General features: G+C 42.3%; 4 protein-coding genes and 2 pseudogenes across 6 annotated transcripts in view; 2 read left to right on the forward strand and 4 right to left on the reverse strand.

Moving 5' to 3' along the window:
- Positions 1-4,291: 4,291 nt before the first annotated feature.
- LOC311112953 (endonuclease domain-containing 1 protein-like) lies at positions 4,292-5,911 on the reverse strand (annotated as a pseudogene). The gene is made up of 3 exons: positions 5,685-5,911; positions 4,808-4,934; positions 4,292-4,666 (listed from the first exon to the last, which is right to left on the reverse strand). The product of its transcript is annotated as an endonuclease domain-containing 1 protein-like (transcript).
- Positions 5,912-29,148: 23,237 nt separating this feature from the next.
- LOC311113157 (perforin-1-like) lies at positions 29,149-34,227 on the forward strand. The gene is made up of 7 exons (XM_084156328.1): positions 29,149-29,216; positions 29,606-29,976; positions 31,068-31,231; positions 31,346-31,565; positions 31,662-31,801; positions 31,929-32,352; positions 33,439-34,227. The coding sequence occupies exons 1-7, from the start codon at positions 29,210-29,212 to the stop codon at positions 33,913-33,915; spliced, it is 1,803 nt and encodes a 600-aa protein (XP_084012454.1). The 5' UTR covers positions 29,149-29,209; the 3' UTR covers positions 33,916-34,227.
- Positions 34,228-37,770: 3,543 nt separating this feature from the next.
- On the reverse strand, positions 37,771-54,483 carry LOC311112954 (up-regulator of cell proliferation-like; annotated as a pseudogene). The gene is made up of 7 exons: positions 54,399-54,483; positions 52,220-52,314; positions 42,955-43,081; positions 40,518-42,129; positions 39,020-40,465; positions 38,601-38,722; positions 37,771-38,272 (listed from the first exon to the last, which is right to left on the reverse strand). The product of its transcript is annotated as an up-regulator of cell proliferation-like (transcript).
- Positions 54,484-67,760: 13,277 nt separating this feature from the next.
- Positions 67,761-81,617, reverse strand: LOC311113154 (interferon-induced very large GTPase 1-like). The gene is made up of 6 exons (XM_084156324.1): positions 81,407-81,617; positions 80,159-80,250; positions 75,598-75,724; positions 74,593-74,850; positions 74,219-74,479; positions 67,761-74,100 (listed from the first exon to the last, which is right to left on the reverse strand). The coding sequence occupies exons 1-6, from the start codon at positions 81,489-81,491 to the stop codon at positions 69,413-69,415; spliced, it is 5,511 nt and encodes a 1,836-aa protein (XP_084012450.1). The 5' UTR covers positions 81,492-81,617; the 3' UTR covers positions 67,761-69,412.
- A 4,135-nt stretch (positions 81,618-85,752) lies between these two features.
- On the forward strand, positions 85,753-118,141 carry LOC311113155 (up-regulator of cell proliferation-like). The gene is made up of 4 exons (XM_084156325.1): positions 85,753-85,807; positions 87,542-87,629; positions 91,128-91,215; positions 113,267-118,141. Exons 2-4 carry the CDS (start codon positions 87,612-87,614, stop codon positions 117,985-117,987), a joined length of 4,827 nt encoding a protein of 1,608 aa, XP_084012451.1. The 5' UTR covers positions 85,753-85,807; positions 87,542-87,611; the 3' UTR covers positions 117,988-118,141.
- A 19,528-nt stretch (positions 118,142-137,669) lies between these two features.
- The window catches only part of LOC311113241 (neuroligin-2-like), a gene marked incomplete at its 3' end in the record, with an annotated part of 115,330 nt that continues 108,820 nt past the window's right edge, over positions 137,670-144,179 (reverse strand). Inside the window, exons 5-7 of the mRNA XM_084156447.1 lie at positions 143,750-143,903; positions 141,845-142,211; positions 137,670-138,498 (exon numbers count right to left, since the gene is read on the reverse strand). Coding sequence (XP_084012573.1) covers positions 137,670-138,498; positions 141,845-142,211; positions 143,750-143,903 — 1,350 coding nt within the window. The remainder of the gene's footprint in view (positions 138,499-141,844; positions 142,212-143,749; positions 143,904-144,179) is intronic.

A 144,179-nucleotide genomic window follows, 5' to 3' on the forward strand; every position in this document is an offset into this window, starting at 1 on the left:
TGTTTGTTGTGTAGTAAATTACATTTTTTATTTTAATTGTTTTAAATTCGTTTTTTTTCTCCTGTGAAGCACATTGCATTGCATTCCATATCTGAAATATGCTGTATAAATAAAGCTTGATTTCATTTGGAGGTGGAGGTCATAGGCAGCCATGTTGGGGTCAACAGCTCCTCACTCTTTGTCTCCTACGAATCAAACAAGTTCAGAGATATAATATCTCTCTAACTGGGATCAAGATGTAAAATTGTGGGTTAAAGATAGCCTACATCAGGATGGGAATGCATGTGTTTTTTGTGATATGTACCATTTTCTTTAAATAGACCAAATATTATGTACATACCCCCATCATGGCACTCATGACTGAACTCTTATAGTGGCACCAGAGATTATATAATGACAAGGTACCTATGTCTCCAACGGGATTCATTGTCCACCGAGCAGAACATCAAGCTCCCACCTATTCCTCTCTTTGGATTGGTGGATACATCTCGTTATTTTAATATATTTCTGAATATTGGATGAGGGGTGTTGACGTCAACCGCTTGTATTCAATGGACAGAGATGCTATGCTAATAGCCTCATGTCATGAATATGCATAGCCATCTCGAGACAACTCAGATATAAAGTGTTTTTTCTCAAAGTTGCAGAGATGTCACGTGTTCTACTTATATCAGTACACTCGTAACAACCTAAGCATAGCAAATAAGCCATTCCATTTTTTGATGACCAAATTAGACTCATTGACCGCCATACAAAAACTCCTTGCTTGGTGAGCGAAAGAAACAAAACAACGCCACCTGCTGGAGAAGACACATTTCTTAGCCCAGTTATCCCTCTTGTTTCGCCTCTTCCTCTCTGTTGGCACGCAACAGGTAAGACCATTTAAACCCCTCTGACTATCAGGCTGCCACTGAGGGTGGGGAACATGCCAGGAGAGAACACCAGCTTGTTGGAGTAGATCAGCCATTATCCATTCAGCTGCAAGGTTGAGGAGAAGAACCATTAAGCGGCCTAAACCAATTATCCTATAACTCTCCTTACCTTGTGCCCGTGTGTCGATGATGACTACAGATTTTTGAATCATCATCTCGAGATACCTCCAACTCTGCCAGTTTGGTCCGCTTCTCATTCAAGCCAAAAACCTGTCTCAATTGTGTCTCCAAGTGCCCTAAAATCAGAACAACATTGGGATAAAGACTGACTTCAGGTAAAATGTGAAGAAATAAATGTGCGAATTGCAGTGGAGGTAATTATTCGAAAGCAGAGGCATCCCTTTCTCACCATCACATTTTCGTCTTGGCGAGGATCCAACGGCCACAGAATTCCTGCACACCTTTTTCAGATGATGGTGTCTCTAGCCTATAATCAGGTCTACAGTACTGTGGGAGTGAGTCCAGAGTAAGTAACTTAGTAAAGCAATGAAAGAATGGTCTTTCTCAATATTATTTTGGCTGGCAGTCTTTCATGGTCAAAAACAAAAAGAGCATGTGTCTCTGTGTTGGCCTAGCTACCATGTTTACAATTAAAGTGAGGAAACACTAAAACATAGGATTGTTGGCAGTGCCATGGCTGCGGGAAGTAGGGGTGTTGAGGGTACTGCATCACCCCCTGTAAAATGTTAATAAAAATGAAATAAAAGTAGTGCACAGAGCCTTTTAATAGTCCTGTATTAATAGTCCTGATATAGCTGTTTTCTAGTCCCCCGAAACTACTTCCCCGGCTATGGGCAGTGCTTGACTCGGGCAGGAGCTCACCGTTCTACTACTTGAGCTCATGTTCCTCTTATAGAATATGAACTCAAAAGTATTGTGGAGTTCATGCACCTAAATATAAACAGTACCGGCACCCAAAATGAGTACCAGCATCTATTTCAGTACAAGTCAAGCACTGAGGGAGTCACCATCATCCGAGAACAAGGTCCAATTTAGTAAGATAAACAGATCTACTTGTCTATGAAAACGGTAAGACTGATAGGTTATTATTTGAATGCATACATGCAACGGAATCTGACCGTCCAGACTGATCATCACTGACAGCCAGGTGTCAATCAATAATTTAGGCTTCAGGTGTGAGCTTGATGCAAAATAAGGGGGAGGGTGTTAGAGAAGAGGGAAACATAAAATAAAATGTAATAATATTGAGAATCTGTAATCCATTAAATGTGTCCCATTTTCCAATGACAAGCCAAGCGCCCGCTGTATGAAATTGCGCACACGCATGTTGCTCTCGCTAAAGCAAGCCCAGATAGGAACATCAGCTTTTGCTGATAGGGGGAACTATTTCGTCGACGAACTGAGTCCCAATTTTGCGATTGTCTTTAGTTACCATAGCAACAAAGTCCCTTGGCGCATCCCTGTTATAATAATAATAATAATATGCCATTTAGCAGACGCTTTTATCCAAAGCGACTTACAGTCGTGCGTGCATACATTTTTGTGTATGGGTGGTCCCGGGGATCGAACCCACTACCTTGGCGTTACAAGCGCCGTGCTCTACCAGCTGAGCTACAGAGGACCACAGGCAGGCATAAGTTGCCAGGCATAAGTTTTTATCATAACAACCTGTGGAGTTAGCACTTTTTTACAGTACCCATGTCCTTGGACGGTTCACAGATCACAAAGAAGCAGTGTAGTCTCTGTGAGAAATACAAGTCTTATCTATAAGAAATACAAGTTTTATCTCATCCTAGCCCCTAACATTCCTCACATGAATCACAGCCTGTTATGTGAAACAATTCATATCAGTACAGTATAAACCTTTTATGCTTTAATCATTAATGCATTCTTTCTAAGTTAGTCATCCCATCCATTTATGAGAATAATAAATCCCCACAGGTGGATGTCGTGGAAAAAGTGGGGTCACTGGATGATAGCTCATTCTATAACTTGTGTCTGCCTCAGACTGCTAGGAAATGAAAGGGAGAAGGAAAGATCAGCCCGGAAATGAAGACTCATTGTGTCGTGAACTCTTTGACTGAGAGATAATCCTTGTAAGGACTTAATTGGACAATCGCTTCATTAAATGTCTGTTGTAAATATCTTAGCAAATATCTGTTATGATCCACAAATAAAGATATGTTAAATAAAGCCTACTTGTATTGTCCTGTGCAGCAGTAGGAGGTAATGCATGAGTAGAACACTATTGCCCTCTTGTGGATGATTGCAGTTGCAGACTCTTCACACAGAGTGAGGCAATAACTAAACCTTTAATGGCCCATTGCAGTCCCAAATATTTGTTCCTGTGTTTTGTATCAAATTGTACAACAGCTGATGAAACTAACACTTTAAAAGTGTTTTAAAAATGGTTCAGTGTTATTTCCTGATAGTTGCTGGTTGAAAATACAATCTGCACAGGACCTTCTAATCAGCAGGTTTTTCATGGGTGTTGTTTCGGCTTTCCTGGTATCATGATCAATATATCGATATAATAGACCAATAACAAAGTGAGAGTGCGTTCCAAACCTCTCTGCCAATAACAGCTAGTTTTCCCCTTCCCACTCAGACCTCTCCCAGACAGTCCTAGCAAAATTCTTGCTTGAGAAATAAGTTTAAAAAATGAAAATAAAAGCTATTTTTGTTTATTTTTTGCTATTTTAATGGAACACTATTCCAGTAAGGTACTTAATTGTTTCCCAGAAATGATTTGATATTGATATAAAAATGGCTGCATTGGGCCTTTTAAAGATGACCGTCTACAAGCCTGGTGATTTTCACATGTGAATACAGTAATTATCCAACATAAATTCATATGGATTCACTTGATCTCATCTCAGATACTCAACATCTTGACTTTGTTCTATGGCGTGTAGTGCAGTCTGTCTCTGCAGTGGACAATATAAGCCGGTGAGTTCCTGACTTGTCCGTGTTACCCAGAGGCCAACATGAAAATGAAGCTTCTGATCAAAGAACAGACATTGGGTCTTAAATAGGACATGATTGTCTTACAGAGAGAAGGGGTTTATGACCAACATGCTGTGATATGTCTATAATCTCAAAAGGCTTTGAGTCTGACTGCACATTTTAGGAGGTGTCTGTGCATGAAAGTGAGATTCCTTTTCTTACAAAAAGCACAATGTTTGTTGAACCAGGGGGTAGGCCTACACTTCACATTATTTATCTTACATATAATGGAGGCAGAACAGGGTTTGAACAATGGTCTTTATTGCTTGTAAGCAACAACTCACCCACAGGCAACATTCATATTGTCAATCTACTAAATTCAGAAATGAATGACAATGTAGATGTGACACTTGAGGCTGGCATGATTGCAATCACTATCACATGGTTGCTCATTATGAGTCAGGCGCACAGTTGTTGTAGAAGATCTGAAAGATCTTGTCCACGTCCATCCTTCCTCTGAGGAACTTCTCCAGGTTCACTGGAACCTCCACCAGGTGGTTGTTGACACGGTCGTTCAGCCCGTAGGCCCCGAACACTAGGAACTTGTACCGCACGAAGTAGGGCGCGTTCTCGTCGTAGTCGGTGCAGCAGTTTGCCGACCACATGTACTCGGGGATGGCCACACGGTCCAGGTTGTCGTGGCGGATCATGTTCCCGAAGGTCGTGACCCCGGTGACCACGTAGGCTTTGCCACGTCAGTAGTTGTTGAGACGCTTGGTGATGAGGTCCTCGTGCTCGGCCCAGGGCCCGATGTTGAACTCGCAGATCTGCAGCAAGAAGCAAGAACAATACTTATATTCCCCATACGTCTTCTAATGATTATTCATCTTCCACCCTCTCCTGCACTGAAACGGTTTAAGGTAGACACACCAAACCTTCTTTAAAATGTGCAGACTGAACCAACGTACCTGGGGCACCACGTTGGTCAGTGTGTAGGTGGATGCCTTGTCTAGGGGGTTGGCCTGATGCTCGTCAAGTTTGAGGTGGCCTCTCTCGTACTGGGCCACGTCAGCATAGTCTTCCAGCACGGCTGTCCTCGAAGTTCATGTGGGAGGAGGACTGGGGGAATGGCTCCATGTTGTTGCTGCCCTTCTTTGACTCCAACTACAGAGGGAGAGAGCGGAAGGGATGGAGGTCGAGTGGAAGGGAAGGAGGGCGAGAGGGGATAGAGACGGATACAGATGGAGGGAGGGAGGTGGGGAGAGATCGAGACAGATGAAGAGAAAGAGGGGATTTTGATGAAGAGTTGAAGATGGAAAATGAGGGGAGGATCAATCAATTTGCATATGCACAACACCTGCTTCCTACATGAACGGCTATCACAACAATATCCTATTGTAACACCCATTCACACAGCCCATAAAGCTGCTTACCTCCAGCATCTCGTTTTGCGTAGAGCAGCAATATTGTCCTCACAGCTCAGCAAGTCTTACAGTTTACAGTTACAGTTTACAGTTTAGTCATTTAGCAGACGCTCTTATTCAGAGCGACTTACAGTTAGTGAGTGCATACATTTTCATACTGGTGGGTGGTAGACTATGTAGCCGCTGTGCTTAGTTCAATAGGTATACAACTATGCTTTTGACCATGATGACATGTTTCAATGACTGTTGATGAGCGGGCAGAGTGCTCTCTTACCAACTAGTGAATGGGTGTCAGTCATCTGCATCCATGAGAGAACATGTTTTGAAATGACATGGGGTTTCTAACTCACTATCGAGAGCATGTAAACATATCGATATAATAGCAAAGTGAGAAATTCAACACACAAACACACACACTTACTTGCCACATACCTGTGGCTCGAACATCCAGAGAAAGTCCACCCTCTTCTCGCCATCAGACTTCTTGAAGGTATAGGCCGAGTAGATGGGGATGTGTTTGTGGGGGTCGCAGAGGGTGACGAAGCGCAGCTTGTCCTCGTAGCGCTGGCAGATCTTCTTCAGGGAGTTACAGAGGAGATAGCCCTGCGGTTGGGTTCCCATGTACAGGGAGTCCTTACAGCGCTCCATGTGGTTAAAGTCCTACACCACCTCAGCCTGGGTCTCCTGCTTACAGCCCAGTAGGATCAGCATCACAGCCAGGGACAGAGAAGAGTAGATGGATAGGTGTCTCATGATGACCATGTCGCTCTCTCTTTCCTCTCTCTTTCACTCTCTCTTTGTCTTTGAACCTATCTTGTTTAGTGGTCTTGTCTGCCTCTCTCAGTTAACACAGTCTCAGCATGTGTTCCCCTCTTTCCCTATGCCGTTCACACAGTACTCTGTGCTTGAGTCGGCTGTCTCTCCCTCCCGCCTCCCTAGATTGCCCAGAACTAAGCCCAGCTAGAGCATCATCAGATAGACGTCTTCTACTTGGTAATATGAAAACTGGCTGACACTATTGTATCCTCTCTTTCATGCTCTGCAGCCTCTGTTAGGCCCTGAAAGCCGGTGTTTTTGTTATCAATCTCATGCTTTCTGCTTGGAGAGAGGGACTCAAGGTCGCCTGTGTGTTGGTGTCCGTCGGTGCAGAACGTGGTCAGAGCGGACTCTCATCCCCTGAAGTGGAGAGATGCAAAGTGGGTTTGTGTGTGCGTGAGTCTGTCTGTGCGTGTGGGTAGATCTGTGGCTAGCCTTCTCAGCTCTTCTCATGTAAAGACTGAGGTGTGAGCAGAACAAGGCTTTGTGCAGTGGTAGATTGGGAGGGAGACTTGAGGAAGGGTCTGAAACAAAATGGAGACCTAGCTGTGCTATGATCATTTTACTTCACAGACATGTTGTGGATTCATTGATTGTCACTGGAATTAGTATGATGGGCTTCTAGTGAATAATCTTGTAGAAAAACAACATTCCATCCAGGATCGTCAGTTAAGTCAGTAGCAACAACTTTGAGTTTTTATTTCTACTCATTATTGTTATTTGTGACAACAACAGTTGTTGTTTTACATATTTTCTGTTTCCAAACCACATGAGGGGAGTGGAAGGTATTTCATTTCCCCCTGAGGGGGCTGTAAACCACATTCTCATATTTTCTCTGTATGAGTACAACAACAGGAGTAGACTACAACCTCTATTTCCTGTTGTATGTTTTAGCTGGTGAGCTGTTCACAAGTTGCATGATACCCCTCCCACGCACCAGCTGAATGTTGCTCTGAATAAGCAGGCAGGTCAACCGTGATACAAGTCAGTATTCAAAGTCCATTCATGTCTGAGGACATTGGGAGATGACATGGAAACGGGCCATTAGGGGCAACAGTGAGCGCTGTTACGTTCAAGTAGGTTTTCTGGGTGAGGCTGTTAGGCAGTGGTGGAGTGCATGGCAGATCTGAAAGAGAGATTTATGCATGTTGTGTTTTATTTTTCCTTGTCAACCACCCATCTCGGCTTTATCAGTCTTGATAGGCCCAGTATATGCAATTCTGGGTGAGGCTGTCTGGCAGTGGAGGAGTGCATGGCAGATCTGAAAGAGAGATGCACAAAGTCACAGTAAGTATACAGCTCAACAACATGTTTGTGTGTGCACATCTGTTGGTGTGAGTTAGGGTTTAATATCTTCCTGGTATTTTACAAATATTCCATCCCGAGAATGAATCACGTTTCTCCCGGGTAACCCAGTATTTCCCGCCAAAACTGGAAGTGTCATTCAAAAGCATTATAAAGCATATACAGTGCATTCGGAAAGTATTCAGACTCCTTGACTTTTCCACATTTTGTTACGTTACAGCCTTATTCTAAAATTGATTAAATCGTTTTTTTTCCCCCTCATCAATCTACACACAATAACCCACAATGACAAAGCAAAAACAGGTTTTTAGACATTATAGTAAAAAAATTATAAAAATACTGAAATATCACATTTACATAAGTATTCAGACCCTTTACTCAGTACTTTGTTGATGCATCTTTGGCAGCGATTACAGCATCGAGTCTTCTTGGGTATGATGCTACAAGCTTGGCACACCTGTATTTTGGGAGTTTCTCCCATTCTTCTCTGCAGATCCTCTCAAGCTCTGTCAGGTTGGATGGGGAGCGTTGCTACACAGTTATTTTCAGGTCTCTCCAGAAATGTTAGATCGGGTTCAAGTCCGGGCTCTTGCTGGGCCACTCAAGGACATTCAGAGACTTGTCCCGAAGCCACTCCTGCGTTCCCTTGGCTGTGTGCTTAGGGTCATTGTCCTGTTGGAAGGTGAACCTTCGCCCCAGTCTGAGGTCCTGAGTGCTATGGAGCAGGTTTTCATCAAGGATCTCTCTGTACTTTGCTCTGTTCATCTTTGCCTCGATCCTGACTAGTCTCCCAGTCCCTGCTGCTGAAAAACATCCCCACAGCATGATGCTGCCACCACCATGCTTCACCGTAGGGATGGTGCCAGGTTTCCTCCAGATGTGACGCTTGGCATTCAGGCCAAAGAGTTTAATCTTGGTTCCATCAGACCAGAGAATCTTGTTTCTAATGGTCTGAGAGTCTTTAGGTGCCTTTTGGCAAACTCCAAGCGGGCTGTCATGTGCCTTTTACTGAGAGGTGGCTTCCATCAAGCCACTCTACCATAAATGCCTGATTGGTGGAGTGCTGCAGAGATGGTTGTCCTTCTGGAAGGTTCTTCCATCTCCACAGAGGAACTCTAGAGCTCTGTCAGAATGACCATCGGGTTCTTGGTCACCTCCCTGACTAAGGCCTTTCTCCCCCGATTGCTCAGTTTGGCCGGGCGGCCATCTCTAGGAAGAGTCTTGGTGGTTCCAAACTTCTTCCATTTAAGAATGATGGAGGCCACTGTGTTCTTGGGGAGCTTCAATGCTGCAGAAATTTTTTGTTACCCTATCCCAGATCTGTGCCTCGACACAATCCTGTCTCGGAACTCTACAGACAATTCCCTCGACCTCATGGCTTGTTTTTTGCTCTGACATGCACTGTCAACTGTGGGACCTTATATCGACAGTTGTGTGCCTTTCCAAATCATGTCCAATCAATTTAATTTACCACTGGTGAACTCCAATCAAGTTGTAGAAACATCTCAAGGATGATCAATGGAAACAGCATGCACCTGAGCTCAATTTTGAGTCTCATAGCAAAGGGTCTGAATACTTTATTTTTAATTCATTTGCAAACATTTCTAAAAACCTGTTTTCACTTCGTCATTATGGGGTATTGTTTGTAGCTTGCTGAGGAATTGTTTTTAATTCATCCATTTTAGAATAAGGCTGTAACGTAACAAAATGTGGAAAAAGTCAGTGTCTGAATACTTTCTGAATGCACTGTATGTATATATATATATATATATATATATATATATACACATGATATAGGCTACCACACATTACGCACGACAGAAAAACATAAAAGCCCATAGATGTAGCTAGCTACATGCTCTCTTGGGTAAATAAATGAAAAACTAGCTCCAGTAGGTTCATCTTTGAGTGTGAACTGTATTGCTGTACTGTATCGTATTATATGGACTGGAATTACGCACATCATTCAAACCATGATAAAGCAGAAGAGAACATGCGAATTCTGGTGCAGCACATGCGGCCTACAAAGTTACAAGTATAGGCTAGCGAATTTGATTTTAATTTTGAATTATTATAGGGCCTATTTGTATAATTAGCAGGCTGACGCATATATACCTTTCATAATATTTCCCCTAATGTTATTAGCCTACCTCGTCTTTCTCGCTCTATTGTCGCTTCATTCCTGCCACGCTTTTCACAGTTAAATGAAATAAGTTTAGTTGTCCTTATCTTCATCATTCTAATGACATCCTTGAATAATATAGGACTAGAATTCTTCTTGAAGTTTGATTGAATGGTTATGGGTCTCAATAAATAACTGCTATAGCCTACCGCCATCGTGCGTTCGCTCTTCTTTCAATCTATCCATGAGTTCTATTGGCTGCTGTATTTAACATTCAGCAAAAAAGAGCTTGCGTCACTCTTCGAAAAGTCTACTGGTATAAGAAATGCTGAAATAAATTATGTCCAGCAAGCTAATCTGGTCTAGCTTTTCCTGCATGGGACTCCAAGAACTAAGGAGCATTTTTTAAGGAGAGTGTCACGCTCGTTATCGGAAGATAAGCGTACATTTTATTTGTAGTACACAACACGAAAAAAACAACAAACGATACGTGAAGTCCTGAGGTTACATACAACAAACCTTTACGGAACAAGATCCCACAAACTAACTGGTGCCAACAGGCTGCCTAAGTATGGTCCCCAATCAGAGACAACGAGCTACAGCTGCCTCTGATTGGAAACCACCCTGGCCAACATAGATCTAAACGATCTAGAACAAAAAACATAGAAAACTAAACATAGAAAATCCACACCCTGGCTCAACTGTCACGATCGTCGGATACAGAGGACCAAGGCGCAGCGTGGAAGGTGAACATATTTATTAAATAATGATTACACGAACAAAAACAACAAACGATAACGTGACGTCCAAAGGTGCAAAACACAAACCTATACAGGAACAAGATCCCACAAACACTGTGGGAAAACTGGCTGACTAAGTATGGTTCCCAATCAGAGACAACAAGCAACAGCTGATACCCATTGCCTCTGATTGAGAACCACACTGGCCAACATAGAAATACTAAACTAGAACGAAAACAAACGAAAACTCACACCCTGGCTCAACATACTAGAGTCCCCAGAGCCAGGGCGTGACAGTACCCCCCCCCCAAAGGCGCGGACTCCGACCGCGCCAACCAAACACCACAGGGGAGGGACCGGGTGAGCACTCCGCCTTGGCGGCGGATCCGGCTCCGGGCATGATCCCCACTCCCTCTCTAACCCCCCAAAGTACCCCTGGTCCGGTCTGGCCCTGCTGACCGGAGCTGGACTGCACACTGGTGGAGCGGATTGCTCTAGCTCCGGCGTGAAGCAGCTGACCCGTGCCAAACCAGGCACCGGTGGAACAGGCACGGGCTGTGCCGGACTGACGACGCACACCACTGGCTTGGTGTGGGGAGCAGGAACGGGCCGAGCCGGGCTGACGAAACGCACCCCTGACTTGGTGCGGGGAGCAGGAGCGGGCCAAACCGGGCTGACGATGCGCACCATAGGCTTGGTGCATGGAGCAGGAACAGGCCGGGCCGGGCTGACGACGCGCACCACAGGCTCGATGCGAGGAACAGGAACAGGCCGGACCGTACTGGGGACACACACCACTGGCCCTACGCAGGGATCAGGAACGGGCCGGACCGGACTGGTAACACACCCCAGTACCTCTCGCCGTGCCTCTACACTTTCCCTCTCCTCTGTGACCAGTGGCCCCCTTAACCTGGCGGCCTCCTCTGCAAACCCGCTGGACCGCTCTATCGCGGCCTCCTGCTGCCCCGTCGTCCATGGCGTGAGCCCCCCCCCTAAACATTTTCTGGGGGTCTCTCCTCCCCGTGGGCCAGGCCCAGTCGAGGTTGATGTCCTTTAGCGATACCTCTGGCGCTGGCTCCTGGACACGCTGCTTGGTCCAGTGTTGGTGGGATCTTCTGTCACGATCGTCGGATACAGAGGACCAAGGCGCATCGTGGAAGGTGAACATATTTATTAAATAATGATTACACGAACAAAAACAACAAATGATAACGTGACGTCCAAAGGTGCAAAACACAAACCTATACAGGAACAAGATCCCACAAACACTGTGGGAAAACTGGCTGACTAAGTATGGTTCCCAATCAGAGACAACAAGCAACAGCTGATACCCGTTGCCTCTGATTGAGAACCACACTGGCCAACATAGAAATACTAAACTAGAACGAAAACAAACGAAAACTCACACCCTGGCTCAACATACTAGAGTCCCCAGAGCCAGGGCGTGACATCAACCTTTAAGAGTCCCCAGAGCCAGGGCGTGACAGAGAGAGGCCAGCGGAACACAGGTGCGTGCGTATTGCGCAAGAGACAGGGGCTATAAGTTAGAAGCTTATTATGCATAACCCATCATTAATTAGCTAAATATAAGGCTAATACTGATTGAATTTATTGCCTGAAAGAGGTAGGCTTGGACATCTACATATAGGGCTATGTATCAATCTAGAACAGGATGATCTATTTTGGATGCAATTTGAATGGAGTTGATGGAGAGAGAGAAACACTGCGAGAGAGCACTCACGCGTGCACTGATTTGGGGCGGCAGGTAGCTTAGTGGGTAAGAGCGTTGTGCCAGTAACCGAAAGGTCGCTGGTTCTAATCCCCAAGCCGACTAGGTGAAAAATCTGTTGATGTGCCCTTAAGCAAGGCACTTAACCCTAATTGCTCCTGTAAGTCGCTCTGGATAAGAGCGTCTGCTAAATGACTGAAATGTAAATTTAAAGCAATGATATTCTCTGCAGCTGCAATAAAAAAAAAAGAATCTTTACAATTAAAAAACAAGGTGACCCCGAAAGCCAGATGGAGATGGGTAAATGAGACACGCATTCAGTCTTTATATTAATGTAGAATAGACTATGCTGCAGCAAATGCAGGCCTACCTGTCACCATACTGAGATGGGCAGTCTGTCCCCACCCTGAGCGTTGATTCATCATGCAGAGGCCGTAGAGAAGCCAGATTTAGACATTGCATATAATTTAACAGTTCCATTTCATGCCATGCTGTTCATATAAATAATTCATTATAATTTACCGGTTTCTCACAGTTATTTATCCGGAAAAAGGGCGTGGTTTTGGGCGGTAAATCTCGGTAACCGGGTTTGCGCCATTCAAGCCTAGTGTGAGTGAGTGAGCATATGTGTATGTAATATAATTCTGAATTACCTGTATCCATCTGGGAATCCTCAAAAGTTTCTCCCTTCACAGCCAGTGTAGTAGGAACTGGTGCAGCCAGTAAATGAAATACCACAGCAGAGGACTGCTGTGACTGCAGCTGAACTGCTGGGGGTGGCAGATTTAAAAGAGAGAGGCACAACTTTCTTAACTGACAAGAATCATACAACTAAACAGACTGAATGAGTGTAAGGCCTAGATCCAGTAAGATCAAGCGTTAACCGCTGATAGCCGACACCCACATAGCTGATGTTTTGGCAGTGTATGAGGTGTAATCGAGTTGGATCTGTCAAATCAATAAGCAGCTGCTCTTGATCCTTGTCACCAAGCCACACCCGTCCTACTCGCGTTACAAGTTCAGAAATAGAAAGTGTAGGCTATACAGAAATAATGACGCTCATTAAACTAAATAATGAGGATTTCTATCATCCTAATCGAGGTGTAGATTACATCTCACATACCAGTGTTCAAACTTGTAAACAGGGCTGCATGAGATTTCTGTTAATGCGACTCCGTGCAGGCAATGGCAATGCCAGGAGCCGCTTGTGGATTTGACAGCTCTAACAAAGTTCCACCTCAGACAGCGCCAAAACAACCGTTATGTCGGCTAAAGCGGATGTGATTGAATAGAGCCCCAAGTGAGGGAGAGTATGCATGTGTGTATACATGTATATGATAATGACCTGTATCACCTGTTGCGGCCGGTGTATCAGGGGCAGACGACTGCAGCTGTGAGGGCTGTGGTTGAGATAATAGTGGTGTCAGATCCAAAAGAGAGAGGAACAATTTTCTTAAGTGAAAATAATTATACAACAAAACAGAGTGAGTGATTGAGTGAGTGTGTATACGTGTGTGTGATAACTACCTGGACCACATCACACTGCTTCAGGTCTACAAGCCTCTGGAAGTTCCAGCGTGCCACTCCAGGCCTGGAACAGCTTGGTGGAAACATGGTTACCTGTCACCAACAGAGCCTGGCTGGCAGATCTGAAAAATAGGCACAATATTATTTTAATGACAAAGCCTTGACTACACACTAACCTTAATTAAGTGTGTGTGTATTGGGCAACCACGCAGCAGACTTCATTTTCCCAACTGCTCATTGTACTTGCCCTAGCAACCTGTGGTGTGTGTGATCTGTGTTATTGTGACTCAGAAGTGTGTCAACCTGCCCACATCCTTGTAGTAGGACATTCAGTGATTAACTTTGGAAAAAATTACTATCAACACTGTACAGTAAAAAGGATATCAAACTTTCAGATCTGGATTGACAAGTAGGCTAAATCATGTGAAGTTATAAAACCTCTAGAGCTTAGTCTACACTTAAGTTAAATAAAGGAAACAGGACCTGAGCTCTAGGACCATGCCTCAGGACTACCTGGCCTGATGACTCCTGGCTATCCCTGTACCCAGTCGTGCTGCTGATCCAGTCTCTGCTGTTTCTGTCTGCGGCTATGGAACCCTGACCTGCTCAGGGCTCACCGGAAGTGCTACCATGTCTCAGACCTGCTGTTTGATCCTGTCTCAACCTCTAAATGCTCAGCTATGAAAAGATAACTGACATTTACTCCTGAGGTGCTGACCTATTGCATCTACAAACACTGTGATTATTATTTGACCCTGCTGATCATCTATTAACATTTATAAACTGGGTGGTTCGAGCCCTGAATGCTGATTGGCTGACAGCCGTGGTATATCAGACCATATACCACGGTTATGACAAAATATTTATTTTTACTGCTCTAATTACGTTGGTAACCAGTTTATAATAGCAATAAGGGACCTCTGGGGTTTGTGATATATGGCCAATATACCACGGCTAAGGGCTGTGTCCAGGCACTCTGCGTTGTGTCCTGCGTGTTCTTCTTCTTCTTCTTCTTCTGTGGTTTTTATGGCGGACTACAACCCAAAAAGGTGCATTTCTGCCACCAACTGGATGGGTTAATACCAAAAAATATTATTAAAAAGCCATACGTAATAGTGAAACTAACTTAATCCACCCCAATAAAATAGTACATTGCCAAAACAAACACAACTCCCACTTATTCCTTCTTTTAATTCTCCATATCTCCCTTCTCTGGCTCTAGGACCTGAGAGGGTGGTATGGCTTGTCTCAATATTCCATGTAACTCCTTTGCTGAGAAATCTTTCAGCCCCAAATCAAATCAAATTTTATTTGTCACATGCGCCGAATACAACAGGTGTAGACCCTTAACCAACAATGCAGTTTTAAGAAAAATAAGTGTTAAGTAAAAAATAGATAAACAAAAAATGTGTCTGCAAATAGTCTGGGTACCATTTGATTAGCTGTTCAGGAGTCTTATGGCTTGGGGGTAGAAGCTGTTAAGAAGCCTTTTGGAAGTAGACTTGGCGCTCCGGTACCGCTTGCCGTGCGGTAGCAGAGAGAACAGTCTATGACTAGGGTGGCTGGAGTCTTGACAATTTTTAGGGCCTTCCTCTGACACCGCCTGGTATAGAGGTCCTGGAAGGCAGGAAGCTTGGCCCAAGTGATGTACTGGGCCGTACACACTACCCTCTGTAGTGCCTTGCGGTTGGAGGCCGAGCAGTTGCCATACCAGACGATGATGCAACCAGTCAGGATGCTCTCGATGGTGCAGCTGTAGAACCTTTTGAGGATCTGAGGACCCATGCCAAATCTTTTCAGTCTCCTGAGGTGGAATAGGCTTTGTCGTGTCCTCTTCACGAAAAGGCATATTGGAACCGCTCCGCCGCATCCACTATGATTTCTATCTTCCTGGACCTTCTCTCCACCTTGGCAGTGCCATTAATTACCATAGCTATAAAGGCCACAAAGTCCACCTTCTTAACCTTTAAAATGTCAGGATCCTGCTGGTGAAAGGCAACCCCTGCAACCTGCAGTGTAGGCCTATCCACCACCATGGACCCTTCTGGTGCACCATTCAAACCCTCAACCCTTTTCACAGCTGCTGCATATGAAATGCTCTGTACAACCCTGACTTTGGCCACCTCATTCTTTTTCACCCTTGTGCGGCATTCAAAAGATGTGGCTTCATGGTTCCCACCGCAATTGCAACATATTCATCACTTTTATAACACATAATATGACATTTTCCACAACTTGGACATCTCGGCTTCTCCCTTCTGCAAACATTTGATACATGACCAAAGGCTTTACAATGATCATACTGCATTGGTCTTGGGATAAATGCTCTGACTCTGTAGGTAATATACCCTAACTGCACTTGAGTAGGGAGAGACCATATCAAAAAACAAAAGAACAGATAGACTCTTCACTTTTTCACCATTCACCACACAATTCATCCAACGTGCTTCAATCACTCTAGGAATATTTTTAATCTCTTCAAAATCTTATGGTTCCTTCTATTAAGGCAAGTCGTCCAGGTCCTGAGGCAGCAAAGCATCCCCAAACCATCACACCACCACCACCATGCTTGACCTTTGGTATGATGTTCTTACTGTGGAATGCAGTGTTTGGTTTTCGCCAGGCATAATGGGACCCATCTCGTCCAAAAGGTTGACTCAAGTTTGCCAAAAAGCACCTGGATGATCATCAAGACTCTTGGAAGAACGTTCTATGGACAGATGATTCAAAAGTATAACTTTTTGGACGACATGGTTCCAGTAATGCCTGGCGAAAACCAAACTCTGCATTCCACAGTAAGAACATCATACCAAAGGTCAAGCATGGTGGTGGTGGTGTGATGGTTTGGGGATACTTTGCTGCCTCAGGACCTGGACGACTTGCCTTAATAGAAGGAACCATGAATTCTGCTCTGTATCAGAGAATTCTACAGGAGAATGTCAGACTATCCGTCTGTGAGCTGAAGCTGAAGCGCAGCTAGGTCATGCAGCAAGACACTGACCCAAAACACACAATCAAGTCTACATGAAAATTGCTAAAAAGCAACAAATTGGAAGTTTTGGAATGGCCTAGTCAAAGTCCAGACCTAATCCCAATTGAGATGTTGTGGCAGGACTTGAAACGAGCAGTTCATGCTTGAAAACCCACACGTCACTGAGTTAAAGCAGTTCTGCATGGAAGAGTGGGCCAAAATTCCTCCACAGCGACGTGAGAGACTGATCAACAACTACAGGAAGCATTTGGTTGGAGTCATTGCAGCTAAAGGTGGCACAACCAGTTATTGAGTGTAAGGGGACAATTACTTTTTCACACAGGGGAATTGGGTGTTGCATAACTTTGTTTATGAAATAAATATGTAATTGTTGTGTTATTTGTTCACTTATGTTCCCTTTATCTAATATTAGGATTTGGTTGAAGATCTGATAACATTCAGTATCACAAATATGCAAAAGTAGAGAAAATTAGAAAGGGGCAAATACTTTTTCATAGCACTGTATTTGTGCTGTGTAGCCAATGGCTGTGGTCTTTATTTTTATTTTTTATGTTTTTTAGGTGGTAGATCAGCTTTAATATTGCAGATAGATTGTAACTTCCATCAATGTAATTGTCTTCATCACTTCCAATCCCTATATGTTTTTTCTCTCGCATATATATATATATACATATCCTTTAAAAAAATATATTTCCCTTTCCAACCCCACCACCCCTTCCCTATTTGGAGTAAACTAGTGAACAACAATGCTTAGGCCTCTACTTCCAGCTTATACATACTATATACATTTTATGGACAATTTGACAATAATTATATTTTGTTTGTTTTTACTCCTGAACTTCCTCTACCCTCAACCTCTCCGATCATTTTCATGAAGTCCATCCGGTTTGCTTCTATATGCCATATCTAACTGTGCTCTTTCACAAAAGCTGTCATCCTATAACCTATATACTTATTATGGACACAGTGGCTATGGTCTTTGTCATGGCAACAACTACAGAAGTTGGCAATACAGCACAAGATTTGGGACCAGGCTAGGCTATTCCCAAATCCTGATGGGGTTTTCTATTGGTTCCATTGGTGGTTGGAGGAACTGAATTAACTCAGCTGGACTGAAACCCTCTAGAGTCTGAAAACAGACTCTGATTGACAGGTGACTGTTTTGTCACTTCAGCACGAGCAGTTCCTGTCACTTGTCAAGAGCTTTTTCCCGTGAGAACTGGTTGGACCATAGTGGACAGAAAACCACACTCAGCTCAGCTCGCTCTGAGGGATCAGTTCCTGTCACTTAAGGTGTCAAGTTCTTTTTGTAGATGTGGTTAATATGTCATATCATATGTGATAGGTTTCAGTCTCTTCCTGGCAGACTGTGTTGGCTAGACTCATAGATGGTCTTGTATATGGTTATGCTGCATGACCATGTAAGGTTGTGTTGGTGTCATGTGTACTCAGGCATGACTTCATGGGAAATCAAGGAGAGCCCTTCCAGCAAACACTTATCTTCCTTTAAAGGGGAAACAAGTGTCATGTACCTCAATGACATGAGTGATTCACTTTGAATTTGTCTATCAGTTGATCAATTTCCTTGTCAAGGCCATAACAGTTTATGTTTCTGTACGTGTGTATTGGGCATAGCTACAAATTATTGGTGAATGGAAATTGTACCCCACCTGGTTAACGATACCTCTCTGGATGGTGTTACTGGCAGTGGTGACGCCAGTGATAACATAGGCCGTTCCATGGCAGTAGTTGTTGAGGCATGGTGGGGAGCCAGTAGTGTTTGAGGAACTCCATGGCCTGGGGCACCACGTTGGTCAGGGTGTAGGTGGAGGCCTTGTCCCCAGGACTGGCCTGGTGCTGGTCGGGGTTCAGCTGGCCATGCCTGGCTCTCCTCCACGGCTAGGAGGCTGGATGGAGAACGGGGGAACGGCTGCATGTTACCTGTCCTAGAGCCACTGGACAGCTGGAGTAGTTGGAGATGGGTAGAGCAATGTGTGATTACACAAACAGAACATAGATACTACACAGTATATGAGCCACTGGACAGCTGGAGAGGAGAGAGAGAGAGAGGAGTAGAGTGCAACAGATGAATGCATATAAAAATGTGTTATTACACAAACTGCAAACAGGAATATCACTAGTACAGTCGTGGTCAAAAGTTTTGAGAATGACACAAATATTGGTCTCCACAAAGTTTGCTGCTTCAGTGTTCTTAGATCGTTATGTCAGTAGTTACTATGGTATACTGAAGTATAATTACAAGTATTCCATAAGTGTCAAAGGCTTTCATTGACAATGACATTCAGTTTATGCAAAGAGTCAATATTTGCAGTGTTGACCCTTCTTTTTCAAGACCTCTGCAATCCGCCCTGGCATGCTGTCAATTAACTTCTGGGCCACATCCTGACTGATGGCAGCCCATTCTTGCATAATCAATGCTTGGAGTTTGTCAGAAGTTGTGGGTTTTTGTTTGTCCACCCGCCTCTTGAGGATCGACCACAAGTTCTCAATGGGATTAAGGTCTGGGGAGTTTCCTGGCCATGGACCCAAAATGTCAATGTTTTGTTCCCCAAGCCACTTAGTTATCACTTTTGCCTTATGGCAAGGTGCTCCATCATGCTGGAAAAGGCATTGGTCGTCACCAAACTGTTCTTGGATGGTTGGGAGAAGTTGCTCTCGGAGGATGTGTTGGTACCATTCTTTATTCATGGCTGTGTTCTTAGGCAAAATTGTGAGTGAGCCCACTCCCTTGGCTGAGAAGCAACCCCACACATTAATGGTCTCAGGATGCTTTACTGTTGGCATGACACAGGACTGATGTGTCACGGTTTCGGCCGAGGCGGCCCCTTCTCCTTGTTCGGGCAGGCTTCGGCGGTCGTCGTCTCCGGAGTACTAGCTGCCACCGTTCGATGTTTCATGTTTGATTGGTTTTGTCTGTTTGTTACACCTGTTCATTGTTAAGTGTTCATTAGGCACCCTATTTAGTTCTCTTGTGTTTGGTCAGGTGTTGTGTGTAATTGTTCTATGTCACGTGTAGATGTTGGTCCGCTGTTCTGTGCTCTCTGTATTTCGTTTTGTTTGAGAGAGTCCTGCACGTTGTGCGCATTTACTTTGGACAGTCCAGTGTGCGTATGTTTCGCCTGTGGCCTGTTACCGTGTTGGCTTGTACTGTCGGACTTCACTAAAGACATCTGTTTTTTGAATCTCTGTGTCCTGCGTGTGATTCCACGTTCCCTCTACACTCAACCCTGACAGAATTACACACCATCTCTATGGAATCAGCAGGAGCACCCGCACCCACTGAGATCATGGAGGAGCGCCTTCGTGGTCAGGAGGACAGAATCAACCAAATCGGGCACGCCCTGGACCGAGTGATGAACACCCTCCATCGATGGGAGACCAGCGGGGTACCCACACCCCCACCTACCGCACCATCACCATCGGTCAGCCCGCCCGTCCAACTTCCGGAACCCAGTGGGATTCGGCTCTCGCTCCCGAGGGCGTACGACGGCACCGCTGCCGGGTGTCAGGGGTTCCTGTTACAAGTTGAACTCTACCTCGCCACCGTACACCCGGCGCCCTCGGGACACGAGAGCGTTTCCGCCCTCATCTCCTGTCTCACCGGCAAGGCGTTGGAGTGGGCCAACGCCGAATGGAGGAGAATAGACGCTTCCCTGGTTGATTACCCATGATCCTACTATTTTGTGGCGAGAGAGGGCTCTTAAAGGGTGGTCTGCTCAGTGTGAGGGGCTATGTCTGGGTGTTTCCGTAGGGGCGACCTCGGTGGAGAGTCCGAACCAGATGCCCGCATTGCACATTCCCCCCGAGTATGAGGATTTGGCACTCGTGTTTAGCAAGACAAGAGCGGCACGGTTGCCACCTCATAGACAGGGGGATTGTGCGATAGACCTCCAGGCAGGAGCTGCGCTCCCGCGGAGCCATGTGTATCCGTTGTCACAGGAGGAGAAGAGGGCAATGGAGACATACATTGCCGAGTCTCTGAGACAGGGATACATACGGTCCTCCACTTCACCCGCGTCCTCAAGCTTATTTTTTGTGAAGAAAAAGGATGGAGGTTTGCGCCCGTGTATTGATTACCGCGGTCTAAATCAGGTTACTGTGAAATATAGTTATCCACTTCCGCTGATTGCGACTATGACGGAGTCATTACACGGGGCACGGTTCTTCACAAAATTGGACCTCAGGAGCGCATATAACTTGGTGCGCATTAGAGAGGGCGATGAATGAAAGACAGCATTTAGTACTACCTCCGGTCATTACGAGTATCTCGTCATGCCATACGGGTTAATGAATGCTCCATCAGTCTTCCAATCCTTTGTAGATGAGATTTTCCGGGACATGCAGGGGCAGGGAGTAGTGGTGTACATAGACGATATTCTGGTGTACAGTTCTACCCGGGCCGAACATGTAGCCCTGGTGCGCAGAGTATTGAGGAGGTTGTTGGAGCATGACCTGTATGTCAAAGCCGAGAAATGTCTGTTCTTCCAGGAGTCGGTCTCCTTTTTGGGTTATCAGTTGTCTGCGTCAGGGGTGAGGATGGAGGTTGACCGTGTGTCAGCCGTGCGTAATTGGCAAACCCCAACCACGGTTAAAGAGGTGCAGCAGTTCTTGGGTTTTGCGAATTACTACCGGAGGTTTATCCGGGGTTTTGGACAGGTGGCAGCTCCCATAACGTCCCTTCTGAAGGGGGGTCCAGTGCGCTTGCGGTGGTCAGCTGAGGCGGACAGGGCTTTTGGGAAACTGAAGGACCTGTTTACCTCGGCTCCAGTGCTGGCGCACCCGGATCCCACTTTACCATTCCAAGTGGAGGTGGACGCGTCTGAAGCCGGTATCGGGGCTGTTCTCTCACAACGGTCCGGCACACCACCTAAACTCCGCCCCTGTGCTTTTTATTCGAAAAAGCTCAGTCCGGCGGAGCGTAATTATGACGTAGGGGACAGGGAGCTGTTAGCCGTGGTACAGGCCCTAAAGGTGTGGAGGCATTGGCTTGAGGGGGCTCAACACCCTTTTCTCATTCTGACTGACCACCGTAACCTGGAATACATTCGGGCAGCTAGGAGACTGAATCCTCGCCAGGCTCGGTGGACTATGTTTCTAGCCCGGTTCGTGTTTAAGATCACTTACATCCCTGGGTCCCAGAACGGGAAGGCAGATGCCCTGTCTCGGCGGTATGACACGGAGGAGAGGTGCGTGGAGCCCACTCCCATACTACCTAAGTCTTGTCTGGTTGCACCGGTGGTATGGGAGGTCGATGCGGAGATCGAGCGGGCATTACGCACCGACCCTAGCCCTCCACAATGTCCAGTGGGTCGGACGTACGTCCCGCTCGAGGTCCGGGATCGGCTTATTTATTGGGCTCACACGTCACCCTCCTCTGGGCATCCAGGTATTGGCCGGACGGTGCACTGCCTTAGCACAAAGTACTGGTGGCCAACGTTAGCCAGGGATGTGAGGATTTATGTCTCCTCCTGCTCAGTGTGTGCCCAGTGTAAGGCGCCCAGACACTTGCCCAGGGGTATGTTACAACCCCTGCCCATTCCACAACGACCCTGGTCTCACCTCTCGGTGGATTTTGTTACCGACCTTCCCTCCTCACAGGGGAATACCACCATCCTGGTCGTTGTGGATCGGTTCTCGAAGGCCTGTCGTCTCCTTCCCATGCCGGGTCTTCCTACTGCCCTACAGACCGCTGAGGCTCTATTTACTCACGTCTTCCGGCATTACGGGGTACCCGAGGATATAATGTCTGATCGAGGCCCCCAGTTTACCTCCAGAGTCTGGAGAGCGTTTATGGAACGGTTGGGGGTTTCGGTGAGCCTTACCTCGGGTTACCACCCGGAGAGTAATGGGCAGGTCGAACGTGTCAACCAGGATGTGGGTAGGTTTCTGAGGTCATATTGCCAGGGCCGGCCGGAGGAGTGGGCGAGATATGTGCCCTGGGCCGAGATGGCACAGAACTCTCTCCGCCACTCCTCCACTAAACTAACCCATTTCCAGTGTGTGTTAGGGTACCAGCCGGTTCTGGCACCTTGGCATGAGAGCCAGATCGAGGCCCCTGCGGTGGATGAGTGGGTGCGGCGCTCGGAGGAGACGTGGAACGCTGCACACATCCATCTGCAGCGAGCCATCCGTCGACAGAAGACGAGCGCCGACCTCCACCGCAGTGAGGGGCCAGTGTACGCACCTGGAGATCGAGTCTGGCTCTCAACCAGAAACCTGCCCCTCCGCCTGCCCTGCCGGAAGCTGGGTCGGCGGTTTGTGGGGCCTTTTAAAGTCCTGAGGAGATTGAACGAGGTGTGTTACAGGTTACAACTGCCCATTGATTACAAGAATATTAACCCCTCGTTCCATGTGTCTCTCCTCAGGCCGGTGGTAGCTGGTCCACTCCAGGACTTTGAGATAGAAGAGACTCCTCAGCCCCCGTTGGACATCGAGGGGGCTCCGGCGTACACTGTTTGGGCCATCCTAGATTCGAGACGCCGGATGGGGGGTCTCCAATATCTCGTGGAGTGGGAGGGGTACGGCCCGGAGGAGCGGTGCTGGGTGCCGAGGAGGGACATCCTAGACCCGTCTCTTCTGACCGAGTTCCATCGTGGTCATCCTACGCGCCCTGCTCCGCGTCCTCCTGGTCGTCCCCGAGGCCGAGGTCAAGGGGGGGTACTGTCACGGTTTCGGCCGAGGCGGCCCCTTCTCCTTGTTCGGGCAGGCTTCGGCGGTCGTCGTCTCCGGAGTACTAGCTGCCACCGTTCGATGTTTCATGTTTGATTGGTTTTGTCTGTTTGTTACACCTGTTCATTGTTAAGTGTTCATTAGGCACCCTATTTAGTTCTCTTGTGTTTGGTCAGGTGTTGTGTGTAATTGTTCTATGTCACGTGTAGATGTTGGTCCGCTGTTCTGTGCTCTCTGTATTTCGTTTTGTTTGAGAGAGTCCTGCACGTTGTGCGCATTTACTTTGGACAGTCCAGTGTGCGTATGTTTCGCCTGTGGCCTGTTACCGTGTTGGCTTGTACTGTCGGACTTCACTAAAGACATCTGTTTTTTGAATCTCTGTGTCCTGCGTGTGATTCCACGTTCCCTCTACACTCAACCCTGACATGATGGTAGCGCTCACCTTGTCTTCTCCGGACAAGGTGTTTTCTGGATGCCCCAAACAATCGGAAAGGGGATTCATCAGAGAAAATGACTCTACCCCAGTCCTCAGCAGTCCAATCCCTGTACCTTTTGCAGAATATCTGTCTGTCCCTGATGTTTTTCCTGGAGAGAAGTGGCTTCTTTGCTGCCCTTCTTGACACCAGGCCATCCTCCAAAAGTCTTTGCCTCACTGTGCGTGCAGATGCACTCACACCTGCCTGCTGCCATTCCTGAGCAAGCTCTGCACTGGTGGACTTTCTTGGGCGCCCTGACGCCTTCTTCACAACAATTGAACCTCTCTCCTTGGAGTTCTTGATGATCCAGTAAATGGTTGATTTAGGTGCACTCTTACTAGCAGCAATATCCTTGCCTGTGAAGCCCTTTTTGGCAAAGCAATGATGACGGCACGTGTTCCCTTGCAGGTAACCATGGTTGATGGAGGAAGAACAATGATTTCAAGCACCACCCTCCTTTTAAAGCTTCCAGTCTGTTATTCTGACTCAATCAGCATGACAGAGTGATCTCCAGCCTTGTCCTCGTCAACACTCTCACCTGTGTTAACGAGACAATCACTGACATGATGTCAGCTGGTCCTTTTGTGGCAGGGCTGAAACGCAGTGGAAATATTTTTGGGGGATTAAGTTCATTTTCATGGCAAAGAGGGACTTTGCAATAAATGCAATTCATCTGATCCCTCTTCATGACATTCTGGAGTATATGCAAATTGCCATCATCAATACTAAGGCAGCAAACTTTGTGGAGACCAATACTTGTGTCATTCTCAAAACTTTTGACCACGACTGTACTATGTAACAATGTGTACCTTTTACCTGCACTTTGTTCACAGTGAAACATGTTCATTGTGAGGGAAGTGTCATTTGGTGCTGTGCTTATCAAGACTTCTAACTACCATGCCTGTTAGGCCTACTGCTGCTAGGTAGCTCTCTCTCTGCTCTCCCCCTCCCCTCTGTCTGTCCTTGATTGCAGGAGTGAAGTCTGGTGTGCGGGAGTCAGGGTTCCAGCTGCAGCTCATTCACCATAATCACCTCAGCCTTTAAGACCCGGTCAAACATACCACTCATCGTCAGATCATAGTCAAGACGACCATGTTAGTCTCGCTGCCGACTCAACCTGTTTGTTTTCGCTCTTTGTGTTTTTGGCCTGTTCTATTTACTTTTCTCCTGTGCCACATATTATTGGAACCTGACTCCTGCCACCACCATCCTGCTTTCCACTACCGGACCTCCCTTTTGGACTCACCACGGACACTAGGACATTACGGTACCACATCTGCCCTGACCTGGATCTGTTACCCTCCCTGTAACCTGGACTTGCTCTTCCCCTATTATTGGAAACCTGGACTAATTGAACATTGTAAATAAACCTGTTAAACCTTCTCTGGCTTGGTGTAGTTGTCTGCATTTGGGTTCAAATCCAGTTAAATCATGACAGTATGATCTGACCAACATGAACCCAGCAGACAGTAGCTCGGATACCACCCCAGAGTGTACTCAAATTCGGACTGCCATAGCCAATCAGGGCATTTTACTTGGCCAACATGATACCCTGTTTAAGACTATTGCTGAGAACAGTCAGGTGCTGCTTAATCAGGTTCAATTACTCACCAATCAAGTGTCTGCCCTTTCTACCCAAGTTAATAATGCACCCCTCGGGCATGGCATACAAACTGCTCCTTCTCCTGCTCCACCTGTTTTTCCTACCCCTTCAGGCCAGATCAGAGAGCCTTTTGTTCCTGCTCCAGAGTGCTATGACGGGAACATGGGAACCTGTGGCGATTTTTTTGACTCAATGCTCGTTAGTGTTTGAACAACAGCCCCTCACCTACGCCTCAGAAAGAGCCCGTATTGCCTACCTTATCAACTCTACTAGCGGTTCCGCTCGTGCCTGGGGATCCGCGGTCTGGGAGAGTCAGTCGGACATTTGCAACGCTTACGTTGCCTTCACCACTGAGATGAGGAAGGTTTTTGACCACCCCGTACGGGGCAAGGAGGCTGCGAAACGGTTGTTTTCTCTTCGGCAGGGGGCTCGCAGTGTGGCGGAGATGGCAGTGGAGTTTCGGACTTTAGCGGCAGTGAGTGGTTGGAATGACGAGGCATTACAAGGAGTGTTCATCAATGCTTTGTCTGAGACTTTAAAAGATGAATTGGTGTCATATGATGAATCGCCTACGCTGGATAATCTTATTTCACTCACCATCAGGTTGGATAATCGGATTCGGGAGCGCCGCCGGGAGAGGAGTGTTAGTTCCAAGCAACCTGTCTGTCGTCAACAAACTCCTCCCCGCATCTTCCCTACGGAGAAAGCCGTGTCTTCCCGAGTCGATACGAGGAGCACTGAACCCGAAGCCATGGAGGTGGGTCGTGCACGGTTGTCCTCAGAGGAGCGTGCACGTCGTATTCAGGCTCGGGTCTGCCTGTATTGTGGAGAAGCTGGTCATTTCGTTCCTTCCTGCCCAGTTCGTCCGGGAAAAGGGCCGGCTCATCATTATTGGGAGAAGTTTTGGTGAGCCGAGCAGCGGATTCTTCCTCTTCTCCCCGCATTCTGCTCCAGGCATCCCTCCAGTGGCAGTCCCAGAATTTCTCTGTTAGTGCGCTGGTTGACTCTGGTGCCGACAAAAGCTTTTTGGATAGAGAGTGGGCTCAACAAATGGATTTGGAGACTGTTCCTATGGACTGTCCGCTGCAGGCTAAGGGTCTAAATGGACAATTGTTGACCCGTATTACTCATCAGACTGTTCCTGTTTGTCTCAGAGTGTCGGGAAATCATCAGGAGAACATTCAATTCCATATAATCGACTGCCCACAGACCCCCCTGGTCCTTGGTATCCCCTGGCTCATAAGACACAATCCACACATTGATTGGGTGACAGGTAGAATTGTTTCATGGAGCACATTTTGTCATGTGAATTGTTTGTGTTCTGCTCAGACCCCTGCCAGCACTGTGCCCCAACCTCCACTGGAGTCCATGGATCTTTCTGCTGTCCCTGACGTGTATCATGACCTGGCATCCGTTTTCTGCAAACACAGAGCTACTTCTCTTCCTCCTCACCGGCCTTACGACTGCGCCATTGACCTCCAGCCAGGAGCCCCGCTCCCCAGCAGTCGCCTGTACAATCTCTCCCGCCCGGAGACGGAGGCTATGGAGAACTACATTCGGGACTCCTTGGCGGCAGCTATTATTCGTCCTTCCTCGTCACCTGTAGGAGCGGGATTCTTTTTTGTTGCTAAGAAGGATAAGACCCTCAGACCCTGTATTGATTTCCGTGGACTTAACAACATCACCATTAAGAACAAATATTCTCTGCCATTAATTAATTCTGCTTTTCCCCTCCTTCATGGTGCAACTATCTTTACCAAACTGGATCTACGAAATGCGTATCACCTGGTGCGCATACGTAAAGGTGATGAATGGAAGACTGCCTTCAACACACCCTTGGGACATTTTGAGTATCTAGTTATGCCTTTTGGGTTGTCCAATGCCCCTGCTGTTTTTCAGGCACTAGTCAATGATGTCCTTCGGGACATGTTGAATCGGTTTGTTTTTGTCTATCTGGATGATATCTTGATTTTCTCAGAGTCCTCCCAGGAACATGAACTGCATGTGCGCCAGGTGTTGCAAAGGTTGTTGGAGAACAAACTGTTTGTGAAGATGGAGAAATGTGAATTTCATGTGTCTGAGACCTCTTTTTTGGGTTACATCATAGCTCAGGGGGAGTTGCGGATGGACCCAGCTAAGATCTCTGCTGTCACGGACTGGCCAGCCCCCTCCACCCGCAAACAACTTCAACGATTCCTGGGGTTTGCGAACTTCTATAGGAGGTTCATCAAGGACTACAGCCGCATTGCAGCGCCACTCACCGCAATGCGGACCCTTGACTTTGTGCGACGGAAGTTCTGGTGGCCCACGATAGAGGCGGACACTCGAGCCTTCATTGCTGCTTGTACGGTATGTGCACGAAGTAAGAACTCCACCCAGGCCAGCGCTGGTCATCTACGACCTCTACCTATACCCAGCCAGCCCTGGTCGCACATTGCTATGGATTTTGTCACTGGACTTCCCCCCTCGTCTGGAAAGACTGTCATTCTTACTGTGATTGATCGTTTTTCTAAGTTCGCTCATTTTTTGGCCCTACCTAAACTGCCCACTGCCAGAGAGACGGCTGATATTTTGGTTGAACATGTGTTCCGCTCTCATGGTCTACCCACGGATATTGTCTCTGACAGGGGTCCCCAGTTTGTCTCCCAGGTGTGGAAAGCTTTCTGTAAAGCTTTGGGCATCACATCCAGCCTGTCCTCTGGATATCACCCCCAGACCAATGGGCAAGCCGAGAGAGCGAACCAGGAGATGGAGACCGCTCTCCGCTGTGTCACAGGGTCTAACCCTGGGTCATGGAGCTCCATGCTCCCCTGGGTGGAATATGCTCATAACACCTTGACTAACGCTTCCTCTGGTTTGTCTCCCTTTCTGTGTGCTCTGGGTTATCAACCTCCCCTGTTCCCTTCTCAAGAGAGGGAGAGTTTCAACTGTGCTCACCGCCACCATAAAGCCCTATTCTCACCACTGTAGCAGACGGTCTATTCTCTGAATGACTCATCATTTAGGTCCAAAAGGCTCCTTATCAGCTTCTACCCCCAAGCCATAAGACTGCTGAATAGTTAATCAAATGGCTAGCAGGACTATCTGCTGCTACTCGCTGTTTATTATCTATGCATAGTCACTTTACCCCTACCTGCATGTCCATATTACCGCGACTAACCTGTACCCCTGCACATTGACTCAGTACCGGTACCCCCTGTATATAGCTTCGTTATTGTTATTTTATTTATGTATTTTTTACTGTAGTTTATTTAATATTTTCTTAACTCTTACCTTTCTTAAAACGGTATTGTTGGTTAAGGGCTTGTAAGTAAGCATTTCACGATAAGATCTACACCTGTTGTATTCGGCGCATGTGACAAATAAAATTTGATTTGATCATCTCTTCTTCTGTTTCATTTGACCACGGAGTTCAAAATATTGTGATATGATATTTTGGCCATATCGCCCAGCCCTATCCACAGAGCTCAGCGGGAGAATGACTGCCAAAGCAGCCAAATGGTTCTGTATGCAAAGTGATAGTGCCAGGGACCGGTTTGATTGGGTGTCTGGTTGACTATTTATGGGGAGCAGTAGCATATAGGCGAAAGTGTGTGCAATTAGAGTTACAAAACTGCTGGGTCTAGTCCTTTTTTTCTGGTGCCATCAGACATTTACTCATGCACAGATATGAATGATCTGTATCTGTCTGCAAAGGGTTTCTTATAAGTGAACACCCACCCTCACACCAAAACACACATAGCAACCGCAGGCCCCATCTATATAAACAAAGCCTTGACCACAACTAAAAACGGTCAGGACGGAACCCACAGATAACATCTTTCTGTTTGTTTCCAGGTTAGTCAGTCAGTCAGACATCAGACAGACAGACACAGAACACTCCATTGTTCCAGGATCATCTTCATCAAACCCATCATCATCACCAAGAGATTGTGATTGATACAGTATGTCAGGTAAATGGTTACTCTATACTCACTCTCTATGTATGTCTCCAGAAGAGAGTAACACACTCTTTTTCTTCTTTCCTCTCCTTTCTTCTTTGAGGGGAACAGGAGTCTGCTCACCCTACACATTGTAGAGTTTAATGGAGTTACAGAGGTGAAGTGAGTAGGGAGAAAGATGAGAGGTGTATAGTTGAAGAAGTTGACTCTGGGATCGAACCCTGGTCTCCCACGGGGGCAGATGTACCCTGTAATTAACTCTGTTTCCGCTAGACAAATCAAATAGCATCACAATATCTGAAAACATCGATATTGGAGTGTAATATCCCGTTAAGTTTACCATTTGAATTTACCTTGAATTAAATGTAATGTAATATCTACCTTCTCCTCCTCCTCTCCAGGCACACAGACCACTCTGGTTGCCCTGCTGTGGCTGTGGGGAGTGTGGCTTTCCCCTGTCCTGTCCTCGTGCACCACGGGCCGGCCAGCAGAGTGCAAGGCTGCCCTGTCAGCTCCCGGTACCAATCTGGCTGGCGAGGGTTTCGACATTGTCACCATGGAACGCAAGCAGGCCTATGTCATCGACGTGGACAACTGGAGGAAGACTGATAACGGGACCTGTACACTCTGTGTTAACCCTTTCATGGAAGGCCAGACTCAGAGGCTGCCTGCGGCTGTGGTGGACTGGCGTCCCATGCAGAACTGCCACATGAAGTTAGCCAGCATGGTCTACGACTCCAGCGAGGCGTTTGTGAGCAGCAGCCAGACAGAGGTACTACTACTACTACTACTACTACTACTACTACTACTACTACTACTACTATTACTACTACTACTACTATTACTACTACTACTACTACTACTACTACTACTACTACTACTAAACTCATCATGTCAAGTGTTGGTCCTATGTTTCATAAGCTGAAATAAAAGATACCAGAAATGTTCCATAGGCATAAAAAGCTTATTTCGCTCAAATTTTGGGAACAAATGTGTTTACATCCCTGTTAGTGAGCATTTCTACTTTGCCAAGATAATCCATCCACCTGACAGGTGTGGCATATCAAGAAGCTGATTGAACAGCATGATCATTACACAGGTGCACCTTGTGCTGGGGACAATAAAAGGCCACCCTAAAATGTGCAGTTTGTCACACAACACAATGCCACAGATGTCTCAAGGTTTGAGAGAGCATGCAATTGGTATGCTGACTGCAGGAATGTCCACCAGAGCTGTTGCCAGAGAATTTCATGTTAATTTCTCTGCCATAAGCCGCCTCCGTCGTTTTAGAGAATTTGTCAGTATGTCCAACCGGCCTCACAACCACAGACCACATGTGTGGCATCGTGTGGGTGAGCGGGTTTGCTAATGGCAACTTTGTGAACAGAGTGCTCCATGGTGGCGGTGGGGTTATGGTATGGGCAGGCATAAGCTACAGACAACGAATCAATTGCATTTTATCGATGGCAATTTGAATACACAGAAATACCGTGACATGATCCTGAAGCCCATTGTGAGGCCCAACAGATGCATATCTGTATTCCCAGTCATGTGAAATCCATAGATTAGGGCCTAATGAATTGATTTAAATTGACTGATTTCCTCACATGAACTGTAACTCAGTAAAATCTTGTTGCGTTCATATTTTTGTTCAGTATATAATATATATAGAGAGAGAGCAAGAGAGAGAGCTTTATAATAATAATCATAATCATATGTATAATAATAATTATTATTATTATTATTATTATTATTTAAATAAGAATACGAATAATTGATTCAATATATTTAGATATAACGCTTTTCCTAATGCTCAAAGTGCTTTATGTGGGTAAACTCACCTTATCTACCACCAATGTGTAGGTAGATGTCAGTTGGAAGATTGGTCTGGACATTGTGACCCCCAAGGCTAAGGGGTCGGTCATCGTGGGGGGTACCCACTCCAAAGCTGCCAAGACTGTCATGAGCCAGTCGAAGAAGGACAAGTACAGCTTCATCAAACAGGATATACACTGCTCTTATTACAGGTAATATACCTTATAATTATAACAACATCATTGTATTATAGAAGTTTAACTTTATAGAACCAACACTGCTCTCTACAGGCTATAAACTCTCCATCTTGTGTGTTTCTTTCTCAGTTACCGCCTGCTAGAGGACCCTCCCCTGCACCCTGAGTTCTCTCGCTCCCTGAACCTCCTGCCTCCCCTTTACACCACCCAGACCAAGATGGACTACAGACATTTTCTTGGCAATTTTGGCACCCACTTCATCAAGAAGGTTCACCTGGGGGGGCGGGTGAAGAGCGTGACCTCCCTGCGCGTGTGTCAGGCATCCCTGAGTGGCTACAACGAGAACGAGGTCATGTACTTTTTAATCCAAATATATTAGTACATTTATTTATCTATGTATAAAAAAAAAAAAAAGTACATTATGTTTTTTCTTATTTTTTCCCAGGTCAAGGACTGCCTTGAGGCCGAGGCCTCCGTCGCCACCCATACCGGATCAGCCGAATTCAAGACAGAGACCAAGTTCTGCAAGACGGACCTTAAGAAACGTGACACCAAGGACAGCTTCAGCAGCACCTTCCACGAGAGGTTTGATAGATTTTGATTTGATAGATTTTTGGGGGTTAATGGGCATTATACAAGACTAATAAAACACTAATTTCCTATGTGGTCCTCGTGTTAGACAAAACATGACTAATGATAAACAAACAAACAGGTTTACCGAGGTGGTGGGGGGACAGACGGACGGGACGACCGACCTGCTCTTCTCCAAAACGGGTGGAAACGCCAAGGCCTTCGCTGATTGGGCGAGCAGCCTGAAGACCATCCCTGACGTCATCAACTACTCCCTCAACCCCCTCCACTTATTGGTGAAGCATGCCAAGAAGAGGGCGGGGCTGAAGAAGGCTGTGGAGGACTACATCCTGGAATACTCTCTTGTCAAGCACTGCTCTGGAAAGTGCAAGGGAGGCTCCAGATCCAGTGCCCACGACTCATGCGAGTGTGTGTGCCAGCCCAGCAAGGAGATGACCAGCCAGTGCTGCCCGCAGGAGAAGGGCCTGGCCCACCTTACAGTCACCGTGAAGAAAGCCACTGGCCTCTGGGGGGACGTCTTCTCCGAGACCGACGGCTTCGTCAAGGTATTATATATTTTATTTTATTATTTTAACTTACTATAAAGTTTGTTTTTAAGTGGACTTTAATGCTAAAGTCTAGGATTTAAAGTGATTTACATTTCCATAGCTCCATCCCTCAGCTACACCCCTTCAAATTAGTGGATTCGGCTATTTCATCCACATCCGTTGCTGACAGGTGTATAAAATAGAGAACACAGCCATGCAATCTCCGTAGACAAACATTAGCAGTAGAGCGGGGTCCATACAGAAATGGTTTGTCGAGATCGGTGTGAAAGAACTTGACTGGCCTGACCTCAACCCCATCGAACACCTTTGGAATGAATAGAAACGCCTACTGCGAGCCAGGCCTAATCGCCAAACATCAGTTGGTGTGAGGTGTGACCCAGGTGCGGTGCAGGATAGACAGTAGGCAGTAGGCAGAGATGGTGAAACAAGGATCTTTACTGGTGGTCCTGAAGCCAGGATACAAAATAACGGACTTGTCACGATAAAATAAAAGAGTAGCAAATTGGTCTCCAAAAACAGGCTGACAGCAAAAATATGAAATACTAACTACGACTGAAACAACAATGAAACAGGGAGAACACTTCTCAAGTACCTGTACATACGTCTTACGATCAGACACTGATTCATACTGCTTGGCATCGAGAAACTAGCAGAGAAAACTGAGCAAGGGAACACAGGGAAGTGAGGGCATAACTACACAGGTGAACAGGTAGACACAGGTGACACCAATAGGATCATGATTAGTCCAGACTGTGAGTGAGGAGGTGCCTAAGGTTGTCAGAGGAGGACACCTAGTGGGTCACTCCGGAACTGCAACCCCCTCCTGTAACACTCTTGTGGCTGAATGGAAGCAAGTCCCCGCAGCAATGTTCTAACATCTAGCGGAAAGCCTTCCCAGAAGAGTGGAGGCTGTTATAGCAGAAAAGGGGGGGCCAACTCCATATTAATGCCCATGATTTTGGAATGAGATGTTCAACGAGCAGGTGTCCACATACCTTTAGCCATATAGTGTATATACCAAAACAAGTGGTGGGGTCCCCGTTTTGTTGTTTTTTCTATTCACATATGGTTTGTTCCGTCAAGGTGTTCATGGACAAAAACGGCAAGCAGACCAATGTGATCTACAACAACAACAACCCCGCCTGGAACAAAGACTTCGACTTCGGTACCGTCAAACTCTCCCTGGCCAGCGAGCTAAAGTTTGCTGTATACGATGAAGACAAACACTGGTACAAGTGGTGGAACGACCTCCTGGGGGAGTGCATTATCCGGCCCATTAAAGTGGGGTTTCACGACGACATGTGTCCCATGAATCATGGCAGCCTGTACTACTCCTACAAGGTTGACTGTACCCCAGGACTTGGGGGCTCCACCTGTGGGGAGTATGTCCCCTCTGGGATGAACTCTGACCTCTCTGACCTCTACACCTCCCGCAACGCCCTCAACATGACCCAGGATCTGCTGGCTCACATCCGGATGGGCCGGCCCCTAGGAGACCCCCTGGCTTTCGTGGATAAGCAGAAGGCTAATGGTCACCCTTACGGAAAAAAACACAAATAATGGTCATCCTCGTCTCCCTGCTGTCAGTGAGCTGTGATCAAAACCGCTATGCTATGCACTATAAACCTTAGCCTGGCCTATTTAACCTATAGGCATACCATTTCTAACCTATTGTTCTGAACCAGAAAGCACTTTACTTTGGTAAAAAAAAAAGAAAATCATCAACAAAAACATCCAAAGTACTGTATATCCTATGTATTTCTGAAGGTAATGGTTTATTTTGATTTTAGTATGTTGATTTGACAGGGACCATGCACAATTACAACATGAAATATCATTAATTAAACTTGACCTTTATGTTTTCATTCTCTCATGGCTGTGCCATGTTGTTTGTGTTACCGCTGCAATAAAAGCAACTTGATTTGAAATATTCAGCTGGTAGTCCAGTACATCAATTAATTGACCCTCACTTGAAAATGAATGTGCTGCTTTTGTGTTCTATTCAATGGAAGCAATTTTTCTCTAAATATATAATAATTGAATACATTTTAAATAGGAATATTTACTACAGTTGGTGTAGCCTACTTTGTTTAAAGACATTCATAGCTAGTGTTGACTGTGCCTCCTCATTTACAAACTGGACCAGTTCAAGGACTCACTGTTAAGATTATCTTCCATTGATATGTTATACAAGAAAGTGATTCGTTTATTATGGAATATGTTTGGTGGGAAATACTAATACATTTAGCAGGGTTGGGGTCAATTGCATTTCAACTCCAATTACAGATCACTTCAATGAGGAATTTTCTTTATTGGAGTTTGGTTCATATTTTGAATTGACTGGAATTAAAATTGAATTGACCCCAACCCTGACAGTAAGAGGCATCAGGATGATTGTGTGTACTTCAGGTTATAAACTCAGCAAAAAAAGAAACATCCCTTTTCAGGACCCTGTCTTTCAAAGATAATTTGTAAAAATCCAAATAACTTCACAGATCTTCATTGTAAAGGGTTTAAACACTGTTTCCCATGCTTGTTCAATGAACCATAAACAATTAATGAACATGCACCTGTGGAAAGGTCGTTAAGACACTAACAGCTTACAGACGGTAGGCAATTAAGGTCACAGTTATGAAAACTTAGGACACTAAAGAGGCCTTTCTACTGACTCTGAAAAACACCAAAAGAAAGATGCCCAGGGTCCCTGCTCATCTGCGTGAACGTGCCTTAGGTATGCTGCAAGGAGGCATGAGGACTGCAGATGTGGCCAGGGCAATAAATTGCAATGTCTGTACTGTGAGATGCCTAAGACAGCGCTACAGGGAGACAGGACGGACAGCTGATCGTCCTCGCAGTGGCAGACCACGTGTAACAACACCTGCACAGGATCGGTACATCTAAACATCACACCTGCGGGACAGGTACAGGATGGCAACACCAGGAACGCACAATCCCTCCATCAGTGCTCAGACTGTCCGCAATAGGCTGAGAGAGGCTGGACTGAGGGCTTGTAGGCCTGTTGTAAGGCAGGTCCTCACCAGACATCATCGGCAACAACGTCGCCTATGGGCACAAACCCACCGTTGCTGGACCAGACAGGACTGGCAAAAAGTGTTCTTCACTGACGAGTCACGGTTTTTTCTCACCAGGGGTGATGGTCGGATTCGCGTTTATAGTCAAAGGAATGAGCGTTACACCGAGGCCTGTACTCTGGAGCGGGATTGATTTGGAGGTGGAGGGTCCGTCATGGTCTGGGGCGGTGTGTCACAGCATCATCGGACTGAGCTTGTTGTCCTTGCAGGCAATCTCAACGCTGTACTTTACAGGGAAGACATCCTCCTCCCTCATGTGGTACCCTTCCCGCTGGCTTATCCTAACATGACCCTCCAGCATGACAATGCCACCAGCCATACTGCTTGTTCTGTGCGTGATTTCCTGCAAGACTGGAATGTCAGTGTTCTGCCATGGCCAGCGAAGAGCCCGGATCTCAATCCCATTGAGCACCTCTGGGACCTGTTGGATCGGAGGGTGAGGGCTAGGGCCATTCCCCCCAGAAATGTCCAGGAACTTGCAGGTGCCTTGATGGAAGAGTGGGGTAACATCTCATAGCAAGAACTGGCAAATCTCGTGCAGTCCATGAGGAGTAGATGCACTGCAGTACTTAATGCAGCTGGTGGCCACACCAGATACTGACTGTTACTTTATTTTGACCCCCCCTTTGTTCAGGGACACATTATTCAATTTCTGTTTGTCACATGTCTGTAGAACTTGTTCAGTTTATGTCTCAGTTGTTGAATCTTGTTATGTTCATACAAATATTTACACATGTTAAGTTTGCTGAAAATAAACGCAGTTGACAGTGAGAGGACGTTTCTTTTTTTGCTGAGTTTAGTATTGTAAGTACACAATTTAATCTTAATATTCAGTTACTACAAATAACTAAGCACTGATATTTCACAAGGACAATATCACAATATAATATTTAATCTCAAAGTCTCTTAGGAAAGTGAAAAGTTTAGAAAAGTATTATAGTCTCAGAGAACACCACAATTTTCAAATTAAATTATTTCTCAACACTTTCCTGAATCACAGAAGTTTAAGTAAAAAAGGTCAGACCATGCTTGATTTTACCAAACCCAATGTTACAGAAAAATTAATGATAAGTCCTCTTCACCACATGAAAACCCCAAACTGTAAATGAATACTAGTACAAATACAAAACAAAATGTGACAATTATTCTCTGTAAATAATACTGTTATTTAAATGTGGAAGATTCTCAAAAGAAAGTGTTGACTTCAAGAGGTAATATTCTGCAGTTCACATCTGAAAACAGATTCCTTGTTGATAGTTGTCAGTGCCTGCCAAAGTAGACTGATAGTTACACATCGAGTTCAAGGACTGATGTATCTTTTGTGAATTGCTTTCACGCAAAGAAGCTGAGGCACAGTGTATAACAGATGATCATTCCAGCCACCATTTTGTGGCTCTTCGATTAGACTATTCTGCTTAGTGATGAAGCAGATGCCTTGTCTTGATTGTGTAAACTAAAACCTAAAACAGAATCCGATTTAATTTAAGCCTCTTTATCGTAAATGTATCTTCTTTGTTTAGTGTTAAATCTGACCATTATTCTTACAGGCAATGACTTTTTTATATATTTTACTATGGCCCGACACATCATTACTCTTCAAGATGCTATTCCTCTTCGAGAGGATGAATAGACTCTCAATTCAAAACTTTTTCAGACGCAGGGAATCCCTGGATGAAATACCTGAAATTCACTACTTTATTTTATCTGCTTGCTCTGCTCTCATATTTAGCCTCACATTGAAGTGTTTTACCATATTATTTCCAGTGATAACTATGTGGAGTTTGGAGTTTGTGACAGCAACTATGTGAGCTTATTACAGTATTATAGACACTATGTCCTGGGATGTCCAATGATCTTCTATTTAGAAGAACCCTTACCTTCTAATGGCTCTTTTGTGGCTTGTGAGCGTCATCATGTGCGTGTTCGTGAGAGTCTCAGCTTTTCATAGTGGGGTCATAATAGTTTTATAGCTCAAACCGTTCAGGCATTACAGACGTTTTTTGTGAGAAGAACCGTTTTCGAGATCCACCTTTGTCTCACAAACACTGCTCTAGTTCAGCACACGTTCATTTGCGCAGGCTAATGGTTGGTATTGGCGGATGCAGAAAAAATAGACAAATCCAATGCAAAAAACATCAATCTGTAGCTCAAACACACAATGTTTAAAAGGGGTTAGAAGCACTAAAATGTGCTGGTGATACCGTGGGACTCAAAGCGTTAGTAATGCTAAAAGTCTCTCTAAGGCTCTTTTCTGCCTGTTCCTTTGTGATCAATTTCCAGGCAGGGGGGATATCTCCAGGGCATGCATCATACTCACATATTTCTAGTAGTCTGAGGCTTGTGTGCTGGGATCTACTGGAATATGCCAGTTGGGGAAAATGTCTCTGTACTTTTTGAAAGGGTGGTATTTTTCATTTGTCTCGTAGCATTTGAAAGAACTCTCACTGAACACAGAGGAGGAGCAGATATCAGTCACGAGTTCCTTTGAAACATCAAACCTGTAACGACCAAGTCCCTGTGGTCTGTGTATTGAAACACAGTGATCATTGTGAGCGTCTCCTCCTGCCTCACATGGTGACTTGCAGAATGGACACTGCTTCCCCCAGCCAAACACTCTTGTGAACAGGATATTCTGTGGTTTAATCCTCATCTGTTCCAATTTCTAACTTACATCTGTTGCATTTCGGAATTCCTCTCTCAGAGACTGTTCCATCTCCACAACAGATGTTTAGAGCCAGTAGGCAAACTGTTCCTGGTTGGAATTGTTGAGGATCATGGTGGCTTCCAATGCATCTTGGGGAATGACCAGCTTCTCCCCAAGTACCCTGCATATGTTCTGAATGAATTGCTAAATGTGGCCCTTCTCATTCATCTGTGCTTTTCTGATTGCCTCAGTGATGACTCTGATGATCCCTGACAGTCTTCTAACTCAAAACAAATTTCCCCTTGTGAAAATCGTTTTAACATTTCACCCAAAATCCAAGTATTGACAAAGGCTTCATAGCGACAAGTGTAGCTCACGTAGTTGGCCAAGTTGAATTCTGACAGTAGTTGCTTCAAGATAGAGTACTGGAACAATTTCAGAGAGCTGAATTGAAAGGCATTCTGTCCTGTCAGCATTTCATCAACAATTTCCGGACCCAGGGAACTGACAACATAAAATAGACTTCTACTGCAGGTTTGAGACACAGGTTGGTGAACTCCCCAGCTTTCTTCCGACACTGATCTTGTCCACTGAACAAGTCTTTGAAGTCTGCCAAGTATTTACCTTTGAACTGTTCAAGGCACCAACAAGGATTATTGTCACATATGAACTGTTCATGCATTGATTGGAAAGCCCTGGATGCAAACCCAGAAATGTACAATTTAATGGAGACTTTATCGCTTGTCCCAAGATTTTTGTTGGCGTTCAACTTCTCTTCAATCATATGTATGATCTCTTGAATGTATGTGTCATTGTAATCTGTTTTATTTTGGATCTTCTCATTCACAAATTGTTTGCACATCTCTACAAGGTTGTCTGCCATGACCTGGGTTTTTCTTGTGTGCTCATCCATGTAAAACCCCTTTACTAATCTCTTGAATATCCCATCTGGAGTGACTATGAAGGGTTCTTTTCCATGATCTTCAAGTTTCTCTTTGTTCAGCTTTTCATTCACTGAACTTCCCTTCTGCATCATGTTAGACCGGAGCTGGTTGAAAACATCACTCACAACGTCTCGTTTCTTTAATCCTGTAAAAGAGAGCTCCTGCACTGTTTCCTCCCACACCTTTTCAAATTCTCCATCAAGGTCCTTCACTGACCGCTCAGAGCGGCTCTTTCTGCAGTCCTCAAGCAACTTCAGCACCTTCTCCTCCATCACGGCTGTGTGGTTCTCCTTGATTGTGTCAATCTTTTTCATTCCTTGTCGGATCTCAACAGCAGCTTTCAGTTTACTCATTACAGAGTTTTCCATTTCCATTTTGATACTTTTGGTGCTGTTTGCGAAATCCTCTCTGTATCTCTCCACAAGATAGACATGGCCCTCTGTCTGTTCATAGTACTTGGTAAGGATGTCAAGAATGGTCTTCTCCCATTTGACAAGTTCCATTGAGGCTTCACTTTTCAATTGACAGAGAAAATCCCTCACATCTCCTGTCTGAGATTTCATTGCTATTGTTCCAAAGTTGGAAATCCTTGTTTCAGCATTTGTCATCCATGTGTGCATGTGTTTTCTGAATGACCATTCCCACTCATTGAACTCGACACACAGCTTCATGTAGGCTTTGCCACCAGGCTGTTTCTGAAGCTGAAGATGAAGTTTTTGTACTTTACAACATTACACAGGCTTTTTGTCCACTCCAGAAACGTCATGATGTTGTTTCCAGAGTCTTCACATTTCTGGAAGACCTCGATCATGTCCTTTTTGAACTCGTAGATTGACTCACTGTACCCAGCATTGACGGGTGCCATTGGTGGGTTTCCATGCCAAAGTCCAGGGATGTATCAGTTACCAGTCTATGGGTTGTACTCCATCACATCAGTGAAGCTCTTGTTCTCCTCCTGGTTTTCAATTCTGGCTGCTGCCTGGGTCATCTCATTCAATTGCTCCAAGAGCATTTTCCAGTCTCTCATGTTCTTGTCATGTGCCGAGATCTGCCATTTTCGGGTGGACAAACTGGCACTTGGGTTTCTTTCCCACCGCTTTCATTCGGTGAAAAGCGTGGACGACTATCTGCAGGATGTCCTTCATCTCGGTTGAGTTCTCCATGGCAATATTGAGCATTGTGACATCACTCAGCCCGACAACGCATGTGGCTAGCTCATTGTCGTGCTCATAGCTGTCATCCAGCTGCGCTAGCTCTGGAGACTTCAGTCCTTCTGTGTCGATGATCACTATGAAGTCGCAGTTCAGCTCTTTCCTGAAGTCGTCTTTGACTTTGATGAGAAGCATGAAGGCCCCTCTTGTGCATCTGCCGCTACTGACTGTGAACTGCGCTCCAAACATAGTGTTCAGTAGAGTAGATTTTCCTGTGCTCTGAATAAAATAAAATAAAATAAAATAAATAAATAAATAATAAATAAATAACACCTAGAACGGTTACCACCAGGATCTTGTTCTTTGGCTGCACCAAGACATTGAGCTGATGCAGCACATCACTCACCCATCTCAGAGGTATGTTGGACGCGTCTCCATCCACCAGCTCCAGAGGAAACCCATCCAGAAGCAGCTCAGCACATAGTTTGGCAGGTGCTGCAGTTGTTGCCATGACTCTTCAGTTTCTCACAGTAAGACTGCAGATTCATACAGTTGACCCATTTCACGTAGGAAATGTTCAGTTCCCAAATAACTGTTTGAAATCTGTCTGTCAAAGTATGCAATTTTATCTTGGTTTTCAGACAAATTCTGAGACTTTTCTTTGTACAGCTCCCTAAGGCCAGAAATGTTTTTACGAGCCATTTTGTCCAGGTTCAATCTCATCCATTTCAAAAAGTAGGACCTTTCTAGCCCCGTGCTTGATTTTCCATGTATGAAGCAGGTCATTGCCTCTGACATGTCATACAATCTTTGCTGTTCCCTAAGTTGTCTCTTCTCTGTTTGTAGATCACTTTTGTACATCTCTAGGTTATGGTTCCCAGCTTTCCGCAGTCTGCATTCCTCCTTCTCTAGACGTGCCAGCTCCTTCCAGATCTGTCCTCGCAAGGGAAGCTGACTTTCCTTATGCTGTGATGTGTCTTGTATGTTTGAGGTAATTCCATTAACTTTTTGCTAGGCAGTCCTCATCAACCAAAATCCCAAGCTCGTGTGCCACTTCAGCCATCTGCTCCAATGGCATTTTGGACTTTGAACTCTTGATCACCTCACCAACTGTGTTTCGCAAGTTCTTCACAAAGTCTGCATCATTCATCTGTTTGGTTTTCAGGATGATGTTGCTTTTCTTCAATTTCAACTCTGCTGCTGTTTTCTTTAAAGCATCGATGCTGAAGCGCTTGCTCTGTGGGTTACCCACTAGAAACAGCTGTGCCTTGGTGTGTTGGCTGGTCAGTAGCTTGTACTTGTTGTCCAGGTTGTCGAAGAACACAAAGAGTGCTGCAGAGGTCTGGCAAAGAAAGGAGTACTGGGGCTCAAAGGAACTGATGTCCCCTCTTAGATTAGCTACAGTGACCGGTTCACCAAAGATGTCAGCTTGTTCAGCTTGTTCAGAATCTGCGACTTGGACAAGGAGCATATGCTCAATCTGACAAAAGATACCATAGGGAGGTCAGACAGAACAATCCTGTCTTCAACAAATCCTCTTGGGTCTTCCAATGAATGAGGTCTGAACTTCTTGACAATGTCTCGCATTGCCCAAAGCATGAGCGTGCACTGTTCTGTGTCACAATTGGGGAGAAGCAGGGGCACTGAAAACGAACATTAACAACGTCTAAGGGGCTTACAACATTTGTTATCAACCAGGCTCTCCAGATCTAAGTCTGCATCACAACTTGCCTCGCCTCCTGATGAGGTACATTTCACACTCCTAGCTGTTACATTAACAATCATTAACCTCTTCAGGAAAGTCCATGGTAGGGCTGAGTGAGTCTGAGCTGGTTCATCGTCAACTGTCTTCTCATCAATCTGCAGCACAGTGCTCAGGGTGAGCTTATCTATATAGCGTTGCACAAAACCCAGGTCCAGCAGCAAACTCCCTAGGTGGGTTTCTGTAGACGAAAAGAGAACGGTTTCAGATCTGACCTCCTTGGTTGTCAATCAATCCATTGGAAAACATCTTCCAGTTACATTAAGACAGTGAAAATGTTTATTACACTCACTTGTGCGGGCATATGTCACAGCCGAATTGCTTTGGGTCCCGTTCTTTAGCACCGTAGAAACGTGGAAGGAGTACTTGACACCTGGACTCAGACTGGAGCAGCATGTTGAACACTGTTGTCTTCTTCTGGACTTCCTTACCATCACAGGAACAGATCACGAGACATGCCTCAGGAATACCAACACGTTTGTCCCAACTCAGAGACACTGATTCACTGCTGACATGATCAATCTTTATATTTTTGGGTGGCACAGGTTCTGCAAAAAGGACAAAAAAGGACCGAATTCAATTATAACTGGAAAAATGAAAACACAAGTGGAACATAATTCTCCCTGTAATGCAAGAGGACATGTTTGAATCACTGTCCTTACTTGACAGTCACAGTCAGTGATGTGGTAAAAAAATATGTGGGTAAATGCTGATCACCGTTCACAGTGAATAAAGTAATGCTCCCTATATTTTCATTGCATTTTTCAGCAATAGTTGGGTAAACGCTCATGCAAATATAAAAGGTGCGAAAACCAGCGTTTCCGTGAGTTTACCTTCCACTACACCACTGGTTAGGACAATACAATTACAACTCCCAAATAAGCATACATGCAGTGTTTTCATGTGAATGGAAAGCAAGTGATAAAGTATACTCTGAGGTTGCCGATGATTCAGAGATACAATATATTATAAATTATATCATTTATTTATAATATTATTGAAGTACCTGCTACAGCAGCATCCATATGTTGAGCTGGCTCTGCCTCTAGATCACCAGCTTCTACTCTCTGAGATGTGTCCTCATCTTCCCCAAGGTATAAGTCAAAGAATTGATCACTGGCATCATGAAATTCCTTCAAATGGAAACAAATTACAGGCAAGAATTATATACAGGCAATAATTATATATTATAAACTGGGTGGTTCGAGGCCTGAAGGATCGGACCCTTTTTTTCAATTTTCGCCTAAAATGACATACCCAAATCTAACTGCCTGTAGCTCAGGACCTGAAGCAAGGATATGCATATTCTTGATACCATTTGAAAGGGAACACTTTGAAGTTTGTGGAAATGTGAAATTAATGTATGAGAATATAACACATTAGATCTGGTAAAAGATAATACAAACAAAAAAACATGCGTTTTTGGGATTTACTTTTTGTTCCATCATCTTTGAAATGCAAGAGAAAGGCCATAATATAATATTGTAGTTTAGGCGCAATTTAGATTTTGGCCACTAGATGGTATCAATTTCAAACTGATCCAGTGAAGCATTGCAATACATCAGAAAATGTTGTATCAAGTCTGCCCAAATGTGCCGAATTGTTCAATTGATACATTTTGAAGTACATAACTATAGAGAACATACAAAAATGATATGGTAATAAAAAATTGAAGTTTACACACTCCCAGGAAGGTCAAATATGATGGAAAATTAGCTTCCCTACAGAAAAGACACTAACCTTCACACTGGCCAGGCGGGGTGGGTGTGGGGCCAGAAACAGCAGGGGTTCAAACTTTAGAACCCAGTTCCTACATTTGAATATAAAAATTGATTTTATCAAACAAAACTATGCTACATTTTATCTCTGGGACCCTCAGGTTGAAAAATCAGAGCAAGATTACTGAATATATGTGATGCGTGTGATAGAAGGAGTCAGGCGCAGGAGAGTAATACGCATCCAAAGAGTTTATTCCGTCGATAAACAGTTGCGCAAGCATGCGACAACAAAACTCAGGCACAGGGGTAATATCTACCCTGGCAACAACAAGGTAAGGGTAGCTCAACCGAGCTACACACAGCTCACTACAAACAATCACCCACACAGACAAGGAAGCAGAGGGAACACTTATACAATGACTAATTGGGGATAAGGACCAGGTGTGTGTGATTAATTAGACAAGACATGTGGAGTGATGATAAATGGATCGGAAGCAGCTAGTAAGCCGGTGACGACGAACGCCGAAACCTGCCCGAACAAGGAGGGGAGGCAGCCTCGGCGGAAGTCGTGACAATGTAAGTACATTATTTACCTTCAGAGGTGAATGTATCAAACCAGTTGCCGTGATAACATTTTTTGTTGTTGTGCACTCTCCTCAAACAATAGCATGGTCTTTTTTCACTGTAATAGCTACTGTAAATTGGACAGTGAAGTTAGATTAACAAGAAATTAATCTTTCTGCCCATATAAGAGATGTCTATGTCCTGGGAAATGTTCTTGTTACTTACAACGTCATGCTAACCACATTAGTGCACGTTAGCTCAACCGTCCCGGTATAGGGACACCGATTCCGTAGAGGTTAAAATCATTGTCATGTGGTTAATCTGAATTAAAATGAATTTCAACTAATGTGAGAGCACCAGCCTCTGCCATATGGACACATTGAAACACTGTGATTCTTTGGCCGCTGAAGAAATGAGTGCATGGAACTCAAAGATAGCCTATAGGCCAATGCAGCAGTAGGCCTATAACGTCCATCGTCAACTTTCTATATGTCTTGACTTGAGCTATCGCTAGTGAAGTGCAACATCATATCAAATTAATCAGTTGGGTCCGGCCTGAAGCTGTCGCTAGCGAACTTGCAACTTTACATGCACACAATAATGCGATTATTGTGGAACATCAGACTAATATAATATTTCGATTAAAACGAGTGCATTCTTTGCAAGAAGAACGATTTCCCTAATAATCCTGTTTACATGGACAAATCTGAAATCAGGGTACCTGATGGCACTATGATAAATGCACAAAATCGGCAATTAAAATAAACGTTCTACCACAGAGTCCATGTAATTTTTGGGAAGCATATTTGATTCTGAGTTTGGTCATATAAAGTTTGTATGTGAAAACTACTTCTAAGAAGCATACATTCATTTGTTCCGAACTCACTTCACTCGCGCTAAAGAGGAAGACTCCCTCAGCTGGTGCTAATAATTTCCCAATAATCCCAATCATTTAAAAGATTGCTCAATAAATCAGGTGTTTTAATCTGCATATGCTTACTTCGATTTTGATCTTGTGCCAATTAAGATAATCAGAGTAAGGTGTTTACATGACTATTGCATAATCTCCCTACTGCCATAATCAGTTCAATATCAAATGATTACTATGCATGTATACAGTTGAAGTCGGAGGTTTACATTCACCTTAGCCAAATACATTAAAACTCTGTTTTTCACAATTCCTGACATTTTATCCTAGTAGAAATTCCCTGTCTTAGGTCAGTTAGGATCACCACTTTATTTTAAGAATGTGAAATGTCAGAATAATAGTAGAGAGAATGATTTATTTCAGCTTTTATTTATTTCATCACATTCCCAGTGGGTCAGAAGTTTACATACACTCTATTAGTATTTGGTAGCATTGCCTTTAAATTGTGTCAAACGTTTCAGGAAGCCTTCCACAAGCTTCCCACAATAAGTTGGGTGAATTTTGGCGGATTCCTCCTGACAGAGCTGTTGTAACTGAGTCAGGTTTGTAGGCCTCCTTGCTCACACACGCTTTTTCAGTTCTGCCCACACATTTTCTATAGGATTGAGGTCAGGGCTTTTTGATGGCCACTCCAATACCTTGACTTTGTTGTCCTTAAGCCATTTTGCCACAACTTTGGAAGTATGCTTGGGGTCATTGTCCATTTGGAAGACCCATTTGCGACCAAGCTTTAACTTCCTGACTGATGTCTTGAGATGTTGCTTCAATATATCCACATAATTTTCCTTCCTCATGATGCCATCTATTTTGTGAAGTGCACCAGTCCCTCCTGCAGCAAAACACCCCCACAGCATGATGCTGCCACCCCCGTGCTTCACGGTTGGGATGGTGTTCTTCGGCTTGCAAGCCTTCCCCTTTTTCCTCCAAACATAACGATGGTCATTATGGCCAAACAGTTATATTTTTGTTTCATCAGACCAGAGGACATTTCTCCAAAAAGTATGATCTTTGTCCCCATGTGCAGTTGCAAACCGTAGTCTGGCATTTTTATGGCGGTTTTGGAACAGTGGCTTCTTCCTTGCTGAGCGGCCTTTCAGGTTTTGTCGATATAGGAATCGTTTTACTGTGGATATAGATACTTTTTTACCTGTTTCCTCCAGCATCTTCACAAGGTCCTTTGCTGTTGTTCTGGAATTGATTTGCACTTTTCGCACCAAAGTACGTTAATCTCTAGGAGACAGAACGCATCTCCTTCCTGAGCGGTATGACAACTGCGTGGTCCCATGGTGTTTATACTTGCGTACTATTGTTTGTACAGATGAACGTGGTACCTTCAGGCGTTTGGAAATTGCTCCCAAGGATGAACCAGACTTGTGGAGGTCTACAATTTTTTTCTGAGGTCTTGGCTGATTTCTTTTGATTTTCCCATTATGTCAAGCAAAGAGACACTGAGTTTGAAGTTTGGCCTTGAAATACATCCACAGGTACACCTCCAATTGACTCAAATGATGTCAATTAGCCTATCAGAATCTTCTAAAGCCATGACATCATTTTCTGGAATTTTCCAAGCTGTTTAAAGGCACAGTCAACTAAGTGTATGTAAACATCTGACCCACTGGAATTGTGATACAGTGAATTATAAGTGAAATAATCTGTCTGTAAACAATTGTTGGAAAAATTACTTGTGTCATGCACAAAGTAAATGTCCTAACTGACTTGACAAAGCTATAGTTTGTTAACAAGAAATGTATGGAGTGGTTGAAAAACGAGTTTTAATGACTCCAACCTAAGGGAATGTAAACTTCCGACTTCAACTGTACGTATTCGTATCAACTGGGTCCAGCCCTAAGCTGTCACTATTGAACTTGCAACATTGTATCAACTAGCCTATTCTGGGCAGTTAGGCCTTGTCTAGACTTGACAGTTCATGCAGCTTTTGTATTCTGATCATGGAGTTCTGATCATGAAATTCTGAACACCTCATGTGCCTAAACTTACATTTAAATGTGACCACCATGTCCACATTGTGTCCAGATTCCCTTTTCCCACGCTATATTCAAATGCCAGTATGCATACTCAAAATGCCAGTATGCATGCCAGTATGCATACAAAATATGATAATAACACAACAACAACTTGATGGCAGTAGCTAACTACTGTAGCCAACTAGCCTTCTGACTGCTGTAGCTAGCAAGAAAAAAATAAAAGGTTTCTAAATATTAGCTAGCTGGCTGGCATTTATGAGGCCAGCAAACATATTCGTCATACGCTATGAACATATTTCCTCCAACATTATAATGAAAACGTGCCTCTCGCTCCCAAAACACACGTTTTCTGGAGACTTGTGGGGCAGGGTGCTGCTGACGTCACCCACTGTATGCGCTTTCGGTAGCCTGATTGTGTCCAGACTGAGGAGAAAACAGCACACAATGCATCCCTGACCACCTACTGAAGAGGTCAGCCAGATCTGAACACAATCCGACCACAATTAGACTTTTGTGCGTCTACACCTGTCTTTTCAATGCGATCTTCATATTCTGATAGCAGAAGTCGCATGTAAGTGTCAAGTGTAGACACAGCCACAGAGTTTTCTGTGCCAGTGAGCTAGGACAGACAGCTGTTTTTTATGATGTTTCCACCTGATATATGGGATCATCAGATCATGATATTTTACTCTTTCACACCGAGGCTTGGTGATTATCGAGGCCGGGAGAGAGTTGTAAAGATTTTTCTAATACTGTGAGGAACCATTATCATTCGCAATGGAAGTAAAAAAAGAGACTTCGATGACTTCCTATGTGAGGTGAAGAAAAATGACTGAGAAGTTCAGCTTATTAGTGGTGGACATGGTGAGTTAAGACAATCAGAAATCAGACATCGCCAAATGGGAACTTTCCTACATTTGCGTACAGCAGGCTAGGTACTTCTACGCGTGCTCAGGTGCGCCCGCTCCCTCAACATTATCAGGACAGAGAAACCAGACACATGCATGCTCATTGCTCACGTTGTTGTGAACTCTGCATACAATGTTTCCACTCCGAGAATGAGATCGGTAAATCACTGTAATTAATACATTGTTCAAATGAAGTGCTTTGTAACAAAAAGTAGTGGCAATTGAACTGCCACCAACGCAGAGGAGACAAAACCTTAACTTTGCTGGAGTATTGAAACACATCATACCCTGAGATGTTTTCAAACATTACATGGTGTGTTGTAACACCACTTAATCAAGTGTTGTGCAACACCTTGCCAGCGACTGGGAGCACTCCCAGAAATGGTTGAAAACCCTATTTTGGTGTTTCGAGTTATTTTAGTGCAGAATCGGATACCTTCTATTTTGGCCTAATTTCCCCTCTCTATAGCTTCTAAACACTATTATGGTGTTTAAAATACTGTATAGTCTAGAATTAGATCACTTCTTCTGGTGTATTTTTATGTTTAACTTTGATTTATGTATCTGATCATTTGCCAGTTCAACCCATTTTGGCAGGCATTGTTAATCACAATGCTCAATCCACCAGCAGTACTTAGAGGTTTTACAGCACGTTTTGCAGGATACTATGGGAATGGGTCATCTCATCATTGAACTACTTTTTTCTGACGGTTTTGATATCCGTTCATCATGATTAATAGTAATATAGAAGTATACTTTTCTTTCTTAAAACATGCATACAACAAAATTGAATTACCGACAAACATCTAAAAATGGAGCCATGTGACAAGATAGGAAGTGAAATCACTAAATGTTCTCTATCTTTGGTTATCCTCATAAACAATACTTACATTTTGAACAACATATTAAGTTGAATTTATTCTTAGTTTTTGAGGTAATTAAGTATATATTTATTTCATTTTCTATTTTATTTCAATTCACCCCATAATATTTTTTTACAGTGTGGCTGTGTGGTTGAGTGTGTAAAATTCCAATGAAATTCCAATGAAATGTACTATATTACTGCCCCAGAAGTCAGGGGTTCAATTCCCGCTTACCCCCAGTCCAACTTTCACTCCTTGTTTGTTTCTAATCTGTCTAAATAAAGCATTGAAAAGGTGGAATTATACCAAAAAATTTTTTATCCATAGGCCCTTATCATCACTACATATTTGGGCTATAATGCATTTTCATTTCTTAAAGGCCCAGTGTTTTATATACAGTATCAGGTTGGAATAATACTGCAGAATTGTGAAAATTATGATAATGCCATTTTAGTGTAAGAGCTGTTTGAAAATAACTCATGAAATTTCAGCCTGTCTTGGTGGGATGGAGTTTTGGCCTGGTGACATCACCAAGCGGTAAATTAGTTAACAGACCAGTAAGAAAGAGAGTTAAACCTCTCTGCCAATAACAGCTAGTTTTCAGTTCCCCCTCCCCACTCAGACCACTCCCAGACAGTGCAAGCTAAATTCTTGCTTGAGAAATTGCTCTTTGCTAAGAAGCTATTTTTGTTTCTTTTTGACCATTTTAATTGAAAACAATCACAGTAAGGTACTTCATTGTTACCCATAAATGATTTGATATTAAGATTTACAAAAAAGGCTGAATTGGACGTTTAACCCTTTAATTGTATGACAAAACATTTTTTTGTGGATTTTGATCCTGCCATGCACTGAAACCCCAAAACATGTTTTCACAACACTCTCTTAAAAACACCAATATTCAGATTGAAGAACCACTTTTACACAACTTTCTGTGTAATATAACACTTACATTGGGTTGCAGTGGAGGCGGGTAGGAGGAGCTATAGGAGGATGGACTCATTGTAATGGTTGGAATGGAATACATGGAATGGTATCAAACATTTGGAAACCATGTTTGACTCCGTTCCTTTTAATTCCATTCCAGCCATTACAATGAACCCGTCCTCCTATAGCTCCTCCCACCAGCCTCCACTGTTGGGTTTACATTCAAACACACTCCAAACACCAGATCTCAGGTTAGGTGCACTGCTTTTCATGGTTTCATTACACAATTATGGTTTGAGTCTTTCTATTGTTACAGTGTACATGCATTAACAGAAATGAATGTAACCAAATGAAGGGTATTAACTGTACATTTACTTGGCCTACTGGTGACATACAGTATGTAATGGGGAATTGATCAAAATAAACAATCAAAGGGAAACAATTCACAAAATGAAACAATGAATGTGCAAGAATTGGCGGGAGACAGCTGAGCGCATTTTGGATAGTTGAGTTCATGCATTCTGGAGAGGGACACGCTGTATCTTTGCCAAACACCCCTCCCCCTCTTCTTGTCAAAACATTTTAAATTATACTCAAGACATTATCGTCACACATACTGTGCCTTCAGAAAGTATTCATACCTCTTGACTTATTCCACATTTTGTATTGTTACAGGCTGAATTCAAAATTGATTAAATCTTTTTTTTCTCACCCATCTACACACAATCTCCATACTGACAAAGTGAAAACATGTTTTTAGACATTTTTGCAAATGTATTGAAAATGAAATGCAGAAATATTGCATTTACATAAGTATTCACACCACTGAGTCAATACTTTGTAGAAGCACCTTTGGCAGCAATTACAGCTGTGAGTCTTTCTGGGTAAGTCTTTAAGAACTCCACACCTGGATTACGCAACATTTACTCATTATTATTTTCAAACTCTGTCAAATTGGTTGTTGAACATTGCTAGACAAACTTTTTCAGGTCATGCCATAGATTTTCAAGTAGATTTAAGTCAAAACTGTAACTCGGCCACTCACCGTCTTCTTGGTAAGCAACTCCAGTGTAGATTTGGCCTTTAGGTTATTGTCCTGCTGAAAGGTGAATTCATCTCCCAGTGTCTTGTGTAAAGCAGACTGAACCAGGTTTTCATCTAGGATTTTATCTGTGCTTAGCTCCATTCCGTTTCTTATTTATCCTTCAAAACTTCCCAGTCCCAAACTCCACAGCCCCAAACATAACACTTTGTATTCAGGACAAAAATGTATTTGTGAAAATGTCTAAAAACATAATTCCACTTTGACATTTAGCAGACACTCTTATCCAGAGCGACTTACAGGAGCAAGTAGGGTTAAGTGCTTTGCTCAAGGGCACATCGACAGATTTTTCACCTAGTCGGCTCCAGGATTAGAACCAGCGACCTTTCGGTTACTGGCACAATGCTCTTAACCACTAAGCTACCTCATGGGGTAGTGTGTCTACCAGTGACAAAATATGTAAATGTAATCCATTTTAAATAAAGGCTGTAACACAACAAAATGTGAAAAAAGTCAAGGGGTGTGAATACTTTCTGAAGGCACTGTATTTTAGATGCTTTTCACTGACAGCCACAACACAATAACCAGCTAGGCTGATTGCCACGCGCGCTGCCCAAACTGTGAGCTTCCCAAATAGGCATAGGCCTGCAAAGCCTGTGATTTGAAACAATCCACAGCAATTTTTTTTCAAGAAGCTCTGTGGCTAAGTCAAGCTCTCTGGTGAAGTATTTTGAATGATTTTATTTAGACAGGAGTAATTATATAATTTTGGCAAAACCAGCATCCGAACACTGCAACAGCCAACTTTTCTTTCCAATTCGCAAGTGGCTGAAACTAGAGGTCTTTATATAATGATGAGATGCTCATGTCTCCACCCTAACAATGGGAATCATTGTCCCAAAGTTGGGAAGGCAGGCAACAAGCTTATATGTGCATATTACGCCCATAGAAATGCATTGGGCTTATTCTGGACAGATTTTGACGAGAGTGAGCCCTCCCGCTTAGCCTCTTCTCTCCTCTCACTGGAGAACAGCGCCCCTCTGTGTTATATATGTAGCCCATGACATGCCATACTATTTTTGTCCACACAACATCAGATATATGATCTACACATACTGAGACCGGGGGGCGCCGTTTCGCTCACTCTGAGGCTTTATCTGAGATCGATGTGTCTTTCTGTCAGTGCATGCCTCGGTCAAATAAATGATAAATTGTTAAATATTTTATTTGGTACGGTAGGGCGGTCAGAGCCCCCTAAGGCCCATCCTGTTAAAACCTGAAAGTTTTATCCTTCTAGGCCTGTGTACAAGTGTGAAAGCACAAAAACACACCCTACCTCTTCATCTGAGGAACAATCCATTGGCATGGGGGTATCTTCAGCTGCCCTACTCCTACCCCAGTCAACAGTCACATCTTTCAGACTGCCTGGGTCTGAAATACGTTTGGGATAACAGATGAGCTAATGTTACAATGCCAATCAAATACATGACAATTGGGCTTTTGATCATTCCATTTCATTTTATGAATATTATAGGTAAAATGTAATATTCATAAAATTAAATGGAATCATCAAAAGCCCAATTGTCACCTGTTTGATAGACTTTCATGTAAATAAATGGTTATATATAGACAGGTAAAATATAATATTCATAAAATGAAATTATTAAAAGCTCAATTGTCATGTGTTTGATAGGTACATTATTTACAATGCATCAAAAACAGCCTAATAATGCCTCCCTTTTCTACAATTGATGCATTGTTTTTTATTGGATTTTTCCTATTTTGTTGCCTTACAACCTGGAATTAAAATGGATTTTTTGGGGGGTTTGTATCCTTTTATTTACACAACATGCCTACCACTTTGAAGATGCAAAATATTTTTTCTTGTGAAACAAACAAGAAATAAGACAAACAAACAGAAAACTTGAGCGTGCATAACTATTCACCGCCCAAAGTCACTACTTTGTAGAGCCACCTTTTGCAGCAATTACAGCTGCAAGTCTCTTGGGGTATGTCTCTATAAGCTTAGCACATCTAGCCACTGGGATTTTTGCCCATTCTGAAAAGGCACAACTGCTCCAGCTCCTTCAAGTTGGATGGGTTTCGCTGGTGTATAGCAATCTTTAAATCATACCACAGATTTTCAATTGGATTGAGGTCTGGGATTTGACTAGGCCATTCCAAGACATTTAAATGTTTCCCCTTAAACCACTCAAGTGTTGCTTTAGCAGTATGCTTAGGGTCATTGTCCTGCTGGAAGGTGAACCTCCGTCCCAGTCTCAAATCTCTAGGAGACTGAAGCAGGTTTCCCTCAATAATTTCCCTGTATTTAGCACCATCCGTCATTCCTTCAATTCTGACCAGTTTCCCAGTCCCTGCCGATGAAAAACATCCCCACAGCATGATGCTGCCACCACCATGCTTCACTGTGGGGATGGTGTTCTCGGGATGATGAGAGGTGTTGGGTTTGCGCCAGACATAGCGTTTTCCTTGATGGCCAAAAAGCTCAATTTTAGTCTCATCTGACATGAGTACCTTCTTCAATATGTTTGGGGAGTCTCCCACATGACTTTTGGCGAACACCAAACGTGTTTGCTTATTTTTTGTTTTCAAGCAATGGCTTTTTTCTGGCCACTCTTCCGTAAAGCTCAGCTCTGTGGAGTGTACGGCTTCAAGTGGTCCTATGGACAGATACTCCAATCTTCGCTGTGGAGCTTTGCAGCTCCTTCAGGGTTATCTATGGTCTCTGTGTTGCCTCTCTGATTAATGCCCTCCTTGCCTGGTCCGTGAGTTTTGGTGGGCGGCCCTCTCTTGGCAGGTTTGTTGTGGTGCCATTTTCTTTCCATTTTTTAATAATGGATTTAATGGTGCTCCGTGGGACGTTCAACGTTTCTGATATTTTTTTATAACCCAACCCTGATCTGTACTTCTCCACAACTTTGTCCCTGACCTATTTGGAGAGCTCCTTGGTCTTCATGGTGCCACTTGCTTGGTGGTGCCCCTTGCTTAGTGGTGTTGTAGACTCTGGGGCCTTTCAGAAGAGGTGTATATATACTGATATCATGTGACACTTAGATTGCACACAGGTGGACTTTATTTAACTACTTATGTGACTTCTGAAGGTAATTGGTTGCACCAGATCTTATTTAGGGACTTCATAACAAAGGGGGTGAATACATTTGCACGCACCACTTTTCTGTTATTAATTTTATATAATTTTTTTAAACAAGTTATTTTTTTCATTTCACTTCACCAATTTGGACTATTTTGTGTACGTCCATTACATGAAATCCAAATAAAAATTCATTTAAATTACAGGTTGTAATGCAACAAAATAGGAAAAACGCCAAGGGGGCTGAATACTTTTGCAAGGCACTGTACTTTTGAATGTGAAGAGATTGTTGTTTGAATGAATACAGTGTGTAAAGTGTGTATTTTATCAATAATAATAAAAAATACAGCAGACATGACTGATTCATTAGGACTCTTCTAAAAAAAGGCCCGAGGCTACCTACCTCGCTCTTACTCGACGATTGCGTTGCATCTCAAACAAAACGTCTGTCCCTCCTCACAAAGCGTGTTACATCGAGGACACTTCATTTTCAGAAAATGTCTGCCACACAATGGACATCAATAAAATAATTAGGTTACATCAAACATTTGCATTCATAGGCTATAGTATAGCATGCTTAGTTTAGAATGTGCTTCTGTGATATATTTACTTTAAATAAAGATAAAAACGTCTTAATTTGCCCTGTGATTTAAGCCATTAAAGAGTTTGATAAGCCTGACCCACCTGCGACACAACACACCTTTTGATCACACTCCAGCTAAATGACAACGGATAATCAAATGTTTCAGGTACTATGTGCAAGATTGACAATCTGTTTTATTGTGCCTGATAGGTTGACATTCATGCCACCACATTTTCAGTAGTTCCCTGTTTTCACATATAACTTTAGCCTATGCTATTAGAATGTAATTCATGTGAAAAAAACATTTATAGCATCATTTGGTTATCATTTGGTTCAGTCTGTCTATGGTTTTCTTTCAGTTTCACTGAAAAGGGAAGGTAAGGGGATAAATAATAGACTAGGGTGAGTTTGGGCGAGGAAGCCTAGGGCGAGGCAGACTGTGGGAGGTTTTCAATTTGCATGGATTCAAGAATGAACTGGAACATGAATGAACATTAAGCATGTAATGGACATACACAAAATAGTCCAAATTGGTGAAGTGAAATGAAAAAAATAACTTGTTTAAAAATTTCTAAAAAAGATATAACGTAAAAGTGGTGTGTGCATATGTATTCACCCCATTTGCTATGAAACCCCTAAATAAGATCTGGTGCAACCAATTACCTTCAGAAGTCACATAATTAGTTAAATAAAGTCCACCTGTGTGCAATCTAAGTGTCACATAATCTGTCACATGATGTCAGTATATATACACCTGTTCTGAAAGGCCCCAGAGTCTGCAACACCACTAAGCAAGGGGCACCACCAAGCAAGCGGCACCATGAAGACCAAGGAGCTCTCCAAACAGGTCAGGGACAGAGTTGTGGAGAAGTACAGATCAGGTTTAGGTTATAAAAAAATATCAGAAACTTTGAACATTGCACGGAGCACCATTAAATCCATTATTAAAAAATGGAAAGAATATGGCACCACAACAAACCTGCCAAGAAAGGGCCGCCCACCAAAACTCACGGACCAGGCAAGGAGGGCATTAATCAGAGAGGCAACAAAGAGACCAAAGATAACCCTGAAGGAGCTGCATAGCGGAGATTGGAGTATCTGTCCATAGGACCACTTTAAGCCGTACCTCCCGAGTGGCGCAGTGATCTAAGGCACTACATCGCAGTGCTAGCTGTGCCACTAGAGATCCTTGTTCGAATCCAGGCTCTGTCGTAGCAGGCCGCGACCGGGAGACCCATGGGGCGGCGCACAATTGGCCCAGCGTCGTCCAGGGTAGGGGAGGGAATGGCCGGCAGGGATGTAGCTCAGTTGGTAGAGCATGGTTTTTGCAACGCCAGGGTTGTGGGTTTGATTCCCACGGGGGGCCAGTATGAAAAAAATTATAATGTATGCACTAACTGTAAGTCGCTCTGGATAAGAGCGTCTGCTAAATTACTAAAATGTAAATGTAAAGCCGTACACTCCACAGAGCTGGGCTTTACGGAAGAGTGGCCAGAAAAAAGCCATTGCTTGAAGACAAAAAATAAGCAAACATGTTTGGTGTTCACCAAAAGCCATGTGGGAGACTCCCCAAACATATGGAAGAAAGTATTCTGGTCAGATGAGACTAAAATTGAGCTTTTTGGCCATCAAAGAAAACGCTATGTGTGGCGTGAACCCAACATGTCTCATCACCCCGAGAACACCATCCCCACAGTGAATCATGGTGGTGGCAGCATCATGCTGTGGGGATGTTTTCTGACCACCTTCCGGAGACATTTGAAACCCTACCTCTTTAAGGAATACCTGGAATAGTCTAACAGTAATCCTTCTACACCCCCCCATTCTACAATCCCAGTGGCTAGATGTGCCAAGCTTATAGAGACATACCCCAAGAGACTTGTAGCTGTAATTGCTGCAAAAGGTGGCTCTACAAAGTATTGAATAGTTAAGCACGCTCATATTTCCAGAAAAGATTTAGTTGAAAATGGCAACATCTTCTTTATGTTGCCTACTTAAACATTTCGTTTTCAAACAAACGTGAAAAATAGGGGTAGTGTTTCATTTTATTGTTTTACTGTAAAGTGTGGAAGGACCTCTGGAGGAATGTAGGGAAAATGTTTTGAGAAGGAGGTGCTACATGGGTGGTGGGAGGGTTGCAAAGAAAAATCAGCTTTATAATATAGTATTTGCAGACAAACAATAAAATACAATTCCTAATGTGATGAGTAACCTAAGCATAGGACAAGATTCGGTAACACTGCAGACTAAAGCAAATTGAAATACATTTGGCAAAATTATATAATTACACCAGAATTTTATTTTCTGCCCAAGCTACAGATGGCTATATGGACTATTAAAGGCCCAGTGAACTACTTTTGTGATTTATATACAGTACCAGTCAAAAGTTTGGACACACTTACTCATTCAAGGGTTTTTCTTTATTTTTACTATTTTCTACGTTGTAGAATAACTACTTTTTTGGTTACTACATGATTCCATATGTGTTTTTTCATAGTTTTGATGTCTTCACTATTATTCTACAATGTAGAAATAGTAAAAATAAAGAAAAACCTTGAATGAGACAGTGATCTAAAACTTATGTCTGGAAGTGTATATACAGTACCAGTCACAAGTTTGGACACACTTACTCATTCAAGGGTTTTTCTTTATTTTTACTATTTTCTACGTTGTAGAATAACCACTTTTTTGGTTACTACATGATTCCATATGTGTTTTTTCATAGTTTTGATGTCTTCACTATTATTCTACAATGTAGAAATAGTAAAAATAAAGAAAAACCTTGAATGAGACAGTGATCTAAAACTTATGTCTGGAAGTGTATATACAGTACCAGTCACAAGTTTGGACACACTTACTCATTCAAGGGTTTTTCTTTATTTTTGCAATTTTTTACATTGTTCTAATAATAGTGAAGATATCACAACTACGAAATAACACATATGGAATCATGTAGTAATCAAAAAAGTGTTAAACAAATCAAAATCTATTTTAGATTTTAGATTCTTCAAAGTAGCTACCCTAGCAGATATGCAGAGAAGAATGGGAGAAAGTCCCCAAATACAGGTGTGCCAAGCTTGTAGCGTCATATCCAAGAAGACTCTATGCTGTAAACGCTGCCAAAGATGCTTCAACAAAGTACTGAGTAAAGGGTCTGAATACTTATGTAAATGTAATATTTCAGTTTTTTAAATATTTATAAAAACCTGTTTTTGGTTTGTCATTATGGGGTATTGTGTGTAGATTGATGATAAAAATAACACTTTTTTAATCAATTTTAGAATTTGTCTGTAACCTAACAAAATGTGGAAAAAGTCAAGGGGTCTGATTACTTTCCTGAAGGCACTGTATATATATATATATATACACAGTGCTATGAAAAAGTATTTGCCCCCTTTCTAATTTTCTCTACTTTTGCATATTTGTGATACTGAATGTTATCAGATCTTCAACCAAAACCTAATATTAGATAAAGGGAACATAAGTGAACAAATAACACAACAATTACATATTTATTTCATTTCTTTCATAAACAAAGTTATGCAACACCCAATTCCCCTGTGTGAAAAAGTAATTGACCCCTTACACTTGCTACATTTGCACACACTGTATATATATGTATTTCTGTTGTATTTTTGACTTTGTTTTGTTTTTCCCCATATGTAACTCTGTGTTGTTGTTTTTATCGCACTGCTTTGCTTTATCTTGGCCAGGTCGCAGTTGTAAATGAGAACTTGTTCTCAACTTGTTTACCTGGTTAAATAAAGGTGAAATAAAAAAATATAAAAAAACACTCAATAACTGGTTGTGCCACCTTTAGCTGCAATGACTCCAACCAAATACTTCCTGTAGTTGTTGATCAGTCTCTCACGTCGCTGTGGAGGAATTCTGGCCCACTCTTCCATGCAGAACTGCTTTAACTCAGTGACGTGTGGGTTTTCAAGCATGAACTGCTCGTTTCAAGTCCTGCCACAACATCTCAATTGAGATTAGGTCTGGACTTGACTAGGCCATTCCAAAACTTCCAATTTGTTGCTTTTTAGCAATTTTCATGTAGACTTGATTGTGTGTTTTGGATCATTGTTTTGCTGCATGACCCAGCTGCGCTTCAGCTTCAGCTCACAGGCGGATGGTCTGACATTCTCCTGTAGAATTCTCTGATACAGAGCAGAATTCATGGTTCCTTCTATTAAGGCAAGTCGTCCAGGTCCTGAGGCAGCAAAGCATCCCCAAACCATCACACCACCACCACCATTCTTGACCTTTGGTATGATGTTCTTACTGTGGAATGCAGAGTTTGGTTTTCGCCAGGCATAATGGGACCCATGGGCGGTGTGTTCAATAGGGCGATATGGGCGACGCACTGCCAAACGGGAAAAGGAAGGGAATTTTTTTCTAATCAATTATATCACGGCAACAGTAGTTATCAGTGTTCACGTCTGATCTGCCAGCCACTAAATATCAAATCAGGCTAAAGTCGTGCTTCAAATGGCCCCGCCCGTTTTTGGGGCGATTTCAGTCAAGTTGAAAATCGCCCAGAAGTCTCTCATAGCCTGTCATGTAAAATCTATTTTTTTCAAATTTCAAAGCTTTCAATACATTCCCTATGGGTGTCTGTGGGCATGCACTTACGCGCTTTCGTCATACGTGACGTAACCATGAACGTAACTAAGACAATGGCGGCTAGCAGCGTCTCTGTTGTGACCTGCAGTGTGGCGTTATTTTATGTTTTTAATTTGTAGACTTAGTTTACAAACATTCTGCAAACATTCTGCTTTGAACTGATCTTTCGGTTTTGGACTGATCTTGTTGATCGTGTACATACCCGCTACGAACGGACTAAATAATGAAAACGCTGCAGGCAGCTGTAATCCCAATACAGCTGGGAGACTTGGCTGGATGACAGAGTCCCGGACAGAGAAGTGGAGCCGGCCACCTTCACCCTGGTCAGAGCGGACCGCGATCCTGGTAAGAGAGCGACTCTGTACCCCGACATTGAACTGCTTTCTGTGTCATTGCGACCTTACTATCAATTCAATTCAATTTAAGGGCTTTATTGGCATGGGAAACGTGTGTTAACATTGCCAAAGCAAGGGAAGTAGATAGTAAACAAAAGTGAAATAAACAATAAATATTAACAGTAAACATTACACTCAGAAGTTTCAAAAGAATAAAGACATTTCAAATGTCATATTATGTATATATACAGTGTTGTTACAATGTGCAAATAGTTAAAGTACAAATGGGAAAATAAATAAACATAAATATGGGTTGTATTTACAATGGTGTTTGTTCTTCACTGGTTGCCCTTTTCTTGTGGCAACAGGTCACAAATCTTGCAGCTGTGATGGCACACTGTGGTTTTTCACCCAGTAGATAAGGGAGTTTATCAAAATTGGGTTTGTTTTCGAATTCTTTGTGGATCGCTGTAATCTGAGGGAAATATGTGTCTCTAATATGGTCATACATTTGGCAGGAGGTTAGGAAGTGCAGCTCAGTTTCCACCTCATTTTGTGGGCAGTGTGCACATAGCCTGTCTTCTCTTGAGAGCCAGGTCTGCCTACGGCGGCCTTTCTCAATAGCAAGGCTATGGTCACTGAGTCTGTACATAGTCAAAGCTTTCCTTAAGTTTGGGTCAGTCACAGTGGTCAGGTATTCTGCCACTGTGTACTCTCTGTTTAGGGCCAAATAGCATTCTAGTTTGCTCTGTTTTTTTGTTTGTTCTTTCCAATGTGTCAAGTAATTCTCTTTTTGTTTTCTCATGATTTGGTTGGGTCTAATTGTGTTGTTGTTGTTGTTGTTGTTGTTGTTGTCCTGGGGCTGTGTGGGGTCTGTTTGTGTTTGTGAACAGAGGCCCAGGACAAGCTTACTTAGGGGACTCTTCTCCAAGTTCATCTCTCTGTAGGTGATGGCTTTGTTATGGAAGGTTTGGGAATCGCTTCCTTTTAAGTGGTTACTATCTGCCCCGTGAGTTCCCCCAATTGTTTGTTACCGTTGTGTACTGTTGATAATCACAAGTTTACTGGAGAACTGAGACCAAGTAGAGACTTTGGACAGGGTGGATATGGTATAATAAAGGCAGTTTATTCAGAGGTAAAGATATCTGGAATCGCGTGCACGGACTCGTTCGTGCACGCGAGTAAAGTAAAAGTGTCCTGTCTTAGGTCAGCTAGGATCACCACTCCTTGGCCACCTGCTGACAAGGCTGACAAGATAGGACTCTTTTGTCCATTGTTATAGGATAGGAACAGAAACAAACGCCCAACACAAAATGGGTCATGCACAAGATTTTAGTCAGACCAAGCTATAACATTATATATTTACTACGACAGTACATTCAACCAAAAGCTAATATAACAAAGGCATCAGAGATTATTTATAATCTGTCACAGAAACTGGAATCCATCTCCCCAGATCAGTCAATAAATGCTTCTGGTATTGACTTATATGCTGCCCCTGTCTTCATGTTGTTGCTGGACATATCTTTTTTAAAATGTGTGTAGGTCACCTAAATCATCAGAAAAATTGCCCCTCCTGAGAATTTTTTCAGGAGCCGCCACTGATGGGACCCATCTCGTCCAAAAAGTTGACTCAAGTTTGCCGAAAAGCACCTGGATGATCATCAAGACTCGTGGAAGAACGTTCTATTGACAGATGATTCAAAAGTATAACTTTTTGGACGAGATGGGTTGATGACAGGTGTATAAAATTGAGCACACAGCCATGCAATCTTCGTAGACAAGCATTGCAGTAAAATGGCCCGTGCTCAGTGACTTTCAACGTGAAACCATCATAGAATGCACCTTGCCAACAAGTCAGTTCGTCAAATTTCTGCCCTGCTAGAGCTGCCCTGTCAACTGTAAGTGCTGTTATTGTGAAGTGGAAATGTCTAGGAGCAACAATGGCCCAGCCGCGAAGTGGTAGGCCACACAAGCTCACAGAACGGGAACGGCGAGTGCTGAAGCATGCAGAGCGTAAAAATCATCTGTCCCCGGTTGCAACACTTACTATCGAGTTCCAAACTGCCTCTGAAAGCAACGTCAGCACAAGAACTGTTCGTCGGGAGCTTCATGAAACGGGTTTCCATGGCCGAGCAGCCGCACAAAAGCCTAAGATCACCATGCGCAATGCCAAGTGTTGGCTGGAGTGGTGTAATGCTCGCCGCCATTGGACTCTTTTGTAGTGGGAACGCGTTCTCTGGAGTGATGAAACATGCTTCACCATCGGCAGTCAGACAGACGAATCTGGGTTTGGCGGATGCCAAGAGAATGCTACCTGCCCCAATGCATAAAGCCAACTGTAAAGTTTGGTGGAGGTGGAATAACGGTATGGGGTTGTTTTTCATGGTTGGGGCTAGGCCCCTTAGTTCCAGTGAAGGGAAATCTTAACGCTGCAGTATACAATGACATTCTAGACGATTCTATGCTTCCAACTTTATGGCAACAGTTTGGGGAAGGCCCTTTCCTGTTTCAGCATGACAATGCCCCCATGCACAAAGCGACGTCTGTACATAAATGGTTTGTTGAGATCATTGCGGAAGAACTTGAATGGCCTGCACAGAGCCCTAACCTCAACCCCATCGAACACCTTTGGGATGAATTGGTACGCCGACGAGCCAGGCCTAATCGCACAACATCAGTGCCCGACCTCACTAATGCTCTTGTGGCTGAATGGAAGCAAGTCCCCGCAGCAATGTTCCAACATCTAGTGGAAAGCCTTCCCAGAAGAGTGGATGCTGTTATAGCAGCAAACGGGGGACCAACTCCATATTAATGCCCATGATTTTGGAATGAGACGTTCGACGAGCATGTGTCCACATACTTTTAGCCATGTAGTGCATTTCAAAACAGAATGGAAGTACTCTGAAAAACCCCAAGTGGTTCTTCAATCTGAATAATTTTGTTTTTAAGAGAGTGTTGTGAAAACACTTTCTGGTGTTTCAGTGCATGTAAAAGGCAGCATCAAAACACAAAAGGAATCTTTTGGCAGAATGTTGTTTTCAATTTCTAATTGGTTTATAGCATAAATATTGATTGTTGATTTTCAGTTTTAAAGAAGACACTGGGAAATAAATAGTTTTAGGGTAGACTTTGTCATTTATTATAGGCCACAATTGCCATTGTGAGATCATAAATAATGTTACAATCAAAATGTTTAGGGCTATGTAAGTTATAGCAGAGGGAACATGTGTAAAACGGGCCTTCTTCACTGGTATTCGTGTGAGGAGGTGGATGTGAACCCGGGTCTCCTTCTTGTCAAAACACTGACTTATTCCACTTAGCCAGTCTTCGGACTGCACTGTTGTGCTGAACCACCCTTGTTACACTGAGCACATGGGGCCTGATTCAGACTTGAGATAAGTAGACTTAACATAATAATTAATAAAACATGGACTTCAATTAATGTTAGATCAACTTATCTTAAAGGGCAATCTGCAGTAGCTACATCCGTTTTTGGACTTATACATTAATGGTATGTACCCATTGATTCTTGAAGAATATAACTTATAAATGTCTTATGAGCTTAGTTCAACTGTAGTACCCTATCAGAACCCAAAATATAAGCTTGTCTTACTCCAATGTTTGTAAACAAAGAACATTACAAAGAAAATGTAACAAACTCTGTATATAAACCCTGTAAAACATGGTTAAAACTATAATTTTGTGTAATGGATGGTCACTCCTTGCATACACAGCTCTGTCTATGAATTTGAGAGTGGTTATGTTTCTCCAGCCCCATCCCTCAGCTTTTTAGTGAAACCATGGCGGGGTAACATTTTGTTATTGTTTCAACTGCTGATTACCACTTTAAGTCTGAATAGGCCAAAAGATAATATTGTTATGTGAAATTCCACCTTTATTGTTTCTGTGCTTTGTTTAGACAGATTAGAAACCGGAGACAGAGAATGAGTGAAAGTTGGACAGGCGGAAGTGGGAAATTAACTCCCGAATGCTGGGGCAGTAAAATTGTACATTTCTTTGAAATTTTATCCACTCAACCACACAGCCACATACCGTCTGAGGAACTTGGGCTCCAATATCAGAAGCAAAATGTGAACTTCAAACATTGTGTTGCCGTACCGTTCAGAATTCACCCAGTCTGAGGCATGGATGTGTAGTGAGGGCATTCGTGGCAGGTGTGCCCTCTAGCAAACTCTATGGTGAAGTATAAAAAGAGGCACATTTGTGTGCACCTCCCCTGTATTCGGGTCCTTCACAAACCAGGCAGGTGAGAGCAGGGGCGTCATGCACCCAGAAGTAAACAAGTAGTAGTAGTAGTAGTAGTAGTAGTAGTAGTAGTAGTAGTAGTAGTAGTAGTAGTAGTAGTAGTAGTAGTAGTAGTAGTGCCTAGAATGCATGGGTGATTCACATTGTACTTTGTGAACAGAGGACATCCATGAAGGAACATAAATAACTTCAGTGGGGTAAGGAAATGTTCGGCCTATAATTAGATAACTACAAAATGTATAACTAAAACATACATTTTATTAGCTAGCCAAAATCGAGCTGCTAAAGTTATCAGGTGGTTGGTTTTGGTCTGAACATTTCTAGCTAAGCTTAGCTGACATTAGTTGCTAATTGCTAGCCACAAGATTGTAAACATTTTCAGGTTGCAGTTGTCTGATATGTCACTCGTACATATGTTTTACAATTTTTTTTTTAAACAGGACAAATCTAAGGGGGCACATGCCCTTGTACCCCCTATGGGCATGACGCCTCTGGGTGAGAGCACACCAAACGGGCAGATGAAACTCTCCAAAACAATCCAAGAAAGTATGTGTCAATGAAAACGTGAGAACACAATGTTACCACATTGAAGAAGGAAAAAGAAAAAGGAATTCAGTCAGCACATAGTTTGAGCGTTTTGTTTTGTGTAGCATTTCGGCCGTTAATGCTAATAGTCAAACAGCCATTTTGATTCATTAATCAGTTTTCATGATGCTATATGTAGTTATTAATTGACACGTCAAGGTTTGCCCCTTTCGTTCAGTTGTTTTTTATACAAATTAAGGCCTGATTTAGTTAATATTGCTGGCTTGTTTGCCTACTACCTTTGTGAGCTTTATCTATTGTTTGATGTGTGACCCACATGTTATATGCTACACTAAATACCACTGCCAAATTAGCCAGTTCTAGCATTGGCCTACCACGCCACATGTTATTGCATACTACTTTTGACATTCATATGGTTATCTTGTTGCTATATTTGCATAGCTTAATCATGTAGGCATTTTGCATATTTCTATTAATGTTTAATAATTGTGTTATGACGATCTGCTTTGGAAAAATATAAGATTTCTAAGTAGCCAATGTCACTAGGTGAGTGGAAGGTAGCAATTAGACTTGTTCTTTACGCGCCTCAAACGTAGCAATAGTGGTTACCTTGAATGAATGAATGTTGATCCGTAGAGTTGACTGTAGCAATCCTTTGTATCTTGTTTGGCGTTTCTTGCGTTTTCTTGCGTTCATTTGCATTGGTTTGATTGCGGTAAGAACCGTGAGCTCTCCCACCATCCACGTTCAAACACCTGTGTGTTTATAGATCACCTAATGTGTGTTTACCACCACCATTTATCTCTACCTAATGGTCTGGAGTGTAATTGCCCGAATATGACCATAATACAAGATACACCCAAATTGGCTCCAACAAATTGTATACTCATATTGCAATTTCTTAATATTATAGCATAATTATGCACTCATGTACTATCATTATTGTTTGTTATTATTATCTATTTCTCTGTCTCCCTGCAGAAAACCATACATACATATATACATACTACGTTACCCACTGGCTGACCAATCCTAACCAAAGCCAATCAAGACAAGAATCACAGACTAATGCCAACTGAACTGTCAACTGTCAATCATATCATCTAACTCAACTGTACTGTGATTCAATCCATCTGAACAACCTTCCATGCCATGTACCATCATCTGAATATAAAGACTCAGGTCAGATACATTAGCATAATGGATGACTGGTAGATGATATTGAGCCCTGGGCTGAAGTTTGTCTAAGTTCTACTGCTAACAGAACATACGGCTGCTATTCGTACTAAAAACAAGGACCTCATTCATATTGCGCGCCACTGCATCGAAGCCAACCATGGCTCACCTTCCTCCCTGCGCATTGTAGCCATAGAACACGTCCACATTTCACCAAGAGGAGGTGACATCTTACTTAAAGTAAAACAAAAAGAGGCATTCTGGGAGTACCCGTTAGACACCGTGGATCCTAAGGGGCTAAACAATGATTTTTCACAGTCCCCGTTTCTATAATGTTGTTGCCTAACGAGACACATGATTTTTCTTATTAGTATTACTTTGTGCTATAATTTGCCATTTACCTTGAATCACGTTAATATTATTTTCTTACATTGTTGTGTCTCAATGGGCCACTAGGCTATAATAAAGAGCTAAGTGCAACGGTCAGGTCACTCTGAGGAAGACGTCAGCTTGACGTCGAAACGTCAGTTACCTGTTCTCGTCCTGTACAATGGATTAAAGTTAGCTAAATCAATCAATCGCAACCTTTGTTGAGTGCTCCAACTCCTTTCTGCCTCAAATTAGTCCTATTGGAAGTTTTTCTTGGAAAGCCCTTCTCGCTACTGCTAACAAGTTTTGTGTAAGTGCTACTGCTAACATTAGCAGTCATTGCCTGTATTTATTTACCATGAGTGTGAAATATAATGCCATATTTCTGTTGATTTAGAAGAATATTAATATGATAAATACCTTACATATCAATATACAAATGTGAAAGACCTGTTCATTTTTTGTCATTTGATAATTTGCAAAGAAAAGCATTTGAAGCTTCAAAATAATTTCTTGAAAAAGTGATTTTGTACTCATGAATTATTATCCTGGACACATTTATTAATTTATGTTTTCACAAAACTATATTTTCTTGTGTCCTTTGTTTGAGCATACTACGGTACATTAGACTTTTTGGAATTACCAATGTGTCACGCCCTGACTCAGGGGACGCTTAAATGTTGAGTCAGGGTGTGTATATTCTTTGTTGTGCGTTTTCTATGTTTATTATCTAGTATGTGTATTTCTATGTTGGCCGGTGTGGTTCCCAATCAGAGGCAGCTGTCGCTCGTTGTCTCTGATTGGGGACCATACTTAGGCAGCCTTTTGGCACTGTCTAGTTGTGGGAACTTGTTCCTTGTAAGGTATGTTGTGTGTTCTACCTTGGACTTCACGTTTCGTTTCCGTTGTTGTTTTGTCATGGTGTTTAATAGTTTAAATAAACATGTACGCATATCACGCTGCGCCTTGGTCTGACCCGTCCTTCAACGAACGTGACACAATGAGGAGTTTATAAACACACCATATAAGAGTAGGGAATGTACAATAAGAGGAGGGACTCCCATTTAGAGTATTTGGAAACTCCAGAAGAAGGTATCTAATTCTGCACTACACAGGACTCGAAACACCAGGTTTTTTCAACCTTTTCCGGGTTTGTGCTCCCAGACTCTGGCAAGGGGTTGCACAACTCTTGATTGTGTGGTGTTACAACACACCATGTTGAGAACACCTCAGGATGAATGTTTCAGTACATCTTAAATCTGCCCCAATATCCTCACAACCATGTGTTTCAATACTTCAAATTAAGGTTTCGTCTCCTTTTAAGGTGGTGACAGCTCAGTTGCCACTAGTTTTAGTGTTACATTTTAACAGTGTACTACTCCTACAAGGTCGACTGCGCCCCAGGACTGGGGTTCCCCACCTGTGGGGAGTACGTCTCCTCTGGGATGAACTCTGACCTTTCTGACCTCTATACGTCCCACAACGCCCTCAACATAGCTCATATCCGGATGGGCCGGCCCCTAGGAGACCCCTTGGCCTTCATGGTGAAGCAGAGGGATAATGGTCACCCTTCGTCTCACTGCCCTCAGTGAGCTGTGATCAAAGCATATGCACTGTAATGCATTGTAAATCTTAGCCGGCATATCCAACCAGATGCACTGTAAACCTAAGGTTGCCAATCTAACCTTAATGCATACCATTTCTAACCTCTTGCTCTGAATCTGAACCAGAAAGCATTTTACTTCGGCCATTAAAAGAAACGAACCAACAACAAGAAAATCAACAAAAAACATCCAAAGTATATCCAATATATTTCTGAAGGTAATGGTTTATTTAAATGTAAAAACATTTGAAGCTAATTTGACAAGGGTACAACATACGTTTGAGCAATGAAACTCAAGTTGTCAGCCTTCTGTTTTCATTCTCTCATGACTGAGCAATGTTGTTTGTGCTACCAATGCAATAACAAGCAACCTGATTTTTACATTTTCAACTGGTAGTCCAGTACATTTATTACATCGGCTTTTGTGTTATATTCAATGGAAGCAATTTTTCTCTAAATATATAATCATTGAATACATTTGACATATAACTTTTACTACAGTTGGTGTAGCCTACTTTGTTTTAAAGACATTCATAACCAGTGTTGACTGCAACTCTTCATCAACAAACTGGACCAGTTCAATGACAAACTGTTAAGATTATTTTTCATTGATATATTATATAAGAAAGTGATTAGTTGTTTATGGAATATATTTGGTGGGAACTACTTATACAGTGAGAGGCATCAATATGATTGTGTGTGTACTTCAGGTTACAGTATTGTAAGTAAGTACACAATCTAATCTAAATATTAAGCTACTACAATAGTACTGATATTTCACAGGGACAGTAACGCAATATAATATTTAATCTCAAAGTCTCTTTGGAAAGTAAAATGTTTTGAAAATTAATTTTAGTCTCAGAGAACACCACAATTTTCAAACATAATTGTTTCTCAACACTTTCCTGAATCACTTACAGTAAGTGTAAGTAAAAAAAGGTCAGACCAATGCTTGATTTTACCAAACCCAATGAATGTTACAGAAAAATGAAATATAAATGAAATTCTCCACATAAGAACCCAAACAATAAATGACTGCTAGTAAATCATACCCCAAAAAATTAGATAAGAAATATTCTCTGTAAAAATAACCATTATTGTAATGTGGCAGATTCTCCAAAAAATGTGTTGACTTCAAGAGGCAATATTCTGCAGTTTAAAGTGGCAATCAGCAGTAAAAACAATAACAAAGGAACTCCCCGCCCCTGGTTTGGTAAAAAGCTGAGGGATGGGGCTGGAGAAATGTACCCACTCTCAAATTCATAGAAAGAGCTATGGATGACCATCCATGATATCAAAATGATAGTTTTAACCATGTTTGAGGCTATTTAGTGTTTCTTTACATTTTCTTTGTTTACAAATGTTGGAGTAAAACAAGATTATATTTGGGGTTCTGATGGGGTACGACAGTTGAACTAAACTCATGAGACATAAGTTACTATATATTCTTCAAGAATCAATGGGTACATATGATGATTAATTTATAAGTCCAAAAATGGATGAAGCAACTGCTGATTGCCCCTTTAAAGCATTGGAAAACAGATTCCTCATTGATTGTTGTCAGTGCCTACCAAGTAGACACATCAAGTTCAAGGACTGATGTATCTTTTTGCGAATTTCTTTCAAGTGATGCAAAAACAGAGTAAGTGACAAGTAGTGGCACAGTGTATAACAGATTATCATTCCAGCCCCCATTCCATGGCTCTTCATTTTACAGAATATTCTGCTCATGAAGCAGATGGCAAGGACCACGTCTTGATTGTGAAAATGTACATAAACAGATTTAGAATCATTCATATTTGAAATCTGACATTAAATCTGACATTTATTCTTGCAGGTAATGTCTTTTGTTAGACTATGGCCCGACAAATCATTGTTCCTTATATTACAATTCCTCTTTGAGGTAGAGGCTCTCAATTGATGCTAAAAGACTCTTTGAGGCTTTTTTCTGCCTGTTCCTTTGTGATCAATTTCCAGGCAGGTGGTGTTATTGCTGGGAGTGCGTCATACTTTTTGGCAAATTCCTTATTGAATTTTGCCATCACATATTTCCAGTAGTCTGATGCCTCGATGCTGGGATCGGCCGGGATATGCCAGTTAGGGAAAATGTCTCTGTACTTTTTGTAAGGATGGTATGTTTGATTCGTCTCGTAGCATATGAATTTTTGCTCACTGAACACAGAGGAGGAGCAGATATCAGTCACGAGTTTCCTTGAGTGCTCAAACCTGTACTGGCCCAGACCCTGTGGTCTGTGTATTGAGGCACAGTGGTCTGTGTGGGCCTCTCCTCCTGCCTCGCACGGTGCCTTGCAGAATGGACACTGCTTCCCGCAGCCAAACACTCTTTTGAAAAGAACATTCTGTGGTTTAATCCTCAATTGTTCTAGTTTCCTCTGTGCATCCACTCCCTCTTGGAACTTGATCCTCAGAGATTTTTCCATTTCTTCAACAGATGTTTTGAGACAGTGGGCAAACTGCTCTTGTTCAGCATTATTGAGGATCATGAAGGCACTCAGAGCATCCTTGGGAATGACCAGTGTATCTCCAAGCTCCCTGCAAATGTTCTGAATTAATTTCTCAAAGTTGCTGTTTTTGTTGGTTTGGGCCTTTGTTATGGCATCTGTTATTTTCTTGACGATTGCTTTCAGATGTTTGTCTTCCAACTGAAACATTTTTTGCCCCTTTGAAAAGCGCTCCTTGATTTGACCAAATATCCAATTCTTGACAAACTTTTCATACGAACAAATGTAGCTGTCATAGTTCTCAAAGTTGAATTCTGAAAGCAAATGTTTCAAGATTGAGTACTGGAAAAATGCACGAGTGCTGAATTGAAGGGCATTTTCTCCTGTCAGCATTTCATCAACGATATCTGGACCCAAGGAATGGGCAACACTTTCTTCCAGTGCAGGTCTGAGGCAGAGGCAGGTGAATTCTTCTGCTTTTTTCTGACACTGGTCTCGTTCATTGAACAAGTCCTTGAAGTCAGAGCAGTACTTGTCTTTGTACAGATCAAGGCATCGGCGTGGGTCATTGACTTGTATGAAATGATCATGCATTTTCTGAAATTCCCTGGCTGCAGTTCCACAGATATGTAGTTTTAGTAAGACTTCAAATTTGACATCAGTCTCAAGATCTTTGCTGGCTTTTAATTGTTCATCAATCATGTTTAGGATTTCCAGAATATAATTATCATGATAATCTGTTTTCCTTTCCACCTTCTCCAACACAAATTGTCTGCAAGTCTCTATGAGGTTGTCAGCCATCAACTGGGTTTTCTGTGTGTGTTCATCCAAGTGAAACCATTGTTTTATTTTCCTTATAAACCCATCAGAAGGGACTTTGAATGGCTCTTTTCCAAATTGTTCCAGCCTTACTCCAGCTATCATTTCATTCACAGAACTTCCCTTCCGGATCAGGTTTGAACGGAGCTGGCGAAAAATCTTTCCACAAATGTTTTCATTCTTCAATCCTTTGAAGGACAACTTCCGCACAGTTTCTTTCCACATCTGATCAAAATCTCTCTCTAGCTCCCTATCCGATTTCTCAGATTTGCTCTTCCTGCATTCATCAATTAATTCCAGCACATTCTCTTCCAGTCTTGCTGTGTGGGTCTTCTTTATTGTGTCCAGATTGTTCATTCCCTGTCTGATCTCAGCAGCTGCTTCAAGTTGATTCAGCACAGAGTTCTCCATTTCTCGTCGAAGGCTTTTTGCACTGTTGGAGAAGACCTCTCTGTATCCCTCCACTAGATGCACATGGCCTTCTGTTTGTTCATAATACTTTGTCAAGTTGTCAAGAATGGTCTTCTCCCATTTGGAAAGCTCAAGCAAAGCTTTGTTTTTCAATTTGCCAATCAAGTCTTTCATGTCTGATGCCTCAGATTTCACAGTGATTGTCCCAAAGTTGGAGATCCTTGTTTCAGCATTTGTTACCCAAGTGTACATGTGCTTTTTGAATGACCATTCCCATTTGTGGAACTCAGTGCACAGCTTCATGTAGGCATCAGCCACTAGACTGTTTCTGAAGCTGAAAATGAAGTTTTCATACTTCACAGCATTCCACAAGCTTTTTGTCCACTCCAGAAACTCTGTTATGTTGTTTCCAGAGGCCTCACATTTCTCCAAAACTTCAATCATGTTTTTTTTAAACTCGTAGACGGACTCACTGTACCCAGCGTTGACAGGTGCCATTGGAGGGCTACCGTGCCAAAGTCCAGGGATGTACCAGTTACCAGTCTCTGGGTTGTATTCCATTACATCTGTGAAGATCTTGTTCTCTTCTTTGCTTTCCATGCTGGCTGCTGCCTGGGTCATCTCGTTCAATTGCTCCAACAGTAGTTTCCGGTCTCTCATGTTCTTGTCGTGTGCCGAGACATCTGCCACATTCTGGTGGACAAACTGACACTTGGGCTTCTTTCCCACCTCTTTCATCCGGAGAAAAGCATGGACAACAATTTGAAGGATGTCCTTCATCTCGGTTGAGTTCTCCATGGCAATGTTTATTATTGTGACATCACTCAGCCCGACAACTAGTGTGGCTAGCTCATTGTCGTGCTCATAGCTGTCATCCAGCTGTGCCAGCTCTGGAGACTTCAGTCCTTCTGTGTCGATGATCACTACAAAGTCGCAGTTCAGCTCTTTCTTGAAGTCGTCTTTGACTTTGATGAGAAGCATGAAGGCCCCTCTTGTGCATCTGCCACTACTGACTGCGAACTGCACTCCAAACATAGTATTCAGTAGAGTGGACTTTCCCGTGCTTTGAACACCTAGAACGGTTACCACCAGGATCTTGTTCTTTGGCTGCACCAAGACATTGAGCTGATGCAGCACATCACTCACCCATCTCAGAGGTATGTTGGACGCATCTCCATCCACCAGCTCCAGAGGAAACCCATCCAGAAGCAACTCAGCACATAGTTTGGGCAAATGCTGCAGTTGTTGCCTTGACTCTTCAGTTTCGCTCAGTAAGACCGCAGATTCGTACAGTTGACCCATTTCCCGTAGGAAATGTTCCGTTCCTAAAGAACTGTTTGAAATCTGTTTATCAAGGTATGCAATTTCTTCTTTGTTTTCAGATGTGTTCTGAGACTTTTCTTTGTACAGCTCCCTAAGGCCAGAAAGGTTTTTACGAGACAGATTGTCCAGATTCATACGCATCCATTTCAAGAAGTAGGACCTCTCTAGTCCTGTGCTTGATATTGCATTTATGAAGCAGGTCATTGCCTCTGACATGTCATACCTCCTTTGCTGTTCCCTAAGTTGTCTTTTTTCTGTTTGGAGTTCACTTTTGTACGTCTCAATGTTCTTGTCGCCAGCTTTCTGCAGTCTGCATTCCTCCTTCTCTAGACGTGCCAGCTCCTTCCAGATCTGTCCTTGCAAGGGAAGCTGTCTTTCCTTATACTGTGGTGTGTCATGAATTTTTGACGTGATTGCATCCGCATTTTGCTTGGCACTCTGACATTCTTGGCAGTCCTCATCAACCAAAATCCCAAGCTCGTGTGCCACTTCAACCATCTGCTCCAATGGCATTCTGGACTTTGAACTCTTGATCACCTCACCAACTGTGTTTCGCAGGTTCTTCACAAAGTCTGCATCATTCATCTGTTTGGTTTTCAGGATGACGTTGCTTTTCTTCAAGTTCAACTCTGCTGCTGTTTTCTTTAAAGCATCAATGCTGAAGCTCTTGCTCTGTGGGTTACCCACTAGAAACAGCTGTGCCTTGGTGTGTTGGCTGGTCAGTAGCTTGTACTTGGTGTCCAGGTTGTCAAAGAATACAAAGACTGCTGCAGAGGTCTGGCAAAGAAAGGAATATTGTGTTTCAAAAGAACTGATGTCCCCTCTCAGATTGGTTACAGCAACAGCTTCACCAAAAATATCAATGTTTTTTTTCCCACTTGGGAGGTACCAGCATATTTCAACCAATCCATTTGATATCCTCCTTGGACTATCACCGCATTCCATGTTGTGGTGGACAAACGTGTCGTGATACTGTTGGGGATTACTCAGTAGCTTGTTAAGAATCTGTGACTTAGACAGAGAGCACTCACCCAATCTGACAAAAGAGACCATAGGGAGGTCAGAGAAAACAATCCTGTCTTCAACAAATCCTCTTGGGTCTGCCAATGAATGAGGTCTAAACTTTTTGACAATGTCTCGCATTGCCCAAAGCATGAGCATACACTGTTCTGTCTCACAATTGGGGAGAAGCAGGGGCACAGAAAACTGACACATTGACATTTTCATGACCATCTCTTGCTGCAGAAAACTGTTAGAGCACAGAAAGAGAGCAGTAACAATGTCTAAGGGGTTTACCATATTACTAGAGTCCAGGTTATCAACAAGATTCTCCAGATCTAGGTCTATGTTGCAAAATGAAGAATCACAACTTGCCTCGCCTCCTGATGTGGTGCATTTCACACTTCTAGCAGTTACATTAACCATCATTAACCTTTTTAGGAAAATCCATGGCAGGGCTGAGAGAGTCTGAGCAGGTTCATCAGTGACGGTCTTCTCATCGATCTGCAGCACGGTGCTCAGGGTGAGTTTCTCTGTGTAGTGTTGTTCCAACCCCAGGTCCAGCAGCAAGCTCTCCAGGTGGGTTTCTGTAGACGAAAATAGAACAGTTTCAGATTTGACCTCCTTGGTTGTCAATCAATCCATTGGAAAACATCCTCCTGTCACAGTCACACAGGGAAAATGTAAAATTCTTAATACACTCACTTGTGCGGGCATATGTCACAGCCGACTTGCTTTGGGTCCCGTTCTTCAGCACCATAGAAACGTGGAAGGAGTACTTGACACCTGGAATCAGACTGGAAATTGTCAGGGTGTTGGATTCTGTTGTTATCTTCTGGACTTCCTCTCCGTCACAGGAACAGGTCACGAGACATGCCTTAATGACACCAACCGGTTTGTCCCAACTCAGAGACACTGATTCACTGCTGACATTATCTATCTTTATCTTTTCGGGTGGCACAGGTTCTGCAAAAAGGACAAAAAAGGACCCAATCAATTATAACTGGAATAATGAAAACACAAGTGAAACATTATTCTCCCTGTAATGCAGCAGGTCATGTTTGAATCAAAGCACTTACTTGTATACATGGACAATGTGACCGACGCTCTCTGATTCCTATCGTCAGTGAACGATGTGACGCTGAAAGTGTACTCTGTCCCCGGGTCCAGGCCTTCCACCTCTGTGCTGTTGGAGCCTTGGATGGACAGGATCTCTCTCTGGGTGTCGCAGGAGTAGGTCAATTCGTACCTCTGTGCCTGATCAAAAGGAAGCCAGCTCAGAGAAACAGAGTCACTACCAACATAGTGAACTGTTATATTTCCAGGGGAGGAAAGCTCTGTGGAAGAGAGCAAAAAGTTATGTTATTAATAATGTTTAATCTCTGGGAAAAGAGTTGTAGCAGCTAGGGATTGGCACAGTTATTCAAATATTTGAATATCCGAATGGACGTTAGTATTCGATTACTTGTGTGAATGTTCATTTTTGGAGAAAATGAATTGTAGGCCTATTATAACAATGTAAAAGCTTTGTTTTATTAGAAATAATTATATTATCATCGTGCCATTGTTACACACAGGGATATACCATGACATTTGAAATTCTTGATTTAATAAAACAAGTGACTATACAAACACAACTGTCTTTTCAGGCATGAAAAGGTTATAAATAAATGCTATTATACTGCATCATCCCTACTGTTGTTATGCTAGTAGTGAAAAACGGATACAACCTGTGATGGTTATTAACAAATACAACCAAAGAAATTGGTGGGTAACTGCTTATGGCTGTTCGCAGTGAATAAAGTAATGCTCCCTATATTTTCAATGCACTTTTCCGTCATAGGTGGTTAAACTCCTGCACAAAATAAAAATAATTTATGCGCGTTTATTCTCAACTACACCACTGGTTACAACAACACAATATAATTACAACTCCCAAATATGCATACAGATGCAGTGTTTTCATGTGAATGGAAAGAAACTGATATTGATTTTATGAAATTATAAAGTATACTCTAAGGTTGCCAATAACAGAGATTCAGTATATGTAAATTATATACATTCCTCTAATATTATTGAAGCACCTTCTACAGCAGCATCCATATGTTGAGCTGGCTCTGCGTCCAGACCGTCAGCTTGTACTCTCTGAGATGTGTCCTCATCTTCCCCAAGGTATAAGTCAAGGAATTGATCACTTGCATCATGAAAGTCCTTCAAATGAAAAGAAAAATGTTTACAGCTAGAATGAAAGGTTTTATCCTTTGAAATTTCAGTCAACTGAATGATTTAAATGTTTCCCCACATTGCAAATTGCAAAGCAATTTGCTTAATAAAAGAGGACACATTTTAAGGACAACTACAGAAAGTATTCACACCCCTTGGCTTCTTCCCCATTTTAATATGTTACAAAGTGGGATTAAAATTAATTTAATTGTCATTTTTTGTCAACGATCTACACAAAATACTCTGTAATGTCAAAGTGAAAGTAAATGTTTAACATTTGTAAAAAAATAAATACAAAGTAATAATAAATCAATATATATATATACACTGCCGGTCAAAAGTTTTAGAACAACTACTCATTCAAGGGTTTTTCTTTATTTGTACTATTTTCTACATTGTATAATAATAGTGAAGACATCTAAACTATGAAATAACACATATGGAATCATGTTCTAACCAAAAAAGTGTTAAACAAATCAAAATATATTTTATATTTGAGATTCTTCAAATAGCCACCCTTTGCCTTGATGACAGCTTTGCAAACTCTTGGCATTCTTACAACCAGCTCCACCTGGAATGCTTTTCCAACAGTCTTGAAGGAGTTGCCACATATGCTGAGCACTTGTTGGCTGCTTATCCTTCACTATGCGGTCCCACTCATCCCAAACCATCTCAATCTGGTTAAGGTTGGGGGACTGTGGAGGCCAGGTCATCTGATGCAGCACTCCATCACTCTCCTTCTTGGTAAAATAGCCCTTACACAGCTTGGAGGTGTGTTGGGTCATTGTCCTGTTGAAAAACAAATGATAATCCCACTAAGCCCAAACCAGATGGGATGGCGTATCGCTGCAGAATGCTGTGGTAGCCATGCTGGTTAAGTGTGCCTTGAATTCTACATAAATCACAGACAATGTCACCAGCAAAGCACCCCCACACAATAACACCTCCTCCTCCATGCTTTATGGTGGGAAATACACATGCGGAGATCATCCGTTCACCCACACCGCGTCTCACAAAGACACGACGGTTGGAACCAAAAATCTCCAATTTGGACTCCAGACCAAAGGACAGATTTCCACCAGTCTAATGTCCATTGCTCGTGTTTCTTGGCCCAAGCAAGTCTCTTCTTATTATTGGTGTCCTTTTGTACTGTTTTTTTTTGCAGCAATTCGACCATGAAGGCCTGATTCACACAGTCTCCTCTGAACAGTTGATGTTGAGATGTGTCTGTTACTTGAACTCTGTGAAGCATTTATTTGGGCTGCATTTTCTGAGGCTGGTAACTCTAATGAATTTATCCTCTGCAGCAGAGGTAACTCTGGGTCTTCCATTCCTGTGGCGGTCCTCATGAGAGCCAGTTTCATCATAGCGCTTGATGGTTTTTGCGACTGCACTTGAAGAAACTGTCAAAGTTCTTGAAATGTTCCGTATTGACTGACCTTCATGTCTTAAAGTAATGATGGACTGTCGTTTCTCTTTGCTTATTTGAGCTGTTCTTGCCATAATATGGACTTGGGCTTTTACCAAATAGGGCTATCTTCTGTACACCCCCCCCCCCCCCCCCCCCCCCACACACACACACACACCTTGTCACAACACAACTGATTGGCTCAAACGCATTAAGAAGGAAAGAAATTCCACAAATTAACTTCTAAGAAGGAATACCTGTTAATTTAAATGCATTCCAGGTGACTACCTCATGAAACTGGTTGAGAGAATGCCAAGAGTGTGCAAAGCTGTCATCAAGGCAAAGGGTGGCTATTTGAAGAATCTCAAATATAAAATATATGTTCATTTGTTTAACACGTTTTTGGTGACTACGATTCCATGTGTTATTTCATAGTTTCTATGTCGTCACTATTATTCTACAATGTAGAAAATAGTAAAAAATAAAGAAAAACCCTTGAATGAGTTGGTGATCTAAAACGTTTGACCGGTAGTGTGTATATATACAGTATAAATAAAATATAGATAAGTATTCAACCCCCTGAGTCAAAACATGGTAGAATCACCTTTGGCAGCGATTACAACTGTGAGTCTTTCTGGGTAAGTCTCTAAGAGCTTTCCACACCTGGACCATGCAACATTTGCCAATTATTATTTTCAAAATTCTTCAAGCTCTGTCAAATTAATTGCTAGACAAACATTTTCAGGTCTTGCCATAGATTTCCAAGTAGATATAAGCCAAAACTGTAACTCGGCCACTCAGAAACATTCACTGTCTTCTTGGAAAGCAACTCCAGTGTAGATTTGGCCTTGTGCTTTAGGTTATTGTCCTGCTGAAAGGTGAATTCCTCTCCCAGTGTCTGGTGTAAAGCAGACTGGAGCAGGTTTTCCTCTAGGATTTTGCCTGTTCTTTTGAAATAAATAAATTAGGCCCTAATCTATGGATTTCACATGACTAGGAATACAGATATGCTTCTGTTGGTCACAGATACCTTTAAAAAAAGGTAGGGGCGTGGATCAGAAAACGAGTCAGTATCTGGTATCTGGTGTGACCAGTGCGACACATCTCCTTCGCATAGAGTTGATCAGGCTGTTGATTGTGGCTTGTGGAATGTTGTCCCACTCCGCTTCAACGGCTGTGCGAAGTTGCTGGATATTGGCGGGAACTGGAACACACTGTCTTACACGTTGATCCCGAGCATCCCAAACATGCTCAATGGGTGACATAGTGAGTATGCAGGCTATGGAAGAACTGGGATATTTTCAGCTTCCAGGAATTGTGTACAGATGCTTGCGACATGGGGCCGTGCATTATCATGCTGAAACATGAGGTGATGGCGGTGGATGAATGGCACGGCAATGGGTCTCAGGATCTCGTCACGGTATCTCTGTGCATTCAAATTGCCATCGATAAAACGCAATTGTGTTTGTTGTCCGTAGTTTATGCCTGCCCATACCATAACCCCACTGCCACCATGGGGCACTCTGTTCACAGCATTGTAACAGCAAACCGCTCGCCCACATAATGCCATACACGCGGTTGTGAGGTCAGTTGGAAGTACTGCCAAATTCTCTACAACGATGTTGGAGGTGGCTTATGGTAGCGAAATGAACATTCAATTTTCTGGCAACAGCTCTGGTGGACATTCCTGCAGTCAGCATGCCAATTGCACGCTCTCTCAAAACTTTAGACATCTGTGGCATTGTGTTGTGTGGCAAAACTGCACATTTTAGAGTGTCCTTTTATTGTCCCCAGCACAAGGTGCACCTGTGTAATGATCATGCTGTTTAATCAGCTTCTTGATATGCCACACCTGTTAGGTGGATGGATTATCTTGGCAAAGGAGAAATAAATGCTCACTAACAGGAATGTAAACAAATTTGTGCACAGAATTTGAGAGAAATAATCTTATTGTGCGTATGGAAAACATCTGGCATCTTTTATTTCAGCTCATGAAACATGGGACCAACACTACATGTTGCGTTTATATTTTTGTTCAATGTACTTTAGTGACTTGTTGCATACAAGATGCATGTTTTGGAATATTTTTGTATATGTCTATTCTTCTTTTCACACCATCAGTCACAACAGTGTTTTTGATCCATCCTCAGTTTTCTCCCATCACAGCCATTGAACTCTGTAACTGTTTTAATCACCAATGGCTTCATGGTAACGTCCCTGAGCAATTTCATTCCTACAGCTCAGTTCAGAAGGACGACTGTATCTTTGATGTGTCTCGCCGGTTTAATACATAATCCTCAACATAATTATTAACTTGACCAATGTTAAAGAGATATTCAATGCCTGATTTGTTATTGTTACCCATCCACCAATCACTACCGTTCTTTATGAGGCTTTCGAAAAGCTCTCTGGTCTTTGTAGTTGAATCTGTGCTTGAAATTTAATACTTGATTGAGGGGCCTTACAGATGTTGTATGGGGGGACAGAGGAAGGGTTAGTCGTTCCAAAATAATGTCAACCCCTTTTATTTCATACAGAGAGTCCATGTCACTTATGATGTTATTTTTTAAGCCAAATTTACTCTTGAACTAATTTAGGCTAAGGGACTGAATACTTATGAAACGACTACATTTTAGTTATCACATTACAGAATATTTTGAATAGATTGTTGACAAAAACGCACAATTAAATCGATGTTAGTCCCACTTTGTAACACAATAATATGTAAAGAAATCCCTGCAAGGTCACTTGTGGCTCAGTTGGTAGAGTATGGTGCTTGTAATGCCAGGGTTATGGGTTTGATTCCCATGGGGGACTAGTATGAAAATGTATGCAGTCGCTCTGGATAACAGCATCTGCTAAAATATGTAAAGAAATCGAATGGGTATGAATACTTTTGCAAGGCACTGTATATTTATATTGAGCTGAGAAGGTTATTGATTCTGTATGATAAGTTATACAACACATTTCTGTCTGCAAAAACCTGTGTGTGAAAGAGCAACAGCAAACCCTACCTCTTCATCTGAGGAACTGTCCATTGGCAAGGTGTCTTCAGCCGCCCCACTCCTACCCCGGTCATAGGTCACATCTTTCAGACTGCCTGGCTCTGCAATATGTTTGGGATAATACATTAGATGAGCTTATGTTACAATGCTAATTAAATACATGTTGCAGCACATCAAAAGGATGGGGAACATTATCAGATGCTTCATTTTCCATTATAAACTGGGTGGTTCGAGCCCTGAATGCTGATTGGCTGACAGCCACGGTATGACAAAACATTTATTTTTACTGCTCTAATTACGTTGGTAACCAGTTTATAATTGCAATAAGGCACCTCTTGGGGTTGTGGTATATGGCCAATATACTACAGTTGAGGGCTGTATCCAGGCACTCCTCGTTCCATCGTGCATAAGACCAGCCCTTAGCCGTGGTATATTGGCCATATACCACACTCCCTCAAGCATTATTGCTTAATTATATCTCACCAAAGAGAGAAAGCACTAAACCTCATTCTGACAAGTGTTTGTGATACAGCCCCCACTCCTCCCTATGCACAGACAATGGGCCAATAGATGATAGGAATAAGTATATAATAATTGTGCCATTTAGCAGACTCTTTTATCCAAAGCGACTTACAGTCGTGCGTGCATACATATGGGTGGTCCCAGGAATCAAACCCACTATCCTGGCATTGCAAGCATCATGATCTACCAACTCAGCTACAGAGGACCACCCCTTGACACTGATCTAGGGTCAGATTCAGATTAGTTTTTTCCCCCAAACAAGGTTAGACTATGTTGATCCTAGATCAAAGACTAAGAACAGGTTCTACCTAGAGCATAGTTTATCAGTTACCTAACATGAAAATCCCTGGGCAATAGTGGACAGGGCCAATCACTTTGCAAGGAAAATATTTTGGCAATGACTCCTTTCACCAGATTTTACTCCCTTGCTAGGTTGTAGTTTGTGGGAATACAATACAGATTTCATTATGATTAATTTAATTAAAATGTTATAAGATATAGACAAGTAAAATATCATATTCATAAAATGAAATGATCAAATGGCCAATTTTCACGTTTTTATGATATACTTTTTTGTAAATATATTCAATCTACTTGTGCAAGTGAAGAGATTGTTGTTTGAATGAATACCGTTTTCTATTTTGTAGTGTATTTTGTCAATGATTGAAAAAAAATAGCCCTACAGCCGACATGACTCATCATCACTCTTTTAAAAAAAGGCCCGAGGCTACCTACCTCTCTCTTCCTCGACGATTGGGTTGCATCTCAAGCAAAACGGCTGTCCCTCCTCACAAAGCGTGTGACATCGAGGACACTTCATTTTCAGAAAATGTCTGCCACACAACTGGGCATCAATACAAATATGTACGAAACAGTAAAGTGAAATGTTGTACTAATTTAGACACCACATAGAATGAATTTTAAAAAATGTATCATGAGAATGCTGAAAAGAAAAACGAAGTATATATATTAGGCTACCCTATCAAACATTGGCTTTCGAAAAAAGTATATTAGCCTACAACCACCTTAGTGTATAATAAGCTAATGTGATATTAGATTTACAATTTCGTAGTCCTACAGTTTGTATAAACTTTCACTTCGTTAAAATAAAGATAAAAGCATAAGTTGCCCTGTGATTTAAGCTATTAGACAGTTTGATAAGCAAAGTTTGAGACACGACTTACCTGTATATCACACTGCAGCTAAATGACAACGGATAATCAAATGTTCCAGCTACTAAATTATTTTGGGATGAACCATGTATAAGAATGAATCTGTCTATTGTGCCAGACTGACAACATTCATGCCATCACATTTTGAACATTTTCAGTAGTTCACTGTATTCACATATAACTTCAGCCTACACTTTATTAGAATGTAATTCACGTTAAAAATAATAAACATGTATATAGCATCACTTGGTTATCATTTGGCTCAGTCCGTGTACACTTTTATTTCAGTTTCATTTCACTGAAATGGTAAGAGATAGATCAGGTTGAGTTTCGTTTCGACAAGGCAGACTGCTGAACGTTTTCAATGGCACGGATTCAAGAATGGTCTTGAACATGAATGAACATTTAGCAGACCATTTGGTGTATTGGTTAATACGTGTGTGGCTTGAATCCGAGCCATTGAAAAAAAAATGTAATGGCAAATGTTCTCTACCTAGCCAATAAACTTGGAAAAATAGGGCTCAAAAGTAGTATGGTGTCAGACGCAGCCATGTTTAATTGTATTGTTTTACTGTAAAGTGTAGAACGACCTCATGGGAGAGTGCAATGCCCAGCCCGTCATAGAGGGGTCTCACGACAATGTTTTTTTTAATCATTTTTACCCATTTTTCTCCTCAATTTCATGATATCCAATTAGTAGGTACAGTCTTGTCCCATCGCTGCAACTCCCGTACCGACTCGCATGAATCATGACAGCCCAGACTGGTCTCCTAGACTAATGTAAACCTTTACTATGGTTACATAAAAATAAATAAATAAAATAATATATATATATATATATATATATATATATATATATATATATATATATATATATATATTAATAATAATAATAATAAAAATGCCCGTACTGCTCCTCTCCTCTCTACCTAACTTCCCCTCACAGTCCCTTCAGTTTCCCTTAAATCCCGTTAATTTGGATGCTCAGCCTACCTTAGTTATCCCCCACCCACCGTAGCCCTGCAATTCCCAACCAATCAGAGCGCTTGGAAATGCGCATCTGGACACTGCACCCGCCACTCAAGTCAGAGTGTTATTGTCGTCGGAAGGGAGAAGACGCATGTTTCTGAGGACTTTTTATTGGTGACAGCAGAGGTAACTCTGGGTCTTCCATTCCTGTGGCGGTCCTCATGAGAGCCAGTTTCATCATAGGGCTTGATGGTTTTTGCGACTGCACTTGAAGAAACTGTAGTGTATGAGGGATTATGACTTTGCTAATGTTTTCAAAGTGGAACCTGAGAGGATGTTTATTCAGTTTTAGGAGGAGCCGTTTTAGAGGGACACCCCATAGAACAGAGGAAGTCTCTGAGCACATGACAGACGTGACAGAGTCTGGAGACGCCGTGGAGAACGTTCTGCTGCCTGCAACATCCCCCAGCATGACCGGTTTGGCGGTGGGTCAGTCATGGTGTGGGGTGGCATTTCTTTGGGGGGCCGCACAGCCCTCCATGTGCTCGCCAGAGGTAGCCTGACTGCCATTAGGTACCGAGATGAGATTCTCAGACCCCTTGTGAGAACATATTCTGGTGCGGTTGGCCCTGGGTTCCTCCTAATGCAAGACAATGCTAGACCTCATGTGGCTGGAGTGTGTCAGCAGTTCCTGCAAGAGGAAGGCATTGATGCTATGGACTGGCCCGCCCGTTCCCCAGACCTGAATCCAATTGAGCACATCTGGTACATCATGTGTCGCTCCATCCACCAACGCCACGTTGCACCACAGACTGTCCAGGAGTTGGCGGATGCTTTAGTCCAGGTCTGGGAGGAGATCCCTCAGGAGACCATCCGCCACCTCATCAGGAGCATGCCCAGGCATTGTAGGGAGGTCATACAGGCACGTGGAGGCCACACACACTACTGAGCCTCATTTTGACTTGTTTTAAGGACATTACATCAAAGTTGGATCAGCCTGTAGTGTGGTTTTCCACTTAAATTTTGAGGGTGACTCCAAATCCAGACCTCCATGGGTTGATAAATTTGATTTCCATTGATAATTTTTGTGTGATTTTGTTGTCAGCACATTCAACTATGTAAAGAAAAAAGTATTTAATAAGAATATAACATTCATTCAGATCTAGGATGTGTTGTTTAAGTGTTCTCTTTATTTTTTTGAGCAGTGTATTTTATCCCCTGCTGATTTTGTACATTTGCCTACTGACAAAGAAATGATCAGTCTATAATTTTAATGGTAGGTTTATTTGAACATTGAGAGACAGAAAAACAAAAAAATCCAGAAAAACGCATGTCAAAAATGTTATAAATTAATTTGCATTTTAATGAGGGAAATAAGTATTTGACCCCTCTGCAAAACATGACTTAGTACTTGGTGGCAAAACCCTTGTTGGCAATCACAGAGGTCAGACCTGTCTTGTAGTTGGCCACCAGGTTTGCACACATCTCAGGAGGGATTTTGTCCCACTCCTCTTTGCAGATCTTCTCCAAGTCATTAAGGTTTCGAGGCTGACGTTTGGCAACTCGAAACTTCAGCTCCCTCCACCGATTTTCTATGGGATTAAGGTCTGGAGACTGGCTAGGCCACTCCAGGACCTTAATGTGCTTCTTCTTGAGCCACTCCTTTGTTGCCTTGGCCGTGTGTTTTGGGTCATTGTCATGCTGGAATACCCATCCACGACCCATTTTCAATGCCCTGGCTGAGGGAAGGAGGTTCTCACCCAAGATTTGACGGTACATGGCCCCGTCCATCGTCCCTTTGATGCGGTGAAGTTGTCCTATCCCCTTTTCATGGTGACTATGGTCCCAGCTGCCTTGAGATCATTGACAAGATCCTCCCGTGTAGTTCTGGGCTGATTCCTCACCGTTCTCATGATCATTGCAACTCCACGAGGTGAGATCTGGCATGGAGCCCCAGGCAGAGGGAGATTGACAGTTCTGTTGTGTTTCTTCCATTTGCGAATAATCGCACCAACTGTTGTCACCTTCTCACCAAGCTGCTTGGCAATGGTCTTGTAGCCCATTCCAGCCTTGTGCAGATCTACAATCTTGTCCCTGACATCCTTGGAGACTCTTTGGTCTTGGCCATGGTGGAGAGTTTGGAATCTGATTGATTGATTGCTTCTGTGGACAGGTGTCTTTTATACAGGTAACAAGCTGAGATTAGGAGCACTCCCTTTAAGAGTGTGCTCCTAATCTCAGCTCGTTACCTGTATAAAAGACACCTGGGAGCCAGAAATCTTTTTGATTGAGAGGGGGTCAAATACTTATTTCCCTCATTAAAATGCAAATCAATTTATAACATTGTTGACATGCGTTTTTCTGGATTTTTTTGTTGTTGTTCTGTCTCTCACTGTTCAAATAAACCTACCATTAAAATTATAGACTGATGATTTCTTTGTCAGTGGGCAAACGTACAAAATCAGCAGGGGATCAAATACTTTTTTCCCTCACTGTATATATTTTTTTTATTGGCTTCCCTTAGCCTCCATGAATACACGCCACTGAAAGGCCTTCCTGGTGAAGCATAGGGATAATGGTCACCATCGCCTCCCTGCCCTCAGTGAGCAGTGATCAAAACACAATATGAAGCTTAAAGCCTATATATCCATTAACTAACTTCTAACCCTTCTCTGTAAACTGTTGGTCGAAACAAAACTGCTTGCTTCCAATTTCAAGAAAAACGAAACTGAAATAAGTTTAATATTGGACAGACTGAACCAAAACTGTATCCATGCTTTCAAAATGTTAATTACAAAATCAAACTTCGGCTATGTGATTGTGAACACCAGAATATTTAAATTTTCCATCCTATTTGATTGCAAATTTGGTCAGAAAAACGTCAGTCATGAAAGATAGTCATTCTCGTTTCATATGGTTCCTCCCACCAGCCACCACCCCACTTCGAGAGCAGTTTATGGTGAAAATGAAACAGAAAGTCTGAACTCCCTGGAAGGTGAGTTGGGTCGCAGAAAGTATGTGATATACTAGGAAGGATACATTAAACGTTCAAATAATAGCTTAAATCAACAACGCAATAGACAAGTTGTTTGTTTTTCGTTTTAATAAAGTAAATGGAAGCCTTTAAAAGAAATTGTGAGGCTTGTTGTTAGGCTAGCATTAGCATAATCGGTGCGATCTGCATCATCAATTCCAACATGTTGTAGTCACGTGTGCACAACTGCATGATGGTGAATGTAAATATTCATAATAGGCTACGTGGAAAAAGTGTTTCAACTTGTGATGTAGTAGCGTACATCTTGTCGTGTGGCAGGTTATTTGCTGTAAACAAAGTGTCCTAGATGTCTCACTCTTTGTGAGGGACATCCGTTTAGCTTGAAATGCAATGCAGACGAGGAGGAGGAAGAGAGACGCCTATGCATTCTGTAGATTCATAGCAGTTTTATGAGTGAAAACTAAATCGATACCCAGCTAGCACATAACATTCTGAGAACCATATGCTTATTCGAGCTTGGTGAGAGCCGTGGTTGTCCTATGGTTATGTTGCATACAACCTTCCCAGAATACAACCTTCCCAAAATGTTCTGCGAATAGTGCAGAATACCCAGCTAGCACATAACGTTCTGAGCACCATATGTTTCTTAGGTGGGAATTTTTGTACTTCAGCATAATGTTTCCTACAGGTTTCTTCATGGCTCTATTTATAGTGATGTTCTCAAATTGTTCCGAGAAGGTTAAGAAACAACGTTCTCAGTACTTCAGCGTAACATTTGACAGGTTTCTTCGTGGTTCTATTTAAAGATATTCTCAGAACATTCAGAGAATGTTAAGAAACAACACTTTTCTGTGGGAATTTCATTACTTCAGCATAACATTTTCTGCAGGTTTCCTTGTGGTTCTATTTAAAGTCATCTTCTCAGAACATTAAGAAAACTTACCATAAACCACAAGAAAACATTAGTAACGTTCTAAGAATGTTATTTAAAAACATACATTCCTTTCTCAGCTTCAACAAAACTCTCTAACCTCTATCTTGTTAGGTGTGTTGGCTTCGTCCAATTATTGGCCACACCTGATCTTGATAAGTACTTGTTTCCTTTGACATAGGGTCTGTTTGAATAGACTAAACTGAACGACTTTGTATGAGTTTAAAAAAGATGGCATGCTAACTCTATCCTGGTGGCGCAGTGGAATATTTCCATGAATAGAGAACAGAAGATCATAGGTTCAAATCTCACTGACCATGTGCCTATATATATATATATATATATATATATATATAAAAATCCTTTATTTATGTATTATTAATGCCTAGACAAATGAAGTTCCATGTGTCCTATCTGTGCTTGGAGTTCAAAACTGTTAACCCAAACTAAGCTAGCAGTGTTATTAAAAGTCTTATTTAAACATGTTCTCATAATGTTATTTAATTACCTTCAAATAACCTATCATTTCCATTCTCAGAATGTTAATGAAACCTCCCAGGAAAACATTCAGGGAAACATAGTAAAACGTTCTCAGAGCCTCCCTGCAACCTAAAAAAAAATTATCATCTAAGATCAGTAAAACAAGGTCAGATCTAGTGCTTTCTCTCTTCAGTGAGATACAATTTAAAATAAAGCATCTAATAATGTTGTAACAGAAATGTATGCTGTTTTTTTTATCCTAGGTGTATTTAATTAGCATTGTTACATTGGTTAATCTATCTATTATCCCATACTTATTTCAGATCCAGGCCAGCTGAACATTTTTGACCTTTGACCCGGGGGAAGAGTGGGGCGTCTGAAGACACCCTGCTAATGGATATAAATGAAGAGGTAGGTTGTGACACTTGGGGGTGAACCTTAAATCTTTCCTCACGTCCTCTCTCCTCACCCCCTTCCTTAAATGCAATGCAATGGATCTCTGATGCGTTTTGAGAAAGGAGGCAAGGAGATAGAATGCAAGCAATCAAGCAAAGACTTTTGAGATACACCCTTGATGCTTTTACACAGGTACAGGAGGACAGTGTCCAGATTGGAGGGCATTCATATTTGTTCAGATAGCTAGATGTTTTGCATACTGTCAAGATCGTGTAAAACTTCAGCACCACCTAGGATAACCCTTCAGGCAGACGGAGCGGAGGCTAAAGTTGTCTATTGGCCAGAGAATGAGAGGAGGGTGGAGAGAAAAGGGACTGGAAAATGTCTGGAGAAGCAGTAAGGAGAGGCCTCACTGCTGGTTAACGTGGTCGTCTTACCATGTTGGTGAAGCTGGACAGAAGATGGGCAGAGAAAGAGAGAGGCTGTTTTGGTGCCATCATCATTTGCACCTTCTGTTACACCATCTTTGCAACTCTGCTAAGGCTGAAAAAGAGGGCAAGAGCGTGGAGGCGAGCTGAGCCTGTGTGCGCGTAGCTTCCTGTTGAAATGAGCTATACCGCTTCCTGCCTTTGACTTTCTTGATGCTGAACATTGCTAATAGACTGAACCAAGAGTGAATTTAGACCGAGCTTGACAAGTGTCTTGTTACCTTGTTTGAATCTGATGACTTAAAGGTTTAGCTTGGTTTGAGGTGTTCTGTTTTGACATGTTCTAAACACTTTTTTAGAGGTAACTGGTGGTTAAACGATGACATCTTAGCCTAGCGGTTAAGAGTGTTGGGCCAATAACCGAAAGGTTGTGGGTTTAAATCCCTGAGCCGACTAGGTGAACAATGTGTTGATGTGCCCCCTAATTGCTCCTGTAAGTCGCTCAATTCAAGACATCTACTAAATGACTAAAATGTAATTATAAACTGGGGTGTTCGAGCCCTGAATGCTGATTGGCTGAAAGCCGTGGTATATGAGACCGTAAACCACGGGTATAACAAAACATACTTTTTTCCTGTTCTAATTATGTTTGTAGCCAGTTTATAATAGCAATAAGGCACCTCGGGGTTTGTGGTATATGGCCAATATACCACGGCTAAGGGCTGTATCCAGGCACTCCGCGTTGCATTTGTGCGTATGAACAGCACTTAGCCGTGGAAATTGGCCATTTACCACATGCCCCTGTGCCTTATTGCTTTAATGTAGTATGGTTAGTGTTATAGTAGAGCTGGGAAGATAAACCGGAAAATTACAAGCAACGACATTGCCATTTTGCTTAAATCAGTAATTGTCTGTGATTTTTCTACACTACGTTCCCATAGATTGATCTAAAACCATTATTTGGTCAGCTTTAATAGCCTATGCATTGTGTTAATTCCTGCTATGAAAGTATCTGCCTGTCCCTGTTTTGCTGTTGGCTGCTGACTCTCACTCCCGCTCCCCACTGTGCGCACGGATGAGGGAGAGATGCATTCTGAGAAGCACAAGCATATGACCGTTGATCAAAATGCTATTGCGGGAAAAAGACAGTTTTCAAAGCAACTACTGTTGTTCTAGTTACAGAGAAGAGAGTCACAGCTTTCTGTGAGTATATAATGTGTTCCTCTCCTCTTAATATTGAGTTCATGGCACCACTTTACAACCGGAGTAGGCTGTAGTTAGTATGGTTTTGATGCGCCTGTGGAGCGGAATGCGCCATTTGCAGTGAATAGGCCTACATCAAGTAGCCTAGGCCTAGCGCTGGGAAGTTTTTGTAGGACATTAGCCTACATTTACTGATAGATTAATACAACAATATCATATTTAAAATTAGCAGTGTTTTCACACTTGGTCCCTTTCAGCCAATTTTTGTGAACTCGGTGTGGTTCGCTTAATTTTTTGTGAACATTCCAAAAGAACTCGGACTCCTCATGACTACATGGCCAGGCATGACTCCAACACCATCATTAAGTTTACCGACGACACAACAGTGGTAGGCCTGATCACCGACAAAGATGAGACAGTCTATAGGAAGGAGGTCAAAGACCTGGCCGTGTGGTGCCAGGACAACAACCTTTCCCTCAACGTGATCAAGAGAAAGGAGATGATTGTGGACTACAGGAAAAAGAAGAGGACCGAGCACACCCACATTGTCATCAACGAGGCTGTAGTGGAGCAGGTTGAGAGCGTCGAGTTCCTTGGTGTCCACATCACCAACAAACTAACATGGTCCAAGCACACCAAGACAGTCATGAAGAGGGCACGACAAAACCTATTCCCCCTAAGGAGACTGAAAAGATTTGGCATGGGTCCTCAGATCCTCAAAAGGTTCTACAGCTGCACCATCGAGAGCATCCTGACTGGCTGCATCACTGCCTGGTATGGCAACTGCTCGGCCTCCGACCGCAAGGCACTACAGAGTGTAGTGCGTACGGCCCAGTACATCACTGGGGACAAGCTTCTTGCCATCCAGGAACTCTATACCAGGCGGTGTCAGAGGAAGGCCCTAAAAATTGTCAAAGACTACAGCCACCCTGGTCATAGCCCAAGTCTAGGTCCAAGAGGCTTCTAAACAGCTTCTTATTTCACTCATTAAAATGCAAATCAATTTATAACATTTTTGACATGCGTTTTTCTGGATTTTTTTGTTGTTATTCTGTCTCTCACTGTTCAAATAAACCTACCATTAAAATTATAGACTGATCATTTCTTTGTCAGTGGGCAAACGTACAAAATCAGCAGGGGATCAAATACTTTTTTCCCTCACTGTACATATTACCTCAATTACCTGGACTAACCGGTGCCCCCGCACGTTGACTTGGTACCGGTACCCCCTGGATATAGCCTCGCTACTGTTATTTTACTGCTGCTCTTTTATTATTTGTTACTATTATTTCTTATTTTTTTATTTAAAGTTTTTTGGTATTTTTTTGGTATTCTTTCTTAAAATTGCATTGTTGGTTAAGGGCTTGTAAGTAAGCATTTCACTGTAAGGTCTACACCTGTTGTATTCGTCGCATGTGACAAATAACATTTGATTTGATGGAGGGCATAGTATCTTGTCGTACTGTTGACCGAACTGCTGTATTTGTATCACTCTGATGGTTATTACTATTTTAAAATAAAATACAAATATTTTATACATTATTATTTGTGTTAGAAGGAAAATCTATCTCCTCTCAGCCCACAAAATGAACTAATAAGAAGTCCTCTAGAGTTAGCCCTGGCTCGAGGGCCAGTAATGTCGCTGTTAAAGAGTGAGTGGGACGATTTGGGATGAAAATTCCATAGTTCCCGCTTTCAGGTGGGAATAGCACGTGACAATACAGACTAGATAACATTTTCAGCTGAACAAAGTCTCTGTTTTTGTATTTGCCTCAAAGTGCCCCAATTGTGAAATTCTGAAGTGATTTGATTGGCTGACATTTCAAAGGATAAAACCATTAATTCTAGCTTGTTAAACCTTTGATTTTTTTTTCATTTGCAGAACTGTGACTTATACCTTGGGGAAGAAGAGGATTCATCTCAGAGAGCACAAGCTGACGCTCTAAAACCAATGGATGCTGCTGTAGCAGGTATTAAACAGACACCTGAACAGGGCCATGTTCAGCAGGACACAACGTTGGCCAACGTTCAGATAGACATTTATTTTGTATAAGAAACATGCCTCTCTGGGATGTAGAATAAGGAATCACGACAACTCTATTCATGGCATTTCTATCTGCATGCTTCCACATCGTTTGCGTACTGAACATGGCCCCGTACTTCAATAGCTCTGGTGGTGGTACTTGAAATGTAGATCTCTTGATTTATTGGCAGCAGATTAGAGTATGTGAGTATCAATAGCTCTAATATATACAGGCAGTTGAAAACTTTGAGCAAAATAAACATTCATAACTTATACAGCAAATTAAGATATTCTTAACATACAGTGAGGGGGAAAAAGTATTTGATCCCCTGCTGATTTTGTACGTTTGCCCACTGACAAAGAAATGATCAGTCTATAATTTTAATGGTAGGTTTATTTGAACAGTGAGAGATAGAATAACAACAAAAAAATCCAGAAAAACGCATGTCAAAAATGTTATAAATTGATTTCCATTTTAATTAGGGGAAATAAGTATTTGACCCCCTCTCAATCAGAAAGATTTCTGGCTCCCGCCTTCCCGCTCTTCCACAAGAGCCGCCAGAATAATGGCTCCACAGCCCCCTCCACATCCGACTGTTCCTGACAATCTTGGAACAGAGGAGCCAGCCCAGGTTAGCATAGAATACTACCCTAGCTGTAGGTTTTCTGTCCAAAAACATTCATTTAATAGCAACTGGTTCATAGGAAGAGAGTGGCTGGAATACTCAGTAACTGCAGATGCAGCATTTTCTTTCCCATTTCGAAAGTTCTGTGTTGGGTCCAATGCAAATGCAGACAAGGCCTTCACCCAAGCTGGGTATTCTAACTGGAAGAATGCTATCGATAGTACCAAAGGGTTTGCTAGGCAGCATCAAGCAAAGAGCATTTGAAATGTACTGCACTGTGGAAAGAAAAACGATATAGTTCAATGTGCTATGGGAACATCAGTGTCAACACTTGTTAATGATGGGCAGCTAGCAAGAAATCGCATGTATGTGTCAGCAGTTGTGGACATTATTGAGTTCCTTGTTTCAAATCAGCAACCACTGAGGGGGATATTGGACGCGATAGAGTCAAGAGGGGAGAGGGGCAGTGGACTTTTTCTGTCTATAATGCAATATACTCTCTGAAAAGACAAGGAACTTGCCAAGGTGTTTAGCACCATACCCCACTATGCCACATAGATGTCACACTATATTCAAAATGAAATCTTAGGGCTCATGAGTGAGATTGTCACTGAGGAAGCTACATGCAAGAACATATTTTCCACTTTGACAAACGCGTTCAGTCAGCACAGAAGAATCATGCTACACTCGAGGAAAGCTCAATCCAACTGGCATTTGAGGGGGATCTACAAGAAGATGTCAGGGAAAAAGGAATGATTGATTACTCAGGAAGTTCCACAGAGCATCAAGGAGGCTGCAACTGTTCTGAAAAGAAACAAGAAACAAACAACTGGTTGTTTTTATATCAAAATCTTGTTTTCATGGTGCTGATAGAGCATGGGGAGATTTCCTGCCATTGAACCTATCACTTTGTCAATTTTTTTTTTTTTACTTTGATGTTTATTGCGATATAGTGTGATATAAGCAGAATTCAATATAATTCCAATGGAAGAACCCAAATGACGCCCCTGTGTATAGCTACATATCGGTATGTTTCATCATAGAAATAGATACATTCTATTATGGTTGTCTTGGTAGCCTATTCATTTTTGTGGTTGTAAATGGAGCTGTACGTATTGGAAAAGTATTCATGGTAGGCTGGCATTGCTTAATTGATTACTTGAGTCGAATTTGATTCACAAAAGTGTATTGTGCCATATCACAACGTGCTGCCGAACTCATGAGAGGCATGATTTTCCGTGTATAATGGCGATATAAGCCTAATACTTCCAACTGATAAGCTTCAAACCTGAATCAATCTGTCAATATAGTCATTCAAAATGTAATGTACCTGCACATGTGGAACATTTCAAAGCAAGTGTGATGTGTGCTATCTGAGTGGGGGGGTGGACACGTTCCGTTCTCAGTAATACATGGACAATAAAGTTGTATTCTATTCTATATTTTGGCACTTAGAGAGTTGACAAATGTGTGCAACAAAGGGAAGATCTTAATTGCAAATTCCTTATGTCCTCATCTCCTTCTCAAAACCCCATTGAATGAGAGAGCCAGAGGTCACTCCCCTCTGACCTTCTCCTCCAATGGGTTTGGAGATAAGGAGAGAGGAGTGAAGACGAGTATGCAATTGAGATCTTCCCAAGGACTTGAGGACTGTCTGGAGGACTGTCTGGAGGACTGTCTGGAGGACTGTCTGGAGGACTATGTAACATCTTATTGTAGCCAATACAATTTGAATATTTACAGCCACTTAGTCCCATTATTTACAGCCTCCTTAGTCCCATTATGACAACCTGATTGTAGACTTCTCCAGACTTCCAATAGTTTCTTTAAAATGGGACTTGGAAGCTGTCCTCTGTACAATATGGTTCAGGGGGCTATTGTATGCTTACAGTTGAGGAATAAATAGAGGAATAAATAGAATTCTAACTGAATTTATTTGGGTAAAAAACATATACCACAAGATGTACAATGTATTCCTAGAGGATAGGGGTGGACGATATGAACAAAAATTAATATCACTGTATTTTCCACTGTCCGGACGATAATGATATAATATCACGATATACTGTAAAAATAAAAATAAAATATGAGCCCTTCAAAGTTAATAACTGACAAAATATTGCTTTTAACCTTATAGAAACCGAAAGGGGTCATTGCAATTTTTTAAATTGTTTTACTTCTGTGGTAAACTTGAAACATAAACAAAGCTATATGAGGTAAATAAATATGCAGTAAAATTAAATCAACAAATATTTAAAGTACTCAGTATGTAAAGAAAATGTAAACAATTTTAAATAAATGTTTTCCCGCCAAATATATGAAGTGCAGTCATTTTTCTGCATAACACCGGTCATTATGAATTCAAGTTGTAAACCTTTTCAAACTAACTTCTTCAAGCATTAACCAGACAGTCTGTATGTTTCTCAGTTCACCATGTAACAATTCACTGCCTCCCTCTTCATAAGTTCCGAGCCAGGAACACCAGCCTATTGACAGTTTCTGGCCTCAAAGTTGCACTGTGGCATGTGACCACATTGCCCCCAGTGCTAAATGCTCTCTCAGAGGATGAACTTGTGGCAGGGATGCATAAGTATTTCTTTGTCAGACAACTCACTTGTGGGAAGTTGGATGCGTGAACTCGCCACCATTCCAAAGGATCAGCCTCACTGTCTGCTGCCATCATCAGAGTGTAGCTGTCCAGCTCTTGCTCGATGACCTGTCTCTGGGTTGTTAAGGCAGGTGCACTACTGGTTTTCTTAAAGAAGCTCCCAAGGCTTTTCTTGGAGCAGTGGCAGCTTCTCTTCAAGAGAGGTCTCCCACGGCAGTGTTCCCTACCAGGAGGGCTTCTGTCTCGGAGGCAGCTCTCACCTTCACCTCCACCAGCTTCTCAGTGGTCATGTATGTGGTCTTGAACCTTGGGTCCCGAAAGGTAGCCATGGTGAGCAGCTCATCTGTTTCAGGGTCGGTGTATTTGTCATTCAGGTAATTGAGGACCCTCATCTTAATCTCTCGGGTCAGTTTGGCTTCGCCCTCATTTGATTTCAGAACCTCCGTCTTGAACAAATGGAGGACCGGCTTCAGATAGGACACACGTATGTCTCTCCTGACAGGGCATCTGTAAAATCCTGGAGGGGCTTAAGTGCTGCTGTGATAGATTCAAAGACCTCAATGTCTTGCCAGGAGGGTGCAAGGTGCCGTATTTTTTTTGTCTGCTGCCAGGACTTGTGTGATGGCCTTTTCCTGCTCTTTCCATCATCTGCAGTCGAGATCCCCACCTTGTCGGTGATTCTGTGATTAGCTTGTGGAGGGGCAGGCTCAGTTTATCCTGTGCACTTGTCAGGGCCTTTTGCTTCTTCCAACTATAAGAAAATGTGCTGACCACTTTCTTGCACACTCCTATGGCCCGGGAAACCCGAGGTTCGATTTGGACACTCCTCTCTGAAAAATAGAAACATGAAAAAGAATTACGTATGAATCACAATGTAATCCATCTATAGATTTAGAAAATGGGATAATTTATTGAGTAGGCTATTTATTATTGAAAGACAGAGGATAGATTCATATATTGAAACCATAGGCTAATGTATCAATTATAAATAAAAGCAATGTAATCCATGTAATTTTTGGATATTGCACACATTTACAAATTACAAATATTATAGATTTGCATAGCTGTATATTTTCGGCTTAACGTATAAGAAGGATCAGGCAGTGTAGTCAGCTAGAACTTTAAACAGAGGAGATAAGGAATACCATAATTATTCTGCATTTTAAGTTATGTTGTTTTTAAGTGAGGTTATTTTTCTACCTAGCTCTATGTGTTTTGGACATTGAAACTTACCAATAGCAATGTGTAGCCTGTGTCTGAAACACCCTAGTCTTGTCCATTTGTTCAGCTCCAATGCTTTGACCATGTTCGATCCGCTGTCGGTAGTCATACATACTTGACGCAACTCTTTCAAGCCTCAGGATGAAAGTGCCTCCCTCAGCCCAGCTGCAATTATTTCTCTGGTGTGGTCGTCTGGGAAATAAGAGGTGTGAAGGCATTTGCTTTGCAGCTTCCAGTTGTCGTCAATGTAATGAATCGTGAGGCTAATGTATGGCTCTGTGGTCCGGCTTGACCATAAGTCGGCAGTGGTAGAGAAGAATGCAGCGTTACGGATTTCGTTGGCAGCTCTATCCCGACATTCTGTGTAGAGTTCTGGCAGACATGTTTTGCTGAAGTATTTACTGCTCGGGCTCTCGTATCTTGGGTCTAGAGTTCGAATCAACTTTCTGAAATCGTCTTTCTCCACAGTTTGAATTGATTCCATGTCTTTCGCTATGTGATATGTAATTGCACTCGTTATCTCATTCCACTTCTTGCTCTTCTTGTCATAGGGAGTACCACTAACAAATGATGCCTTGAGTGACAACTGAGTGCGGGTTTGGCTTGAAGATGTCTTGGGACTGGCTGCGCTGCTCCGGGGGTTTGTTGCACGCATTCTGGTAGATTCTTCATATTCACGCACATGCAGGGTTTTCAGGTGGTTTCCACCTTTGGCTAACACAATGCGTCAACACAACTTACACAGTACTGTTTGTTGGTCGAGGTGGGATATCTTAAAGCCAAACCAGTTCCAAACGACAGAGGAGGCCCCCTTTTTTTCGAACCAATTCTTCATCGTCCTGCAAATCAACCTCAATACTGTTATTTTCCTTGTCTTCAGTGATCCTCAATGCTAGCTTACACATTGGCGCTTGATTTTCGGACACTTTTGCTAACGAAAGGAGTTTACTTCACTAAATTTTCACTTACTCTGCAGTTGCGGATGCTTGTTTGTTGACTTTGATTGGCAGGCAGATTGCGTGTAATGTCAATGCCTCTAGTTTTTTTTATTTGCTAATAAAGGCTGTTTTTAGTAAAATAAACAATTTGAACTAGCCCACTAGGCTGTATCACTCGACTGGAATTTTGAATGAAACAAAAACGCCTTATTTCATACATTTATAAATTCATCATGCTATGCACAATATGGCAAAATCCATATCATGGCACAATGTCATACCGGTATTCATGTTCATACCGGTATACCGCCCACCCCTATTAGAGGATAGAACTTATAAGTATTATTTATGAAATATTAATTAAACACTTATTTTAAACATAGAACAAGTGACAAAGGGTGACACTAGCACCCATTTTGGGAGATTTTGATTTAAAAATTCAGTATTTTCTACATATCAGACCCTTTCAAGAAATAACTTTATTTGTCCCACAAGGCAATTGGTTTTGCAGCAGAGGAGCACAAACACAATGATACTGAATAACAATTGGCTAGTACATCAGTCATGGGCTGACAGCCATCAATGTAAATATGTACAATACTAATGGTCAACATTATCAGCAGCACAAAAGTATAGCGAATGTACAAATTACATAACAAGTAAAGTGCACTGTGCACAACCTCAAATCATCACGTCAATATATATATTTTTTATTATTACCCTTTTTCGTGATATCCAATTGCGATCCAATTACGATCTTGTCTCATCGCTGCAACTCCCCAAGGACGAGTCATGCGTCCTCTGAAACATGACCCGCCAAACAACACTCCTTAACATCTGCCCGCTTAACCCGGAAGCCAGCTGCACCAATGTGTTGGAGGCAACACCGTTCAACTGACGACCAAAGTCAGCCTGCAGGCGCCCGGCCCGCCACAAGGAGTCGCTAGAGCCAAGTCAAACCCTCCCCTAACCCGGACGACGCTGGGCCAAACCCTCCCCTAACCCGGACGACGCTGGGCCAAACCCTCCCCTAACCCGGACGACGCTGGGCCAAACCCTCCCCTAACCCGGACGACGCTGGGCCAATTGTGCACCGCCCTATGGGACTCCTGGTCACAGCCGGTTGTGACACAGCCTGGGATCGAACCCGGGTCTATAGTGACACCTTAGACCGCTGCGCCACTCAGGAGGCCCTCAAGTTTTAGTTTTAATGTCACATGCACAAGTACAGTGAAATGCCTTTCTTGCAAGCTATAACCCCAACAATACAGTAATCAATAACAATGTAATACTAAAAATACCTCACCATCACATTACCATCATCATCATCATTTTCCACATGTATTGCCAACCCAAGGACAATGATTCCAGTTCGGATAGACTAGCCTACCTCCTCCTCTTCCCTGTATTCAAAGGGCACTAACCAGTGCCCCCGCACATTGACTCTGTACCGGTACCCCCTGTATATAGCCTCCCTACTGTTATTTTATTTTGCTGCTGCTCTTTAATTATTTGCTATTTATTTTTTGCTGAACACTTTTTTTTATTTTCTTCTTAAAACTGCATTGTTGGTTAAGGGCTTATAAGTAAGCATTTCACTATAAGGTCTACCTACACCTGTTGTATTCGGCGCATGTGGCAAATAACATTTGATTTGAAAGTGGTGTTTTTACCGGTTGGTCTTGACAGTGGGGAATCCATCCTGTCTGACTGTGCCCACCCTTTACACAATGAGCAAAAAATCCTTTAAAGTTATATGCTGAACCACACTATTGACATCTTACCATATTATTTAGGTCACCGTTTCCAAAACTCAAAACTGGGGACCCCAAGGCGTGCACATTTCGTTTTTTTTACTTTATTACGCAGCTGTTTCAAATAATCAAAGCTTGATTGAGTTGATTATTTGAATCAGCTGTGTAGTCTTGCTAGGCCACCCCCCTTTGGGTCCCCAGGACCAAGTTTGGGAAACGCTGCTATAGGTCCTTGGCCGAGTCAGCAGTCAGATAAAAAAAACTCAGCAAGGGCCTGAAAGAAACGGAAGCTGGACTAGTGGGGAGTTGCAGTAGGGTCCAAAAGCAGCTGGTCAGTGGTAGAACAGACAAAAGCCGGGTCATGGTTTTAGGTTGACTCAGAATGGATAGCTCTGTGGGAACAGTAGGAATATAATAAACATATTGAGTTAGATGTCAACTGGGCAGCACACACCACTTGTTACACAGAACAAGACATTTGAAATAGCATGTTATTAAGCTATTTGATCAAGCTTATAAACAGGAGTCACTTAAAAGGAGACCACATGCTGGAACCCAATAGCACACGGTTGATGTTCCTGATGATTTGTTAACTCCTTCCCTGTGTGTGAATGGATGACAGGGTTTGTCAATGTGTGTGAATTGGTGCATGTAGTGTTTCTGCACTTCAATGTGCCATCATTATGCAGTGTTACATATTCATAAACTTGAACAAGTTGTCACAGGTTTACTTTTAATTGGTAATTTCATACTTCCAAACATTTTCTTCATAATAATTATCTGATTTTCTTGAACCATCATCATAATATGGCCTGGCGTTGTTACACAATTAAACCCTCATGTTATTATTGTTAGGTTAATCGTTTTTACTGATAAGTATTTACAGTATGAGTAGAATAACTTTGTCTTTGCCCAGCCCCTCAATCCAATGGTGCAACACAATACAGAGAGGTATTGAACTGACAGTAATCAGACATGGAATGAATGTATTGACTAGGAAACAACATATTAATAAATGTAGCTAGCTAAGGGATGCACAAAAAATGCGTGGCTAGTTAGCAAGCCTACATGTAGCAGAAAACAGCTAGCTGAATTTCTAATGTTTTTAATCAGATAATGTAAAAATGTCTTATCTCCACAGTCGGAAAAGAGAGCTTTAGCACCAACTACCCTGTTTAGCCCCTGAAAGAAAACAGTTTAATAAAGATGAGTTGCATCATTTCTCATTAGTTGGCTAGCCAGATCACCAATTCAGGATTTTTAAACTAAGCGGTTCTTTGTAATTGACACATTCCTGATTTAACTAGTTAGTTTAATTTGGTTGTTCGTCCAAACAGCTAATAAGATTGCCTGATAGCTATCGGTAGTGTCCAACGTTAGCTAGTTAGCTAGCTAGCTAGGCAAGTGGGCTGATGTCGAAAGCACACACTCGGCGTTGCATGCCCCAATGGTCGAATGTAACATTCATATGAAAGGCATTAGTTGAACATTTAACACAATTTGTTGAATAAATAAATGTTATACTCACATTTCATGAAATTGTTATCCCAAGACATGGCTGAATAAGACACTGCTTCAGATCCACAAGCACTTTTAGAATGCACATTCCACAGTTGTAAATGTTAGGGATTTCTAACACATTTGCTCACAAAAATGTTCTACATTTGTGCAAATTGTAGTTTTATTTGTGAGCTATGTTGACGCCTGCGTTGGTCCGTGCTTACTGGAGTGTAGCCTACAATGTCGGCCCGTAATGGAATTTTATGAATGCCCATTCATGTGGTATGTCTACCGTTTGTAAAACAGACAGTTGCATTGGCTTTATTAGTCCTGATTCCTGTGACTAATCATTTCGACTATTTAAGCACTGAATATCAGCTACCTAACTTTATCAGGAGTTATCCTGAGCCTACTTGCAATGACAATCAGTGTGTTTACACAGTGGGAAATGCAGAAGTATTTTATTTTTGCTATGATAATCTCGTAAAAAATGTACAGATACACACTTGAAACCACTGATTGTCACGACAATTTAGCCCATGGGTTGAAACTCCTGGACAGCAGTTGTGAGTAGCCTGTTTGTAGGATGTGATGTTTGTTAACATGCCATATTCACATCGAAGCACATTTTATCATTTGATTGTTGACCATTTAGGTTAGGCTATTTGATCGGAGAAACATGCATGATGTAAAAAGTGTCTGCTACACTGTAATTTATATTTGTGGGGGAAAAACATAGTTTTTCTGTTAGGGATCCTAATTTTGTTTTAACGTGTCGTTCACACCCCTAGTTGATATCCTATGCCGGGTTGTGATTTGTTGTAGTTAAATGTAGCAACTGATTTGTTTCTTCCTCGTTTCGGCAGCCTCACAGTATCTCCATCCGAGATTCTAGAATTTAGATGACTCTCTTCCACACATTATCTTCTAACTAAGGATGTAAACATTATTCTCAGATTCCGTGTGTTATTTTATTATATATATTTTTCTTCTTTATTTTCCCCTAACCCTACCACCCTCCCCTAATTGGAGTAAACTAATGGACAACAATACTTAGGCTTCTACTTCCAGCTTATATATATACTATATACATTTTACGAACACAATATATTTTACATTAGTTATCTTTTGTTTGTTTTTAGTCCCAGCCTTCAGCTACCCTCAACCCCTCCCAATCGATCTCTGAAGACCATTCAGTTTGGATTTCAAGCTGCCATATATTTTTCCACTGTGCTGTGATGTTTCACAAAAGTTTTGAAGCTTTCTATTCTCATACATTCTTTCTACAGATTGTAAATTAAAGATAAATATTTTTGCTAAGAGTATTATTATATTATTGATCGATTGACTATGACTTTTCAAATCACCCAGCAATGCTATTTGCAGAGTTAGCTCCAAGTAAATGTTGCAATTTTTCAGCCATTACTGAACCTGCGACCAAAAATTAAGCTACATATGGGCAGTACTAAAACAAGTGATCTAATGATTCTGTCTCATCACAGCAAAATCTGCAGAGCTGGGATGGTTGTATCCTGTATGGGTTGGTGTGAAGTGTGACCCAGGTGCGGTGCAGGATAGACAGTAGGCAGAGATGGTGAAACAAGGATCTTTACTGGTGGTCCCAAAGCCAGGATACAAAATAACGGACTTGTCACGATAAAATAAAGGAGGAGCAAAATGGTCTACAAAAACAGGCTGACAGCAAAAATATTAAATACTAACTACGACTGAAACAACAATGAAACAGGGAGAACACTTCTCAAGTACCTTTACATACGTCTCGCAATCAGACCCTGATTCGTACTGCTTGGTGTCGAGAAACACAGGTGAACAGGGAGACACAGGTGACACCAATAGGATCATGATTAGTCCAGACTGTGAGTGAGGAGGTGCCTAAGGTTGTCGGAGGAGGACACCTAGTGGGTCGCTCCGGAACTGCGACCCCCTCCTGTAACAGTATCCCCCATATATACTGTATAACATTCTATTGGTTGCAATAATTTTGTATAATAATTAAAATATAATAATTAAAATAGAAAAAGTCTAAGTTTTGAATCTGCCGTTGTTTTGTGTATCAGTTCATAAACCATGTACCATGGAATCGGTACATAGAAAATGTCCTCCCAACTATTTTGTAACCTGTATTTTTTTATTTATTTTTTATTTAACCTTTATTTACCTAGGCAGGTCAGTTAAGAACAAATTATTATTTACAATGACGGCCTACCCCGGCCAAACCCTCCACTAACCCGGACGACTCTGGGCCAATTGTGCGCCGCCCTATGGGACTCCCGATCACGGCCGGTTGTGATACAGCCCGGGTTGGGTCTGTAGTGATGCAGCTGTCAATTTTTTGGTCCTTAAATGAAACTGGTATGCTTTTTTATTTATCACAATTTTCTTTAGCCAATTTTGGTCTTTAATGCAGAGCCGACAGAGAAGTTCCTTACCTTCCCCCCTTTCACATGCCTCCTCCCTTTTTGCGGTAATGCTGCAATCAGTTGGTTGTAATTCTGGATAGAGCAGACGTTTTCATATATTTATGTTAACAGCATGTGTGACAAATCCACCAGTCCTATTTATTATATAGTTTTCAAAGATTATACCTTTTTTATTTATACCTTTTTTTTATAATGCTTTTTTGATCAATTAGTATATTTGAGTTTAACCATAATATACAGTATGTTGTAATATTTATTCTGTGTTTTCTGGTGGATTAAACTGAAATTGCAATCAGCTTTCTATGGCTTGTTTTAAAAATAGCGATATTTTGAAGAGGATTTCATTTTCAAATAACCGAAAGTAAAAGGTTGTAATCTGAATTAAGGGAGAAAGGCCATTCTTGAACACCAATTCTTACTAATCTGCTAGAGAACCAGCTCGGATTTTGGTATAGATTTTGTATGACTGAAGCCTTTAGTGAGAGGTCCAATGCTTTAATATTTAATTATTTTTGCCCTCCGAATTCATATTCATTATATAAATAGGCCTATTTAATTTTGTCTGGCTTGCGTTCCAAATAAAGTGGAATATTGTTCTTACTCCTATAATTTAAAAAACAAGTCGTTAGGTGTAGGCAGGGCCATAATTAAAATAGGTAAACTCGGATATGACTAAATCATTAATCAGGGGGATTTTTCCACAAATAGACAGGTGTTGTCCTTTCCATGGTAGCAAGATGAAGCACCAGTGACTCGGTTAATAAAAAAGTGGTCAGATGACGCAGATGCTAAGCTACAGGACTGTTTTGCTAGCACAGACTGGAACATGTTCCGGGATTCTTCAGATAGCATTGAGGAGTACACCACATCAGTCACTGGCTTCATCAATAAGTGCATCGATGATGTCGTCCCCACAGTGACCGTACGTACATACCCCAACCAGAAGCCATGGATTACAGGAAACATCCGCACTGAGCTAAAGGGTAGAGCTGCCGCTTTCAAGGAGCGGGACTCTAACCCGGACGCTTATAAGAAATCCCGCTATGCCCTCCGACGAACCATCAAACAGGCAAAGAGTCAATACAGGACTAAGATTGAATCGTACTACACTGGCTCTGACGCTCGTCGGATGTGGCAGGGCTTGAAAACTATTACAGACTACAAAGGGAAGCACAGCCGCGAGCTGCCCAGTGACACAAGCCTACCAGACGACCTAAACCACTTCTATGCTCGCTTCGAGGCAAGCAACACTGAAGCATGCATGAGAGCACCAGCTGTTCCGGATGACTATGTGATCACGCTCTCCGTAGCCGATGTGAGTAAGACTTTTAAGCAGGTCAACATTCACAAGGCCGCAGGGCCAGACGGATTACCAGGACGTGTACTCTGAGCATGTGCTGACCAACTGGCAAGTGTCTTCACTGACATTTTCAACATGTCCCTGACTGAGTCTGTAATACCAACATGTTTCAAGCAGACCACCATAGTCCCCGTGCCCAAGGACTCTAAGATAACCTGCCTAAATGACTACCGACCCGTAGCACTGACATCTGTAGCCATGAAGTGCTTTGAAAGGCTGGTCATGGCTCACATCAACAGCATTATCCCAGAAACCCTAGACCCACTCCAATTTGCATACCGCCCCAACAGATCCACAGATGATGCAATCTCTATTGCACTCCACACTTCCCTTTCCCACCTGGACAAGAGGAACACCTACGTGAGAATGCTATTCATTGACTACAGCTCAGCATTCAACACCATAGTGCCCTCAAAGCTCATCACTAAGCTAAGGATCCTGGGACTAAACACCTCCCTCTGCAACTGGATCATGGACTTCCTGACGGGCCGCCCCCAGGTGGTAAGGGTAGGTAACAACACATCTGCCACACTGATCCTCAACACGGGGGCCCCTCAGGGGTGCGTGCTCAGTCCCCTCCTGTATTCCCTGTTCACCCATGACTGCATGGCCAGGCACGACTCCAATGCCATCATTAAGTTTGCCGACGACACAACAGTGGTAGGCCTGATCACCGACAACGATGAGACAGCCTATAGGGAGGAGGTCAGAGACCTGGCCGTGTGGTGCCAGGACAACAACCTCTCCCTCAACGTGACCAAGACAAAAGAGATGATTGTGGACTATAGGAAAAAAAAGAGGACTGAGCACGCCCCCATTCTCATCGACGGGGCTGTAGTGGAACAGGTTGAGAGCTTCAAGTTCCTTGGTGTCCACATCACCAATGAACTATCATGGTCCAAACACACCAAGACAGTCGTGAAGAGGGCACAACAAAGCCTATTCTCCCTCAGGAGACTGAAAAGATTTGGCATGGGTCCTCAGATCCTCAAAAAATTATACAGCTGCACCATCGAGAGCATCCTGACTGGTTGCATCACCGCCTGGTATGGCAACTGCTTGGCCTCCGACCGCAAGGCACTACAGAGGGTAGTGCGTACGGCCCAGTACATCACTGGGGCCAAGCTTCCTGCCATCCAGGACCTCTATACCAGGCGGTGTCAGAGGAAGGCCCTCAAAATTGTCAAGACTCCAGCCACCCTAGTCATAGACTGTTCTCTCTGCTACCGCACGACAAGCGGTACCGGAGTGCCAAGTCTAGGTCCAAAAGACTTCTCAACAGCTTCTACCCCCAAGCCATAAGACTCCTGAACAGCTAATCATGGCTACCCGGACTATTTGCACTGCCCCCCCACCCCATCCTTTTACGCTGCTGCTACTCTGTTAATTATTTATGCATAGTCACTTTAACTCTACCCACATGTACATATTACTTCAACTACCTCAACTAGCCGGTGCCCCCTGCCCTGTATATATAGCCTCCCTACTGTTATTTTATTTTACTTCTGCTCTTTTTTTCTCAACACTTTTTTTGTTGTTGTTTTATTTTTACTTTTTTGTTAAAAATAAATGCACTGTTGGTTAAGGGCTGTAAGTAAGCATTTCACTGTAATGTCTGCACCTGTCGTATTCGGCGCATGTGGCCAATAAAATTTGATTTGATTTGACTTGATCTTATCTAATTTGTCTATTGAAATGTATTGTAGTGAGATCATTTCTTTCGGGATATGAATATGTCCACTTCACCGTCGGACCATTTTATTGGTAAACTACACGGTAATATAAAAGTTGTATTTTTTTTGCGATACTATACGTAATATGGTGCATTTATCATAATTTGGTTTTAATCCAGAGAGGTTAGAAAGATTATCTAGATCCTCTATGAGGTTGTGCAGGGATCCAAATTGCGGATTTAAAAGAAAACATGAATCGGCAACGTACAATGCCCCCTTTGTTTTTAAGCCCTGGATTTCTAGCCCCTTGATATTATTGTTGGATCTGAGTTTAATAGCTAACATTTCGATGGCCATAATAAATAGATATGCCGATAGTGTACAAGCTTGTTTTACTCCTCTTAACAATTTAATACTTTCTGAGAAGTAGCCGTTATTTACTATTTTACACCTGGGGTTACTATACATAACTTTAACCCATTGTATAAGAGATTCTCCTAAATTAAAATAGTCTATGCATTTATATATAAATTCCAGTCGTACTATATCAAAGTCAGCTATGAATACCAGGCCTGGTTTCCCAGATTTTTTGTAGTGTTCTATTGTTTCTAGTACTTGTCTTATAGTATCTCCAATTTATCGTCCATGTAAAAAACCTGTCTGACTAGGATAAATAATATCCGACAATACCTTTTTAATTAAATGCGCTATGCACTTTGCTAGGATTTTGGCATCACAACACTTAAGTACACTGCTCAAAAAAATAAAGGGAACACTTAAACAACACATGTAACTCCAAGTCAATCACACTTCTGTGAAATCAAACTGTCCACTTAGGAAGCAACACTGATTGACAATAAATGTCACATGCTGTTGTGCAAATGGAATAGACAACAGGTGGAAATAATAGGCAATTAGCATGACACCCCCAATAAAGGACTGGTTTTGCAGGTGGTGACCACAGACCACTTCTCAGTTCCTATGCTTCCTGGCTGATGTTTTGGTCACTTTTGAATGCTGGCGGTGCTTTCACTCTAGTGGTAGCATGAGACTGAGTCTACAACCCACACAAGTGGCTCAGGTAGTGCAGCTCATCCAGGATGGCACATCAATGCGAGCTGTGGCAAGAAGGTTTGCTGTGTCTGTCAGCGTAGTGTCCAGAGCATGGAGGCGCTACCAGGAGACAGGCCAGTACATCAGGAGACGTGGAGGAGGCCGTAGGAGGGCAACAACCCAGCAGCAGGACTGCTACCTTCGCTTTTGTGCAAGGAGGAGCAGGAGGAGCACTGCCAGAGCCCTGCAAAATGACCTCCAGCAGGCCACAAATGTGCATGTGTCTGCTCAAACGGTCAGAAACAGACTCCATGAGGGTGGTATGAGGGCCCGACGTTCACAGGTGGGGGTTGTGCTTACAGCCCAACACCGTGCAGGACGTTTGGCATTTGCCAGAGAACACCAAGATTGGCAAATTTGCCACTGGCGCCTTGTGCTCTTCACAGATGAAAGCAGGTTCACACTGAGCACATGTGACAGACGTGACAGAGTCTGGAGACGCCGTGGAGAACGTTCTGCTGCCTGCAACATCCTCCAGCATGACCGGTTTGGCGGTGGGTCAGTCATGGTGTGGGGTGGCATTTCGTTGGGGGGCCGCACAGCCCTCCATGTGCTCGCCAGAGGTAGCCTGACTGCCATTAGGTACCGAGATGAGATCCTCAGACCCCTTGTCAGACCCCTTGTGAGACCATATGCTGGTGCGGTTGGCCCTGGGTTCCTCCTAATGCAAGACAATGCTAGACCTCATGTGGCTGGAGTGTGTCAGCAGTTCTTGCAAGAGGAAGGCATTGATGCTATTGACTGGCCCACCCGTTCCCCAGACCTGAATCCAATTGAGCACATCTGGGACATCATGTCTCGCTCCATCCACCAACGCCACGTTGCACCACAGAGTTGGCGGATGCTTTAGTCCAGGTCTGGGAGGAGATCCCTCAGGAGACCACCCGCCACCTCATCAGGAGCATGCCCAGGCGTTGTAGGGAGGTCATACAGGCACGTGGAGGCCACACACACTACTGAGCCTCATTTTGACTTGTTTTAAGGACATTACATCAAAGTTGGATCAGCCTGTAGTGTGGTTTTCCACTTTAATTTTGAGGGTGACTCCAAATCCAGACCTCCATGGGTTGATACATTTGATTTCCATTGATAATTTTTGTGTGATTTTGTTGTCAGCACATTCAACTATGTAAAGAAAAAAGTATTTAATAAGATTATTTCATTCATTCAGATCTAGGATGTGTTATTTTAGTGTTCCCTTTATTTTTTTTGAGCAGTGTATAAGGGGTCTCCAGTGTTTTAGGTGGACTGGATCTTTATATTTACCACCTGGATCCTGTTTCAGTAATAGTGAAATCAGACCTTGCTGAATATCTGATAGTCTACCATTTTTATAGGAGTGGTTAAAACATATTAATAACTGACCTTTGAGTACATCGAAAAATATTTGATATACCTCAACTGGCATGCCATCCATCCTTGGGAGTTTTCCCGGACTTGAAGGCTGTAATTGCAACTATTAGTTCCTCTGATGTAATTAGACCTTCACATGAGTCTGTCTGTATAGCTGTTAATTTTACACATTAATAGAAAAAAATCCTTGCAATTAACTTCAGTTAGTGGAGATGGAGGAGACTGAAATGAAAACAAATGCTTAAAGTACTTTGCTTCCTCTTTCAAAATATAGTTTTGTGAGTCATGGATGACCGTCATTTGCAACAAGTTTCTGTAAATTCATTTTGGTAGCATTTCTATGTTGAAGGTAAAAATAAAAAATAAAGTGAATTTTTCCCAATTTTTCCATCCAGTTTGCTTTTATTTTTTAATAATCTATTACACTTGATCTTTCTTGAATAAGTTCTTCCATTTTATTTTTGTTTTCCCTCTAACTTATTCTGTGCCTCTATGTCACAGTTTTTATTGCTATTTATCTGTGCTGTTAGTTCCTCTAATTCATTTGTTAAGATTAACTCTTGACCTATATAGTTTTTGTTTTAAAGATGAGTATTGAATTGCATTTAAAAGTGTCCCATACAATAGGGGATCTGCTGTACCTATGTTATGTAGGAAAAAGTTAGTTATACATTTTTCTGTCTTGGTTAAAAACAAGTTGTCATCCAGTAGGCTTTGATTACGTTTACAATATCCACCCCCTCACGGAAATTCTGTAAGAGTAATTTGTATGCCAATTATTTGATGGTCCGACTGCATTCTGTCCTTTATCAACACTCTTAACTTTTGCTGCCAGCGAAAAATGACATAAGAAAGTAATCAAGACGACTAGTTTGTGGTCCTCTGTAGCTCAGCTGGTAGAGCACGGCGCTTGTAACGCCAAGGTAGTGAGTTTGATCCCCGGGACCACCCACCCATACACAAAAATGTATGCACGCATGACTGTAAGTCGCTTTGGATAAAAGCGTCTGCTAAATGGCATATTATTATTATTATTATTATTATTATTATTATTATTGATTGAGCCTCCGTCATGTATATCTCACTAGGTCAGGATATTTAAGCCTCCATATATCCACTAGTTCCAATATTTGTAAATTCCTTAAGTGCATGAGGGTGATAGTTTGTATGTTTCCTTTACGGTCCATTGAAGTACTTAAAACCGTATTATACTCTCCTACCATAATAATTGAGTCATGTATTGCGTGTAAGCGCGATCAATTATTATATATATTTTCAAAGAAGCATGGATCATCATTGTTTGGACCATATAGATTAATGAGCCAAATCTGTTTATGTTCCAATAGCATATTTAAAAGGATCCACCTTCCTTGCAGATCTGTTAGAACAGTTTGCACATTCGGATAAAAATTATTATTAATTAATATCATCACCCCTTTTGACTTTCTTTGCCCATAATTAATATCATCACCCCCCCCCCAAACAATATATATTATATTCCTTCTCTTTTAGCCAGGTAAAGACTGATAATCTTTTCTTATTATCTAAGCCATCACAATTATAACTAGCTATACTTATTTCACCACATCCCATAATGAGATACAAGTTTTGATTATACTTACCATATCTGTTTGTAAATGTACTGTTAAGAAGTACCATGATAATTGAATGTCCATATAGCTGTACCATGATATTTGAATGTCCATATAGCTGTACCATGATAATTGAATGTCCATATAGCTGTACCATGATATTTGCACTGTTAAGCATTCTCTAGCTGCGACTAAGTAAACCTCTAATTTTCCTCCAATATTCCACCCGCTAAAAAATCCCCCCATCCCAAGTTTGGTTGTCATCCCAGTGACTGGCTGTCCATCCCTGTACATAGATCCTAGGGCCTTTAAGATATAGGGGCCCATCTTTTAAAAAGAGCACATGGTGCCACCTACTGTACAGAACCAGAATCTCAGCCAACAGCATTTCGAACGCCTTTGCCTCAGTTGAACTGCATCTAGTTATATGGCTCAAAGTGGAGGAAAAATTGACTTCATCACTACTTGTATTTTTGAGAGGTATTGACATGTTGAAGCACCGAGCTGTCTGTTTAAACAACTAGCACACAGCTCAGACACCCATGCATACCCCACAAGACATGCCACAAGAGGTCTCTTCACAGTCCCCAAGTGCAGAACAGACTATGGGAGGCGCACAGTACTACATAGAGCCATGACTACATGGAACTCCATTCCACATCAGGCAACTGATATAAGCAGTAGAATCAGATTTTTTAAAAACAGATAAAAATACCCCTTATTGAACAGCGGGGACTGTGAAGCAACACAAACATAGGCACAGACACATGCATACACACACACAATAACATACGCACTATACACACATGTACACATGGATTTTGTGTTGTAGATATGTGGTAGTGGAGTAGGGGCCTGAGGGCACACACTTAGTGTGTTGTGAAATCTGTTATGAATGTATTGAAATGTTTTTAAAATTGTATAACTGCCTTAATTTTGCCGAACCCCAGGAAGAGTAGCTGTTGCCTTGGCAGCAGCTAATAGGGATCCATAATAAATACAAATACAAATAAAAATGTCAAAGTGATATCAATGGAAGTGATTAACAAACAAAATGTTTCGTTACACTTAACGCATTGGCGACCCACTTGAATAGAAATGCAATGCTTCAAATTGTAGCTAGGTGTCTTCTACAAGTTGTCCTCTAACCAGTGATGTCACATTATTCCCAGATTCCGTGTAGTTTTTGAGCTGTTAGTTTTAACAGGACGTGCAACCTCGTCTTGCCATATATACAGTGCCTTCAGAAAATATTCACAACCCTTTACTTTTTCCACATTTTGTTTTGTTACAGCTTGAATTTAAAATGGATTAAATTACAAATTATTTTGTCACTGGCTTTCACAATACCCCATAATGTCAAAGTATACGTTTTTACAAATGTATTCAAAATGAAAAGCAGAAATGTCTTGAGTCAGTAAGTATTCAACCCCTTTGTTAAGGCAAGCCTAAATAAGTTCAGGAGTTGAAATCTGCATAGCAGTTCACATAATAAGATGCATGGATTCACTCTGTGTGCAATAATAGTGTTAACATGAGCCTAAAATTATTAATTTGGCTTTGGATGGGGTATCAATACACCCAGTCACTACAAAGATACAGGCGTCCTTCCTAACTTAGTTGCCAGAGAGTAAGGGAACCGCTCAGGGATTTCACCATGAGGCCAATGGTGATTTAAAAAAAAGTTACAGAGTTAAATGGCTGTGACAGGAGACAACTGAGGATGGATCAACAACATTGTAGTAACTCCACAAAACCCAAGACAAAGTAGCCACCCTTTGTCTTGATGACAGCTGTACACACTCTTGGCATTCTCTCAACCAGCTTCATGAGGTAGTCACCTGGAATGCATTTCAATTAACAGATGTGCCTTGTTAAAAGTTAACTTGTGGAATTTCTTTCCTTCTTAATGCGTTTGAGCCAATCAGTTGTGTTGTGACAAAGTACGTGTGGTATACAGAACATAGCCCTATTTGGTATAAGACCAAGTCCATAGTATGGCAAGAACAGCTCAAATAAGCAAAGAGAAATGACAGTCCAACATTACTTTAAGACATGAAGGTCAGTCAATCCGGAAAATTTCAAGAATTTTGAACGTTTCTTCAAGTGCAGTCGCAAAAACCATCAAGCGCTATGATGAAACTGGCTTTCATGAGGACCGCCACAGGAAAGGAAGACCTATAGTTACCTCTGCTGCAGAGGATAAGTTCATTAGAGTTACCAGCCTCAGAAATCGGCAATTAACTGCACCTCAGATTGCAGCCCAAATAAATGCTTCACAGAGTTCAAGTAACAGACACATCTCAACATCAACTGTTCAGAGGAGACTGCGTGAATCAGGCCTTCATGGTTGAATTGCTGCAAAGAAACCACTACTGAAGGACACCCATAAGAAGAAGAGACTTGCTTGGGCCAAGAAACATGAGCAATGGACATTAGACCGGTTGAAATCTGTCCTTTGGTCTGATGAGTCCAAATTTGAGATTTTTGGTTCCAACCGCCGTGTCTTTGTGAGATGCAGAGTAGGTGAACGGATGATCTCCGCATGTGTGGTTCCCACCGTGAAGCATGGAGGAGGAGGTGTGGGGATGCTTTGCTGGTGATACTGTCAGTGATTTATTTAGAATTCAAGGCACACTTAACCAGCATGGCTACCACAGCATTCTGCAGCGATACGCCATCCCATCTGGTTTGCGCTTAGTGGGACTTTCATTTGTTTTTCAACAGAACAATAACCCAAATCACAACTCCAGGCTGTGTAAGGGCTATTTGACCAAGAAAGAGAGTGATGGAGTGCTGCATCAGATGACCTGGCCTCCACAATCACCCGACCTCAACCAAATTGAGATGGTTTGGGATGAGTTGGACCGCACAGTGAAGGAAAAGTGCTCAGCATATGTGGGAACTCCTTCAAGACTGTTGGAAAAGCATTCTCCATTAAGCTTTCTCCATGAAAATGTTAGACTTGTTCTTCCACTTTGACATTACAGAGTATTTTGTGTAGCCCGTTGACAAAAAAATCTATTTGAATCCCACTTTGTAACACAACAAAATGTGGAAAAAGTCAAGGGGTGTGAATAGTTTCTGAAGGCACCATACTGTACACACGGATCGTGGTAAACATACTTACATAACAAAGAAACAAATCTCACTACATAAGAATCTGTCATTTACAACTTAATTATTGAATGAAAAATTCATACACCCTAGCAGTTCAGTGTTTCCACAAATATATTTTTCAGCAGTGGTGGCAAAGTTGGGGGGGAGGGGCTTTTGTAGAACGGCTGTGAGAAGGCCACTTCTTGGGACTTTAAAAAAAAGGATGGTGGACACTGATTCATTTGCGTCGCTGCTCACTCTGTTTGCTACAAATATAAGTTCTAACTTGTCACTCTGATCTTAAAGGGATAGTGCAAGATTTTTGCAATTAAGCCCTTTTTCTACTTATCCAGAGTCAGATGAACTCATGGATACAATTTTTATGTCTCTGCATTCAGTGTGAAGGAGGTTGAAGGTAGTTGTTCTCATATACTTCCAGTCATTGTGCTAATGCTAGGGAAACACAGAGTTTTTGTTTGCTGATAAATAAAATGTTTTACGTGAGGTTCCCAGTATTAGCCAGATAATGATAATTAGACAGGCCCACTGGGCTAAAAATGGACCAGCCGATCTGGCATGCCCAGCCGATCTGGTCTGCCCCTGTTCTGATATGTAATCTATAAAATAAAGGTTGTGCTTCACAGATTTAATAACAAAGGTTTACTAAATTCACCTGAACATAGCAAAAAATATCTCAAACCCTTCTCTTTTCCCCCACAGAAACCCACCTGAAGCGCTTGCTGCTGGACCTGGGGTTGGAGCAACACTTCACAGAGAAGCTCACCCTGAGCACTGTGCTGCAGATCGGTGAGAAGACCATCACAGATGAACCTGCTCAGACTCTCTCAGCCCTACCATGGACTTTCCTGAAGAGGTTAATGATGGTTAATGTAACAGCTAGGAGTGTGAAATGTACCTCATCAGGAGGCGAGGGAAGTTGTGATGCTTCATTTTGCAACATAGACCTAGATCTGGAGAGCCTGGTTAATAGTCTGGACTCTAGTAATGTTGTAAACCCCTTAGACATTGTTACTGCTCTCTTTCTGTGCTCTAACGGTTTTCTGCAGCAAGAGATGGTCTTGAAAATGTCAATGTGTCAGTTTTCTGTGCCCCTGCTTCTACCCAATTGTGACACAAAACAGTGCACGCTCATGCTTTGGGCAATGCGAGACATTGTCAAGAAGTTCAGACCTCATTCATTGGCAGACCCGAGAGGATTTGTTGAAGACAGGATTGTTCTCTCTGACCTCCCTATGGTCTCTTTTGTCAGATTGGGTGAGTGCTCTCTGTCCAAGTCACAGATTCTGAACAAGCTTCTGAGTAATCCCCAACAGTATCACGACACGTTTGTCCACCATGACATGGAATGCGGTGATAGCCCAAGGAGGATATCCAATGGATTGGTTGAGATAAGCTGGTACCTCCCCTGTGGGAAAAATAATATTGACATCTTTGGTGAACCGGTCGCTGTAGCTAATCTAAGAGGGGACATCAGTTTGTTTGAGACACAGTACTCCTTTCTTTGTCAGACTTCTGTAGCAGTCTTTGTGTTCTTCGACAACTTGGATATCAAGTACAATCTACTGACCAGCCAACATACCAAGGCACACCTGTTTCTAGTGGGTAACACACAGAGCAAGAGCTTCAGCATTGATGCTTTGAAAAAAACCGCCAAAGAGCTGAACTTGAAGACTAGCAACGTCATCCTGAAGAACAAACAGATGAATGATGCCGAATTTGTAAAGAACCTGCGAAACACAGTTGGTGAGGTGATCAAGAGTTCAAAGTCCAAAATGCCACTGGAGCAGATGGCTGAAGTGGCACACGAGCTCGGGATCTTGGTTGACGAGGACTGCCAAGAATGTCAGAGTGCAAAGCAAAATGCAGATGCAATTACCTCAATCATATATGATATACCACAGTATAAGGAAAGTCAGCTTCCCTTGCAAGGACAGATCTGGAAGGAGCTGGCACGTCTAGAGAAGGAGGAATGCAGACTGCGGAAAGCTGGGAATAAGAACATAGAGATGTACAAAAGTGATCTCCAATCACAGAAGACACAACTCAGGAAAAAGCAGAGCAACTATGACATGTCTTGGGCGATGACTTTCTTCATAAATGCAATGTCAAGCACGGGGCTAGAAAGGTCCTACTTCTTGAAATGGATGCGAATGAACCTGGACAATCTGTCTCGTAAAAACTTGTCTGGCCTCAGAGAGCAGTACAAAGAGAAGTGCCAGAACTCCTCTGATAACAAAGAAGAAATTGCAGACCTTGACAGACAGATTTCAAACAGTTCTTTAGGAACTGAACATTTCCTACGTGAAATGGGTCAACTGTATGAATCTGCGGTCTTACTGAGAGAAACTGAAGAGTCAAGGCAACAACTGCAGCACCTGCCCAGACTATGTGCTGAGCTGCTTCTGGATGGATTTCCTCTGGAGCTTGTGGATGGAGATGCGTCCAACATACCTCTGAGATGGGTGAGTGATGTGCTGCATCAGCTCAATGTCTTGGTGCAGCCAAAGAACAAGGTCCTGGTGGTAACCGTTCTAGGTGTTCAGAGCACAGGAAAGTCCACTCTACTGAATACAATGTTTGGAGTGCAGTTCGCAGTCAGTAGTGGCAGATGCACAAGAGGGGCCTTCATGCTTCTCATCAAAGTCAAAGATGACTTCAAGAAAGAGCTGAACTGCGACTTCTTAGTGATCATCGACACAGAAGGACTGAAGTCTCCAGAGCTGGCACAGCTGGATGACAGCTATGAGCACGACAATGAGCTAGCCACACTAGTTGTCGGGCTGAGTGATGTCACAATAATAAACATTGCCATGGAGAACTCAACCGAGATGAAGGACATCCTTCAAATTGTTGTCCATGCTTTTCTTCGAATGAAAGAGGTGGGAAAGAAACCCAGGTGTCAGTTTGTCCACCAGAATGTGGCAGATGTCTCGGCACACGACAAGAACATGAGAGACCGGAAAATGCTCTTGGAGCAATTGAACGAGATGACCCAGGCAGCGGCCAGAATGGAGAAAAAGGAAGCGAACAAAAGCTTCACAGATGTGATGGAGTACAACCCAGAGACTGGTAACTGGTACATCCCTGGACTTTGGCATGGCAACCCTCCAATGGCACCCGTCAACGCCGGGTACAGCGAGTCCGTCTACGAGTTCAAAAAGAACATGTTCAAGGTCTTCCAGGACTGTGAAGCCTCTGGGAACAACATCATGGACTTTCTGACGTGGACAAAAAGCCTTTGGAATGCTGTGAAGTATGAAAACTTCATCTTCAGCTTCAGAAACAGCCTGGTGGCTGATGCCTACATGAAGTTGTGTGTTGAGTTCAATAAGTGGGAATGGTCATTCAAAAAGCACATGCACACATGGACAACAAATGCTGAAACAAGGATTTCCAACTTTGGGACAGTTGCAATGAAATACCAGATGGCCAACATGAGGGATTTTCACAGCAAATTGAAAATGGATGCCTCAATGGAACTTATCAAATGGGAGAAGACCATTCTTGACAACCTGACCAAGTACTACGAACAGCCAGAGGGCCATGTCTATCTTGTGGAGAGATACAGAGAGGATTTCGCAAACAGCACCAAAAGTATCAAAAGTGAGATGGAAAACTCTATAATGAGTAAACTGGTAGCTGCTTTTGAGATTCAAAAAGGAATGATCAAGCTTGACATAATCAAGAAGAACCACACAGATGTGATGGAGAAAAAAGTGCTGAAGTTGCTTAATGACTGCAGAAAGAGGCAATCTCCGTTGTCAGTGAAGGACCTTGATGGAGAATTTGAAAAGGTGTGGGAGGAAACCGTGCAGGAGCTGTCGAACTTTGAAGGATTAGTGTCACAAGACGTTTTGAGTGATGTTTCCAACCAGCTCCGGTCTAACATGATGCAGAAGGGAAGTTCAGTGAATGAAAAGCTGAACAAAGTGAAACTTGAAGATCATGGAAAACAACCCTTCATAGTCTCTCCAGATGGGTTTTTTAAGAAATTAGTAAAGGGGTTTTACATGGATGAGCACACAAGAAAAACCCAGGCCATGGCAGACAACCTTGTAGCCAAATGCGAAGAGTTTGTGATCGGGAAGTTCCAAAAGAAAACGGACTACCATGAAACATACATACAAGAGATTCTGCACTTGATTGAAGAGAAGCTGGATGCCAACAAAGATCTTGAGACAAGCCTCAAATTTGAACTGAACATCAAATTGCATATTTGTGGGTTTGCAGCCAGGACCTTCCAGAATCTGCATGAAAAGTTCAGAAATGACAATAATCCTCGTTGGTGCCTTGAACAGTTCAAAGGTAAATACTTGGCAGATTTCAAAGACTTGTTCAGTGGACAAGATCAGTGTCAGAAGAAAGCCGAGCGGTTCACCACCCTGTGTCTCAAACCTGCAGTAGAAGCCTATATTGCCAGTTCCCTGGGTCTGGAAATTGTTGACGAAATGCTGACGGGACAGAATGCCTCTCAATTCAGCTCTCGGGCTTTTTTCCAGTACTCTATCCTGAAGCAACTACTGTCAGAATTCAACTTTGCCAAGTATGTGAGCTACATTTGTGACTACGAAGGCTTTGTCAAGAATTGGATTTTGGATGAAATCTTGAAACGCTTCTCACAAGGAAATAAAATGTTTGAATTGGAAGACTGTCAACTCAAAGGGATCATCAGTGTCATCACTGAGGCAATCAAGAAAGCACAGACGAATGAGAATGGCAACATAAAGAAATTCATTGAGGACATATGCAGGTACCTTGGAGAGAAGCTGGTGCTTCCCCAAGATGCGTTGAAAGCCACCATGATCCTCAACAATTCCAAACAGGAATCGTTTGCCCACTGGCTCAAAACATCTGTAGTGGAGATGGAACAGTCGCTGAGAGAAGAGTTCCAAAGAGCAAGGGATATGAAAAAGAAATTGGAAAGACAGAACATCAAGCCGCAGAATGAGCTGTTCACAAGAGTGTTTGGGTGCGGGAAGCAGTGCCCATTCTGCAAGGCACCGTGCGAGGCAGGAGGAAAAGCCCACAGAGACCACTGTGCCTCAATACACAGACCAGAGGGACTTGGTCAATATAGGTTTCAGGGCTCAAGAAAACTTGTCACTGATATCTGCTCCTCTTCAGTGTTCACTGATGCCACCTTCAGCTGCTATGCAACAGGTGGACAGTGGCATCCTTACAAGAAATACCGGTACATTTACCCTGACTGGCATATTCCTGCGGATGCCAGCATACAGGCCTCAGACTACTGGAAATTTGTGATGGCAAAATTCAACGAGCACTTTGCCAAAATGTATGACGCAGAGCCTGCATATATTCCGCCTGCCTGGAGACTGATCTCAAAGAAACAGGCAGAAGAAAGCCTCAAAGAGTCTTTTAGCATCAAGGGAGATTCTCTACAATGCCTCAAAGAGCAATAGCCTTAACTTGGTTTGACTGAGTCCCGACACATCATTACTTCTCAAGAGACTTGACTGCATGGAACATTATTAGATTCAACACCAAACTAGTGTTCTTTTTTTTTCTTTCTTTTTTTTCTTTTTTTAGGGGGAATGGATCAGCTTAATATTGCAGATAGATTGGATCTTCTATCAATGTAATTGTCTGCATCACTTCCAATCCCCCATGTTTTTTATATTTTTTATATATATACTCCCCTTTTTATTACTTTTCAACCCCACCATCCTTTCCCTACTTGGAGTAAATTAGTGAACAACAATGCCCAGGCCTCTACTTCCGGGCTATACTTACTATCTACACCTTATGGACAGAGTTAATTTTACAATAATTCTATTATATATATATATATATATATATATATATTTTTTTTTTGCTCCTGAACTTCTTCTACTCTCAACCTCTCCGATCATTTTCATGGTGTCCATCCGGTTTGCTTCTATATGCCATATCTTTCTAACTGTGCTCCTTCCCAAAAGCTCCCAACATACAACCTATATACTTATTATGGACACAGTATGCTTACATTATTAGCTATCTTTGTTATTATTTGTTGTTATTTGTTATTAGTCCCATCCTTCAACTCTATTCAATACCTCCCATCTATCTCTTAACACCATCCATATAGGATTTCTATTTGCCATATATATTTTGACCGTACTGTGATGTTTTACAAAAATTCTGAACCTTTCTATTCTCATTGCTTCTACAGATTGTAAATTAAAAATAAACATTTTTGCTAAAAGTATTATTATATTATAGATTGATTGACTATGACTTTTCAGATCACCCAGTAATGCTATCTGCAAAGTTAGTTCCAGGTAAATATTGCAATCCTTTAGCCATTCCTGGACCTGTGTCCAAAAACAAGCTACAAATGGACAGAACCAAAACAAATGATCTAATAATTCTGTCTCTTCACAGCAAAACCTGCAGAGCTGGGAAGATTGTATCCCCCATATAAATCAATCAATCAATTTTATTTTATATAGCCCTTCTTACATCAGCTAATATCTCGAAGTGCTGTACAGAAACCCAGCCTAAAACCCCAAACAGCTAGTAATGCAGGTGTAGAAGCACGGTGGCTAGGAAAAACTCCCTAGAAAGGCAAAACCTAGGAAGAAACCTAGAGAGGAACCAGGCTATGAGGGGTGGCCAGTCCTCTTCTGGCTGTGCCGGGTGGAGATTATAACAGAACCATGCCAAGATGTTCAAAAATGTTCATAAGTGACAAGCATGGTCAAATAATAATCAGGAATAAATCTCAGTTGGCTTTTCATAGCCGATCATTAGAGTTTAAAACAGCAGGTCTGGGACAGGTAGGGGTTCCATAACCGCAGGCAGAACAGTTTAAACTGGAATAGCAGCAAGGCCAGGCGGACTGGGGATAGCAAGGAGTCACCACGGCCGGTAGTCCCGACGTATGGTCCTAGGGCTCAGGTCTCTCAGTTGGCTTTTCATAGCCGATCATTTAGAGTTGAAAACAGCAGGTCTGGGACAGGTAGGGGTTTCGTAGCCGCAGGCAGAACAGTTGAAACTGGAATAGCAGCAAGGCCAGGCGGACTGGGGGCAGCAGGGTGTCATCATGCCCGGTAGTCCTGACGTATGGTCCTAGGGCTCAGGTTCTCAGAGAGAAAGAGAGAACGAGAGAATTAGAGAGAGCATACTTAAATTCACACAGGACACTGGATAAGACAGGAGAAGTACTCCAGGTATAACCAACTAACCCCAGCCCCCCGACACATAAACTACTGCAGCATAAATACTGGAGGCTGAGACAGGAGCGGTCCGGAGACACTGTGGCCCCATCCGAAGAAACCCCCGGACAGGGCCAAACAGGAAGGATATAACCCCACCCACTCCGCCAAAGCACAGCCCCCGCACCACTAGAGGGATATCCCCAACCACCAACTTACAATCCTGAGACAAGGCCGAGTATAGCCCACAGAGGTCTCCACCATATAAATAACATTCTATTGGTAGCAAGAATTGTATATAATAATTTAAAGATTCTAATTTTTGAATCCGGTGTCGTTTTGCGTGTCAGTTCATAAACACTATGCCATGGGATCGGTACGTCAAAGATCTCTTCCCAACTATTTTGCAATCTATATGGGACGGCTGTCAATACTTTGGTCCTTAAGTGAAACTGATATACTTTTTTATTTATCACAGTTTTCCTTAACCAATTATGTTCTTTAATGCAAGGCCGACAGACAAGTTCCTTACTTTCTCCCCCTTCCACTTTCCTCTTCCACTTTTGCGGTAAGGCTGCAATTATTTGGTTGTAATTTTGGGTAGAGCAGACATTTCCATATGTTTTTGTTAGCTGCATGTGCGACATAACTCCACCAGTCCTACCGATGATATCATTTACGAAGATTATACCTTTTTTAAACATTCTGTCAAAAAATAAAGTTTTTTTTGTCAATTAGTATATTTGAATTTAACCACAATATTTGTTGCATTATTTGTTCTGTCATTTCTGGAGGATTAAATTGAAATTGCAACCAACTTTCTATGGCTTGTTTTAGAAATAGTGACATTTGGGAGATTATTTCCTTTTCAAATAACTGAAAGTGAGAGGTTGTAATCTGAATAAAGGGAAAAAGGCCTTTCTTGAACATTGGGTGAGACAATCTTACTAATTTGCTTGAGAACCAGTTTGGATTTAAGTATAACTTTTGTATGACTGAAGCTTTTAGTGATAGGTCTAATACTTTAATATTTAATAATTTCTGTCCTCCGAATTCATATTCACTATATAAATATGCTCTTTTAATTTTGTCTGGCTTGCCGTTCCAAATAAAATTGAATATTTTTTTCTCATATAATTTAAAAAACTGTTAGCTAGGCGTAGGCAAGACCATAAGCAAATAGGTAAACTGGGATAATACTAAAGAGTTAATCAGGGTGATTTTTCCACAAATTGACAGGTATTTTCCTTTCCATGGTAGTAAGATCTTATCTATTTTTGCTAACTTTCTATTAAAATGTATTGAAGTGAGATCATTTATTTCCTTTGGGATATGTATTCCGAGTATATCCACATCACCATCAGACCATTTTATTGGTAAACTACATGGTAATGTAAAACTTGTATTTTTTAGTGATCCAATACGTAATATAGTACATTTGTCATAATTTGGTTGTAATCCAGAGAGGTTAGAAAATGTATCTAGATCCTCTATGAGGCTGTGGAGGGATTCTAGTTGTGGATTTAAAAGAAAACATGAATCATCAGCGTACAATGACATCTTTGTTTTTAAGCCCTGTATTTCTAATCCTCTGATATTATTATTGGATCTGATTTTAATAGCTAACATCTCGATGGCCACAATAAATAGATATGCCGATAGTGGACATCCTTGTTTCACTCCTCTTGACAGTTTAAAACTTTCTGAGAAATAGCCATTATTTACTATTTTACACCTAGGGTTACTATACATGATTTTGACCCATTTTATAAGAGATTCTCCAAAATTGAAATGCTCCAGGCATTTATATATAAACCCCAGTCGAACTTTATCAAATGCCTTTTCGAAGTCTGCTATGAATAGCAGGCCTGGTTTCCCATATTTTCCATAGTGTTCTATTGTTTCCAATACTTGCCTTATATTATCTCCAATGTATCTTCCATGTAAAAAACCTGTCTGATTAGAATGAATAATATCCGACAATACCTTTTTAATTCTATGCGCTATACATTTTGCTAGGATTTTTGCATTACAACACTGAAGTGTAAGGGGCCTCCAATTTTGTAAATGGACTGGATCTTTATATTTTCCACTTGTATCCTGTTTCAATAATAATGAGATCAGACCTTCTTCTTGAGTGTCAGATAATCTACCATTTACATAGGAGTGGTTAAAACATGCTAATAACGGTCCGCTTAGTATATCAAAAAAGGTTTGGTATACCTCGACTGGTATGCCATCCAACCCTGGAGTTTTCCCGGATTTAAAGTCTTTAATTGCATCCAGAAGTTCCTCCTCTGTAATTTCACCTTCACATGAGTCTTTCTGTGTGGCTGTTAATTTGACATTATCAATAGAAAAAAAATCTCTACAATTAGCTTCAGTTAGAGGAGATGGAGGCGACTGAAAAGAAAACATATGCTTAAAGTACTTTGTTTCTTCCTTCAAAATATAATTTGGTGAATTATGGGTGACTCCGTCAATTGTAACCAGTTTCATTAAGTTCTTTTTGGTAGCATTCCTATGTTGAAGATTAAAAAAGAATTTTGTGCATTTTCCCCATATTCCATCCAGTTTGCTTTATTTTTATAATATATTACACTTGATCTTTCTTGAATAAGTTTCTCCATTTCTTTTTGTTTTTCCTCTAATTTATTCTGAGCCTCTATGTTACAGTTTTTATTGCCATCTATCTGTTCTGTTAGATTTTCTATTTCCTTTCTTAGTATAAACTCTTTCGACCTAAATTGCTTTTGTTTTCGAGATGAGTACTGAATTGCATGGCCTCTAAAGGCACATTTTAAAGGTGTCCCATACAATAAGGGGATTTGCTGTACCTATGTTATGTTGGAAAAAGTCAGTTATAAATTCCTTTGTTCTAATTATGAATAAATTATCATCCAATAGGCTTTGATTAAATTTCCAATATCCTCGCCCACGTGGAAATTCAGTAAGAGTAATGTATATGCCTATTATATGATGGTCCGACCGCATTCTGTCCCCTATCAACACTTTTTTTACTTTTGGTGCCAACGAGAATGAGATAAGAAAGAAGTCAAGACGACTAGCTTGATTCAGTCTCCGCCATGTATATCTCACTAGATCAGTATATTTAAGCCTCCATATATCTACTAGTTCTAATGTATCCATGACATTCACAATTTCCTTAAGAGCATGTGGGTGATTGTTTGTGGTGTGATTTCCTTTACGGTCCATTGAGCTATTTAAAACAGTATTATAATCCCCCACCATAATAATATTGTCTTGAGTTGCTTGCAGGCTTGATAATTTATTATATATATTGTCAAAGAATTGTGGATCATCATTATTTGGTCCGTAAAGGTTAATGAGCCATATCTGTTTATGGTCCAATAACATATTTAAAATAATCCATCTACCTTGCGTATCTATTTGGACAATTTGCACATTCGGATCGAAATTACTATTAATTAATATCATCACCCCTTTTGAATTTCTTTGCCCATGGGAGAAGTATATTTCCCCCCCCCCCATTCTTTTTTCCACGCTACTTCATCTCGAATTGTTGAATGAGTTTCCTGTATACAATAGATATTATATTCCTTCTCTTTGAGCCATGTAAATATTGTTCTTCTTTTGTTATTATCAGCTAAGCCATTACAATTATAACTGGCTATACTTATTTCACCATACACCATAATGAGATACAAGTTTCAAGTCTATTTATCATTATATATGTTTGTAAATTTACCAATAAAAAATAGCGTAATGATTGAGTGTCCATATAGCTGTACCGTGATATTTGCATTGCTACGGAGTAACCCTTCAATTGTTCTCCACTAATTCCCCCGCTAAAGCCCCTCCCCATCCCAAGTTGAGCCGTCATCCCAGTGATCAGCATCCCACCCACGTCCCTCCGTATCCCTAAGGCCCCGAGAGGCCAGGACCCATCCATCGAAAACAGTACACAGTGGCACCCACAAAACCGAAGCAGATTAACCGCCAAAAGCATTTCCAATGCTCTCACCTCTCTCTCTCTCTCTCTCTCTCTCTCTCTCTCTCTCTATATATATATATATATATATATATATATATATATATATATATATATATATATATATATATATATATATAATTTTTAAAATTATGCATATCCTATTTTCCATCATTATCAATTAATATGCGTAATAATGTCGGCAGTTTACGCATAGGATTCCAACATATAACCCGGATTTCCATTGTATTACACTTAATTCATTGACAAGCAATTATTATCCTAGCAAATAATCCCCGCGGTCCATCCCATACCCTCCCCCCCAACATCCCCACCCCCCCACAACAGATGCCAGACAAGCACACACGCACATACTCACATACTCCAACACACTCAACCCCCCTCCACAATCCACCATAAAATCAGATACTCAACAGCTGTTATATCCCAGAGCCCAACTCGAGAAATAACTTGATTTACGAGTGCATATACAGTTAAAGCTGATTGAGAAAGCATGCAGATTGAGCAGAAATTGATAACAATGTGAGATTTGATTAATCTACTTAATCTATGTCAAGTCCTAGGTGATGGAGATCAGATCCACCCTCTTCACCTGAGACACAAACACTCTGATCCCCTGTTGTAACCATTTTCCCAAGCATCTCCATGCGGTCAGACCTTTGATTATTTTGTGCCACCTGGGCCACAATGATAAACCCCCTCTCTGATTGTCCGAGTGTGACCCCCTCCCCATGGGTTACTGCAGCCAGTGTTGCCAGCACTGCCACTACCTGGGTGGGCGTACCCCACCGGAATCCCCACCGGCTAGGTAAAAAGGTCGTAAAGGTTCTCATTAGCAGCTTTGAGAATTTCCTTGTATATTATGCTCTCCCATCAGGGGGCTCTGGCTTTGTAGGACCAACCCTGCCAGGCAGGCTCAGAATCTTGAGGGGGCGGTGCTGCTCAAGTAGGTCTCTGACCGCATTTATTTCTCTGTTTAGGCTGCATATTCACAGCAGGTCCATAAAAGAGATGGGAACTTCTCTTTGGTGTATGGGTCGCTCAGTTGGGTGTCCAGGTTATAGGGTTAGGGATCTTTCCATCATGATAGGACAATGAAAAATTAGATTAGATGTATACTATATTTAAAATGTATATCCCTCATCTACACAAAATTGAAAGCTCTCTCTCTCACTACCCCTGCTCATAGACCCCCGGTCGGCTCTGGGATATGCAACCATTTCCCCTCTCACTCACTTAACGCAGCACCTTTTCAAACACAAAAATGCACACCACATGGTTGACTGCGGAAGAAATGGGCCGAGCGTGCAAACGCACCCGCATCCACATCTGCCGCAAGGGGGAAAGGACGCCAGAGAGACTAACTAGTGTTCTTAGTTTTCAGTCAGGACATGGGCCCTTGAAATCTACCAATAAAAAAAGCCATGGAATGGTAGCTGGTATGATAATCTGTCTTGCAATCAGGGACGGCTTGTTCAATAGGGCGATATGGGCGACGCACTGCCAAACGGGAAAAGGAAGGGATTTTTTTTCTAATCAATTATAAAAAAAAAAAAAAAAAAAAAAAAATATATATATATATAATTTTTTTAAATAAATTTATAAAAAATTATATCACGGCAACAGCAGTTATCAGTGTTCACGTCTGATCTGACAGCCACTAAATGTCAAATCAGGCTAAAGTCGTGCTTCAAATGGCCCCGCCCGTTTTTTGGGCGATTTCAGTCAGGTTGAAAATCGCCCAGAAGTCTCTCATAGCCTGTCATGTAAAATCTATTTTTTTCACATTTCAAAGCTTTCAATACATTCTCTATGGGTGTCTGTGGGCTTGCACTTACGCGCTTTCGTCATACATAACGTAACCACGAATGAACGTAACTAAGAAAAGACCAGGTAGCAGCCTCAATCAATTCACTACTACTATCAAAATGGCTAGGCTTCAGTCCAACTCGATTGTGTCTTTGAAAGAAGTTCCTTTTTGTCGGCGAACAAATTAAGATAAATTGGCAACGAAACAATTAGGACCTCCCAGACCAAATTTAATAATTCAACAGGTTTCTACTAAAGGCGGAAAGTCCTACACCCGAGGATTTTCCAAAAATTGGTACGAACGAAAAAAGACATTGCCACTCACTCAACTGGATGACGAGGGATACAGGCTAGCTGTCCGCCGCCACAACGATGAGGTTAGTGTTGATAATCACAAGTTTACTGGATGTGGATATGGTGTAATAAAGGCAGTTTATTCAGAGGTAAATATATCTGGAATCGCGTTCACGGACCCGTTCGTCAAACTCTTAGGGAGCTATAAATTAAGCCCCATTACTTACCATATCAGATAAGAGAAATTGCTGCAGCTACATATATTTTACATCCTGGCCCTACATAGTTCACTATTTGCATCACTTACCAAAATATTACATGTGGTCATATATGCTTGGAAAGTGGAGATGCCATAGAACGTCAAAAAAGTAAACATTGCTGGAGACACATTGTCGTTTTGGAGAAGACATCGCGTTTGCTAGCGAAGAGATTTGTTGTGGCAAATGAACTTGGCCTGGGAATTGCCAGGAACCTCACGATAAGATATATGCATCAGCATTGCGAGTCTCATGATTCTATACGTATTGCGATTCGATACTGTGATTTTATTGCGCACCATATGTCTGTTGCAGAGGGATCAGAAAGCCATGAGAACGAGTTTTGATCAGTCATGGAAATAAAAGTGCTGAAAACTAATTGGCTCCCAATGTGAAAAGATTGAGAACAAGCTATGAAGGAACAATAATGGTGTTTTGGTGCAGGTACAGCCAACTAGCGCTAAAATATTGCGATATTGTCAATACAGTATATCGTAAAGTATCACTATGTAACTCGATTTCTTTCACCCCAATCCCTCAAATTAACGGTAAATAACTGAATTGTTTGCCCCACATTTAGCTAAGATGATTAGCTAGCCAGCTAAAATGTTTTATTTAGTTAGCAGTCGCATCTACAATAGTTTACTGTCAATAACATGTCTCCAAAAATGACGTGGTGTCTCCAATTGTGTTGACATTTTACAATTGCAATGCGCATCCATGAGTATCCACTTTCTGTAGCTCAGCTGGTAGAGCATGGTGCTTGTAACGCCAAGGTAGTGGGTTCGATCCCCGGGACCACCCATACACAAAAATGTATGCACGCATGACTGTAAGTCGCTTTGGATAAAAGCGTCTGCTAAATGGCATATTATTATTATTATTATTATCTGAAGAGAGCCCCGAAACATTGTGTGCAGACATTTTATGCAATAAATGAAGTAGGTTCAATCTAGTAGTTCTGATCTTCTGATTGGTCCTGATGAGTTGGGCGAGGTCACCTCCAGGCTACTGTCACTGTTGCATTGGCTCTGAGTCGGGTTCTCTGTCTTCAAATGTTCAGCCTAAGAGAGGGGATTTTTGTGTGTGTGTGTGTGTGTGTGTGTGTTTAACAGTGATGATGTGTGTGTGTGTGTGTGTGTGTTTAACAGTGATGATGTGTGTGTGTGTGTGTGTGTGTTTGTGTGTGTGTGTGTCCTCAGAGCAAGAACTCGTGAGTTGGAAGAACTGAGAGGCCTATGGCGTGGGTGTTGTCCTTGGCCACCTGCTGACAAGGCTGACAAGATAGGACCCTTTTGTCCATTGTTATTGGATAGGAACAGAACTTATAACCAGCTCCTGACCTAAATAGATCTTAGCACAACATTTTACTCAACATATCATATTCCATATTCACTATAACAAATATATTTACTACGACATTAGCAAGAACCGCCACATCCTCAGCCGGCTAATTCAGTGTGTGAAGTTTTGCGGAGTGTTTGAGTTAGCTTTGCGAGGCAAAGATGAAACTGAGGGCTCCACCAACCCTGGTAAGCCAACACTTTTGAGATCAGTCAATAAATGCTTCTGGTATTGACTTATATGCTGCCCCTGTCTTCATGTTGTTGCTGGACATATCTTTTTTTTAAATGTGTGTAGGTCACCTAAATCATCAGAAAAATTGCCCCTCCTGAGAATTTTTTCAGGAGCCGCCACTGCTTGCAATTGGCCTTAGATACTTGTCTGGCCAAACAATATTGTGGGTCTTATTTGCTAGGCTGGAAAGCAATTTATTAAATAATTGATCCTACTGTGAATCAGTCTACCTAGGGTACTAGGCTCTGATGCTAAATCGGTTTTTCAATGCTTAAGAATTTTACTTTTGTAAGTAAACAGAATTCAAGTTTCAAAATTGTACATGTTCATTGCATTTTATTCATGCCTTATACGTTTTGGGAATCCAAAACGTATCTTCATATCCTCACAAGGGAAGTGAAATGATAGGCTACAACAATGACTTTGCTCATGATGCACGCCAGACACGAAACACCAATACAAATGTAACAACAACACAACAAAATAGATTTTAAAAAGTTCCACAGGTGCCTTTTCATTATAGGATACTTGTGTTTCTAGCTGCACCAATCAAAGCAGTGTAATAGTGAAACAAAACTTTAGTTGTCAAAACCATTCATCTTAGTGCGAAAGGGGGGAGCGGGTTTGCAAAATGCAATCATATCACGCAATTAACCATTAATAAAATGGTTTTATACTGTGTGTATGTATGTATGTATGTATGTGTATATATATATATATATATATATATATATATATATATATATATATATATATATATATATATATATATATATATATATATATATATATATATATTTATACACACACACACACACACACACACACACACACTACCAGTCAAAGGTTTGGACACACCTACTCATTCAAGGGTTTTTCTTTATTTTTACAATTTTTTGCATTGTAGAATAATAGTAAAGACTTAGAAACTATGAAATAACGCATATGTAGTAACCAAAAAAGTGTTAAACAAATCAAAATATATGTTCTATTTGAGATTCTTCAAATAGCCACCCTTTGCCTTGATGACAGCTTTGCACACTCTTGGCATTCTCTCAACCAGTTTCATGAGGTAGTCACTTGGAATGCATTTCAATGAACAGGTGTGCCTTCTTAAAAGTTAATTTATGGAATTTATTTCCTCCTTAATGCGTTTGAGGCAATCAGTTGTGTTGTGACAAGGTAGGAGGGTATACAGAAGATAGCCTATTTGGTAAAAGACCAAGTCCATATTATGGCAAGAACAGCTCAAATAAGCAAAGAAAAACAACAGTCCATCATTACTTTAAGACATGAAGGTCAGTCAATACATACAATTTCAAGAACTTTGAAAGTTTCTTCAAGTGCTGACGCATAAACCATCAAGCGCTATGATGAAACAGGCTCTCATGAGGACCGCCACAGGAAAGGAAGACCCAGAGTTACCTCTGCTGCAGAGGATAAATTCATTAGAGTTACCAGCCTCAGAAATTGCAGCCCAAATAAATGCTTCACACACTGCTAAAGGACACCAATGAGAAGAAGAGACTTGCTTGGGCCAAGAAACACAAGTCCAAATTTGAGATTTTTGGTTCCAACGGATGATCTCCGCATGTGTATTCCCACCGTAAAGCATGGAGAAGGTGGTGTTATGGTGTGGGGGTGCTTTGCTGGTGACACTGTCTGTGATTTATTTAGAATTCAATGCACAATTAACCAGCATGGCTACCACAGCATTCTACAGTGATATGCCATCCCACCTTTGTACCCCGTATTTTTATTTGCTCCATGGCTCAAGTGGACATTGAAAGTCCGTTTGGCTCAGCTCAGTCGCGACTCGTGATGAGGAAGAACTTTGCAGGTGTTTCTGATTAATAAACTGCCATGCTCTTGTCCTCCATGGAGACTTAACTCATTTATTTTCAAACAATTAATTCTGCACCGTTCGATTAAATGCAATTGATGTCTCCATCTACACTTAAAGTTATTCTAAGAAGCAAAATAATGTCCTATTCCTCTCTTCTCAATAAACAACGGAAAATTAAACAACAACAGCTGATCGATGCCATTCTGGAATTAGACCAACAGAACTCCGCCTCTCCATCACCAGAACTTTACAAAGATAGGCAGAGTCTTCAATCTCAGTACAATTTACTATCCACGGATAAGGCTGAGCAGAAGCTACTCCGCGCACGCGGTTTTGAGGCTGGTCGACTTCTTGCTCATCAACTCAAGTGCAAATCTGCCTCGCAGCTGATCCCTCAAATTCACAACACCTCGGGTGTTTTAACAGTTAGTCCCACTGAAATCAATAATACTTTCAAAACATTTTATTCAGATCTTTCACATCAGAATCACTTGAAGACAATTAAATTATGAATGATTTTCTTGACAATTTGGAAACTCCTACCATTAGTACAGAGAAGAGAGGAAATTGATCAACCTTTGCAATTAGAGGAGATTATTAATTAAATTACAGCAATGCAAAGTGGGAAATCCCCTGGCCCAGATGGCTACTCAATCATATTCTACAACAAGTTTTCTGCCTAACTGGCACCCCTCCTGCTTGAAATGTTTGAAAACACCCTGGACCAGGGTATTTTACCCCAAAACCTGAGAGAGGCGTCGATCACACTTTTGTTAAAACCCGGCAAAGATGCATCTGCGTTTGGCTCATACAGACCGATCTCACTTTTAAATGCAGATGTTAAAGTATATGCAAAATTGCTCACCTCTCTTGTCTTCCCTCCAAACTGAACTTTCAGAGATGGAGTATTCTCTATTTTACTTTAGCTGGTAAAGTGAATAGTGTCAAGATGAATGTATTGCCCAGATATCTGTATGTGTTACAATGTCTCCCTCTTTTTCTACCAAAGTCTTTTATCACTTTAGTGGATAAGCTTATCTTTTTTTATGGGGCAGTGGGAGTCCAAAAATACATAAAGCATTCCTCCAGAGATAGAACACATGGAGGACTAGCTCTTCATAACTTGATGTATTATTACTGGGCAGCGAATATACAACAGATTGTTTACTGGCTTCACACCCCAGAAACTGATTGGTGTCAAACAGAAGCCAACTCCTGTTTCTCCTCCTCATTGTCAGCTTTAGTCACCTCCAATCTCCCTCTTTCAGCTTCGTGCTACACATCCAATCCAATTGTTGACAATACTCTTAAAATTTGGGCTCAATTCCACCAACATTTTAAATTCTGTGATTTCTCTATTCAAAGTCCTATATGTAATAATCACCTCTTCCGTCCAGGCAAACTTGATTCAGCTTTTAGGCTGTGGCAGAGGAATGGCCTTACTAAGTTTAAGTTTAATGACCTTTATATTGATGGCTTGGATGCCCTTTTGAAAACACCTTATCAACGAAAGGGACTCATATCCCGTATTTTTTAGACAATCATGTCCCTTGATAACCTGTCACTTAATAAAATCCGATCTGAGTGGGAAAAGGAACTTGGTGGAGAGATCTCTGACGAAGTCTGGAATAGTGCCTTACTTAAAGGGTAAATGGAAGCTCCTCTTGTGAACGGCTCAGCCTTATACAGTTTAAGATACTTCACCGTATCCATTTCACTAAGGCCAGATTGTCCAAATTCTACCCAAATATTAATGGTACATGTGACAGGTGTAAAAGCTATTTGGCAGACTTGACTCACATGTTCTGGTCCTGTCCCCGTCTGGCAGACTATTGGTCCACTATTATTTATTTAAAACCCTTTCTGAAGCATTTGATGTAGAGTTTCAGCCTGGTGCAGAAATTGCTTCTTTTTTTTGTAGCAAACAACAATCCTTTCTCTGACCAATAGACAGCTAGATGGCATTGCCTTTGCCACCCTGTTGGCCCGCAGAAGGATTTTATTGGATTGGAAATCTATCAATCCTCCCTTAACCTCTCTTTGGCTCAAACATTTTATGCTGTTCCTCTTAATTAGAAAGAATGAAGTATACCATTCGAGGGTCAACCAAGTCATTTTATTCCACCTGGGACCCGATGATATCCTATTTTGAACAGCTCCAAAGACTTCCTCCAGCTAGTGCTCTTGGCCCCACCCCCACCCCCTTGAGGTTACTGATATATACAGGCCTAGAAGATCACCTGATCACCTGGAATTGTTAGGCTATTAGGTTTTTGCTTTGTATTGAAGTAACATTGTTGTATACTTTTGTGTTGTTTTCTGTAACTCAATGACTTTCCCTTTCTTTTTAAATGTGTTTGGGGCATTCTGGGGAGGGGGGATGGGAGGAGGAGGACAAAAAGGGGAAACATTTACAATGTCTTTACTTTCTATCTTTCATTCACTGTGAATAAAAATATTAAAATAAAATAAAATAAATACAAATAAAACAATGCCATGCTGGTGGGTGGTAACATTTTAAATAAAACCCAGCCCTGAAAAGAAACGTAGTCTGAAAAGTATTAGAACTTCGGATTTCCCACTTCAAGCCCATATCATACTTTGACTAAAACAATTACTTATTGGCTTAAATCATTTTGCAACACCATGGGTAAACTCTGGGGATTGTCTTTCAGCTGAAAAAAGTGAATGTTTGCTTTAGCAGGGCTTTAATGGAAGAAGCAGTCTTATGAATGAAGTTGAGGTGTTGCATTAGGTAAATGAAGAGACGTACTCGACAGCCTGGCTATGAACGTCTTTATGTACCCCGCATCAGAATCACAGCATACAGTGTCATAACTAAACAGAAATATCATCACCTTATTTATATAGTTTTATTTTACCTTTTTAATAATGCTCTTTTTTTAAATCCATTTTTTACATGTTTTCTTCATCTCAAGTCTTGGGTTTCTTAATTCAATAAAGAAAGTCAAAAGGAGACAACAGGTGCAAATGTTGCTCTGCAGGCCGAACTGACACCCAGCTCAGAATGTTTCCCAGGGTTATTGTCATGTGCTTCAGTATAACTGGACTCAGGTACGTAGACCATAGCATAGACAAACCTTTCTCTGTTTTGAAGGTCAACCATGACACGTAGTCACAAGCAAGGCAGGGAATTCACCTACATGAAACATTGTTACATTCTGCCCCTTTTATTTCAGAACAGGTGTTTTTCAACAGAGCACCGCTCTGGCAAATCTATAAAACTATGATAATAACTGATTTATAATGCTTTAACAACTGATGTGGTGTTTATCATTGAAAATGAACACACTGTCAACAAAATTGGTTTTGCACCAAAAATAATGACTTTCTTCGTGGTCTGAGTGCGAGGAATAATACATTAAAATCCAATATGGATTTTTTGGGGGTCGGTTCAATTGTTTCAAAGTCATCTTAAACTAACACTAGATATCTGCTCCCTGTGTGTAAGTCCTAACTAAGACTACAACCATATAGAGTACACACCTACGCATACACACCACATGAGCTATCCTAACACATGCTCTCACTTATACACTCACACTCACTTCCAGGTCTATACCTATGCATGTCTTGTCATGTAGTTCAACCATCTGGCCACTAGGTGTGCAATGGTCAAAGCAACTCATTCCTTCTGGAAGGCAAGCGTAGCTGCACCAATAGCTGTTGATGAGGTCACTGTGGTAGAGATAGCACAACCGACATGAACAGGACACATACACACATTGTACGTCACGCAGTGTATTCAGGGGGACATGTGACCCACCCGCAGTATGGGATTTCCGATGAGGATAGGATGTAGCCTGGTCCCAGATCTGTTTGTGCTGTCTAGTCAACTCCTAGTCGTGACTATGACTGTAGGAGTTGGCAAGATGGCACAAACAGATCTGGGACCAGGCTAGATCAGAGGCATCTTAGGTTACAAAAAGCCCTAATTTCTCTATCCCCCTGTGGATTTGGGGCTATGTTACACTACGAGAGTCAACAGGGAGTGAATTTCCAAACTCCAGAAGCCACAAGGTTGTTTTTAAAGGTGCACTCTGTAACTTTAATTTCTGGTAAAAGTGCCCCTGCTTTTGTTTTTACACTGTTTCTTGGCCATGTTTGTAGTTGCCATAGGGGAAAGTGGGAATTACAGATTCCACCTTTAAGGTATCCTACATCATCATACAGATATGCTGGTGTGGTAGACAGCTAATAAAGGCCTGCAGTTATGCATATCCCATTTGAATGTGGGAGAGAGACCATATAAACAACAGCACAGAGGAAGAATGGGTCAGTATCCCTGCTAGGGTGTTTGCTTAGTCAAGATGCTACATAGACAACTCTATATGACTGTTCTGAACGTCCATTATCTACCCACTTCTGCACTGACAACACAGGGCTAATAGAACTAGAATCGGACTTTCCTGAATCCTTCAAAAGAGTTCAGCAGTGAATATATTAAAATGGTGTACAGTGGAGGAACAATACTAGCTGGTGGTCCCTTATCAACTTGCACCTGTTGTCTCTGTTGTTGTCACAAAGTAAGTCATTTCATTCACTCTAAAAAACAAACAAGAAACGTAATATTTACAAATATTTTTGCCTGCTTGTTCTTACACTTACAAATGTACAGTTTTGCTCCTCTTTTTAGACATGTCTCTGTATCACGCAACAATGTATTCCTCCACATTCAGAATGTTCAGAGGCTGACAGGTAGGTTGTTATGGTGATTATGTGTCACCATGGCGCCCTCTAGTGTGTAAACCTATAAAATAGACAAGGAAAATAACAGAAAAAAGGAAATAGCTTCTGTCGCTCTTCTCCTATTGGTTGAAGTTTTGTTGTATTTGTACTAGTAGTAGATTCCTCTTCGACCTCCCATTGCCCTCTTATTCACATGAATAAGTATAAAAAGTTCTCTAGGATCTAATGGCACAAAGACTCTTCATAGGACAGACTCCGATCGCTTCCATCGATCAAATAAGATGTTGGTGCCTTAGTCTGTCCACTGTCCCAGTTGACCAGTCACATCTCACAACCTTTCCCCTTTGTTTAAGGCTGTGATGATGACTTGGATGCTTTGAGTCTCTCTCCCAGGTTTCTTTTTCTAGTCCAAGAACACAGCTTGTATTAAGTCCATCTCTAGCTCCACTGACTCTCCCTGGTCCAGCTCTACCTCCACTGACCACAACCCCAGTTCAGTCTGTGTTACAGTATATTGTGCAGCTGTTCATTCCCCCATTTCCCCGCCACACACTGTCTCTCTCAGTAGGCTAACACAGTCTGACTCTACCAGTGTGTTCTCTCACATTCTCCCCTCCACAATCCTCAAGCAGTAATGAAATTGAAACCAAAGAAAAGTCCAAAAGCTAAACAGAAGCATAGACACAACACCGTCGCTAACGGTTTCCCATAGAGGATACAGTGCACTGTGGGTTCACACTCAGCTCTACAGTTCTGTAATGTGGGATTAATCATATTAACCCATCAGCCCCCTCTACTGGCCATGTTAGAGCATTACAGACAGGGGCGTTATCGATAGACTTTCCCTCGACTTTTACATGCTTCTCCCTGTTCAAAAAGAAAGAAAAACCAAAAACCAGCAACAACTGATCACTTTGCTGCCCCTTGGTCTAAGGTCCTCTCCCAGCTTTGTTATCCCAGACCTGGCCTGGCTGACAGACCCCCAGTCTTGCTCAGTGTGCTTAGAATTACATGTACAGCGGTGGATCTAAGGGGATGTGGAGAATGACATGTACAGCGGTGGATCTAAGGGGATGTGGGAGCAACAGAGGCAGCAGGGTGAGGGGTCAGGGGTGAAGGGTCAGGAGATGCAGGGTTCAATGACTGTACACAGTGAAGTTATGAGTTGAAAAGTCTGTTCTACTCAACTCTTCACATACGTGTAGCTATTACTCATAGTTCGTGAAATTGCGAGCATAGCAGCTTGAATCAAAATGGTGTTTACTGGTGGAGGAAAGGAGAAAGGGATGGGGAAAATAGAATGGGAGGAAGAATGGAGGAGTGTGTGTGGAAGCAGTTGGATACATTTTATTTTGGAGTGGGGGTTCGCATCATGGGGATGAGCCTCTGAGTTGAGATGTCTGTCTGTCTGTCTGTCTGTCTCTCTCTCTCTCTTTCTCTTTCTCTCTCCCTCTCTGTCTCCCTCCATCATTCTCTCTGCACTCTAATTACCCATGCCCCTGTGAAGCTGTGCTGACATGTACGTACACACACGCACGCACACACACATCAAACAGAATATATATGTGCTGGAAATAGAGGCGAAGATAGGAGAGAATGTGTGAAAGAAGGAGGGAGAGTGAGAACTGCCTGTCCTTTTCTCTCCTTCATACTAACAGAATGAGGAAAGTCATGTTCTATGAGGATCCAAGACTTGAGGACTGTATGTACCTTCAATAGCTCCACCCGCAGAACCAATACCTCGAGGGCACCCTATCCCCTACATAGTGCACTTCTTTTGGCCAGAGCATAATGGACACCAATATCTCTAGGTATGTGTCCAAAACCACACCCTAATCCCTATAGTGCACTACTTTTGGCCTGACTGGCACTATATAGGGAATAGGATGCCTTTTCAGTGGCAGCTTATGGCTTCCATGCCTGCCATAATGACTCACAGAGAGACAGGGGCCCAAGGCTCAGTGGATGGCCTGGTTATTACGAGACAAACACAGAGCTGCTACAGTGGCACCAATATCTTCCATTATATAAGAGGGGCCCTCAGGGGCCCTGGCCTGATGATAGAGCAGGAGGAGGATGTGAGACAGGAAGGAAGGGAAAGAGGGGTCTCTGTGTGACTGATATGTGGTCTTGTTTCTTTTGGTAAAGCGCATTGGTTTGCACCCGCTTTGTATGAAATGTGTTGTATGAATAAAGATTCATTTGATTTACTGGGGTAGTTGATTTGTTTGGGGTAGCATGTGGTCTATAGTGCACTGGTAGACAGTAAGCAATGTGCATGGGAGATGTTGATGATACGCAACGTGTTATATAATCAATGTGTATGATCATTATTTTTAATCATGTTTGTTCCAGTCAGGTTTCTGTTGTTGTAAAGGATAATTGTGCAAATCAAAGAAGCGCCCGTGCAGTTTTTTTTAATTGCCTCCATTTTTAGCTTTTGAAAATAAAATATGAAGAAAAAGCATATGAAATAGAGATAGAAATGGTTTAAAACAGGAGACGTGTGTGGAAACATTGACTATCCAGTGTCCTTTCCTCATCATAGTTTAAAAAAATAATTCATGCATAGATCCCTACTGAGAAAACCATTTATATATCTTCTTCTTTGTACACATTTATGTATAACTATATATCTATATATCTATATACTTATAATTATTTCCACAAAAAAATAAGAACTGAAAGCAACAATCAATCAAACAATCAAAGAAAAAAGCACACAAGATAGGCCAAATTGGCACTTTCATGAACACACAGTCAGTAGGCTATCTTGATACATCTCCACACTCTTTATTCTCTCTCAGTTCCCTCCTATGGGAAAACAACACAGTACTTGGCACCAAGAATGCTGGTAGAAAGACGATATCAGAATATCAATATTTTCATGATAGATGCTAACTGTATGTACTGTATGCCTTGTATGAAAAAGACTCCCAACAATCCATAAGGGTGGGCTGAGGGGTTAATTTTGGGGTTGTTAGAACTACAGAGGAGGGAAAGAGATGGATGTAGAAAAGAGAAGACACTATATCAAGTAAGCAGATGACATGAGTAGAGAGAGAGAGAGGTTTTCCAATATATCAGAGGTCACTTTACCCAACACCCCAAAAAACAATCCCCAACCCTATTAAAAACGACAAAATGAAAAGCACAGTAAGAGGATTGTCCTCTGGGAAGGTTTGGGGGCTGTCAGAGTCAGAGAATCAGAGAATACGAGACCCCATCAAAATAGTTTCTAAATGTCTCAATGCCCCCCCATTACATCTGCTGCCTCTGCAGTTCAGCTGCATTTCCACTTAACCCCAGCAGGTGGCACTGTAGGAAATACACAGCATCAGGGCAGCAGGCTGACGGTTGGAGAAACAGAGAGTAAGAGAGAGAGATAGCTATCCATAGAGAGGGAGCCAGAGCGTGTAGTAGTTGGTCCTCTGGTCCTCCAGGGGGAGCTCTAGCTTTACTATACGCGTGTGGTGGAGTGGGGGTGGGGCAGGGTGTTGTTGTGGCCGGTGCTGGGGAAGGTGTTGAAGGGGTGGAGGGGCTGCATGCCGGTGATGGTGCTGGGGATCATGGTGATGGTGTTGGGGGTCATGAGGGGCACGTCGTCTGGGGCTCTCCGCAGGGCCAGGGTGTAGTCGGGCGGGCAGGCGGGCCGCAGGATGTCGTGGGGCCGGAGGGGCTCCATGTCGTGGTGGGGGTCGTGCTCCGAGTGCTTCATCTGCAGGGACATGATCTCTTCCTCCTGGCTGTGCGCCAGGTCATTGGCGGGCCCGCCGTGGCGTTGCGGGGAGAGCCGGTGGCGCCGCATCTCCTGCCGCTTGTCCCGCTTGTAGTAGAGCGCGGCAAACGCTAGGATGTTGAGGAAGAGTAGCGACGCCCCCACCGCCACTGTCACCGACAGCTCTGTGGAATAATCCCGCGTGTCACCAGGGAACAGGTCCAGTCTGGGCCGCTCTGATCCGTAGGGCTCCACGGGGTCAGGGAAGGTGGGGTAGGGGTGGCCCGTGGTGCGGGGTTTGGGCTTCCAGGGGACCCCGGGGGGGCGGGTGCTGCCTGGAGGTAGCCTGGTGGTAGGGGGGAATTCGTCGTGGAGGGAGTGTAGGTGAGGGACCAGCTCCAGCCAGAATGCCACCTTGTTGGCCCGGTAGTTGTCTCGGACGCGGGGCTTCAGGCCGATGTGGAGGTACTGCTTGTCCTTGGAGTTGAACTTGGTCCAGATGACCTCCTCGAAGCGGTTGGGCTTGGTGTGGATGAACTTGGTGTCCTGAGGCACCGGCAGGTTGGGGTCCCTGGAGGAGAAAGAGGATGAATAAAAATCTCACTTAGATGATTTCAATCAAAGGTATTCCAAAGTTATTACACACAGACACTATATAGTATATTTCACTGTTAAACAATCTCTTGAATTTTACATTAAAACATGCATTTTTTGTAGATTTAATTTATTCCGGGTGTGGCACCTCCTATGTGTGCACGGGCCTAAACATAGAATTATATATAGAATCCCTATTGATTTAATAGGATCTCCGTGAGCCTAATAGTAGAGATTTTGTCATTTTACTGTTAAAATGTATTACCTTTTAATGTACCATTAACATAACCAGTCATGATGTTTTCATCTGATTGTCAAACAATCAGTTCACAAGGCTCCTGTACGCCTGGCTACCTGCTCGTATTCATTCATAATTCCCTCATCCATACAGTGCACTGTGCACATAATATTTGAGGAACAGAAAGAAACATCTGTAACAAAACACCAAAAGTCTAATGAATGACATTCAGTGATTGATGCCTCCACTGTCCGCGCGCGTCTCTGCCTCGGCCAATCAACTCGGCCTTTGCAAAATGTCACTGTTTGTCAAACCACACCGCATTTTAGAGCATATTCCACACGTTTTCAAGTCCATTCGCACATTTTTCATGCGACTGACATGCCGTAATGATAAATAATAGTGTAATAGCAGTTTTCTTGGCATTTTTGTTTTAATTATTGTGATAGGCTCATGTTAAACCGGTCATCTATTTATTTTTCTGGTACTTCGTACCAGACAGTACCAGCTTACTTTCACCCCTGCATATAGTATGATACACTTGTTATGGCTGCAAATCAAAGACTAAGGGCTCGATTCAATCCGTATCGCCAAAGTTCAGCAGTATAATTTAAATTTAAAGGCAATGTTCCTACCTTAGCGGAGACTGCATTCAACCCCTCAACCCCTAAGGTGGAATGCATCCCCATAAAAATCCATCAGTTTAAGTTAGAGATATCTGCATTGGATGCGTCTCAATCCACTTATGTCGCACTTTCACATCTGCGGTGGAAGGTGGCAGAGCTAGAGCGGTGCATGTCAGACCATGAGACATACCGGAAATCCGTCTTCTCACAAAATCATCTGTAGTGTCCAAACAGTTTGGCCTAGAAAATATTATGACCCCTCCATCTGCCAATTTCTGTCTGTAGCGTCCAAACAGTTTGGGCAAACACACTAATATGACCCCTCTGTGGAAAGGTGAGACTCTCACGAACATGTTGGTTGTGTTTCTCTAGGACGCCCATAGGCCTCACAAGACATAAATATTTTCAACTGGTATTATACAGTGCATTCGGAAAGTATTCAGACCCCTTGACATTTTCCACATTTTGTTACGTTACAGCCTCATTCTAAAATGGATTAAATTGTGACCTATAATAATAAAGCAAAAACAGGTTTTTAGATTTTTTTTCAACAAAAAAATAAAATAAAATATACATTTACATAAGTATTCAGACCCTTTACTCTGTACTTTGTTGAAGCACCTTTGGCAGCGATTACAGCCTTGAGTCTTCTTGGGTATGACGCTACAAGCTTGGCACACCTGTATTTGGGGTGTTTCTCCCATTCTTTTCTGCAGATCCTCTCAAGCTCTGTCAGGTTGGATGGGGAGTGTCGCTGCACAGCTATTTTCAGGTCTCTCCAGAAATATTAGATTGGGTTCAAGTCCGGGCTCTAGCTGGGCCACTCAAGGACATTCAGAGACTTGTCCCGAAGCCACTCTTGCGTTATCTTGGCTGTGTGCTTAGGGTCGTTGTCGTGTTGGAAAGTGAACCTTCGCCCCAGTCTGAGGTCTTGAGCACTCTGCAGCAGGTTTTCATCAAGGATCTTTCTGTACTTTGCTCCTTTCATCTTTCCCTCGATCCTGACTAGTCTCACAGTCCCTGCCGCTGAAACAAATCCCCACAGTATGATGCTGCCACCACCATGCTTCACCGTACGGATTGTGCCAGGTTTCCTCCAGACGTGATGCTTGGCATGCATGCCAAAGAGTTCAATCTTGATTTCATCAGACCAGAGAATCTTGTTTCTCATGGTCTGAGAGTCTTTAGGTGCCTTTTGGCAAACTCCAAGCGGGCTGTCATGTGCCTTTTACTGAGGAGTGACTTCCGTCTGGCCACTTTACTATAAAGGCCTGATTGGTGGAGTGCTGCAGAGATGGTTGTCCTTCTGGAAGGTTCTCCCATCTCCACAGAGGAACTCTGGAGCGCTGTCAGAGTGACCATTGGGTTCTTGGTCAACTCCCTCACCAAGGCCCTTCTCCTCCGATTACTCAGTTTGGCCAGTCGGCCAGCTCTAGGAAGAGTCTTGGTGGTTCCAAACCTCTTCCATTTAAGAATGATGGAGGCCACTGTGTTCTTGGGGACCTTCAGTGCTGCAGAACATTTTTGGTACTCTTCCCCAGATTTGTTCCTCGACACAATACTGTCTCGGAGCTCTACAGGCGATTCCTTCGACCTCATGGCTTGGTTTTTGCTCTGACATGCACTGTCAACTGTGGGACCTTATATAGACAGGTGTGTGCCTTTCCAAATCATGTCCAATCAATTGAATTTACCACAGGTGAACTTCAATCAAGTTGTAGAAACATCTCAAGGATGATCAATGTAAACAGGATGCACCTGAGCTGAATTTTGAGTCTCATAACAAAGGGTCTGAATACTTATGTAAATAAGGTATTTCTGTTTTTTATTTTTAATACAATTGCAAATATTTCTACAAACCTGTTTTGGCTTTTGTCATTATGGGGTATTGTGTGGAGAGTGAGGAGGGAAAAAAGTGTTTTAATCCATTTTAGAATAAGGCTGGAACTTAACAAAATGTGGAAAAAGTTAAGCGGTCTGAATACTTTCCGAATACGGAGACTGTTTAGTGCCAAAAATAAGGGGTTAAATACATGTAAAAACAAATAACAAATGTTTCCTGATCTTTGTTATATCTCTCAGATATAGGACAGACGCTTCAGAGCAAACTTCCTTTAGATTTTGTTTTGGGGACTATCTGTGGTTCCATGTAGTGAATCTGTTATTCAATGTGTTTGTATGGGCTAATAGAAGTAAGGCCAAAAATTATTTGTCATCAACTTCAAGGGGTCTTAAAATTCAAAATCAAAATCAAATGACCTTCTTAAAACAATTCCATATAGACTCTTATGGGTTAGCTGCAGTTTGGCTCAATCGGAAATTACCTTTACATTTCAAGCGGGCTATAGTGCTGAATTTCGGTGATACGGATTTAATTGAGCCCTAAATGATATAGTCCTCAAGAGCAGGGAGGGCAAACCATTCTTTCCACCTTCTATCCTCTACCGTTCACCACCTACCCCGTCTTAGCAAAGTTCGTCCAGTACGTCATGACTACAGCACTGAGCATGACATCATTTTTAGAGAAGTTGCAGGGGAACAGGTCGGTGGCTCCGATCATGGGCACCCCGAACACATAGGGGATCTCATCCCCGTGGGCCGCGTCCGCCCACTCCGGCCGCGTCTCCGTCTGACAGTGGTGGTAGAAGGTGTAGAAGTAAACGGGAGACTGGAACTCGGCGTGCAGTTTGGCCGTGGCCACCGCTGGCGCCACCCACTGGTGGTCCGTGAACAGGGCGAGAAGGGTTTTTCTCCTCATGTCTCCGTTGTCACGGTCGGCCCAGTCAGTGTACATGAACTTAATGGTCTCTCTCAGGATGTCCTTACCTAGAGGGGAGGAGAGGGAGGAGGGTGGTGGGAGGAAAGGGAGAGGGGTGAGAGGGGCAGTGGGTAGAGGGGAGGGAGGGAGAGAGAGGAGGGGAGGAGAGGGAGAGGGGGACAGGGAGGGAGGTTTGATACAAGAGAGAGTGAGAGTTCAAGAGAGGGAAGTTGAGAAAGAGACATACAAACGGAGCCAGAGGATGAGCGAAAGGGAGAGGATGAGCGAAAGGGAGAGGATGAGCGAAGGGGAGAGGATGAGCGAAAGGGAGAGGATGAGCGAAAGGGAGAGGATGAGCGAAGGGGAGAGGATGAGCGAAAGGGAGAGGATGAGCGAAAGGGAGAGGATGAGCGAAGGGGAGAGGATGAGCGAAAGGGAGAGGATGAGCGAAAGGGAGAGGATGAGCGAAGGGGAGAGGATGAGCGAAGGGGAGAGGATGAGCGAAAGGGAGAGGATGAGCGAAGGGGAGAGGATGAGCGAAGGGGAGAGGATGAGCGAAAGGGAGAGGATGAGCGAAGGGGAGAGGATGAGCGAATAGAGAAATAGAGAGAGAATATAGAAAGGGAGAGAAAGGGAGGGTTCAGAGAAAGAGCCACATGATAGTGAATTGAAGGTTAAAGATACGTTTTTACCAAATAGTAAACCACAGAACTTGGCTTTGAGACACATCGTTCCTCTCTAGTGGTTATGAATTATATTGTTATGATATTATTATTATTGTTATTATATTGTTACTTTACACAAATCTTTATAAAAAGCTGTACATTAATTGGTATTGGTATTTTTGTATTTTATTAGGATCCCCATTAGCTGTTGCGACAGCAGCAGCTACTCTTCCTGGGGTCCACACAAAACATGAAACATGACATAATACAGAACATTTATAGACAAGAACAGCTCAAGGATAGAACTACATACATTTAAAATGTCACACATAGCCTACATATCAGTGCATACACACAACATATCTAGGTCAAATAGGGGAGAGGCGTTGTGCAGCGAGGTGTTGCTGTTTTTTGAAACCAGGTTTGCTGTTCACTTGAGGAATCTGAGATGGAAGGGAGTTCCATGAAATCATGGCTCTACATAGTACTGTACAATTTCTTGAATTTGTTCTGGAATTGGGGAGTGTGAAAGGACCCCTGGTGGCATGTCTGGTGGAGTAAGTGTGTATGTCAGAGTTGTGTGTAAGTTGACTATGCAAACAATTTGGAATTTTCAAAACATTAATGTTTCTTATAAAAATAAGAAGTGATGCAGTCAGTGTCTCCTTTACTTTTAGCCAAGAGAGACTTGCATGCATAGTATTGATATTAGCCCTCTGATTACAGTGACAAAAAAGACGTGCTGCTCTGTACAGGGCTAGCTGCAGTTTTTCTAGGTTCTTCTTTGCAGCACCTGACCATATGACTGGACAATAATCAAGATAAGGACTTGCTTTGTGGAGTTCTTATCACGGACAGACATCTCCCCATCTTTACAACCATTGAATCAATATGTTTTGACAATGACAGTTTACAATTAATAGAGATATAGAGACCATTACCCTCAGGATATCCATAGAGATTGTCCACAAAGTTAGAGATGGTGTAGTCGAACGCTGCAGCTGAGATCCCATCGTTGTCTTCACTGTCGTCTACAAACTTCAGCCCCTCTCCCTGGTTCACTCCTATCAGGATGTCATAGTTCAGGAACTCCCCCTTGTGGCAAAAAGAGGGAAAGACATGTTAGGTGTGTCGACACGTTAGCAGTGGATGAGATTAGTTTTACTGCCTCATAAAATTTAAGCACTTTGGGCACCTTGAAAAGCACTATAATCACCAAAAAGCATCAAATATAAACCTGTCTTAAATTACACTTAAACATTATAGTAATGTCTTATCATAACATTTATATTTTTACATTTTACTCTTGGTAACTCTGGCACTGAGATTTCATCAGAACCAATAGAATACCTCTGTCTCTGCAGTCAGAGA

Source organism: Coregonus lavaretus (genome assembly GCF_964263955.1).
Source record: "Coregonus lavaretus genome assembly, chromosome: 39".
NCBI lineage: Eukaryota > Metazoa > Chordata > Actinopteri > Salmoniformes > Salmonidae > Coregonus > Coregonus lavaretus.

What these genes read in the sequence shown, in the direction of transcription:
- LOC311113157 (XM_084156328.1), top strand. An exon ending in GTGGCTACAACGAGAACGAG is followed by an intron (nt 31,566 to 31,661) that starts GTCATGTACTTT and finishes ATTTTTTCCCAG; the next exon opens with GTCAAGGACTGCCTTGAGGC. An exon ending in AGCAGCACCTTCCACGAGAG is followed by an intron (nt 31,802 to 31,928) that starts GTTTGATAGATT and finishes ACAAACAAACAG; the next exon opens with GTTTACCGAGGTGGTGGGGG.
- LOC311113154 (XM_084156324.1), bottom strand. Translation starts at nt 81,491, where the DNA reads ATGAAGTGTCCTCGATGTCACACGCTTTGTGAGGAGGGACAGCCGTTT. An exon ending in ACAGTTCCTCAGATGAAGAG is followed by an intron (nt 75,725 to 80,158) that starts GTAGGGTTTGCT and finishes TTTCATTTGAAG; the next exon opens with GACTTTCATGATGCAAGTGA. An exon ending in TATGGATGCTGCTGTAGAAG is followed by an intron (nt 74,851 to 75,597) that starts GTGCTTCAATAA and finishes TCTCTTCCACAG; the next exon opens with AGCTTTCCTCCCCTGGAAAT.
- LOC311113155 (XM_084156325.1), top strand. An exon ending in AATGGATGCTGCTGTAGCAG is followed by an intron (nt 91,216 to 113,266) that starts GTATTAAACAGA and finishes TTTCCCCCACAG; the next exon opens with AAACCCACCTGAAGCGCTTG.